At 42.2% G+C, this 125159-nt stretch overlaps 2 protein-coding genes across 4 annotated transcripts; one reads left to right on the top strand and one right to left on the bottom strand.

The window, feature by feature from the left end:
- Positions 1 to 18774: 18774 nt before the first annotated feature.
- fkrp (fukutin related protein) lies at positions 18775 to 36101 on the bottom strand. Of its 3 annotated transcripts, XM_087984031.1 has the most exons (4): positions 36061 to 36101; positions 29546 to 29753; positions 23871 to 24009; positions 18775 to 20962 (listed from the first exon to the last, which is right to left on the bottom strand). In XM_087984031.1, exon 4 carries the CDS (start codon positions 20783 to 20785, stop codon positions 19280 to 19282), a length of 1506 nt encoding a protein of 501 aa, XP_087840157.1. In that variant the 5' UTR covers positions 20786 to 20962; positions 23871 to 24009; positions 29546 to 29753; positions 36061 to 36101; the 3' UTR covers positions 18775 to 19279. The 3 variants fall into 3 exon arrangements, with proteins under 3 accessions (XP_087840157.1, XP_043536806.2, XP_087840156.1); XM_043680871.2 differs by lacking the exon at positions 23871 to 24009; XM_087984030.1 differs by lacking the exons at positions 23871 to 24009; positions 36061 to 36101 and adding an exon at positions 35495 to 35612.
- Positions 35519 to 89255, top strand: LOC122542811 (striatin-3-like). Its single transcript, XM_043680869.2, has 18 exons — positions 35519 to 35878; positions 45020 to 45123; positions 50547 to 50620; positions 56413 to 56494; positions 62175 to 62354; positions 64798 to 64957; positions 65952 to 66093; positions 66874 to 66978; positions 68346 to 68467; positions 72153 to 72328; positions 73997 to 74044; positions 74515 to 74636; positions 75228 to 75395; positions 76203 to 76343; positions 77513 to 77611; positions 79096 to 79182; positions 79862 to 80068; positions 82359 to 89255. Exons 1-17 carry the CDS (start codon positions 35666 to 35668, stop codon positions 80029 to 80031), a joined length of 2193 nt encoding a protein of 730 aa, XP_043536804.1. The 5' UTR covers positions 35519 to 35665; the 3' UTR covers positions 80032 to 80068; positions 82359 to 89255.
- Positions 89256 to 125159: the final 35904 nt, after the last annotated feature.

Genomic DNA, 125159 nt, shown 5'->3' with positions numbered 1-125159 from the left:
TCGGAAGACGAGTGCAGACCAGACTTAAAATGTTAAACTCTGTTTCTCTCTCCACAATTTTTCCAGCAATTTTGTTTTTTATTTCAGATGTCTAGCATTCGCAGACTGTTGTTGGAAAAACCCAAAAAACAAAACAATTGGTGATAGTTTCATATCACCATGACTACAGCTTTCAATTCCAGATTTACTAATGGAATTTTAAATTCCATGGTGAGATTTGAAAACATGTCTCAGAGCATTTGGCCTTCGAGCCCTGTGATATGTCCCCTTCTTCTCCTTCCTCAGCTCCTAACACTTTGTTAGAAACATTCACAATTCTGGAGATGCTCACCAGAATCTGTAGGAAGGAAGCTAAAGTTGACACTTTAGTGATATTCTCACAGAGATGGAGCCTTTCACTGGATTTCAGTCGGTGCAGGGAAAGGGAAGGTGGAGAGTTCAGAGATGTTTGAATGATGAGAAATGGTAGATCAAACTGTAATAAGGATGTGTTATGGACCAGGCCAGACCCCTCAAAATATTTTAAGAAAGTAGCCCGGACTTTAACTTTCCTGTTGTTTTATGCAGGTGTAAAGTGGGTATTTCAGGAGAGAATAAGCTGGTCAAACCACTTAGTTTTAAAGAAAACAATTTATTTACAAGGTTACTGTATGAAACACAAACGTAACCTCTCCAAAAAGCCAACAGAGGTGACCCTTCCTCAGAGTTCCTTCGAAGGGTCACTGGACCTGAAACGTTAACTCTGATTTCTCTTCACAGATGCTGGCAGATCTGCTGAGCTTTTCCAGCAATTTCTGTTTCTGATTTCCAGTATCTGCATTTCTTTCAGTTTTTTATACATTGTTAACTGGGTGTAGGTGAGGGCAGGCCTGTTAATGAAGCCTGGTAGGAACTATGTGGACTTTAAATATTGACAAGGTGGCTTACAAGCTGAAGCATACTTCTGTTTCAAAAATTCTTTCATGGGACTTGGACATTACTGACAAAGGCAACAGTCAATGCCCATCTTTCATTTGCCCTTGACAAGGTGGCAAGTAATCATTGCCATTGGTGTGGTATAGGTTCACGATGCATCTCACCCTTTGATTTTCATTCTCGTCCACTTGTCCCATCTAAATCTTTGGGGAACTTAGGTGTTTTACCCTCACACCCCTCCCAGTATTGTACCACCCCTTCCCCAATCTTTTTGGTGTTGGCATTCATGTGTGAACTCAAGCTACAATGGGAGCTGCAATTCTTATGGTGTCCAAGGCTTGAGAACCTCAGATTATATGGACCAAGGGTTTTGGATTGGGTCTAATACCGACATTCAGCGCGCTTTTGTGTTTTGTGCTTTCTTAAAAGTGTAAATGTATTTCCTTTTCCTTGTACGCCTGTACATTTTAAATTTCCATTCTGTGGTCACAATGCTCCCTCGTGTCAGTGCTACCAAACTTGAGTGACATTTCAGGAGAGCACATTGTGTGTGTGTGTGTGTCTCTCTCTCTCTCTCTTTTGTGATAGATCAGTTCTGTTGTAGTGTGTGTGTGTGTGTGTGTGTATGTATGTGTGTGATTTTTCAATGTTACCAAAATTGTACAAAGTAATGCATAATTAGGGAGCTGTTTCTGACCCCACCTCCTGCCTCTGTTGCACAAATACACACGTGGGGTTGAGGAGTAACTTCAAGTTTGTTTGGGCTATCAGGCCACTTCATTAAAAATAACGTTGACAATAAAATCATCTCCACATGTGAAATTAAATGGAAAAATACTGTCGTTTATTTTCTTTAAAAGATAGGATAGTAGTAGAGATGGAATTAACACTAAAAACTGACCAAACGAGTTAATCCAATTATGATTCAGAATAGAAACTGACTTTTTCAGATGAGCTCTAAATTACAGCAGCTCGTTATACAAGTCATCAGCTGTGCTTTGTTTGACTGGAAGTGCTGATGGTGTAGTGGTAATCTCCCTGAACTAGTACTCCAAAGGCTCAGGCTAAGAATCTGGGGCATTGGTTCAAATTCCACATTAGTCTGACCTTCTGAAACTCAAAAATCACACCACCACATTAGAGTCCAATATTTTTATTTGGAAGCACTAGCTTTCGGAGCACTGCTCCTTCATCAGGTGGTTGTCAAACTTAGTTTTATAATGGAGAGGCTGGGAACAGACCAGACACAAGGTTAGACTTCATGCTGTGATCAACAGAGCGACACGGAGATCTTTCACTGGATGCTTGAAACAGAAACTTCAGCAGGAAGATTGGGAACTGTTGGAATAGCTGCAATACCGAAAGGACGCCTTGTGCTGGATTTGAAAGGTGGGTGCTATTTTGCTCTTCTGGCTGGTTGGATTGTAGCTACATATTGGGGTGAGGGAAGAACATTCAGCCTATTCTTTCCTATTCCTATACCTTCCTGATTCAGCCCGTTCTCCTGTTCCCAACTTTTGGGAAAGTGTAGTGGAGACTCCCTTTCGATTTGGTTAGATTCCCTACCGTACGGAAACAGGCCCTTCGGCCCAACGGGTCTACACCGACCCTCTGAAGAGTAACCCATCCAAACCCTTTCCCCTACCCTATATTTACCCCAGACTAATGCACCTAGCACTATGGGCAGTTTAGCATGGCCAATTCACCTGACCAGCTCATCGTTGGACTGTGGGAGGAAACCGGAGCACCCGGAGGAAACCCATGCAGACACAGGGAGATTGTGCAAACTCCATACAGACAGTTCCCCAAGGGGGGGGATTCCCTTTTCAATCGCCTTTGAATATTTCCCTCATTTTTCATTAGGAGTAGGCATGAGATCCAGGCAGTGGTGACTTTGCTGTATTTACCAGTTGCTAGGCCTAGCCACATTTGTGTTGGGGGAGGGTTTGGTTGAGGAGTTGGGAGGTCATGTTGCAGCTGTACAGGACATTGGTTGGGCCACTTTTGGAATACTGAATGCAACTCTGGTCTCCCAACTGTAGGAAGGATATTGTGAAACTTGGAAGATTTACCAGGATGTTGCCAGGGTTGAAGGGTTTGAGCTACAGGGAGAAGTTGAATAGGCTGGAATTGTTTTCCCTGCAGCTTCGGAGGCTGAGGGGTGACCTTATAGAGGTTTATAAAATCATGAGGAGCGTAGAATAGGGTAAATAGACAAGGTCTTTTCCCTGGGGTGGGAGAGTCCAGAACTAGAGGGCATAGGTTTAGGTTTAGGCATGAGAGGGGAAAGATTTAAAAGAGACCTAATGGGCAACATTTTCATGCAGAGGGTGGTGTGTGTATGGAATGAGCTGCCAGAGGAAGTGGTGGAGGCTGGTATAATTACAACATTTAAAAGGCATCTGTCTGGGTACATGAATAGGAAGGGTTTACTGGAATATGGTCCAAGAGCTGGCAAATGGGACTAGATTAATTTAAGATATCTGGTCGGCATGGATGAGTTGGACCGAAGGGTCTGTTTCCGTGCTGTATATCTCTATGACTACCTCTGCTGCCCTCGTCACCATCTTGGTTCATAATAAAAAGCCAGAGGTTCAAGCGTTATGTCCACCTCAATCTGACTATCTATTAACTGTCTTATTTATTATTGAGGTGGCACAGTGGCTCAGTGGTTAGCACTGCTGCCCCACAGCACCAGGGACCGGGGTTTGATTCCTGCCTCGGGCGACTGTCTGTGTGAAGTTTGCGCATTCTCCCTGTGTCTGCATGGGTTTCTTCCGGGTGCTCTGGTTTCCTCCCACAGTCCAAAGATGTGCAGGTCAGGAGAACTGGCTATGCTAAATTACCCATAGTGTGTTAGGTGCATTAGACAGGGGTAAATATGGGGTAGGGGAATGCGTCTGGGTGCATTACTCTTTGGAGGGTCAGTGTGGACTTGTTGGGCTGAAGGGTCTGTTTTCATACTGTAGTTAATCTAATGGAAAGAGTTGCGGGGCTGTTGCCTGGAGGATTATGTTGTTGAACATCCTACCCTTCAAACCATCTGAGCGCCTTCTCCCTGCCATCCTGGTCTTGGGATGACCTTCCTTTGCCATATTGAATCCTACCAGCACCAGGTTTATGACATCTGGCATAAAATGTGCTGTGGGGCTGCAGGAAGGGTTTGCCAAACACATGTTTCGAATGGCATGTGGAGGGTTGTCTTCTAATTGTCTTATTTCTTGGAACAAGATGGTTACCCGAATTAGCTGTGATTCCTTATAAGAAGTCAGTATAAAATATTTTCCAATGAGTTGCCTGTTGCTGTCTGTTTCATAAGATCATCTAGAAGGACAATGGCAGCAGGTACATGGGAACATGTACCCCCTTGCAAGTTCCCCTCCAAGCCACTCACCATCCTGACTTGGGAATATATCGCTGTTCCTTCATTGTCACTGTGTCAAAATCCTGGAACTCCCTCCCTAGTGGCACTGTCGCTGTCTGCGGACTGCAGCAGTTCAAGTAGCCAGCTTACCACCACCTTATCAAGGCCAACTACTGATCGGCATTAAATTTTCGCCGATGCAGCGATGGCCACATTCCACAAGTGAACAGCGAAGAAAAGTCCTTCACAGACTCTAGACTTTCCCTAGCCCTTTCTGTTTCTCACTTTGTAAATACAAGTTGTTTTCAAGTTAATCCGCTCTGCAAACCCCTTCTACTGGTTGTCAGCTGCAAGTTCAATTTTGATGTTTAATTCACAGAATCATCACATCCCTGCAGTGTGGATACAGGCCCTTCGGCCCAACAAGTCCACACCAACCCTCCGGAGACTGTCTTACCCTGACCCATTCCCCTACCCTATTACTCTACATTTCGCATGACTAATGTACCTAACTTACACATCCCTGAACACTGTTGGAAATTTAGCATGGCCAATTCCCCGAACGTGAACATCTTTGGATTGTGGGAGGAAACCGGAGCACCCGGAAGAAACCCATGCAGACACGGGGAGAATGTGCAAATTCCACACAGACAGTTGCCCGAGGCAGGAATCGAACCTTGGTCACTGGTGCTGTGAGGCAGGAGTGCTAATTACAATTGGAAGCAAAAACTTACATTTATATAGTTCCTTTTCACCTAATCGTATTCCAAAGTGCTTTACATCTAATAAAAAGCTTTTGAAGTGTGGTCATTGTTATAATGTAGGAAACATGGCAACCAATATGTTCTTAGCAAGCTCTTGCAGACAGCAATGTAATAATGACCAGTTTTTTTTTGGTTTGTTGATGGAATGTATCATTTGCCAGGCTGGCATTTCTTGCCCTAATTGCTCAGGGGAAAACTAAGAGTCAATCACATTGCTGTGGGACTGGAATCACATGTAGGCCAGACCGGGTAGCAATATCAGATTTCCTCCCTAAAGGGCATTAGTGAACCAGATGGCTTTTGACAATAATTGACAGTGGTCACTATTAGAGCTCAGACCTTTTGAGTTTATGAGTTGGGGCATCATGTTGAGGTTGTACAGGACATTGGTGAGGCCTCTTCTGGATTACTGTGTCCAGTTTTGGTCTCTCTGTTACAGGAAGGATATTATTAAACTGGAGAGGGCTCAGAAAAGATTTACCAGGGTGTTGCTGAGAATGGAAAGTTTGAGTTCTAAGAAGAGGCTGGGACTTTTTTTCCCTACAGCTTAGGAGGTTGAGGGGTGACTTTATAGAGGTTTATAAAATCATGAGGGGTATGGATAAGGTGAATGGCAGGTGTCTTTTTCTATGGCAGGAGAGTTCACAACTAGGGGGCATATGTTTAAGGAGAGAGGAGACACGAGGGGCAACTTTTTTTACACACAGAGCGGTTTGTGTGTGGAAAGAACTTCCAAAGGAAGTGGTGTGTAAGTACATGAGCAAGAAATGTTTGGAGGGATATGGGCCAAGTGCAGGCAGGTGGAACTAGTTTAGTTCGGGATTATGGTTGGATGGAAGGGTCTGTTTCTGTGCTGTATAACTATGACTCTATGACCATATTCCAACTGAATTCACATTTTCAATCACAGTGGGACATGAACTCGTTGCACAGACCATGAGCCTGGGATCTGGATTACTAGATCGGTGACATTACCACTACACTACCACCTCAATGACATTTAATGATATTTCTCATGGGATAAATAGCGGTTCGGATTCTGGGATAACTCTTCTGAAAGAGTGAGACTGAATCACTTACATTTACCCATGTCACAACATTGGTCTTTTTACAAGGTTACTATGCCCTTAAGTTTTTTTTCCCAGAGATGGGTAGGAGGGTAATTGGCCAGGCTCTAAGTAGGCTGGGTTTGAAAGGTTTATTGGGGCCCTTTTTATTTACCCCTAAGGCTTTCCTGTCTTAAAAAAAACCCCGGTATAATCAAAGGGAAGCGGCCAGCTAGCTGTGTAGCTCGCCTTCCTTTAGATTAGAGTTTTTGATTCAGTTCAGCAGCAGTGTGTGTAAAGAAAGGCTGCTGGGGTAAGTCCAGCCAGGTACTCTCTAACTTAAAGCTTTTGTTTCATTTTTGCTCTTTTTCTAAGGGATGTGATTTTTGGGATTGTTGCAAGTATTTTCGGAACAGCATCATTATGTCGGGATAGTCTGTCAGGATTTTGGACAGGATAAGTTATCCGGTATTCTATTTTCTGTTCTTTGTGTTTCATTCTGTAATTTTGTAAATAAATTCTGTTTGTTTAAAACTTGGCAGTCAGATCAGCTAATATCCACTATGCACTTACCTAAAACAAATAGCAAAGTTACGGTCTGGGCTACCTGCTTAAATATGTTTAGAGGGGTCATGCTTGGTCCATAACACATGAGGGATCATATGGGACCTTGTATCATACTTCATCTGAATGACAGCATTTCTGAGTGTGCAGTATCCCCTCAGTACTGCACTGGGAGTACTGGGCTATACTAGGTGCTCAAGCCTCCTGAGAAGGATATCTGCTCAGTGTGGATGAGGTGGATCAAAGGGTATGCTTCCAACCTGTACAACTCTATGACTCCATCTTGAACTCTCCCAAACCTCTCACTTAGTAAACCAGCACAAAGATAGATTTGCATTTTTATAGCACTTTTCAGAACCTTACAAACCAGTTCACAGCCAATGAAGTGCTTTTTAAACTACATTGTTACTATATAGGAATCTATGAGGAAAAAATTGGTTCCGCCCTATCACCTCCAATGAATTTTCCCCTGAAGAAGACAAAAGCCAAGATGTCAAAATGGCTAATTCAATTTGTATCCTCCTCCAGTGGGAAATCATAGAATCCACACAACGTGGAAGCAGGCCATTTGGCCCATTGAGCCCTCTGATGTGCATCCCCCCAGACCCAGACTCCAACACTATAACTCTGCATTTCTCATGGCTAATCCACTAGTCTGTACACCCCTAGATACTACTGAGCAATTTAACATAGCCAATCCACCTAACATGCACATTTTTTGAACTGTGGGAGGAAAACCATGCAGATACAGGGAGAATATACAAACTCCATACAGTCAGTTGCCCAAGGCTGAAATTGAACCTAGGTCCCTGGCACTGTGAGGCAGGTGCACTAACCACTGAGCCACCATGCTGCCCTTGGAAATGGCTTATCTCAGGAAGGAAATGGGGAGCTGCACCTTCTCCCAAACTCTTTTGGGATTGACAGCTTTGAAAACTTGGTCTTTTTGAGAGAAAATGCATTAGCAGGTGATCATTTCACAAATGATGCAGACAAATCTTCTTTAAAAATGCATGCATTTGTCTGCTCCACAGATCAATGATGCATCTTATACAAAGTATAAGGGGATTGGAACTGAATGCACAGCTCTTTAGCAGAGGTGGCACAGTCACTCACAACACCAGGGTCCTGGGTTCAATTCCACCCTTGGGTGACTGTGCAAACTCCACACAGATATTCTTCCCATATCTGTGTGGGTTTCCTCTGGGTTCTCCAGTTTCCTCCCACAGTCCAAAGATATGGATTGGCTGTGCCATATTGCCCATAGTAAATCCCCTATGGGAAATGCAGGGATGGGGTAAGGGGGCTGAGTGTGGGTGGGATGCTCTCCAAAGAGTTGATGTGGACTTGTTGGGATGAATGGCCTGCCCCAACACTGTAGGGATTTCTATTCTATGAAAAGAGTTAGCACAGGCCAAGGGTAACTGAATGGCTCTTTGCTGTAACCACTGTGTGTTTCTCCCTTTCAATTCACTCTTGGGAGCAACAGCTGATCCTGAAGTAGGCCATGTATGATAACTCCCTTATGAGATGTATTTATAAGTTTACTGCTTATGTGAGTTCAATTTGTTAGCCTTCCAATCATTCCTATTTGTTGAACAGCAGCCAGTTGTTAAGATGGCGATCTGGGTTATAATAAAACATGTTGTCCCTGGCTGAAACAGCAATAGCAAATGTTTTCCTCCAAGAGCCCTCTTCTGGCCAGTCCATGATGAGATTTTCAGAAAATGTTTTGCAATGTGTTTCTTTCAGTCTCTCAAGTGTTCATTCCTATAATGTAATAAGTATGGGTATTTTTAGCTCAAAAATTAATCTTTGTCAATGACCCCAAGTCTGATGCCCTCTCCTAAAGAAACCTGTAGTAGGGGTGTGTGTGCACCATCCTAGTTTGTAGTTCATAGAAAGTAGGCACAGGAATTTTTTTTTTAGATTAGATTCCCTACAGTGTGGAAACAGGCCCTTCAGCCCAACCAGTTCACACCGACCCTCAAAACAGTAACCCACCCAGAACCATTTCACTCTGACTAATGTACCGAACACTATGGGCAATTTAGCATGGCCAATTCACCTGATCTGCACATCTTTGGACAGTACGCCATTCGGCCCATCGAGCCTGCATCACCATTCAATAGGATCATGGCTGATCATGCAATCTCAGTATCACGTTCCATCTTTCTCTCCATATCCCTTGATCCATTTAGCCGCAAGGATCACGTCCAGTTCCCTCTTTAATGTATCTGATGAACTGGCCCCAACAGCTTCCTGTGGGAGAGAAGTCCACAGGTTCACGACTCTCTGAGGGAAGAAATTCTTCCTGATCTCCGTCCTGAATGGCATACTTCTTATTTTTAGACGGTGATCCCTTGTTCTGGACTTCCCCAACATCGGGAGCATTCTTCCCGCATCTAGCATGTCCAGTTCAATCAGGGGTTTATATGTTTCTATGAGATGTCCACTCATTCTTCTAAATTCCAGTGAGTAAAAGCCCAGTAGATCCAGTCTTTCTTCATATGTCAAATTATTGTTCCTGCAAATATTTACTGTTAACAGTCTACAGGCTCTATACGTGTAAGATGCCCCACATTATCTCCCTCAGGTGGCTCTTCTTCAGACAGTGAGCTGTCTATGCTGGGGGAGGGGGCTTCATCACCATGTCCAACTCTGACCCCACCAAGTGCCTGAATATCACGTGCCTTCAGGTTTTGGGTACCCTAATTCCCCTCAATCATTACCAGCCCATTCAAACTGTTGCTCTGGCTAGTCGTTAACTCAGAATAGTTAAAGAGATTGAACCATGGACTGAGCTAGTTTGGCACAGCTCAGCTCTGTACCAGACAGTGTAATTACCAACTGACCCATGAGAGGCACTTGGACATTTAAATGAGTATGAACTCCCTTCACTGATTTCTAATTTGTCTCGAGGTTCCACCTCCCCATCCACTTTCAGATTTTAAAGGCATTACAGGGTATAGGGAGAAATTGGGAATATGGTGTAAGGATCAGATTGAATGGCATATCAAGCAGAATCCCTACATGTGGAAACAGCCCAATCCACCAAATAGCATCTCACTCAGACCCACCTCTCTTCCCTATCCCTGTAACCCTGCATTACCCATGGTCAATCCACCCTAACCTACACATCTTTGGACTCTTGTAGGAAACCCACACAGACAGAGGGAGAATGTGCAAACTCCACACAGTCACCTGAAGGTGGAATTGAACCTGGATCCCTGGCGCCGTGACTCAGCAGTGCTAACCACCGAGCCACCCCGTCAACAGTCTATGCCAGTTCCTAGTTTCTGTGTTTCCTCTTCTGTTTGCTGTTTTCAAGCTTGTCAGGACAGCTGGTTTCATTTGGCCTTCAAACACATAAAGTAGTTGCCAAGATGTGACTAGTGTGGTGTCTTGGGGTTCTGTGGCCTCAGCTATTTATTTTACTGATGTTGATGACAGAGTCAGAAGCTGATCTGGGGGAGGACACAAAAAAACTGCCAATTAATTAAGTGAGTGAAGAATAAAATGGCAGATGGAGTATAGTACGGGGAAGTGTAAAGTTATTCACTTTCATTGTAAAAATGGGAAAGCTGAGCATTTCTGAAAGATGTCTTGAGATCACAATCAGATTGAATGGCAGCGCCATTTTGACTACTCCTATTTCTATTTCTTGTAAATTTAGTAAAGTGTCTCCTTGGCAACTGTGGTTGACAGAGAAATCCACAGATGTTTGTAGATGAAGGAAGGTACATGCTGAAACTGAAATGTTCCAACTTGTAAATCTAATGACATATGACTGACTCCCAGGTGACCCCTTACTCACCAAAAAATGTTTTCACTGTCTAGTGGAACGGAATGTGAGCCAACACTGGAATGGGTGAGGAAAGAAAGTGTGTCTAGCAGCCACAATTGCAAGTACATAAACAGAACACAGAATCCCTACAGTGTGGAAAGAGGCCATTCAGCCAAAGTCTGCATTAACCCTCTGAAGAGCAGCCCCACCCAATTCCCCATACCTTGCATTTACCTTGGCCCTGCACACTATAGGTAATTTAGCATGGCATATCCGCCTAACCTGCACTTTGGACTGTGGAAGGAAACCAGAGCACCCAGTAAAAATCCATACAGACACAGGATTGACGTGCAAATTCCACACAGACTGTCACCCAAGGCTGGAATCAAACTGGGGTCCCTGGTACTGTGAGGTGACATGCTAATCGCTGAGCCACTATGCCACCCACAAGTTAATAAATTTAGGTGCCTTTAACTAAAAAATACTTCCAGGTTTACAGAAGACTGATCTTGTTAGCAATGCTCATGAAGAAAATCAAGTCCAAATGCAGACTTCAGGTGAACTGTAGATTAGATTAGATTAGATTACAACTGTGTTGGGGTCGGGTGTGGGGGGAGGATTGTGAAGGGTAAAGTTGATCCAGGATGCACAGATGTAAATTCAGAGCTTGTTTTAAAGTAATATCTTCTGTCCTTTATCCATAAAATCTTACTCTAAGTTCCAATAAAGTCTACACATTGAATACAAACTGCTTATGGAGCTTTGTTTAACTGTAACTTCAGCTTCCCTTTGGGGTGATGCCTCTATTGGCAGGAGGATGTAATTACAGACAAACACATGGTCAGAATGAAAATTTCCTCAATGCGCATTTGAGGTGGGGTGTTTTAATGGAAGGCAATCAACACAGCAAATACAAGCAAATGTAAGTTTTAACATAGTACAACATTTATATAAAGCTTCTCAATGTGTAGTGTTTCGTCACTACTGGGTTTCTGGATTGTAATCTGAATGTGAAATGTTTTTCTGTTTGGAGTATATTCACTGTGAGTTGAGTAAATTGAATGTTGATCTGTTTGTTTCTTGCTTTGTTTAACTTCTGCCCTGCGACAATGTAATGTTAAACAAATTTTAACTCTGTGAAGTTAAATGCTCATGATGCATTCGTTAAAAAAAATTAATAAAAACTAGAGTTCACAGAATGTAGCTTGTCAAGTATGTGTGCATGTTATTTGTCAAGTAAGTTCCTTTGTCGTGGTTCACTGGCTAGCACTCTTGCCACTGAGTCAGAAGATTTGGGTTCAAGGACCAATCCAGACCATTAAGCACATTATCCACACTGAAACCAGGGGAATCGCTGCACTATCTGAAGACCAGCCTCTTAGAGGAAACTATAAATGTGGGTCCCATCAGGTGGCAAAAGATTCCATGGCACCATTTTCCTTTTTTCTTTCATTCATGGGGTGTGGGTGTTACTGGCTAGACCAGTGATTATTGCTCATCACTAGCTGCCCGTGAGCACTCTCCTTGACCCACTGTTGTCCAGTTGGTTTAGGGACACCCACAGTGCTATTAGGGAGGGAGTTCCAGAATCCTGATCCAGCAACACTAAAGGAACGGCAATATAGTTCCAGGTCAGGAAGGCAAGTCTCTTGGAGGAGAAATTCTGAGTGCTGTTCTTCTTGGTGATGGTCAAAAGGCTGGAAGGCCCTGTCAAAGGAGCTAGGTGAGTTGTCATTACATAGACAGTACGCAGAGGTGCCACTGTGTGTTGGTGGAGTGTGCGAATGTCAAAAAAGAATTTTGAAGAGGACCAGGACATGGATCTTGTTGTCCTGATCAATATTACCCCACCTCCAACAACTTTGATTGATCTCTTAAGAGTCATAGAGATGTACAGCATGGAAACAGACCCTTCAGTTCAACCTGTCCTTTTTCATTTGATGATATTGATAGCTACTGAGGTTTGGTCTTGTAGGTACCTTGACCAAGCAGTGAGTTTATAGATATCACCATGATGTTTCACTAAACCCCTATTCTGTTTGTGGTTTGCTTTACTCCTTCATGTCACCCAGTTGCCCATCCTTAACTCCCTTGAGAAGGTGTGGCCTTCGTGAACTGCTCTGACGTATCTGGTGTAGATACAGCCACAATACAACTGGAAAGGGAGCTCCAGATTATTGCAGCAGCAAACAAATAATGCAGGAAAGATGGTATTTTGCTTCTAAGCAGAATCTGGAGATGATAATGTTCCCATTCTTCAGAGATAGTAAACTATTTGATCCGTGATTAATGTGCAATGCGCTATCTAATCCCTATCATTCACAAGGTTAAACATGACAATGGTTTTACAGGCATTAACCATGGTTAAATTATAGCCTGCCATTCCACAAATTATTTTTTTACACGTATAACATATACTTAAATCAACTTCACCATAATTCCAGTAATGCTGTAGTTCTTAATGATAATGTTGGTGGAAGTTGGTCTATTCAATTTACACATTAACAGAGATGGTGCATTAGCGATTAACTTCTATCCTTGCAGAATCTCTCTGTCAACATTCATATGGGCTCTACAATGCTGTATATCAAATTTTTCCATGACTTCATTGTGGTCTGAGCATGAAGTCTTTTCTGGTTGGATGTTCCATGACTCTCTGAGCACTTGTTGTTCATCTCACTAACACAAGTTCACTTTCCATCACCATTCCTTCCCCATCACATTGAAATCCTCCCCAAAACGAATGTATCTTGTTAGGGTGACATTGTGTCTCAGTGGTTAGCACTGCTGCCTCTTAGAGCAAGGGACCTGGGTTCAATTCCACTCTTGGGTGACTGGCTGTGTGGAGTTTGCACATTCTTCCTGTGTCTGTATAGGTGTGCTCCAATTTCCTGCTGCAGTCCAAAGATGTGCAGATTAGGTGGATTGGCTATGCTAAATTGCCCACAGTGTCCAGAGATTCGTAGGCTAGGTGAATTAACCATGGTAAATACAGAGTAGGAGGGGGATCTGGGTGGGATGATCTTCAGAGGGTTGGTGTGGACCTGATGGGCTGAATGGCCTGCTTCCACACTGTAGGAGTTCTATGAAAGAAAAACCTTTTTAACAAATCCATTTAGAGATACCAACCCCATCCAATATAACTGGCAACAGGATTGGGCTAGTTTCACCCTTTGCCTTCTGTCTATTATAATGCCCATCAGTCCCCCTTTCACCCAATGACTCTCACTCCTGTCTGTGGATCTATCAAAACACATTCCACTCAAAAGTATCGACAACACTGGTGCCTAGAAATATGTGGATTTTCCCCAATGAGACAAATGGTCCTTTTGCAAAGTGCTATTTTGCACAGAATTATGTCAAATTTGCAACACAAAACACATTCCTGTGTGCTTTAACAATGCTGCACACTCTCAGTCCTGTAGTAGTAGCATCAGCTTGGATTACATGTGCAGGCTTCTGGAGATTAATTGGAGCTGATTAGAATTTGCTCTTGCCCTTTTAAAGAGAAAAATGTCACAAATTGGTAAGTCTCCAGTAAATAGTTAAGATTTTTCCTATTCTCAGCATTATCAAATTGGTGGTAAGATTCAACTAAAAATATAAAAATCAACACAGATAAGTGAATAATATAAATAAATTGATTAAAATTAATTCATGATTGCAGGACATGATGTGCTGAGACTCTTGAGTTTAATCTTTGCTCAGCTGATGCGATCATTAGTTAGTCTTAAATCCTTTGTATTTATGAGGCAAAAGTCAATAGAATTTCCACGTCTCCTGAGCATGCTCCTTGTTGGAAAAACTGTGCTTTCCAACGGGTGAGGACACAATGCGGCTAAAGTATCAATGCCCTCCATAGCTTTCCGAACCTGCCTGACCTTCTTAGTTTTTCCAGCAATTTCTGATTTCGCTTCCGATGTTCACTGTCTACAACAGTGACTATATTTTAAAAATACTTTATTAGTTGTAAAGATCATGAAAGGCGCCATTTAAATGCAAAGCCTGGATGAAGTGGTGGTAGACAGCTGGTGCCTATGGGGAGGGTGTGTGTCGTGTGTGTGAGAGAGAGAAGTCAATTATGTAATTGTAATAATGCAAAGCCAATTATGTAATTGTGATAATGCAATGTCATTTTCTCCTCGCAACAGCAAAGTGTTAACATTCACCAATTGATCTTTGAGGGGAAATGGTTGAGATTGTCTTAATTCTTGGACTGAGAGTGTGGGCAATGAGAGACAGCTGACAAACATGAAGGAGTTTGCCAAGAAATTTTGCAGCCTGGATCGGAACAAAAGGGGCAAAATTACTGTGAGGCATTTAGTTGTTTGTAATTTGTTTCGGTCAGAACAGTTCACAATTATATCCATACAATTAGACGTCTAGTATGTACTGCTGTGTCTCGGCAAGAATTTGATTGCAGCTCATGGATTGCCAGAGAAAGCAACTCGTTTGCATGGTGCTGGATGGAAGGGCTGAGCTCTAGTTCCAGTTTCTGTTAACTGATCACAGCCAGGATTTCAACAGAGTGGAGTACTTGAACTCAGTAGCTTGGGAAAGGGAGTTTTGAAAATAAAACTCACCTAGATTTCCCGTTTGTGATCAGGAACTTTGATGTAGAACTCCAGCAAAGAAGAAATTGCACCTGCATAACGCCTTTCACAACCTCAATATGCTTCAGTCTTCACAGCCATTGAAGTATTTGGAAGTGCAGTCACAGTTGTAGTTCAGAAAACACTGCAGCCCCATATGAGCACAGCGTGCTTCCACAAATAAAAATGAGAGACTAACAGATAATCTTCCAAATGTCGGCCAGAACACTTCGAAATTTCCTTCATAGAAACGTAGAAATTAGGAACAAGAATAGGCCATTGGCCCTTTGAGCTGGCTCTGACATTCAATAAAATCGTGGGTTGATCTTCCAATCTCAATACCATTTCCTGCTTTCTCCTCATACCCCTTGATAAATTTAGATCTGAAAATTTTATATCGTCAGTTGACCTAGCCACCATAGCCTTCCAATACAGTGAATTCTGCAGGTTGATCATCCTCTGAGTGAAGAGATATTTCCTCATTTCAGTCCTAAATGGCTAACCCTATATCCTGAGACAGTGACTCCTAGTTCTAGACTCCCCAACAAGGGGACGCATCTTCCCTGCATCTAGTCTGTACAGCCCTGTGAGAATTTTATGTTTCAATTAGATCCTCTCTCATCCATCTCCATGCTAGTGAAGACAGACCTAAGACAGTCCTTCCATCCCCACTACCAGCCTAGTGAACCTTCACTACACTCCCTGTATGGCAAGTATATCCTCTTAGGTAGGGTGTGCAAAAAGGTACACAATAGTCCGGATGTGATCTCACCAAGACCCTGTATAATTATCAGAAGACATTCCTATTTCTAAACTCAAATCCTCTTGCAATGAAGGCCAATATACCATCTGCCTTCCAAATTGCTTGCTGCAATCACCTGTTTACTTTCACTGGCGGTCAAGGACACACAGATTCCTTTGTGTATCCACACTTCCCAACATATCACAATTTAGATATCACCTGGTCTTTCTGTTTTTCACACCAGTGTACAACTTCACTGTTGTGCTGCATATGCCATGCGTGTTTGCCCACACACTGAAATTGTTGAGATCACTCTGAAGCTCTTTGTATCCTCCTCACAATCCTGCCTAGTTTTCCGTCATCAGCAAATTTAGAAATATTGCATTTGGATAATTTACATATAATTTACATATATCTTGAAGAGCAGGGGTCCAAGCACTGACCCCTGCGCTACATCACTAGACACTGCCTGACATTCACAGAAAGACCCATTTATTCCCATTATCAGTTTTCAGTCTATCATCCAATTCTGAATCCATGCCACCATATAACCCCACTGCCATGTGCTTTATAGTTGCTCACTACTCTCTTATGTGAGACCTTATCAAAAGCCTTTTTAAAATTCAAATTAATCACATCCACTGGTTCTCTGCTATCTATTCTACTAGCTGTATCCTCAAGAACTCTCCAGTAGATTAGTTAGGCATGATTTCCCTTCATAAACCCATGCTGATTTTGTCTAATCCCATTAATGCTTTCCAAGTGTTCTGTTACCATGCATTTAAAGCAAACTCTAGTATTTATCTCAAACTCATGTTGGGCTAACTGGTCTATAATTGCTTCTTTCTCTTCCTCCTCATTTTAACAATAGCAGGGTTACATCTACCACACTCCAATTTGTAGGAACTGCTCCAGAGTCTGCAGAAATTTGGAAAATGACAATCAATTCATCCAATATTTCCAGCTCACTTTCTTTATTCTCAGGGATGCAGATTATCAAATTCTGGGAATTTTCTTCAAAAATCTGCTCAAGGGATGTGGGCATCACTGGCTAGTCCAGCATTTAAAGCCCATCTCTAATCACCCTGAAGACTGATACCAATCAATCACATTGCTGTGGGTCTGGAATCACCAGACTGAAAAAGGATGCAGATTTCCATCACTGAAAAACTTTCACGAATTAAATGAGTTCTTATGATAATAGAGTTCAGACTAGTATTTTTATTCCAGATTTGTATTGAATTTAAATTTCACCATTTGCCAGGTTAGATTTGAACATAAGGCCCCAGAACAAGGGTGGCATGGTGGCTCAGTGGTTAGCACTGCTGCCTCACAAGAGCAGGGATCTGGGTTTGATTCCAGCCTTGGGCAACTGTCTGTGTGGAGTTTGCACATTTGGCCCATGTCTGTGTGGGTTTCTACTGGGTGCTCCAGTTTCCTCTCACAGTCCAAAGATGCGCAGTTTAGGTGGATTGGCTATGCTAAATTCCTGACGAAGGGCTAGGGCTTTTGCCCGAAACGTCAATTTTCCTGCTCCTCAGATGCTGCCTGACCTGCTGTGCTTTTCCAGAACCACCCTAATCTAGACTCTGATTTCTAGCGTCTGCAGTCCTCACTTTTGCCATGTTAAATTACCCATAGTGTTCAGGGATGTGTAGGTTAGGTGCATTAGCCATGGGAAATGCAAGGTTACGGGGATGGGTCTGGGCGGGGTGCTTTTTGGAGGATCGGTCTGGACTAATTGGGCTGAATAGCCTGTTTCCACATTGTGTGGATTCTATGGAACATTAGCTTAGGGTTCTGGATTATTAGCTTAGTGACACCACTGTTTCCCCCATTATCAGCCTTTAATCCTATTAATTCCTCAAGCACCATTTTTATTTCACCAATACTGATTTTCTTCAATTCCTCCGTTGGTTTTTGGAAATTTATGTTTTCTTTGGGGAAGACCGAAACAAATCTCAGTGTTCAGTCTCTTCAGCAGTGCTACTGGTTACTTTTACACCTACCCGAGAGAGCAGACCAGACCACACACATCATGTATTCCAAAGTTCAGAGTGCAGCTTGTGACTTCTAACTCACAGACAAAATTGACAATGCTGAGCCATGAAGATTGCAACAGTGGAATATGGTGAGGTCATAGTGGGTGCTGCTAGTTTGGCATTAATACATCAAGGATTGGAGAATGACAATGATAGCACGGATAAGATACCAGCCTTAAACTACTGGATGAGCTAGAATTTGTGTCTGGGATTTTGACCCTGAAAGTACCGAGCTGAGAAAGGCTTGGATTGCTGTATAAACCAAAGGAATAACTGAGGCCAGGATAGGAGGTTTATTAAATTGGCAGTAGTGTAGTTCATTGGAATTTCAAAACATGATTTTTCAGAAAATATATCAATAACTTAAACATGGCATGGATCACGTTTTAGTTCAGGTTCTGAAGGGTCACTGAGCATCTTCTAGTACTCTGCATATTTTTAAAGTTCAAATTTTGCTTGCACATAACTCCAGATAATTTAATTGATCTCATATCAACTGGATTTATAATTCTGTAATTAGGAGTTTGAGCGGTACCTCTCAAAATTTGAGCATTTCTGAGAAAATTTACATCCTGTCGTCTCATATATATTTAAAGCTATTGTATATTAAAAGGAATGATATTCCCACACTAACTTTGCTTGATAGGTTAATGGTAGTTTTCTTTTCCCTAGCATGGGGGATTTCGAGAGTAAGGGGCATATTTTAAAAGGCATTTGGATAAGTAGGTGAACAGGAAAGGTTTGGAGACATATGGGCCAGGAGAAGGCAGGTGGGACTAGTTTAGTATGGGATTATGGTTGGTGTAGAGCTAAAAATGTGTTGCTGGAAAAGCGCAGCAGGTCAGGCAGCATCCAGGGAACAGGAGAATCGACGTTTCGGGCATAAGTCCTTCTTCAGGAAATCTTTCCTGAAGAAGGGCTTATGCCCGAAACGTCGATTCTCTTGTTCCCTGGATGCTGCCTGACCTGCTGCGCTTTTCCAGCAACACATTTTCAGCTCTGATCTCCAGCATCTGCAGACCTCACTTTCTCCCATTATGGTTGGTGTAGACTGGTTCAACCGAAGGATCTGTTTCTGTGTATGACTCTGTGACCACATGGTGCAACACTGGAGCTAGGACAAAAGGTCTCATGTTTAATCTGTCTGTGGTCAGCTCAGGTTGGTTGGGGATAAGATCATCCAGGTTTCCAGATGCTGCAGTGATACAGCACTACCTATTGGAAAGGAAGTGAGTGCGGATATCAAGGAGTAAAAGTCTCCCATCTTCCACTGATTTCCTCACTATCTCTATCTGAATCCCCAGATAATGCCACCATAATTCCTGGAACTATCTCCCAGGAAGATGCAGTGTCTTCAGGAGAGAAAATGGGGAGGAAGAAATAAATGTGGAACAATAATTATCTGTGATATAACATTTCAAAGGATTCTACCAGTCCTTATTGCTAATTAATATCCTCTGCATTTAGTCCTTCCTCTCTAACTTTTTCCTGGCAGGGTTTGGGTACTCAGGATTTTCGATGGCACCCTCTCCAAATTTCAATTCTAGGAAGCGCCTGTGATTGTTGGGTGCAAGAGCAGTTATTCCAGCAAACTGTATGGGGACCAGTGGTTTCAGGAAGTGCTCTGGGAACTCCATGTCCTGTTTGTGGTCCATCCACGTGTTTTTGGTCATGATTCCATCTCTGGCATAGAAAGGCCACAAGTCAACATGCAAGTGGTTGCTTTCGCTGTATTGCACACGGTAGAAGTCACCTTCCACTGCCTTTTCCCACACGTAGCCATTCTCGTCGACAACCGATCCAGAGTCCAGGCTCCTTAGAAATTCGCAATTTTCCACGTCATCCAGATAAATCCCAAGGTCCACGTCATAGTCCCATGGAATGATGTCCTGGTGACGGACTGCTCCCAGAAGAGTTCCGCCCTCCAGCCAGTAGCGGACACCAGAGGACTCCAAGATGTTTATGACATACTTGGTGGTCTCGCGCAAGGCTTTGAGGCAACAAGGTGGAGTCCACCTGTTTTCATATAGGTACTCAGGCGTGTCATCATGCACCGTCCTGAAACAGCGAGGAGTGTCTTTGTTGCAGCCATACCACTGCTCCTTTCCATTGGGCTGCACCACATGCTTCATGCCGAAGTCTTTGAAGAGTTGGGACAGCCTTGCTTTTGTGTTGATGTCTGCCTTCCAACGGTTATGGGCTGACATGAACAAAGAGCGGTGGTACGACGAGAACACCACATTCTCTGCCATCTTCACCTTCCAGCCATGCAGTGAAGACTGGACAAAGAGGGATGTCAAGAGCGGCCTTGTCATGGGCTGAGAGAAGTTGAACAAATCCTCGGTTCGAAGAAGAACCACTGCATCTCCGTCAATGGCATCGCAAACCTGGGCAGGAGAAAGCTGATAGACGGCAGTCCACTCCTTAAGACTAACTCGCAGGTTTTGACAGTGGAATGTTTCCCCATTCTGAATAGGAGCTGCTACCATCTGAACCTTTCCTTTGTTGGCCTCAAACTCCTGAAGAAGATGGTCAAGCTGTTGGGTTGAGTCCAATTGCACCCCGTCAGGCACCAGAAGGGTGTACTCAGTGTTGATGTAGAATTCAGGTCTGGTGACATAGTACGGCTGATCTGGAGATGCCTTCAATAGCACGACCTGTATGTTCTGCTTATTGGGCAGGTCCAGTGGTGGGTATGGTAGTTTGTCAGCCACCACAACAATGGGCTGGTCTGGTCTTTGCTTCAGGAAAGACTGCACCACACCTACTACCCAATTCTCAAAGTCTTCAAACTCTCGTATTAGTACAGTGATCCCAGTGACTCTTGAAACTGCTAGTTTCCTGGAGGCAGCCTTCCCTGGGACTTTGTGTTTCAGCATTTGCTGCTGAGTTCTGGAGACATAGTAGAGAACGACGAGATTAATCATTATTGCCCCAGTCAGTAGCATCTGGCAAAAACTAACCCGCATTGTGCTTTTTAATAATTCAGTAGTGTTGATAATTAATTTGTTCACGTTGCAGCTTTTCTTGAATTATCTCTCATTGTCTTTTAAAATTGCAAAAATGACCAATCACATCAAGATCCTGATTCATGGTCAACTAATAGTTGCAATTAATTCACCAGAAACATACAGTCTTCTTTGGATCTAAAAACAAAAATAGAGACATTATTCTGCGAAGAGATAAAAGTACTCATTAATTGATGACTACGTGCAGAATGGAATCTCCCCAGTTTGGTATTCCTTTAGAGGTCAGTGAATACATTGGACTTGTTGACTATTAACAAAAATTAAGAAATAGGAACTGGAGTAAATCTTCTCAAACCTTCCATCATTCAACAAAGTCATGACTGAATAATAATAGCAAGCATTCATATAAAATGTCCCAAGATATTTCACATGAGCCTCAGAAACAAAGTCTGATACAGAGATATATTAGGAAATATTAGAGCAGGTTATCAAAAGTTTGGTCAAAGAGTTGGTGAAGGAAACATCCTCTAGGAAGAAAGAGGCCAAGTGGCAGATAGATGTCTGGGCTTATGGCCCAGGCAGCTGAATGTATCATCACCAAATGCTTCAAGCCAGATACTTCAAGCCAGAGATGCTCAAGGGGCCAAAATTAGAGAAGCACAGATATCCTATAGGGTTGCAGATTTGAGGAGATTTGAGAGATCCAGAAGAGCAAAACTACGGAGGAAGTTGAAAATAAGAATGATAATTTTAAAATGAAGGTTTTTCTTAACCAGGAGGCAAGGGAGTCACAGGTGATGAGTGAACATGACTCTCTGTGGATTAGGATATTTCACAGGAAATTAAGTAGGGAGGATTTATTAAAACTATATCAGGTATTAGTCAGACTACAATGGAATGCTGAACAGTTTTGGATGCCTTATCTAAGGAAAGATACATTGGCATTGGAGACAGTCCAGGGAAGGTTCACTAGTCTGATACCAGGTATGGAGGGACAGTCTTATGAGGAGAGGTTGATGAGGTTGGGACTGTATTTGTTGAAATATAGAAAAATGAGAGGCCATATAATTGCAACATACAAGATTCTTGGAGATTAGATGGGATTAATCAATAACAGTCAGCATGGTTTTGTTAAGGGGTGGTCACATCTGACCAATTTATAGAGTCATACAGCCCAGAAAGAGACCCTTCAGTCCAATTCATCCATGCCAACCATGTAACCTAAATTGTATTAGTCGCATTTGCCTGCACTTGGCCCACATCCCTCTAAGGAGAAAGTGAGGTCTGCAGATGCTGGAGATCAGAGCTGAAAATGTGTTGCTGGAAAAGCGCAGCAGGTCAGGCAGCATCCAGGGAACAGGAGAATCAAGAAGGGCTTATGCCCGAAACGTCGATTCTCCTGTTCCCTGGATGCTGCCTGACCTGCTGCGCTTTTCCAGCAACACATTTTCACCCCACATCCCTCTAAACCTATTCTATTCATGTACCTGTCCAAATGTCTTTTAAATTTTGTCATTGTACCTGCCTCTACCATTTGCTCTGGAAGCACATTCCATACCAGCACCACTTCAGGTCTCTTTTAAACCTTTCTCCTCTCACCTTAAACCTATGCCCTCTAAAGTCATAGTTAGAGCTATAAAGCACTGAAACAAACCCATCAGTGCAACTCGTCTGCCGCTAATCAGACATCCTAACTTTACTTAGTGACATTTGCCAGCACTTGGCCCATATTCCTTTAAACCCTTCCTATTCATATACCCATCCAGATGCCTTTTAAATGTTGTAATTGTACCAAACTCCACCACTTCCTCTGGCAGCTCATTCCAAACACACACTATCTTCTGCGTGTAAGTTACCCCTCAGGTTCCTTTTAAGTCTTTTCCCTTTCACCTTAAACCTTTGCCCTCTAGTTTTGTACCTCACCTACCCTGGAGAAAAGACCCTATCTGTTTACGCTATCCTTGCCCCTCATGATTTTATAAATCTCTACAAGGTCACCCCTCAGCCTCTGATGCTCCAGAGAAAAAAGCTCAAGCCTATTTTGCCTCTTCTTGTTACTCAAACCTTCCACTCCCAGCAAATCCTTGGAAATATTTTCTGCACTCTCTCAAGATTAACAACGTTCTTCCTATAGAACTGTATGCAGTGTTCTTCTTGAAAGCATTCTATGTTTTGGCTTCAACTGCTTTCTGTGGCAGAAAATTCCACAGGCTCACAACTCTCTGGGTGAAGATCTTTCTCATCTCAGTCCTAAATGATCCAATTCTATATCCTTAGGCTGTGACCCTAGCCCTGGATTCCTCGGTCATCAGGAACATCATTCCCGTGTTTAAGCCAGTCTAAATCTGTTAGAATTTTCTATATTTCTACAAGATTCAACCTCCCTCCCATTCTTCTAAACTCCAGTGAATATGACTGTAACTGATCCACTCTCTCTGCATACATCCGTTCTGCTATCCAAAGACCCAGTTTGACAAACCTACCTTGTACTCCCTGTACAGCAGAACATCCTTCCTCCAATAAGGACACTAATACTGCGTGCAATACACCAGATGTCATCTCACCAAGGCCCTGTACAATTGCAGCATGACAGCCGTGCTCCTGTACTCAAATCCTTCCACTATGAAGAAGGTCATCCAACCGTTTGCCTTCTGCACCTGCATACTTACTTTCAGCAACTGCTGTACAAGGACACCCCGGTCTCGTTGCACCTCCCACTTCACAATCCTTCGCCAATTAGATAATAATCTGCCTTCCTGTTTCTGCTACCAAAGTGGATAACCTCACAATTATCTGTATTGTACTTCATTTGCCATGACTCAACTTGTCAACAGACATGAATTGAATTGAACTGAATTGAGTTTATTGTCATGTGTACCGAGGCACAGTGAAAAGCTTTGTCTTGCAAGCAACACAGGCAAATCACACAGTTAAGTAGCATAGATAAGTAAATAATAGGTAAACAGTGGCAAAAACAAAAACACAGGTACAAGCGAATGTTAAGAGTTTGTGAGTCCATTCAGTATTCTAACAACAATAGGGTAGAAACTGTTTCGAAACTTGTTGTGTGTTCAGGCTTTTGTACCTTCTCCCCAATGGTATAGGTTGTAAAAAAGCATTGCCAGGGCGGGATGGATCTTTGAGAATGCTGGCGGCCTTTCCTTGACAGCGTGCTTAGTAGATGGATTCTATAGATGGGAGGTTGGCCTTTGTGATTGTCTGGGCTGAGTAAAAGAAATGTTTGATTTTCTTTACTTGGAGCTCACAAAAAATCCTGATTAACCATTCTATTTGCCCTGAAAACAGCAACTCTCAAACTACTCATGACTCACTACTTGAGCACCAGTTCTTATATCAACTTACACTCAGAATCCTAATGATCAGTGTTTGACTTTATCAAAGAACATCTCCCCTCTCAGACAGACAGACTGGACAGCCTATGTTCTCTGTGATTACAATTTTCGTCCCCTTATCGAAGGAAAGATATACTGGCATTGGAGACAGTCTGGAGAAGTTCTGCTAAATTGATTCTGGATTTAGAGGGAATTTCTTACAAGAGGAGGTTGAATAGGTTGGGCTTGTACTCATTGGAATGTAGATGATGTAAAGGAAACCTTAGTGAAACATACAATATTCAGAGCGGGCTGGACAGGTAGCTGTGGCTCTAGTTTTGAACTCCCCTACCCTTGGAAAAAAACCTTGACTATTCACCTTATCAATGCCCCTCATGATTTAATGAACCTCTATAAGGTCATTCCTCAGCCTCCAATGCTCCATGGCAAGAAGTCCCAGCCTATCCAGCCTCTCCTTAACTCAAACCCTCCAGTCCCAGCAACATTCTGGTAATCTTTTTCTGTACTCTTTCTAGTTTAACAATATCCTTCCTAGAGCAGGGCGACCAGAATTGTAAGCAGTATTCCAAAAGTGGCCTCACCGATATCTTGTACAGCTGCAACAAATGATGTACTCAATGCTCTGACCAATGAAGGCAAGCATGCCAAATGTCTTCTTCACCACCTTGTTTACCTGCCATGTCACTTTCAAGACACAATGAACCTGCACCTCTAGGTCCCTCTGTTCAACAACATTCCCCATGGCACTACCATTAACTGTGTATGTTCTGTCCTGGTTTGTCTTACCAATATGCAACACCTCATTTATCTAAATAAAACTCCATCTGCCACTTCTCAGCCCATTGTTCCATATTATCGAGATCTTGTTGTATTCTTAGATAACCCTCTTCACAGTCCACTATGCTACCAATTTTGGTGTCATCCGCAAACTTACAAACTAAACCTCCTATATTCTCATCCAAATCGTTGATATAAATAGCAAACAACAGTAGACACAGAACTGATTCTTGTGGCACACTGCTGGTTACAGGCCTCCAGTCCAAATAACAATCATCTACCACCATACTCTGTCTTCTACCATCAAGCCAATTTTGTCTCCAATTGGTTATCGCTTCCTAATTCCCATGTGATCTAACCTTACAAACCAATCTACCTTGCGGGACCTTGTTGAAGGGCTTGCTAAAGTCCATGTAAACGCTTTGCTTTCACCTATCTTCTTGGTAACCTCTTCAAAGTATTCAATCAAATTTGTGAGACACAATTTCCCACACATAAAGCCATGCTGACTTTCCTTAACCCGCCCTTGCCTTTCCAAATGCATACAAATCCTATCTTGCAGAATCACCTCCGACAAATTAACCACCACTGAAATCAGACTCACCAATCTATAGTTCCCTGGCTTTTCCTTAAACAATGGCACAACATTAGCCACCCTCTGGTTTTTTGGCACCTCATGCACAGCTGTCGATGATACAAATATCTCTGCAAGGGATGCAATCTCTTCTCTGGCTTCCCATAATATTTTGGAATACACCTGATTAGGTCCCGGTTATTTATCTACTTTTACATGTTTTAAGAGGTCCAGTACATCCTCTTCTGTGACGTGGAATCTTTTCAAGACATCACTACTTATTTCCCCAATTTGCCTGGCTTCCATGTCATTCTCAACAGCAAATACTGAGGCAAAATATTTGTTTAGTATCTCAATCATCTCCTGTGATTCCACACATAGACAGCCTCATTGACCTTTAACGGGCCCTATTCTCTCCCTAGTTATTATATTACCCTTATTGTACTTGTTGAATCTTTCAGGATTCTCTTTAACTTATTTGCCAAAGCTATCTCATGTCCCCTTGTTGCCCTTTTGATTTCCCTTTTAAGTGTACTCCTACTCCCATATACTCCTCCAGGGATTCACTTGATCCCAACTGTCTATACCTGTCATTGCCTCCTTCTTTTTCTTCACCAGAGCATCAATATCTCTAGTTATCCAGTGTTCCCTACACCTACCAGCCTTGCCCTTCACACTAACAGGAACATTCTGTCACTGTACTCTCATTATCTCATGTCTTTGCCTATGAACAGCCTCCCTCAATCAACCTTTGAAAGTTCTTGTCAAATATGACCAAAATTGGCCTTACTCCAATTTAGAATTTTAACTTTCAGAAAAAGGCCTATTCTTTTCCATAATTATTTTAAAACTAATACAATCATGATCACTGGTCCCAAAGTGCTCCTCCACTAACACCTCAGTAAATTGCCCTGACTTATTTCCCAAAAGAAGGTCGGGATTTGCTCCTTCTCTAGTAGGTACATCCACATATTGAGGAAGAACATTTTCTTAAACATGCTTAACAAATTCCTCCCTATCCAAGCCCTTTACACTACGACAGTCCCAGTTTGTTTGGAAAGTTAAAACCCCCTATCATTACAATCCTATTGTTCTTTCAGATATCTGAGATCTCCCTACATATTTGCTCCTCAATTTCCTGCTGACTATTGGGGACCATGCAGTACAAGCCCATCCAGGTGATTATCCCCTTCCTATTTTTCAGTTCCACCATATAACTTCATTGGATGATCCCTCAGGAATACCCTCTCTAAGTACAGCCGTAATGTAGTTCTTAATGAAGAGCTGACCAGGTGTGTGGATGATGGCAATGCATTTGATATCATCAATTTGGACTTTAGCAAAGCTTTTGATAAGGTCTTGCACGGAAGACCGATAATGAAGGTAAGTCCCGTGGGTCTAAGGAATTTTGATTAAATGCATTCAGAATTGGCCGAGTGGCAGGAAACAGACGATGATGGTTGAGGGGTGTTTTTGTGACTGGAAGCTTATGTGTAGTGGGTTCCACAGAGATCAGTGTTGGGACCTTTGCTGTTTATGGTATACATAAATGATTTAGGCCTGAATGTCAGATGGTTGAACAGTAAGTTTGCAGATGATAAGAAAATTGGTGGGGTGATACATAATAACAGAGAGAGTCTTAGATTATGGGAGGAGATGGACTGTGGCAAATGGAATTTAATCTGAGTAAGTGTAGGGTGATACATTTGGTCAGGACAAACAGCAAGAGAATACAGGATAAACAGTAGGGCCTTGGGAAGCACGGAGGATTAGAGAGATGTGGACATGCATGTCCACCGGTCCCTTAGAGTAGCAGAACAGGTAGATGAATTGGTTATGCAGGCATATGGGATACTTGCCTTTCTTTATTACCTGAGGCATTGAGTTTAAGAGCAGAGAGGTTATGCTGGAATATTTTAAAATGTTGATAAGGCCAAAATTGGAATATTATGTGCAGTCCTGGAATCCACATTATAAGAGGGAGGTGATTGCACTGGAGAGGATGCAGAGGAGTTTCATCAGGAGGTTGCCTGGGCTGGAGGGTTTTCGTTATGAGGAGAAGTTGGATAGACTGGCATTGTTTTCCTTGGAGTGGGGAACACTGAAGGGGTCATGATTGCATTGTATAAAATCGAAGGGCAGAGAAAGGTAGATAGGAAGGAGATTTTCCTTTTGATAGAGAGATCAATGACGGGGGGCAGAGATTTAAAGTAAGGCGCAGGAAATTTAAGAGGGGATGCAAGAAAAATATCTTTTCACCCAAAGGAGGGTGGAATTCTGGAACTCACTGCCTGTAAAGGTGGCGGAGGCAGAAACCCTCATAAAACCACAGAAAGCTGCAACACAAAGGGACTCGGAGCTACCTGGGCATAAAACACAGAAAGCCAGCACACAGGTCCTCAGGTAATCAGGAAGGCTAATGGAACGTTGGCCATTATTTCAAGGAGGTTGGAGCATAAGAGTAGGGAAGTCTCATTGCAACTGTACAAGATGCTTGTGATACCACATCTGGAATACTGTGAGCAATTTTAGTCCCATTACTTAAGGAAAAATATCATAACAGAAAGTTATAACAAGGATGATCCCCAATATGGAGGGATTGTCTTATGAAGGTTGAGCCAGTTGGGATTCTACTCATTGGAATTTTCAAGAATTAGAAGTGATCTCATTGAAACATATAGGATTCTTAAGGGACTTAACAGGATAAATACTGAGAGATGGTTCCCCTTGAGGGAGAGTCAAGGGCCAGAAGGCATAGTCTCAGAGTAAAAGGTGCACCAATAGAAGACTGAGATGAGGAGGAATTTCTTCTCCCAGATGGTTCAGAGTCTTTGGAACTCCTTACCATAGTGAACTTAGGGGGCAGAGTCCTTGTGTACATTTAGGACTGAGATAATTGATAATATGATCAGTAGGGGAATCAAGATTACAGGGAAAGGGCAGGAAACTGGATGTAAGGGATATCAGAATGGCAGAGCAGGCTCTGTGACTCTATAACACCTCTTACATTACATGTCTGTAACAGCAGCAAATTTTCAAACTTCTGCTTATTTTCAAAAATGAGGAACATACACAAACACTTCTATTTTTCAGCAACTGATCTGGGAGAACAGGAGTTCACCTCAACATATTTGGGGAATGGTCAAATCCCATCACTTCCTAGTTCCATGTTGTGCAGCAGCACTTACACTGAAGGTTTCATTGCAAAAATAAAAGACATCCACTTAACTGTGGCTCAGCTTTCAGCATCTTCACTCCTGAGAACCAAAAACAGTACATTTCATACTCTCAGCTGAGTCTGGATTGTCAGCCTTTTTCTCATGACTCCAGGCTCCACAAGGAATCAAGGTCGCAATACAGCAACGCAATCATGACCCCTTCAGTGTTCCCCACGCCAAGGAAAACAATGCCAGTCTATCCAACTTCTCCTCATAACGAAAACCCTCCAGCCCAGGCAACCTCCTGATGAAACTCCTCTGCATCCTCTCCAGTGCAATGTCTCCCTTTGCATGGCATTTAAACAAACTTGAACAGGGCAGCAGTAGGGTCCTTGCCTCAATCGATCAGGGAGAGACCTGAACACAGATTTTTATCGTAAAGGGAATCAAGTGTTATAAGGATAAGGCAGGAAAGTGGAGCTGAGGATTATCAGATCAGCCATGACCTCATTGAATGATGGAGCAGACTTGATTGGCCAAATGGTATGTTTAAGCTCTAGCATCTTATGATCTTACTACTAAGTGACAAGACACTTCAGGTTCAGCTAAGGTACCCTCTTCCCAAAAAAGTGAGAACCGAGACACTATGGGCAACTTACAATCCCTGGAAATTATACTAAATATCATTCCATAATGTTATATCATTGTCTGGACTTGCTCCACTGCAACAGGGTTAATACTACTATATCCGAGGCAAGGAATATGGAGTCATTAAAAAAAAACTACTATATCTACAATTTGAATGTAACTTATACTTTACTTTAACTTGCATTTCAACTTAAATTTGTGGTCAAACGGGTCAGTACAAAAGATAACACATTTGTAACTCAAATAATACCTTGTTTTCAAAGTTGTTGGCTGCTGAAAAATAGATTGAATCCAGGCCAGCATACTCTCTCATACACTTGCTCCTCATTGACAGGAACTGCGCTTGCAGGTGCAAGTTGGTGTGTTCCATTCATGAGCAAGGTTTCCCATTTTTCCGTGATGATCAGGTGTCTCCAGGAATTGCAAATTTATCCTCCAGACACTGTTGCAAATACACACTGGAGAAAAACCATTAGAGTATTTTAAATTTTTCTTTGAATACCCCTGTTTATTGGTTATAAAAGCAATAAAGATGGGAGAAGATCATCTGTCAAGGATAGCATGGATTAGTGGAGCAGGTTGAAGCCTGAGTATTGATGGAAAAGTATGAGATCAGGGGTCATTAATACAACATAGTTACTAACAAATTCAATGGGTAAATGAAGGGAAATTTCTTCACTCAAAGAAAGGTTTTAATGTGGAATGGTTGTGGCAAATAGCTAATATGTTTCCAACATGTAATTAGATGAGTACATGAGAGAAAAGACAGCAGAAAGATATGTTGAAAGGCTGAGATGGGGTAGATGGAATAGAGGGCACTTGCATGGAATATAAGCATCCAATTGGGCCAAATGGCCTGTTTCTGGGTTGTAAATACTCTGTAGTCAGGAATCATCCAGTTAAATAATGCAGGGTCTTTTGGCTTTCCAATTGGCCATCAGAGGACAGGGGGTCATAAGGATGGGCATCCTTTTGTGTTGTATGTTTCTATGACTCTGTCAGTTGACCAATGGCAGGAGCATTGGGGTGTATCAATGGACACATGCTCATTTGAGATCTCCAGGAATACATTCAACTAGAGTTAATAAACGTGTTCAGGAATCACTTCATAATCTTAGATGTACCGTTACTGATCTACGTAACTGATTTTTCTTCACAGTGATTTTCTCATCTTGGCTGTGCTTTTGTGATGGCCAGATACTCCAAAAAAAAACCAACTGGACTTAACCAACTGGGTGGCACAGTGGTTACCACTGCTACCTCACAATGCCAGAGACCCGGGTTTGATTCCAACCTCGGGCGACTGTCTGTGTGGAGTCTGCACATTGCCCCTGTGTCTGCATGGATTTCGTCCGAGTGCTCCGGTTTCCTCCCACAATCCAAAGAGTGCAGGTCAGATGAATTGGCCAAGCTAAATTGCCCATAGTGTTCAAGGATATGTAGGTTAGGTGCATTAGCCAGGGGTAAACATAGAGGAACGGGTCTGGGTGGTTTACTCTTCGGAGGGTTGGTGTGGACTTGTTGGGCCGAAGACCTGTTTCCACACTGTGGGGAATCTAATCTTAACCTACTAATGGCCATATTCATTCTTGATCTAACAAGTAATACAAGAAGGAACTTTTGACATGCCCACGCTGCAATGGCTTGTGGATTGGAACCTCCTTTTTTCGCATCGACCAGTTCTAAAATTGTTCACTTTACTGCTAATTAAAATTCTGGTTCAGCGGGGAGCACTCTTGCTTCTGAGTCAAAATGATTTGAGTTCAAGTCCCACTCCAGAGGCCTCATGCAATTTAGCCTGACACTCCCAATGTACTCCTGAGAGAGGGCTGCAGAGTTGGAGCTTTTGTATGAGATTAAAATTAAGTTTATTGTGTGCAAGAGCTTGGCACTAGTTGACAAAGAGCAAGGGAGTACTCTCTGCTGTCTCAATCAATATTCACAAGGGAACGGTAGCAGAATGGTTATGTTACTTACTGGATTAGTAACTCAGGGGCTTGGACTAATTATTACACTAATGGACTAAGATGGTAACCTTCTTGAAATATATAAATTGATAGGTTGAATACTGGGAGGATATTCCCACATTTAGGAGAAATTAGAAAGAGGTGATGCAGGTTGGAAGTAAGGGAACTCCTCTTTAAGACGGAGATGTGATTTTTTTTTTTGTTTAGAGGGTTATTAGTTTGTGGATTTCTCTGTCCCGGAAAGTAAAAGGCTGCGTCTTTGAATTCATTCAAGGCAGAGTTAGATAAATTTTTGATAGACAAGGCATTACACAAATGTAAGTCAGCTCCTGCTGATTTTGCAAGCGTGTTATTAAATTGTATTCAAGACCTTTTTGAGAGCAATGAGGAAAGGGCAATAAATGCTGGCATGGCTAATGATGCCATCACATGAATAAATTTTAAAAATGTTGGGATGATCCCAAGATTCATGATATTGTAAATATCAATGAAATCAACACTTACCTCTTCTATTTTCTTACATTTTACTGATGGATGAGTTATATTTTGGTTGAACATTTACTGGCAATATTAAGTAAGTATCAATATTATGCATATGGTTGTTGTAATAAAAGGTTACATTAAAAAATCTTGAGGCAAGGGAAAAAGAATGGAGCTAGGTTAGATGGAGAAAAACATTGATCCAATCTTGATTGTGCTGAAATGTTACATTTGTATGGAGAAGACACACTGGCAAAGCAGTTTTGTTAACATCAAAGCAGGGTGGGCTTGCATTATTAAGGTAAGCTTCAGTAAAGTACTATCACAGTGATAAACATAACCTTTGGAACACTAATGGTTGATTGTGGGTCACAGTGTATTACATAAGATTGGCAACTCTTCCGGGATGTATTGCTGGAGATTTGGTCATGTGATATCTGATTGCATAGTGCCTGGTCACAAGACATGTGCTGACAGGTTATAAATGCTACTGTATTTATTTTATAAAGGTCAGGTCTCTTGTAGTCTCTTATTAATGCTGCTGCTGATCCTGAGCTGAGAGCCAGAGGCTTTCCCTATGTGGACAGGAAAGAGTGCAAAGCTCTACCTTTTTCCACAGCAATGTGAAGAAACCAACTCCCAGGTCTCCCAGGCAGTTGGAAAGATCTGGCTCATTTTGGCAGAGATTGAAATAAGTACACGGTGCATAGTGAAGAAAAGATGATGCTACAAAAGAAATTATACAGTGCCTTTCACAATGTCAGCACATCCTGAAACTCTTTACAGCAAACCAGCAAATGCGATAATAACCAGTCAATCTATTTCACCAATGTTGCTGGATGGATAAGTATTGGTTGGGACACCAGAGATTGCTCCCTTGCTTGTTGTCAAAATTGAGGCAGCTTTTCCATCCACCCGATAGGGTAGATGTGACCTCATTTCAAAATCTGTTAATGAGGCATTGCATTAGGAATGGCAGCCTGGACATGTATCAGCTGCGACTCAGTTAGGAACATGCTTGCCTCTGAGCCACAAGACTCCACTCCAGGATTTAAGAATAGAAATCAAGATTGACACTCCAATATAGTAGTGAAAGCTTTCTGTCAGATGTGTCGTATTTCAGATGAGATGTTAAACCAATGCACTGTCTGGCCACGCAGGTGTATGTACAAGATCTCAAGCCATTACTTTAAAGGAGGACAGGGGTGTTTTCCCTGGTGTCCTGGCTAAAATTTATTCATCAATCAACATCACAAAAATATAGAATGTGTGGTTCTTTCTGTACTGTCCAGATTTACCAGATTAAATAATTTCAACGTATTTAAAACAAACAACCAAATATTGCCAAGTCTGCTGTTTCAGCCTTCCACTTCAAACACTAACTCAAAGACCAAGGAAGAACATTAAGACCAGTACTGTGGCTGACCACCATAAAGAGTCAATGCCAAAATACCTTGATATTACTCTTGACTGTACCTTGATTGACTGATAACATCTCCAAAACTCTGGAAAAAATACCCAAAAGAACTGTGGATGCTGGAAATCAGAAACAAAAACAGAAATTGTTGGAAAATCTCAGCAAGTCTGGCAGGATTTGCGGAAAAAAATCAGAGTTAACATTTCAGTCTGACATCCTGAAAAAGGGTCACTGGACCTGAAAGATTAACTGATTTCTGTCCACAGAAGCTGCCAGACCGCTGAGATTTTCCAGCAATTTCGGGTTTTGTTTCCAAAACTCTGGAACCTAGGTCAAGACAAGAGTGAATCTCATAAAGAAACTGGCAGGTACCACCTGGCGTAACAGAACCAACACACTATGCACTGCTTTTCTTGCCCTAATCTATCAAAAGCAGATTCTTGCTGCTCAACAACGACCACACAAACATCTCCAGAAAGACGTGAACATTGGGACCAATATAGTTTAGGGTGACTGAATTCCTGTGCTAACAAATATTGAACCTCCATATAGAATAATCCTCTTTAAAGAACACCATTGACTAAGAGCAGTCAGAATTCCTTTAACACGAGACCTTCGGAAAAAAAAGCCACATTCTTCACTTCATCCCATCTGGTTCACTAATATCCTTCAGGAAGGAAACTGTGATTTTATCTGGCAATGGTCTAGATGTGACTCCAGACCACAGCAAAGTGGTTGACTCTTAACTGCCCCCTGGGCAGTTAGGAATGGGAAATAAATGCTGGCCTAGCCAGCAATGCTTTCATCCCACGAATAAAATAAATTCCCTGATGTTACGACACGGTGGTGAGCCTTTCTGCTAATTAAACCAAACACCCAGAAAAGCTCACCTCACCTCATAGTCTGGTTAAGTATGAGTGACAGAGAGCTCCCCAAATTCCACTATTTAAAGAAAAAATATCAATTTTATTCTTTAACTCTAAATGTGAACATCAAACAACAACTATTTACAACCCTAAGCCTCCTTTCTCTTAAAGGTCGGTTATCTATCTCCAACTCTATAACAATATATTGATCCAATAAAACCCCCTATTAAAATTACAGGTCAACTTAATTTTCAAAACCAGACATGTGGCTGTCATCGTCGGCATCTGTCTTCTTCTGGACGTAGATCTCCCTGGTTGTCTTTGGTCTTTTGCTGCAAAGATGTTTCATATGGAAAAGGTACCTTTGATTGAGGGTGTTTTGAATAGCAGTCTCTTTCTCACTGGCTAACTCTCAAAATGCCAGTTACTTTATACCCTAAACATTGGATTGACTCTTTGGTTTGATGTTGTTAAAACAGTAAAATTCAGATTTTAGTATCCTGGGGCATAATTTAAACTGATTGGTTAAATTAAATGGTGGTCAAAACAACTGAGGTATCTAGTTTATGGTCAAATTTTACGTATTTTCAATTTTCCAGTACACTGTGAGTTTGCTAGTCACATGACAGTTACTTGCAAACTCTCACTGCCAAAACAGCCTTCACTCTCTCTTAAAGGAATAATACACACCTTCAACTTCATAACACCTCGCCTTAAAAAAACTCATCATAATGAAAAAATGGCTTTTTTTCTTAACCCCATTACAATGAAATACACATATATAGAACATCTGTTCAATCTTATCCATACTTTATCCACACCCTACCAATTGACGACAGCCCCACTGTTGACTGCAAACATCACCGAACATGACCTGCTATCTGACCCAAGCAATGAAGTTCAGATTACACCCTTCCACTGAAAATCTGGAGAAGCTTCAACTACTTGAGGACAAGCATGGAAAATGTTGGCCATATGCTCCAAAGGTGCACAAGTTCAAATTGTGGCATGCAAGTTGAACCATCAACTATGTACTGCCGGATAAATTCCTGGAAACATCATAACCATACACACTGCATCAGCCATAGGCATTTGGAATGATATGTTCAACAATGAACTATCAATGCTTCATGAGTTAGCATTATGAATTTTAAAAATCACTCTGATGTTTGCTTTGCTGAGTGAAAATTAGCTACTGCACTTCCTATATTGCAGCAATGACTGCACTCCAAAATGTCCTGCAGTGGTTTGAGATGTCTGGTGGTTGTGAAAAGTGTTATGTAAATGCAAGTCTTTCTTTCTCTCTCTCTACAGACCTCCAACCCACACAACTTGTGAGTCAGAGTGCTACGCACTGAGCCACAGCTGACATTTGCAGTTTTTTTAAAAATAGAAAGTAGTTAATTAACAAGATTATAGCATCATGTGCCACAGATGGTGCCCTGTGCTTCCCTCAGACAGACACACACCGACATCCTTTCTTCTCAATGAATGACTCTTGACTGGAGTGTAGGATGTTGTGATGCACATTATTTGGCAGGAAGTCAGCCCGCGTCCGTGGCTAGGGCGCATGCGCCGCCCGTTCAGGCCGACGGGGACCTCACTATCTGGCAAGGGGACAAGGACGAGGCGGCCAAGAGATGGAAGGGCAGCCAGCCGCTATGGCTTCGGCGCTCGGCGGCGCGGGCTGTCCGAGCCCGGCGACCCCACCAACCCTGGAGAAAATCACCTCAGAAAACTCCCCGGAGCCGGATTCCTACACGGTGCCGGGGATTTTACACTTCATCCAGCACGAATGGACGCGGTTTGAGATGGAAAAGGCGCGATGGGAAGCGGAAAAAGCCGAACTGCAAGTAAGTGAAGCAGCCGGAAAAAAAAAGGGGGCAGACGGTGTCGGAAAAAAAAACGAAATCCCAAATTCCGTTTTCATTGTTCCAGTCGGTTCTTTACGTTGAACGCTATCGATATCTGAGGAAACGCGAGTGCGAAAACGTGCTTCGTGGGAGAAAAAGAGGTTTTTCTCAGAAAAAATTACCTTCTATTGTTGCGGAGGGTCGGTGGTGCGCAGCCATCTTGGATTTAAAGATGGCGGATTGTGGTTATGTCATGAGCTCAAAAAAATCCTACTCTCGAAATTGCAATTATTTATGCTTTTTATAACCCTTTGCAATGTGTGCTATTCATACATTGTACCTGCAACAAGCCTGACATTGTTTTAAACGTTTGATAGGCAAAGATAGTGTATCTGAGGGCTAAGTGGAGTTTCCTCTCCAAATGTCAAAGATTCCTCTTACAAATGCTGTCTCCTAAGAATTTGTCTTTCTTTCGTCCTGTTTATTAGGACGTTCAATAATTGAAGACTTGTTCAGTACAGCACTTGTAACTGTCACACCTCGTAGATGTCTAGTCTGCTTTAGAATCAGCAAAGTGGGTGATTTTGAGTTGTAGTACTGTTATGAGAACTTGATTTTTGCATTGATCTGTATGGATTGGAGACCTGCCAGAATCCCTGAAACTAAATTTCACTGAACTCACTAAATGGGAAAAGTGGATCGAATTCCAATGCTTTCATTGTACAACACAGAGGAAATTGATGTTCTTTTTACAGCTGACTTTGCATTTTGAATTTCTAAATTATTTCAGCTTCAAGCTAATTTAGTTTATTTATTTCTCCAAGGGTAATGCACCTTATAATTTATTGTCACCTGGTTTGAGAACAATAATGTGGTCTTAAACATAGAAATAAATGGTCAGACCAGAATGTAACCAAATAAAAGGTTAGTGTTCATCTGAGTTCAGTTATGACTTCTCTTTATGGATTTCTTTCATGAATCTGACTTTGTATATGTATTTAATGTTTTCCTTTGTCTGTTCCTTGCTGCATTGTAGCTGTTGAAATATGATCTGCAGTCTTTCTTTAATCATTTTCTACTCTCCACTGATAGCTGTTCATATAAACCCAGAGCCATTTCTAAACTAGGACACAGAATCCTAAATTTGGAGCAATGAATCACAAATTTTTTTAATGTTTAGACTTACCTTTGTTATAAATCAAATTCTTACCATTCGCTATAAATATATTTAGACCAGTTCAATTAACAGCTTAAAAAATATTTATGACACTATAGAATGGAAGCTAAAATTGGGATCAATTTGGAAAAATTAGTCCACCTGATGCAACAATACACATATGTGAGTGAATTTCTCTGAAAGGCAAGCATAAAGTAAGGTTTTATTTACTGAATGGCTATAAGTGTTGTCCAACTCATCCATGCCGACCAGATATCCCAACCCAATCTAGTCCCACCTGCCAGCACCCGCCCCATATCCCTCCAAACCCTTCCTATTCATATACCCATCCAAATGCCTCTTAAATGTTGCAATTATACCAGCCTCCACCACATCCTCTGGCAGCTCATTCCATACACGTACTACCCTCTGCGTGAAAATGTTTCCCCTTAGGTCTCTTTTATATCTTTCCCCTCTCACCCTAAAGCTATGTCCTCTAGTTCTGGACTCCTCCACCCCAAGGAAAAGACTTTGTCTATTTATTCTATCCATGCCCCTCATAATTTTGTAAACCTCTATAAGGTCACCCCTCAGGGTCTGTTTCCATGCTGTACATCTCTATGACTCTATAAATAAGAACTGATTAGGTGTTTGGATTATCTGTGCTACTTGATCTGTTTTTCACAAAATATTGAAAGAGGGAGAAGGGAATGATAGAATTGAAAGTGTGACTCTGATCTTTATCCACATTGCAGTGTAGCTATTGAGTTGAAAGTATATGATATTATTGCAGGATAGCTTGACTATGATTCTTTCCCCTGTTTGGTCTCCCCTCATTTATCTCCATATTAAGGTTTCCAATATGCCACATGTGAATACCATTGTATATGGCTGTCCAAACTTTACAATCAGCTTCAAATAAAGATCCAAGTTCTCTTGAAAGAGAATCAATGGAAAAAGATGCCTGTTTTTTAAACCTTCAGGCAAAGGACCAGCATTTCCCTAACGTTTTTTTTTGTTATTGACAGATTGACACGGTGTCAAGACCTGCATTTATTGCCTATCCCTAGTTTCTTTCATAATGATTTTTGAATTGTAGCATTCCTGCAGTAAATATGTTCTTTCAGTACTGTTAGGTAGGGAATTTCTGTATTTTGATCCAGTGATAATGCAGGGTTGATTATTATTGGTGTGTAATTTGGAGGGGAACTTGAACATAATGACATTTCATCTGTCAGCCACCCTTGTCCTTGTGAGTGGGAGTCTCCAGTGGAAGTTTGGGAGTTGCTGCTGGAAAATCTTTGGATAACTGCTGCAATAGATCCTGTAGAAAGTAGACATTGCTTTCTCCCTTTTGGTGTTTTGGGTATTTAAGAGTGATGAGGTGCTGATCAAGTAAGTGCTGAGCCCTCCGGGAAAGAGAATTCTGTAGGATGTAAAATCCTATGAGAGAAAAAAAAACAGTCTCCTCTTCTCTTTCTTAATTGGGAGACCCGTTATTGTTAAAGTGACCCTTTGTTCTAAGCTTTCCGAGAAGGGAAATGTCCTTTCAGCATCCATTCTGTCAAATCCCTCACGATCTTATGCATTTTAATGAGATCTCCTCTCAGTGTTCTGAACTCCAGTGGATACAGGCCTAACCTTTCCTTATAACACCCTGTTCTTGTGAATTAGTTGAATGAACATTTAGTAAACTGCTTCTAATGCTTTCCTTAATTAAGGAGACCAACACTGTACGCAATATTCTGATGTCATCTTACCAATGCCCTGTACAACTGTAGCAAAAGTCCCTCTTTTTTAATCCATTCCCCTTATGATAAACAGCAGCATCTCATTTACCTTTCCAGTCAGCCACTATACTTGCGTGCTGACATTGAGTCATGCACCAGGACACCCAAATCCCTCTGTACCTCTGAGTCCTATAATCTCCCTCAATTTAAATAATTGCATCATGTTTCTTCTTCCTGCCATTTAAATACCTGGCCTCTCTATTGTTGAAATAGCTACATATCTGACGTTGTTCCTGGAATATCAAGGTGGCCCTTGGAATATCAATAATAGAGCAACCTGGTGACAGTAATGCCTTTGATATTTCAGCAATATATTACATCACTTCATTAATGTAAAACAGGTGGAAAAGCCACAAATTTGACTCTAAAGAGAGCTTAACACAGTAGTTTGAGTATCTGACAACTTGGCTTCCAGTTAAGAGCTCAGCAGTTCAGATTCTGGGATTGTGAATGTGCAGTCATGATTTTTTCACATCTTCTCTGTGGTTGTTAATTTGGGCACAAATCGGGGATCTTCTCATTTGTGTTGCTCAGTTAAATTCTACAGCAGTCAACGAAATCATCAACGCAGTTTTGGGTTTATTTTTAAAGAAATGTCAGAGGGGCAGATGAGAGTGGCAAGCTAGCAGTGTCACTTTTATGTTAAAGTCAGTGGTGTCTAACGTGTCACAAACATGATTTGAATCTAGCCACATAATGGTCAATGTGGCTCAATTTTTAAATAGAGTGGAAGTGAGAAAGATAGGTTCAAAATGGTCTGTGCAGGTGCCTAGTCTTTACAAGCTGGTGGATAACTGACTTGGACAGGAGAAAGCTACTGAATGGCAACATCTTCCTTTGTCAAATGTTCCCTCAGTCTCACGTTATTAATTAACTTTAGCTTAGCGGGATCATCTGCTAATTTATTGAGTTAATAAAATAAGTAAGCAAAGATTTCAATTTTAATTAATTATGCCCTTGGTAAAACAAAGAAGTAAACTAAACAGGCTGAAACACAGTCAATGAGGCACAGAAATAGGATTTAAGTAGTGAATTTTCTGCTATGGAGAGGTTTTCATTGACTTATAGAGAATACTTAATTTGTACTTGCTGAAAAAGGATGAGTGAGTTCCCTTTAGTGTTCAGGCAGGCAAATCAGAAAGCTGCCAGGCTGAGGCCACAGCTAATGAAGCTATGATTATATTCAAAACTTTTAGGTCACAGGAGAATGTTGGTGAGATTTCCTATTCCTTATTACTCTCCCATCCCCTCCTAGTATGTGTCTGCGTATGATTAATGAAGCATGTTTTGGCACAAATATAGACCACCCCAACTTTGCATACCATGCCAGCATCCTGTCTAGGCTTGTATATGAAGAATGATAGATGTGTGGCAAGATCTTTAAAAAGGAGAGGAGGATTGGTGGGAAAGACAGAATAGGAAAATAAAATTGATATTGTGCCTGTATCCATATTTGATTATTAATTTTCCCTTTTTCCTTATGGCTTAAATGTGTTAATGAAATGTAATCCCATACACGAGCTCTGTTTTTCTTCTCAAATCTTCCCACTATAATCCTTATCTTTTCACCTAAAGGGTTCCCCAAGAGTCAGTGGATTTAAACGTACTGTTAACTTATAGTGGCTATCCACATTGCCCATAGAAATTTTGGGCCCAGTTGTGTCTGTGCTCAAAATGCACTAGAAAGCAATGGATATGGATTAGCAATGGAATCTCTGGATCACTTCACCTCCCTGATGTTGCTGAAAGTGCAACTTGTTGTAGCATATGCCTGACTGTCTCATCCAGTTCAGATCAGTGTGTTTTGTGCTTAGTGCCATCACTGTATACAGGCACATGGCTTATCCAGTGATTGAACAAAGCCAACCCTGCAATCAAGTAGTCATAGAAAAGCAAAGTACTGCGAATAGTGGAGATCTGTCATAAAAATTGAAAGTTCTGGAGGAGCTCAGTAGGTCTAGTAGCAGCTATGAAGAGAGAAACAAAGTTTTAAAGTTTTGAGTGCAATATGACACTTTCTCGAAACTGACAAATGAGGTGGAAAAGTGGTGGCTTTTCTACTGTGTAGAAAAAGACAAGGAAAGTGCAAGTGAAGAGAAGGGATAGTCACATGAATACTGGAGGGTGGGGGAGTATAGAAGATGACAATGTCATAAAACAAAATGATTGCAGAGAAGCAGCATAGATTGAGGATAGCTGTTAGTTGCAGAATATAGATCAGCTCTGCTGGAAGCAAATACAAAAAGAACCAGACAATTCATGGAGGTCAAAGTTCATGGTCTGACTATGTTCACCTCTGTTCAGTACAATGTGCTGTAAAGTGCCTAAATGAAATATTTCTTCCTTTGTTTGCTTTCTTTATTGCTGAGAAAAATACTTGTGTGTGATGTAAACAACTGATTCGACTATGTGTTCCTCACTTTAGTAAGGAAGTCTCAAAACAATTGTGTGCTGTAGATTGCTGCTTTTCTGTTTAATACAATCTGTGAGCTTAATGGTCAGCAGTATCTGGCGCAAATGCTGAACATTTGTGTACTTCTGATTTAAAAATATAGAGTACTGCTTAGGAAACTAAACTCTTGCAAATGCATAACTGCTTATCATTGACTTTTAAAATTACTTTTTATGCTCAAATTTTATTCAAGTCAGGGGTATTTGTAACAGAGACAAAAACTCTAACGAAACTTCTCAGTAACCCTCTACCTGCTTGTTCAGTTAAATGTTGAAGTTTTGCTAGAAAATAGATCAGTTATACATGCATTTCCAACACAACCACCTTATGTCCTTGTTAATATTGTCGCAAGAGGATATTTTGATTTGTGGACCGATATTCACTAGGATGCTGATTTAAAACTCCTTTTACATTAAACTTAAAATAGCTGCTTCATTCCATCAATCTGCCACAGCATCTAAAGGGGAAAATCCAGCATTGTCGTAATCCTGTCAAGTTCACAATATTTTGTTTTAATTTTTGTATTGAAACTTGCATTTCGTTGCTACAATTGTCAGATTTCTCACCTGAAGCAAAATACCACAGTGATTTACAAAGGAGGCAAGATGAGAAGGAGGAGAGAAATAAAATTAGAGTAGGAATTGGGGGGAATAGAAGGGTGTGTGGATGGTTTTGTGTGCAGCTGAGGAGACAGCTTGGCTAAAGGAGTTGCCTAAAACAGGCTGGAGCATCTTACAGCTGATTCCAGTGGTGGAGTCAAGGCAGTTTGTTTATCCAATCAGCTCCCAGGAACTTAGTTTCTTAAAAAAAGAAGTAATACTTTGTATACTTTCCTCCATCTTCAAAACTACTTGTTCCTTGGCTGGAAGAGCAGCCATGTAACATCATCTGAAGCTTTTGGCACTATTAATCTCTCTGCATATAAAGCTTGAGCCACACCACATAAAATAATATCAATCTGAAATAAACAGCTTTGTTGGTTATTTATACATTTGACTCCCACAGTTTGCTATCATTCTTGTTCAAAGATCTGGATTAGTTTAAGCTAATGGTTTCAGACATTGTGGATTATAGCCAGGTATAATGAGTGCCAGTGGTCAATTTTGCAAATAGGAAGGGCTCTGGCATATGCTAGCATCTTACACGTTTTACATGACAGATGGTTGTTAACAGCATCATTGTATTAGTTAGAATTTGCAGTGATGGTACAATTTTGCGTGTGCTGCTTTTAGGCTAGCAATGTGCCAAGGCAAAAGTAGGTATAAAATATACCTTTTTAGAAGCTTTCCTATTGGCTAAATTGATAAGGACAACATGAAGCTAAGCCAGATAGCTTAGAAAGTTCCAAGTTGGATTCCTGATCTGTGCTGAGGCGCCTGATTTTTAACTCTGGAATGGGTTGTAACAGTTGGCTTTAATATTTGTGAGGAGAAAGTGAGGTCTGCAGATGCTGGAGATCAGAGCTGAAAATGTGTTGCTGGAAAAGCGCAGCAGGTCAGGCAGCATCCAGGGAACGTCGATTTTCCTGTTCCCTTTAATATGTGAGCTCAGAGCAAGTACAAGTCCTGATGTTCTCATTGTCGGGAAGTCTGAGTGTTCAAACATGTTATAAGACTTTAGTCTTGGTGTTGTGGAAAGTCAAATTGCCTGTATCATAAACTATTAAAAGAAGTAAAGAATTTGCATTTAGCTAATGTCCCTTACAGCTTCAGCTTCAGGATGTCTGAAAGCACATCAAACAATGAATTGAAACCAATTTGTACACTGTAAGGTAGAATGGCTGTTTTAGAACTTTGACATAGTTGTAACAGCTGTACCTCTACTCTGATCAGATCCCTACTCTCTCGGTTCTCATTGTGGGATTGCAAGGACTTGAAATGTTGTCAAATAGGGAAAATGTTTGGAAAACATTGCCATAGGATCTTTCATAATGGCCACCTTGAATACTGGCCTAAAATAGATTCTTCCATCTTTAAATTGGGCCTGAAACTTTCATGGGTGAGAGTGCAAGCATTGAAGAAAAGCCTGGTTTTCACATTAAAAAAGAGAACTGTAGTCAAGGTCCTAGAAACCTGCCAGTTTATTAAAACATATTCTTGAAGGAGTTGATAGTTTCAGCCAAGGAGAGAGAAAATTGATGTGGGGAGAAAACATGACTGTAAATAGAACAATACAGGGTGTTTTGCTATAACACGCGCTTTTGTCAATGCAAATTTGCTATAACACGATTGATAAGTTGGGGACACTGTTTCTAAAGTACAAACTTTTAAAACGTGCATTGCCTAAAATGTGATTACATCGCCAACACTTTAAGCACTGTTTCTAAAGTGTGATTTTTCTATATCACAGGGTTGCGCAAGAACACAACCATCATGTTATAGAAGAACTGACTAGTTTGAGTTTATAGGAAAGTAGCTGATATGTATCAAACCAATCGCATCACATCACTTTCACAAATCCTATTGTAATTTAAATATGTGCAAAATATGTTATTTGAGTGTTTTGTTTTTAACTGTTGTCACACCATGTTATCATTGATTTGTTTAACGTGCTGATAATGCATTTTAGGAAGAATTAAGCTTAAGCCAATATACATTAACACTGTCGAAACCTACACTTTGCAATACATTAGCACTTCAGTCTCATTTTGAAACTGAAAATGCCTCTTGTATAGCGGCCACATTTGGGAGGTCAAGATCTTTATAGTTAATTATATTGTCAGTACTTTTCACCCATTCGAGTGGAAATAATTTTACGCATCTGTCATTGGCATTTCACTTAAATTCTAATGACAGCTTTGGAAATTGAACTTTAGCTACTCTGAGAAGCAGTCAGTTACTGACAGGCGGAGCTGCTCAGACTTTTTATCTGAGGGTCTAAATAACAAGAGGCATCCATCAATAGAAATGCCAGCAATTTAAATTACAATAAAATGTAACATCATTGCAGAAAATTCTGACGATGAATGAGGAGGGTAATGCATCTTATTTAAAAACTGCTTTCAAATTGCTGCTGGATTGTTATGTAGCTATAATTTTAAACAGAAAATTCTGTTGATATTTTTTCTAGTTATGTAGTTATTTTGTGTCCCATTTTGTGTCTAGTTGTTGTTGAACCCTTCCATTTATGTCCTTAAGTGTCATCTCTGTAGTAATGAGAGTGTGCTACATGTTTTGATGATTCATTCTTCAAGTAAGCTGTCTGCTTATGTGATCATTCAAATGTAGAAGAACAAGGCATTCTTCTAGTGCCTGTTCAATCGCTTACAGACATACCACCAAAGAGTACATGTTATCTAATTGTTAGTCTTTTTGCTTTTTGTGGTAAGCTATGAATGTAGAGTGGCTGCCATATTTACCACATTGCTACAAAAAATCTTAATCTGAGGCAATTTGGATTGTGAATTGCTCTGTGATGTGTCAAGTTTTTTCTCTGACATAACATTTATCTAAGCATCCTGCAAAAACATAGTCTGCTGGTTGTGAGATTCCTGCTGTTGCATTGCAGGAAACATTTCCTGGCACTACAGCAAGGGCATTATTTCAAGATTGTGATCCTTGATGCCTGAACTTTTCAAGTTGCCAGAAGATCATAGCACCACTGCTTCCTGAATCAGGACATTGGCAAGAACTTCTCTGCTATTTTTCAAAACATTGCAATATGTCTACCTCCACAACAAAAGTCTAATTGCAGCACTATCTCCCACAATTTTACTGATTGAAATCTGCTTTTATATTTTAAAGGCACGTGTAGCCTTTCTACAAGGAGAGAGGAAAGGTCAGGAGAATCTGAAGAAGGATCTGGTTCGGAGAATTAAGATGCTGGAATATGCCTTAAAGCAGGAAAGGTAAGCTTTGTAAACTGAAGTATGGATCATCCATGAATAGGAACTTTCGAACGGCATGAGTAGGCTGTTCAGTCTCTTGAACCTGCTTGGCCATTCTTGTAGCTCAGACTGGTGTGGAGCAGTACTGGGAATAGTGGGGTCTGCACTTTTGGGACGGTCCACACCTGATGATTGCTGGTGCTCATGTTCTTGTGAACTCTAAAACTCCCTCTACTTCGAGTTATAAACAAAGTTGTGGTAGAAAGATGTGGTATATTAAGTAGAAGAGAAAAGTTGAGAGAGGCAGTTAGTAATATACGAATTGAGGATATGAGAATGACAGGAAGGGACAGAGAGAAGAATACCGTAGCAATCAAAACTTGATGTTTCATAGGTGACAAAAAAAGAGCTAACCAAGTGAACAAATTCATAGCACATATTCCAGGAAGTACGTTCCGATAGCAATTAAGGAAACCTGGCTTCAGCATATCCAGAATTGTGCCTGGTGTCTGAGGAGAGTGTGACATTCAAGAAAAATGGAAAACTAGATAAAGGTGGAGATCTTTAGTTCAGGAGATCAGGATGTAGAATCAGTTTGATTTCGGCTGAGGAAAAGTAGAGGAAATAAAGCATGAGTTGGATTGGTCTACAAGCCCCTTAATAGTAACCACGTTGTAGAGCAAAGTATGCAAGAAGAAATATTGGGTGATTGTGATAAAAGGGGTGGCAATAATCGTGGGTGTCTTTAATTTACATATAAACTGGAAAAATCAGAGTTGCAATAGTAGCCTGGATGAGGAATTTGCAGAATGGATCTGAGAGAGTTTCTTTGAGCAGCACATGCGGGAGTGACCAGAGAGCGCAGGTTATGTTTGACTTGATATTGTGTAATGTAACAGGATTAGTTAATGACCTGGAGCAAAGGTACTATGAGGTAGCAGCAACCACAACGTGATAGACCTTTATATTTAGATTGAAAGGGAGGTGATTAGGTCTAAGATTAGCATTTTAAATGTAAGAGCAAATACGTGGACATGAAAGCTGAGCTAGCTGAAGTGAACTAGGCGAAGTGGGTACTGCAGATGCTGGAGATTAGAGTCAAGATTAGAATGGTGCTGGAAAAGCATAGCAGGTCAGGATGTAGAATCCGTTTGATTTCAGGTGAGGAATAGGAGAGGAAATCAGTCATGAGTTGGATTGGTCTACAAGCCCCTTAACAGTAACCACTTGAAGATATGTATACTGCTCTTCTAAAGAAAATAATCTATAGTAGGACATACAGTGTGTAGTTAACTAAAGCATTTGGGAAAGCATCAAACTTAAGATAAATATTTACAACCTGGCCAGATGATTGGTTAGAATATAAAGATCAATTGAGAATGACTAAAAGATTAATCTGGAGGAAGAAATTAGATTATGAGAGGAAGCTAACTGAGTACAGGGGAACCTCGGTTATCCAAATGTGACGGGTGGGCACTATTTCGTTCGGATAATCGATTATCTGGTTAATTGATTTAAATGCCTTTCCTCTGGTGTTCGCAGTTTTTAAAGTCTGCTGCAGCAGCATGCAGCGCGCGAGGCCCTGCTCCCCCCCTGCCCCTGTGCAACCCAACCCCGTGCAACACCCCCACCCCCAACACCGCCCCCGCCCCCATGCAGCACCGCCCCCAACCCCATACACACCCACCCCCCTCTCCAGGACAGCCAGACTGGACACCAACAACAAGACTGTGACTGCTGCAGTTGCCTTTATGGGGTAAGTCTCCAAATAGTGTGCGCGCACACATAGCCTCAGCCACATCCACACACACAACTTTTTGCCAGGTTCCACCTTTCCCCTGGTCAGATTATCTGGGGGTGGGGGTGGGGGGGTTAGGGTACACCCCTCTGCAGAACTCCAGGGAAAGTGTGAGGAGAGCGAGAGGGCGGGCGGTCAGTCATTTGAGGACGGTGCCTGTTTAATCACTGTAAACAAAAGACGCGATCACTGTTGGAAACACATCTTTGATATAATGTTTCTATCGGGACCTCAAGATCTCCTTCGGATAATCCAATTTTCGGATAATTAGTATTTGGATAATCGAGAATCCTCTGTATGTAAAAAAAAAAAATACAGAGAGCAAAGGTTTTTACAGGCATTTAAAAAGGAAAGAGCAAGTAAAGTATATTCTCTAGAGATTGGAAGTAAGGAGTTAATTTATTGAGAAACCTGCAAATGAAATGAAGAAATATTTTCTTTCTGTCTTCATGGTGGAGAATTGAATTCCTCAATAGCTATGTGAATCACAAGGTGGAAGAGAGAGAGAACAACTTAGCAAAATTGGAATTACATGGGAAGTGGTTCAAAGCAAACAGATCAACAAATCATGGGGTCCAAATGGACTTCACTGTAACGTCTAAAGAGGTTGCTCATGAGCCGGTAGGTGGGTTGGTGTTAATTTTCTAGAATTCCATAGATTCAGAAAATGTTATTCAGATTAGAATGTAACAACTAAAACTGTTCTATTCAAGAAAGGATGGAGGCAGGAAGCTAGTAAGCCAGTTAGCTTGATATATGTGGTGGGAAAGATGTTTGAATTAACTATTAAAGAGATTACAGCCAGTCGTGTAGAAAAACTCAAGGAAATCGGGAAGAGTCAGAATGGTTTCATCAAAGGGTAATTTTGTTTTTAACCAATTTATTAGAATTCTTTGAAAGAGTAATATGCATCACAGATTAAATGGAGCATTTAGATATAATGTACTTGGAGTTCCAGAAAGTGTGGAATGAAGTGCTACATCACAGCAGCAGGTTCAATTCCAGCTTGGAGTTTGCATGTTTCTCCCTCTGTCTGTGTGGGTTTCCACTTGGTGCTCTGATTTCCTCCATAGTCCCAAGGTGTGCAGATTAGGTGGATTGGCCATACTAATTTGCCCCACAGTATCCAGGGATGTGCAGGCTAGGTAGACTAGCCATGGTAAATGTGGAGTTAGGGGGATAGGGTGGGACTGTGGGTCTGTGTGGGATGTTCTTTGGAGGGTTGGTGCAGACACAGTGGGCCAAATGGCCCCTCTCTGCACTGTTACAATTCTGTGATCAAAGGAAATTGCTGAAAACAAAAGCTTGTGGTGTAGGGGATAACTTATTAGTATGGGTGGAAGATTGGCTGGCTGGAAGCAATGCATCTTTGCTCAACAGGATCTGTTGAGTAAAGTCCTGCAGTTGTGCTGGAGCTTCAGTTTTGTCAAAATTTACATCAATGGCTTAGATGAGGGAAGCATGGTTCATTTGGGCAGGAAGAACAAAATAAGGTATTACTTAAATGGAAGATAACTGCAGAATTCTGAGGTGCAAAGGGATTCAAATTTTTTTTTTAAGATTAGATTAGATTACTTACAGTGTGGAAACAGGCCCTTCGGCCCAACAAGTCCACACCGAAGTGCAACCCGCCCAGACCCATTCCCCTACATTTACCCCTTCACCTAACATTACGGGCAATTTAGCATGGCCAATTCACCTAACCTGCACATTTTTGGAATGTGGGAGGAAACCGGAGCACCCGGAGGAAACCCATGCAGACAATGGGAGAATGTGCAAACTCCACACAGCCTGAGGCGGGAAATGAACCCGGGTCTCTGGCGTTGTGTGGCAGCAGTGCTAACCACTGTGCCACTGTTCTAATGCATAATTCATAAAAAGTTAGTATCCAGGCACAGCAGGTAATTGAGAAGGTGCATAGGATGCTATCCTGGAACATAAAATGAAGGATTTCATGTTTTAGTAACACAGGGCATTTCTGACAGCACGTCTTCTGTGTTATGTGCAGTTTTGGCTGTCTCATTTAAAGAAGATGTGAATGCATTGCAGGCAGTTCAGAGGAGATTTACTAGGTGGCTGCCTGGAATGAGCAGTTGCCGTAGGAAGGTAGTTTGGACAGGTGGAGCTAGATTATGCTGGCATTTAGAAGAATGAGGGGAGATTGAATTGATAAGATCCTCAATGGTCTTGACAAGGTGGACATGGAAAAGATGTTTCCTCTTGTGGGTCAATCCAGGAATAGGACTAATACTATTTTAAAATTAGGGCTTGGGATTCACCCTTTGTGGACACTGCTGATTTTTCCTAGTTCTTTCCTATGAACTATGAAGCCGCTCATATACATACTTTCAAACTGAAAGCTTGTACTTTCTCAGTCTTTTAGTAATCTGGTTTTTAACCATTCCTGCTCTGGAAGTTACTTAAAATAGCTTTCTACGAAGGTAACTAAGAACAGGAACTCTTCTATACTCCCTTCTGCGAGATAAAGTATATTGTCCTTTGGAACCCCATCAGATCTTCTCCAAACTACTCAAAAATTTCCAATCTCTGGTTTTCCTAAGTCAAAATCAATCTTGATTGTCCTAAACCAGAAACAAGATTATAGCCCTCAATATTAATATTCCCAGTCATAAATAAAGCATAATATTAACAATTTCCATTAACACTGCAAGAGTTCTCTGCTCTCTAACAGTAGATTAGGTCATGGTTCTGGAAAAACTGACTGACCTAATCTATCATAAATGTAAACGACAACCATATGCCACAAGTTTGAAATCCAAACTCTTAAAATGGTGATTATACATATATACCACACCACTTTATCGCCATTTTGTTTTAATTTAAGACCCTACTTTTAGATTGCACTACATCTTTTTCAAGCTTAATGAAACATTCTGCCATATTGTGATTATTATTCCTGAAGATTCTTTTACAACAAGGTTATTAATTACCCCTTAAGCTACCTGAGATGGAAAATCATAGTATTTTGCAATAAAAGCAAAGTTAGGGTAATGTGCATTACAAAATGTAAGCTCTGTTCTGCTCAGTAAGGTTGGATCTTAATATGCCTATGCAAAGTTGAGGGAAGCGGAGAGAAAGGAAACTTGCTTTGACAAACTGTAGGAAAACTTCACACGAATGAGCCACCTGTTAGGGTCTTGACCTTTCAAGCGTGTCTCATAGTGTACTTTTTTAAAATGGGTCAACCAGAGTTCCTGCTTCTGATTAGTTGGACCTCCCTTTACTTTAGGAAAGTATGCAGTGACATTGGCCTCTGCTTTGCTGCTGCCCATTGTAATGAGTTTGCATTTGTGGAAAGAAGGAGAGAGGTACTTAGAGACTGCTGATGCTGGTGAAAGCCTCTCTTGATCCTAATACAGTCAGCTTGCTCAAGATGTGTTAAAAACAACTTACTGAAATATGAAAGGAAGGTTTTATTAAAAATGCCATTTCAAATTTAGCACAGTCTTAATTGTTGGGGAGCATTGGGATTCATAGAAATAAATTCTCAAGTTATGTCCAAATTCATGTCCAAAATTCAATTATCCTTTTTTGCATTTCCTTTTTCCCACGTTAGGTGCTTTGCTCTTATAACTATCATGTCTTAATATTACATTAGAGTGTCTTCATTTCTCTTCTTTTCTAGGACAAAATACCACAAGCTGAAGTATGGAACGGAACCAGTTCAAGGTGACTCAAAGATAGATACAGCAGATTCTGGTACATTTGAGAAATTATACATATTTTTACCTGAAAGTGTTTCATATCTTCAGTTAAAATGACACTTTTGCAGGTGTACAGTGTTGATAGGTTAAGCAGCCTGCAGTTTTGGTCATAGAGCTTTGTCATGTTGGTGTTTCTCTTTAACTCCTGTTACTCTAATTAGGCCAATCTATTCCCACCAGATTTGCCTGCGTAATTTCATCCCAACAATGACCATTTAAACTGCAGACTGCCTGCAGACCCCTTATTGTGGGGTGTTATTGCCACTTTCTCTCTTCTAAGATGTGTGCATCAACTGACTGCTTTAAAATCCACTATGTTCAGTTAGAGTTTAGAATGGGGACCTCTTCACAGAAACAAATAGCTTTTCTCCCTTTAGGATTTTTTTTACAAAATTGGGCTAACTGCAGTAAATGTAGAAATTTGTGGGATTACAAGATGTTGAAATTAAAGATTATTTGGCTCAACTTCATTTCACCTTCCTGAAAAACCCTTTTTATTCTTCATCGGCTGGCCGGCTTTTATTGCCTGTCCCTAGTTGCCTTTGAACTGAGTGGCTTGCTAGGCCAATTCAGAGGGCAATTGAGAGTAAACCATATTGGTGAATTTACTTTAACAATTAATGATAATTTTATGGTCATAACTACTAAGATTAACTTTTTAAATTCCAGATTTGTTGACTGACTTCAATTTCTGTCATTTACCATGGTGTTACTTGAATCTATGTCCCCAACATTAACATGGGCCTCTGGGTTACTAGTTCAGTGACAGTCCCGATTATCTCTTTATTTTAGTATCCGATTGTTTCTTAAATGATCCTACTTCCACCACTTTATCAAAAGCTATTGCATATGTTGATTACTGTGTGCTGTGAATTGTCACCCCATGACAAATTATTGCTCAAATTGTAAACACATTTGTACAGTGCTCTTATTTATGTTGTGCTACTCATAAATTCTAGGAAGGCAATCATACATAAATCAATGTGCTTTGTAATGCTTTAATACTTTACCTCAGGTCGATCCCACGACCACCACCAAAAGACCTGTAACTGATGTTGCTTCATTGTCGTATTATGCAGCTTTAAATGCCCTCTTCAGGCACAGTACAAGTCCAGAATGATTTCTTCTATTCATTGTTTGTAATCATCCAGATCATGCCCTTTTTATGTGCTTGATGTATCAAAATTTCATAAAAAATGCAAACATTCAAGTTTTAGACTTGGGGAAGGAACAGATATAAAATCTGAATTTGTATCGCCAGTATTTAAGTATTACATGTTACTACTTGACTTATACCTATTTGGTTGGCAGGAATTGCAGTGATTGTTCCAACTTGTTGGTATGTCTCCAAATCTGTATGCCCTCTAGCAGTAGCTGTAGACTGTCTTGTAAATTAGTTGTCGAAAAGTGTGGTGCTGGAAAAGCGCAGCAGATCAGGCAGCATCGAGAAGCAGGAGAATTGATGTTTCCGGCATAAGTGCTTCATCAGCAATGGAGGGGGTAGGTGCTGAGAGATAAATAGAGGGGTGGTGGTGGGGCTATAGGGAAGGTAGCACAGAAGGCAAAAGGTAGATGGAGGTGGGGGGGCTGATGGTGATGTCAGAGACGAGGGTGGAACAGATAGGTGGTAAGGAAGATGGACAGGTAGGACAGTTCAAGAAGGCGTTGCTGAGTTGGATCTGGGATGAGGTGGGTGGAGGGGACATGAGGAAACTGGTGAAATTGACATTGATGCCATGTGATTGGAGAGTTCCAAGGTGAAAAGATGAAGCGTTCTTCCTTCAGGCATTGGTGGCTTTGACTTACTGGTGGATAGGGCCAAGAACTTGTAAGTCCTTGGGGGAGTGGAAGGGGGTGTTCAAGTGCCGGCCACAGGGTGGTGAGGTTGTTTGGTGTGTCTCCCAGAGATGTTCCCTGATATGTTGCGTGAATTAGCATCCTGTCTATCCTGTCTCCCTAGTGTAAAGGAAACCACATCGAGAGCATCAGACACAGTGTTTGTGCAGGAAAATCTCTGCCAGATGTAGTAGGATCCTTTGGGGCCTTGGATGGAGGTGAGGGGGAGGTGTGAGCACAGGTTTTACACCTCTTGCAGCAGCAAGGACTGGAGGGTGGGTTGGTGGAGGGGGGGGGGGGGGGGGGGGGGGGGTGTGGAGAACATGAACCTAACAAGGGAGTCGTGGAGGGGATGGTCTCTGGAATGCTGATTGGGGAGGGAAATATATCTTTGGTGGTGGGGTCTGATTGGAGGTGGCGGAAATAGCAGAGAATAATGTGTTGTATCCAGAGATTAGTGGGTTGGGAGGTGAGGATCAGTGGGGTTCTATCCTTGTTGCAGTTGGAGGGGTGGGGTTCAGGAGCGAAGGTGTGGGAAGTGGAGGAGATGCGTTGGAGGGGAAATTGTTGACCACGTAGGAGGGGAAATTGCGGTTCTTGAAATAGGAGCCATCTGGGACGTCCTGGAATGGAATTGCTCTCCTGGGAGTAGATATGGCAGTGGAATTGGTAATAAGGGAGAGTGTTTTTACAGGACTTGGTAGGGGGAGGAGATGTAGTCCAGTATGGCGCTGGAAAAGCACAGCAAGTCAGGCAGCATAAATTACTTGACCATAGGCGGTACAGAACCTGTCTGCAAATCCATCGCTACACATTGTGCACACACATCATTTTGCAGCAGCTCTCATGTAGGTTTTTTAATCCTATCATTCTTAGCCTGGGGCTTGAATGCCAATTGCAGCAACTCCATTTACCTCACTGGATGGAGTTCAGTTAACCCCAATCAGACTGGGAATTGAATGTGAAATCTTCTGCACTCTACAGTAGTGAGAGAATTCTGCTATATTTAAGAAGCAACTGAAGGAATAGTGATAAGTCTGGGCCTGTACATATTAAATTTTCTTGTGAGCACGATTGATATGAAATTCAAACAATTTTGTATGAATAGAGTTAGGTGGAGTAACTACTTAGGTTTTCAGAGCAGAGTGTAAACACATTGGAATTTGAAATTGTTCATTGCACTGTTCCAGGCTTGCCTACTGGTGGAATACTGTTGATTTTCGAAGATACATGTCCAATTGCTCTTTAAACACACTAATAGGATTTACAAGAGTATACTAGAAAATTACAGTTATGTAATTTCCATAACACATATTGAAGATATAGCCTAATAACAGTATTGTCTCCTAATCATTAACAAAATGATTAACGTATTATTAAAATGACAACTACAAGTCGTTGTGCTATAACGCACATTTTGTTAATGAGAATTCACTGATGCAATTAACTAATTGGGGTCACTGTTCCTATAGCGTGAACTTTTAAAATACGGGCTCCATTAGTTTGAGTAGTGCAGCTATGACACGGTTTTCTTATAACATGGGATTACACAAGAATGGAACTACCGTTTTATAGCAGAACTGACTGTACTCACTAATAACATGATCAGTTTGGATTCTACCAGAGCCAATCTGTTCCAGACCTTGATTCAGTCTTGGATGAAAGATTCAAATGCCAGAGCAAATACATGCAACATCAAGGTAGCATTTAAATAAGTGTGGTACATCGGAGCCTGAAGAAGACTGAGCTTATTGGGTGATGGGAACAGTTTTACAGTGACTGCAGTCTTGCTTGGCACAAGATCATGCTTGTGAGCCAACACAGTCCCAAGACATCACTGCAGAGGTTTCTGAGAGAAACATCCTCTGTTATTGACCTTCACGGCACCATATCCCAATGTTGTGTTCATAGTGTTCAGATCCATTCACAGCTGCTCTGAAAGTAAAGCTGCCGATGCTATCCTATGGCATGACCTGCTCTGGTGCCAGAAAATACCTAGTCATCGTTCCTTTAACCTTTAAACAGCAGCTTCACTGAAGAGTGTTCCATTGTCATTATCTTTAGGAGTAGGAGGCTCACCATTGACTAGATTCTCAATTGGAGTTGCTGTTTCACCAATTACTGTTTGTCAGGTACCCATCACTTGATCTCTCGAAGTCTCACCACTATTTAAAAGATGAAATTGATAGAATAGTTGTCACTTACCTGTAGTAGTAACAAAGTTTGAGAAGCATGTTCATCACTGGGAGAGCAGTTCATGTGATTAATGCTTTCTCAACCACTAATGCATCATAGCTGCAGTGCATACAATCTAGGGATATGCAACGGTTACTGACCAAGGATATTTCACCACCTTCTCCTTACTCTTGCCCTTCTCAGTGGTAGATATTATCAGTGTTGTGAGACCACTGTCATCTCTCAAGTCCCCAAACATCATGTCTTGAACCTGAATCAGTTTGCTTTGTATTTGCTATGCCAGTATCCTGAAAGTCCCAACTTTACATGTAGGAGCACCATCAGCATAATTGTTGCAGTGGTTTACAAAGAGGACCCTCCAGTAAGGAAACCAAGAGTTAACAGTAAATAACTAGTTTCAACTACAACTCGGGAACAAAAATACGAAACATTAGCAGCTGTCACAAAATAATTATCACTTAAATCCTTTTGGTAAAGCCTTTAAAATGTATACTGATGCCTTGAAAGAGGAACTTTGGCCAGCAACAATGTGATGCAAGATTTACATCCTAGTACAGTGGAGTAACACAATATATTTATTATTCCCATTGTGTATCATAGGTGTGTGTTGTTACACTAGTTCCTTTGGGGTTTAATATTCTCCCAACACTTGAAACCAGAATTACTGAACAAGCACCTGTAAGTTCCTACTTAGTTGCATCCATTGCCGTTGTCTCCTGCTTTCAGATACTCACATCTTTTATTACTCATAATACCTATTATAGCCTCTTCATGTTACTTTTCTTTCTCCATGCTGAATAAGCAATCTGCAACACCTTCTTGAATATAGAACCTGTTGATGTAGGTTTCTGTTTGTCTCTTTAAATTATTTCATTCTTGTTTTCCTGTAACTTCCTTCCCTGAAGCACTGACTGACTCATGTTGGTCTATAGTTCCATAAATCCATGCTGCTGTCCAGTGCTCTGTTCAAGTCTCCATTCTTAAATTGCTTGGGTGGCTGGTTCACACTGCGTGAACCATCATTAATAAAATTGATATTACCTTCAACCAATGCCCATACCTTATACATAAAGTCATAGTCGTACAGCACGGAAACAGCCCCTTCGGTCCAACCAGTCCACGCTGAACCTAGTCCCACTTATCTTTATCCTGGCCCTTATCCCTCCAAACCTTTCCTAATCATTTACCTATCCGAATTTCTTTTAAACGTTGTAATTATATCCACTTCCCTGATAGAGACATTAGATGGGCAAATATCTCTTGCTTCCTATCGTGCATTGCTGATTGTAGCAGGCCTATAACCACCATGGCTGAGATACAGCCAACTCGTAAACCAAACTATCCTGGATTGCATGCTTCATTCAGCACAGGATAAGACAGTTCTCTGCAATGCCATCTGGGTGGACATTCTTGTACTGAGGTACTCCAGAACCTGAAACTGAAAATATGCAGCTCTTCTCCATTTTATTGTATTCTTTCCCTTGCAAAGCTCCTGTGCATTTACTTAGCTTTATGATAAAAGTTGAATACAACAATAAAATGGATATTTGATTAAAATAGCGCTCTCTCTGTGCTTCCTGTCCCACAACAAAAAAAAATTAGAATAATTAGTTAAGCAACCTAATTTGCTAAGAATGTAATTAACCAATTTAAGCAAGAGTTTAATGTGATATATCTTCTTTGTAATCTAAGATTATTTTAGAATGTACTATAGTTGTACAGCCATATATCAACTCTGTACTTTTATCTTTTCAGTTATAAATAATGGCCCCGATACATCAACTGTGGAACAGAATAGTCCATTATCTTGGAAAGAAGGGCGGCAGCTGCTGAGGCAGTAAGTATACGTCCCTATTACTTGCAGTTCTTGATGTATGGAGAGGCAAAATCCCACGACTGAATATGTAATACTACACAAATGGGTCAATAGTTGCTTGTCAATCTGCCAATCCGGCCTATGAAATCCAGGCAACTCCATTCTCTTAGTTCGTTAGTTTCCAAGAAACTAAGAGTTTGGAATAGGCTACTCTTGGAGATGTTGCCTCAATTATGAATAAACTGGAAGATCAATTTCCAGATCAACTATATATGTGGCTTGCAAGTCTTCATGCTAAAAGACCCAAAGATTTTTTTAAAAATGCTTGCAAGCTACTGGCATTGAATATTTTACTGTAGAGTATCTCTATTGTTACCAACTCTTTTATGATGACTACCTTCCATGTATCTATAACAACCTATTTGCACTGTTGGCTACCAAGCCTTTGATGTTCCTAAAAACGTTTCAACTTCAGGATATGTTTGCTCCACTTATGCAAGTAGATGGAAAACAAGCTTGGTGATGGCCTTTGTGTTGTCTCAGAATGCTTTCAAGTATAGTCCTTTTGTCAAACTCCTTGCCTCTATTTAACTTCTATGATCATGGTGGAAGTCCAGGGTTTTGGTCAGTGGAGCAGTGGTAATTGAAAGCTTGTTAGCCAGTTTTCAGATAATACAGTTGCAAGCAGTAAGATACAGAAACAGACAGTTCCAAAAGAAAAGAATTTATAACTGAGAAATAGAATTTGGGTCACAGATTGAAGTCACTGGTTTTCCTGATTAGAGTGGTGCTGGAAAAGCACAACAGTTCAGGCAGCGTCCGAGGAGCAGGAAAATCGATGTTTCGGGCAAAAGCTCCTGAACTGCTGTGCTTTTCCAGCACCACTAATCTAGAATCTGGTTTCCAGCATCTGCAGCCCTTGTTTTTACATCACTAGTTTTCCTGACAAATCGTAGGGTGAGAGTGAAGGCCAAGGGGGGTGGTGCCAAGGTACAACTGGATGTTATGTGCAAGAATGCAAGTGGAACCTGATATTGAATTGTCAGATGATGTTACAGAAGGATAGCACATGGATAAGAAAGAGGAGGAAGCTAAGGAGAGATCCAATGTGGATTCCATAAGTAATGGTGCAGAAGCAGAAGATGAAATGATTACAGGTTATTCTTTAGCCACAAGTGAACGGATAAGGGTAGGCTCAGACGTGGACAGCCCATCCAACAAGGACAGTACCACCCAAATGGACAATGAAGAGGAGGCTTTGAGGGATGATGGTATGGTCAACCAGGCCATTAAAACGGATTGGAGAAGATCAGGAGGGATAGCTAACCACAGACAAGTGAAATGCCATTTATGACTGAATAGGGCCATTTCAGTGCTGAGTGCTAAGGAAATATTATGAGAGGGTTTCAGATATAAACATCTGGAAACATGGGCACTATTTTCAAAGATAACATGTTCAGTGTGCATGAAGAGGAAACAAAGATGGGTGGTAGTTTACCAGAACAAGGAAGTGAGATACATCACAGGTCATGTTGCAGCTGTACAGGACATTGGTTAGGCCATTTTTGGAATATTGTGTGCAGTGCTGGCCTCCCTCCTATGGAAGGATGTTATGAAACTTGAAAGGGTTCAGAAATGACTTACTAGGATGTTGCCAGGGTTGTAAGATTTGAGCTACAGGGAGAGGCTGAATAGGCTGGAGTTTTCTCTGGAGTGTCGGAGGCTGAGGGGTGACCTTATAGAGGTTTATAAAATCATGAGGGATGTGGATAGTATAAATAGACTAGGTCTTTTCCCCAGGGTAGGGAAGTCCAGAACAAGAGGGCAAAGGTTTAGGGTGAGAGGGGAAAGATTTAAAACGGGCTAAAGGACGACTTTTTCACATAGAGGGTGGTGTTTGTATGGAATGATCTGCCAGAGAAAGTGGTGGAGGCTGGAACAATTACAGCATTTAAAAGGCATCTAGATGGGTATATGAATAGGAAGGGTTTAGAGGGACACGGACCAAGTGTTGGCAAATGGAACTAGATTAATTTAGGATATGGTCGGCATGGACGAGTTGGACCAACTGGTCTGTTTCCATGCTGTACCTCTCTATACTTCTATGACATCAAACCCAGGAGTATCACAGATAATTAACTGGAATTAATGGTAACTACAAAAATGAAATCCTTTAGTAAATGTGCATATTCTGGTCTATAATTTCATTCCCAAGATAAAATTCATTTGAGAATTGAGGTGATTCTCTTAAATTTATGTTGTTCATTGTGTTCTACAGAGTGAAGCTGTTTTAATGACTGTCCATGATGCAAATTCATGGTGTGACTTTTACTCAAATTTCCAAATGTTAACTTTTTATTTAGCTTTGATGTTTTGCTAATGCATTATATTAATGACTTACAACAATCTAACCCGCTCCATTCGGTCTGATTCTGGCCTCTTAAAAATGGTTATAGCGATCCTCCTCTGGAACTTCCTTCTCTAACTGCCTTTTCTGTGGTGCATTCCTTTTGAAATCTCCTAACAAAACTTTCCTAATCTTCCTTTTTTACTGTCAAGTTCAGAACTCTCATAATTTGACAGTTTGCTATTTTAAACTTTGCTGCTCATGAATACTCTGATGCTTGATGGTTTCCATTTCATATGCATGAAACGGCCTTTTAAATTAATGATTCTACTTACAGGAAAGAATTGTATAATTCTAAATAAAAGGTGGATTAAAATATGCAAAGAGGAGAAAGTGAGGTCTGCAGATGCTGGAGATCAAAGTTGAAACTTTATTGCTGGAACAGCACAGCAGGTCAGGCAGCATCCAGGGAACAGGAGATTCGACGTTTCGGGCACAGGCCCTTCTTCAGGAATGAGCAGAGAGTGTTCAGCAGGAGAAGATAAAAGGTAGGGAGGAGGGACTTGGAGGAGGGGCGTTGGAAATGTGATAGGTGGAAAGAGGTCAAGGTGAGGGTGATAGGTCGGAGTAGGATGGAGGCGGAGAGGTCAAGAATACGACTGCAGGTCAGGAAGGCGGTGCCTGGCTGGAGGGATCCGGCTGAGATAAGGTAGGGGGAGGGGGGATGAAGAAACTGGTGAAGTCCAAGTTCATCCCCTGCGGTTGGAGGGTTCCCAGTCGGAAGATAAGACGCTCCTCCTCCGACCGTCGGGTTGTTGTGGTTTGGCGGTGGATGAGTCCAATGACCTGCATATCCTCGGTGGAGTGGGAGGGGGAGTTGAAATGCTGTGCTACAGGTTGGTTGGGTTGGTTCGTCCGGGTGGCCCAGAGGTGCTCTCTGAATCGCTCCGCAAGTAGGCGGCCTGTCTCCCCAATATAGAGGAGGCCACACCGGCTGCAGCGGATGCAGTAGATGATGTGGGTGGAGGTGCAGGTGAATCTGTGGCGGATATGGAAGTTTCCTTTGGGGCCTTGGAGAGAAGTGAGGGGGGAGGTGTGGGCGCAAGTGTTGCACCTCCTGCGGTTGCAAGGGAAGGTGCCGGGAGTGGAGGTTGGGTCGGTGGGAGGTGTGGATCTGACAAGGGAGTCGCGGAGGGAGTGATCTCTACGGAAAGCTGATAGGGGAGGGGAGGGAAATATATCCTTGGTGCTGGGGTCTGTTTGGAGGTGGCGGAAGTGACGGCGGATGATGCGCTGTACATGGAGATTGGTGGGGTGGTAGGTGAGGACCAGTGGGGTTCTGTCCTGGTGGCGGTTGGAGGGGCGGGGCTCAAGGGCGGAGGAGCGGGAAGTGGAGGAGATGCGGTGGAGGGCACCGTCGACCACGTCGGGGGGGAAATTGCGGTCCTTGAAGAAGGAGGCCATCTGTGTTGTACGTATTTTGAACTGGTCCTCCTGGGAGCAGATGCGGCAGAGACGAAGGAAATGGGAGAATGGGACACCACCCACGCCCTCCACCTCCTCCAGGATTTCCGCTTCCCCGGTCCCCAACGCCTCATCTTCACCATGGACATCCAGTCCCTGTACACCTCCATCCCCCATCACGAAGGACTCAAAGCACTCCGCTTCTTCCTTTCCCGCCGTACCACCCAGTACCCTTCCACCGACACCCTCCTTCGACTGACCGAACTGGTCCTCACCCTGAACAACTTCTCTTTCCAATCCTCCCACTTCCTCCAAACGAAAGGAGTAGCCATGGGCACCCGCATGGGCCCCAGCTATGCCTGCCTCTTCGTAGGGTATGTGGAACAATCCATCTTCCGCAACTACACTGGCCCCACCCCCCATCTTTTCCTTCGCTACATTGATGACTGTATCGGCGCTACCTCGTGCTCCCACGAGGAGGTTGAACAGTTCATCCACTACACTAACACCTTCCACCCCAACCTCAAATTCACCTGGACAGTCTCGGACTCCTCCCTCCCCTTCCTAGACCTTTCTGTTTCTATCTCAGGCGACCGAATCAACACGGACATCTACTACAAACCAACCGACTCCCACAGCTACCTGGACTACACCTCCTCCCATCCTGCCCCCTGTAAAAACGCCATCCCATTCTCCCAATTCCTTCGTCTCCGCCGCATCTGCTCCCAGGAGGACCAGTTCAAAATACGTACAACACAGATGGCCTCCTTCTTCAAGGACCACAATTTCCCCCCCCGACGTGGTCGACAGTGCCCTCCACCGCATCTCCTCCACTTCCCGCTCCTCCGCCCTTGAGCCCCGCCCCTCCAACCGCCACCAGGACAGAACCCCACTGGTCCTCACCTACCACCCCACCAATCTCCATGTACAGCGCATCATCTGCCGTCACTTCCGCCACCTCCAAACAGACCCCAGCACCAAGGATATATTTCCCTCCCCTCCCCTATCAGCTTTCCGTAGAGATCACTCCCTCCGCGACTCCCTTGTCAGATCCACACCCCCCACCGACCCAACCTCCACTCCCGGCACCTTCCCTTGCAACCGCAGGAGGTGCAACACTTGCGCCCACACCTCCCCCCTCACTTCTCTCCAAGGCCCCAAAGGAAACTTCCATATCCGCCACAGATTCACCTGCACCTCCACCCACATCATCTACTGCATCCGCTGCAGCCGGTGTGGCCTCCTCTATATTGGGGAGACAGGCCGCCTACTTGCGGAGCGATTCAGAGAGCACCTCTGGGCCACCCAGACGAACCAACCCAACCAACCTGTAGCACAGCATTTCAACTCCCCCTCCCACTCCACCGAGGATATGCAGGTCATTGGACTCATCCACCGCCAAACCACAACAACCCGACGGTCGGAGGAGGAGCGTCTTATCTTCCGACTGGGAACCCTCCAACCGCAGGGGATGAACTTGGACTTCACCAGTTTCTTCATCCCCCCTCCCCCCACCTTGTCTCAGCCGGATCCCTCCAGCCCGGCACCGCCTTCCTGACCTGCAGTCTTCTTCTTGACCTCTCCGCCTCCATCCTACTCCGACCTATCACCCTCACCTTGACCTCTTTCCACCTATCACATTTCCAACGCCCCTCCTCCAAGTCCCTCCTCCCTACCTTTTATCTTCTCCTGCTGAACACTCTCTGCTCATTCCTGAAGAAGGGCCTGTGCCCGAAACGTCGAATCTCCTGTTCCCTGGATGCTGCCTGACCTGCTGTGCTGTTCCAGCAATAAAGTTTCAACTTAAAATATGCAAACCCCTTCATGATGATGTTGTACTGTTGCTTGTAGATTATATGCATCTAATTGAACTGTGTGCTGTGCTTTTAGATATTTGCAAGAAGTGGGTTATACTGACACTATCTTGGATGTGCGGACAAAACGGGTCCGATCCATGTTGGGCCATTCCAGCCCAGAGCACAATGGAGCAGCAGAGTCCAACAGTTTGGGACAGATCCTAAATGGAGGAGATTCACCATTAGTTAAGCAAATAGAAGAACAGATCAAAAGGTGAATGTCTGACTCAGACTTATTTTCTGGTAGTTTCTAGTTACCTGAACTGTGAACATCTATGGGATTCATCTAACACAACCACAAATCTTGGAGGCATGACAAGACAATAGCTTATTAGTGCACTTCTCATTCTTGATCATGATCAATAGTGAAGCTGCTTTGAGCACAAAGTAGTGTTTGGCAATGACCTCTGGTTTCTTTTACACACCTTTTCTGTCTCCTCACAAACTGATGTTGTCAGAAGCTTGAGAGCAAGCTACTTTTGGAATGTGGAAGGAGGACGAGAAGAAGTTGGAAAGAGAGTATTTGATTAAGTATGGGGAAAAAAATCATTTTGTTTTGAATTCATTTGGAGGAACACAGTTAGCTGGGACTTGAACCTTTTTAGATTAGTGGCTCTTCATCTATTAACTTTTGGCACTCCTCTCCTGTTAGTTGACTAGCCCTTTCATTTGAATGTTATATTAATCACTGAGCTCCAACAATCATTTAACAGTCTTTTTTTGGGAAGGTTTAATATAGTATGCATTACCAGAAGTCACATTGGGAGATAGGGAAGGTTTTTTTCTGTGATTCAGCTGGGGGGATAATGCAGCACATAAGGAAGGATTCTTGTGGTTTGAAACAGATGGCTAATATGTCTGCTCTGCAAGGTGGTGGCTATGGTGCCAAAAGCATATTATTACGTTTTTTTAATAGTCCTTGTTATTTTTAACACGACAGTCTGCAAATAAATCAAGGCAATACTGCTTGGTTGTATTGTGGCACAGTGATAGTGTATCTCCCTCTGTACCACGAGCTCTGGATTCAAGACCCACCTGTCCTGGGTTATGTCATAGCATGTCCAAATAGATTGATTAAAAATAACTTAAGAACAAGGTACAAGAGTAAATTGCTTGGCCCTTTAAGAGTGCCTACCATTCAGTAAGATCGTGACTTCTGATTTTAATTCAACACCTGCATTTCCCCCTGACTTTTCACTGCCCCCCTTGGTAATTACTTCTATCAAAAGTATTAATTCTTCCTTTGGCTGAGTTGGCCGAAGTTTACTGCATACATCATTTTGATGTGCTGACAGTCAGGCATGCAAAAAGGAGACAGTGGAAATCATCAGTGTTCTCAGTGCTTAGGGGGCACAAAAACAGCCATGTCTCTTGCCCCTAAGCGTGGTGATACCTGATAAAAGCATGTGCACTGACAGCCAATCAGGTTAAGATCAAACTGCCTGCAAGTACTTGCTGGAAAAGGAGTGGTAATTTAAATTGGATATCTGCAAACATATGGAACTGAAACTTGGAAGCGTTTACAAAAAAAAGCCCCTGGAGCTGCTTGTATTAACTGTGTTTTTCAATTCGGTGGCGATGTGAGCTTCAGAGACTGACACCTAGAGTGATGCCCGACATTAAACTTGCCTTTCAATTCAATTTTGCATTAAGTTTTAATTTAAGCTTGCGGGTATCAGGTACATTTAATTAACTTTTGAAATAATGGAGAGAGAAAGATGTAGCAAAACAACATGGAGAGCTATGAGTTTGCCTCACATCCATCCTACTTCCTATGATACCAGACCACTTCTACAGTTGAAATAAAATATTGATTATACACTGATACCGCTGAGCTGCATTCAGCAGGCCAAGAAATTCCACTTCTACCTGGGCGATTTGCAGAGAGGGATAACAGACCAGAGAGACTTGCGAGTAAAGGCTATTAAACACATCCTTTAGTGTACGTGTTTGTTTTTGATACAGCTGCATTAATGGAACTGTTGTCTAGTCACTAAAACTGTAGTCCACTATATCTGCCAGATTCCTTTCTAAGTCTCAAGTTTATTCCCAGGAGTGCTATATTTGCAATGGAAGCAGTTCAGAGAAGGTGACTTGGCTGATTCCTGGGATGGAAAGGTTGCCTTATAAGGAAAGATTGAGCAGTTTGGGCCTATACTGGAGTTTAGATAAATGAGTGGTGATATAATTGAAGCATAATGTTCTGAAGGAGCTTGACATGTTACATGTTGATTAATGTTTCATCTTGTGAACTTGGGGTAAAGTTTCATAGTAAAGAGGTCTCCTATTTAAGGTTGAGAGGATGAGGAATTTCTCAAAATAATTAATCTTTGGATCCCTCCAATCAATAAAGGATGGGTTATTTGAATATATTAAGGTCTGAATTGGACCAGGTTTTGATCTGCAAAGCAGTCAGGGCTGATGGGGTGGGGGATGGGGGCAGGCAGAAATATGAAGTACAGGCTGACCTCTTTTTGACCATGATCATTTGAATGGTTGAGCAAGCTCAAGAACCATCTACTCTTCCTTGTATTTCTTTGTTTTCGTGTAAGAATTAGCCTCTAATTGGGAATTAGACAATGAAAAATAAGTTGTAATTTGCTCTCTTAATTACTGTTCTTTTGTGTTGACTGTGGTGTGTTCTTTTTCATGTTAAGAAATGCAGGCAGTGAATCTCGAGATAGCCTACGAAAATCAGTACTGGAGAAGATGCCTTTCCTCCAGAATGTGGATGATGATAGTGATGAGGATGATGACGAATTGGACAGTGTTCATTCAGAACTCTCAGTCACACAGAGGCTAAGCAAGAAACAAAGGGTAGTTATTGATGCATTTGGTTTTCTAACTGTTATGATTACCCATCCATAGAAAATTTCCATGCATAGTTTGGTTTTTGAATTGAATTTGTAAGTATGATCCTGAGAGCCACTTCCAGGCAATGAGAAAATGTTCTGGTATTTATTAATGCTGCATAAATCTCAAAAGTTGTATTTTTTAAAGGCTTTTGTATAATTGGCCACATAAAACTAGTGTCATTGCTTGTTGTTTGGGTAAGTGAAGAATATGTAAGCAGAACTGTGTGTAGTGAATTAAAAGTGAGCTGTGTAAAAGCTGTCACCTTGCCATTTGCATTTGCAGACTGCTAAATAATAAATTTGAAGAACTTTTCCCAATGGGCCCAAGTGTTTGGTTACATGCATTCCTTGAAGCAAGAAGCTCGTTTAAAAGTAGTGACACCCTTTTTTTTTAAACAAAAAGGTTACAGGGTTTTATTGAACCTCGTTTTGCTGAGTTCTAGCTTACATAGACTGAGGACTGTTCTTTGGTTTCCAAATGCTGACCATGTATGTTGTAAGTTGAGAACTCACTGGAGCAGAGACTGAGAGTGATCCTCCTCATCTCTGGAAAAGGAAAATTAGAAGCCTAGACGCATTCTTGATGATAAAAGAATGTCACGTCTGATGAGAAAGGTTGAAGAAGAATTGAGAAAATATTAAAATTATGAGCTAAGCTGCAAGGCAAGACCCTGCAAGCAGATGGTAGCAAATAAAGTTAATGGTGACTTAAATGGATAGAGGTGTGAGTGAATGTACATTAACGTTTGAAATGGGTTGAGTGAACTGCACAGTATCTCCTGTGCTCCTACCTGAGTGTCAACATCCCAAGCAACAGTCCATTTGAAAATCCATTTTTTCTGTGAGCTGAGCAAGAAGATCACTTTAGGATTTGGTGGCCCCTCACATCAATGCATTTGCTTGATTTCCAAAAGAATTACAAACTTACCTTATTTGTGATATGTGTACTACTACAGATAGGCACCGAGATAACAGCTGCTGATCCTGCCATGGACTGTGAAACAGTGGATGCTTTGAGTGAATTTCACTTCCTGGAGACTGGAGAGGAAGAGGAAAGGGGTGAAGATTCCAGAAGTTTGAGGGATGACAAAGAGCTAGGTAAAAATAAGACCGAATCTAGAATTTGCCATCTGAGGGAATTGTATATAAAAGTCAAAGTGTGGGGCGCTGGAAAGCACAGCACGTCAGGCATATCCGAGGAGCAGGAGAATCGACGTTTTGGGCATAATCATTCCTGATGAAGGGCTTATGCCTGAAATGTCGATTCTCCTGCTCCTCGGATGCTGCCTGACCTGCTGTGCTTCTCAGCACCAGACTTTTCTACTCTGATAGTCAGCATCTGCAGTCCTCCCTTTCTCCTAGTCACTGTAAAAAAAAAAAAATGCAAAATATTGTGGGTGCTGCAAATTCAGAATAAAAATAGAAAATGCTGGAAATACTTGTGGTCAGACCACTTGTGGAAAGAGATGTAGATTTCAGATCCAGGACCTTTCTTTAGAACTGAAGGAATACAGAAATGTAATGGATTTTAAGCAAGTTTAAAGTATGGGGTGGAAGAATGAAATCAGAGATTTGTGATAGGATGGAGGGGAGGAGAAGTGGAAAGCAATAATGTTTGTCTCAGAATAGTTAAAAGCAAAGGGGTTAAGCCAGTAGCTCAGTCAATAAAGTCACTCAGATGTGGAACTGGACCATGCAAACTAGAATGTCTCCGGTTCAGGCACTGTTTTTGCTACATTAATTGATCTCACCCACCATAACCAGAAGGGCTGGGTTTGTCTTTTTGTAAGCGTTGAGATTGTGCAGCCATCTAAAATAATGCATAAAACCCTTTCTGCTGATTTTTGTATAATGTTTAATCCATGATTGCATTCACAGGAAATCACCGCTCTAAGCTTCAAGATGTGTTGACTAATTTTACAGACATTGACGGCTTGCCTTCTATTCCAGCTGGAATGATCGGTCAACCTAAGGCAAGCGAAGGTAGCAGTATTTCTTTGCAAAAATAATTGAAATACCGAATCCCCAAAAGTAACTGAAGAGCATCAGATGATAGCCCAGCAGTTTATATCTATTAGATAGTTCCTGAGATGACATTCTTATGACGCAGTGCAATGTTCACAGAATCACAAAATGGTTACACCACTGAAGGAGGCCATTCATCGTGTTTGTGTCAGCTTTCTGCAAATGCAATTTGCCTAGTTCTACTCTCTCTACCCCTTCCATATAACCCTGGAAATTTCTTTCATAGGGGAGGGGGTGGGTTCTGGGTGGGATGCTCTTTGGATGGTCACTGTGGACTCGATGGGCTGAAAGGCCTGCTTCCACATTGTAAGGATTCTGTGTTCAGATAATAATGCAATTCCCTTTTGGAATTCATGATTGAATCTGCTTCCAATGGATCCTCAAACAGAGCAATCCAGATCCTAACTATCTGCTACAGAAAAGTGTTTTCCTTCTTGCTGCTATTGCTGCCGTAAGTAGATGCCCTCTGGCCTCTAGCAACACTTTTTCTCCCTGTGTATTTTATCCAGGGTCCTTGTGATTTTGAGCAGTTCTGTCAAAATACCCACCCGACCTTCTGTCAGGACAACAATCTCAGTTTCTGTAATTTATCCATGGGATTAAAGTTCCTCATGCCTGGAACTTTCCTCATGAATCATGCCTGCACAAACAATATTTCTTGTGAAGTATTTTAAAATATTTTACTTTGTGGTTTAAGATTTTTTGGGGATAAAATCTTCATATTTTTCCCAGCATCTGAAGACATAACTGGGATTCCTATGCAGTTGAGAAAGAATTGACATTGTTGCATAATCATTTGGTATGTAAGGAGTGGTAAAGATCTGTACAACCTTTGATTGTGAGCCATCCAAGCAGTAAGCTTCTAATTCAGTATGCATGCTGCACATATTTAGCAGATTTCAACTGGAGTTAATTCTGAAAATGTGATGGCGTACAACTGATTGCTGAGAAAAGAGCGGCCAACACATGACTTTGTTTGTGCATACCCCAGAGCAATCCTAATGCAATCCCAGTGAGGATAGGAGCAACTCAGTTACCCCACTTGTGGAACAGAAGAAGCTGAACTATTACACAGCTGAATTTGCATGTTTGGTAAAATCACCCTTTAGAGGTGGTGGCTGTCTCTAGTAATGCGGCTTCAAACCACTTAATTCAATCAAACTCAGTTACTTGTGCTGTTGGGACCACATAATTTCTCATTAAAAGGAATAATGTGGGATTAATATAGTAGCAGTACGTGCATGTCCTACATATCCTCTCAGTGGAGTACTGATGACAAAACACTTACTAATACTCTGATGCTGCTTGCTTTGTTTCCGATACAGGTGTCCCTCTTGTATTTCCCCCACATGCTAACAAGCCATTTATACTGGGGGCGGATAATGCTGGAGATGGCGATATGAGCCTTGGTGAGCTGGCAGACCTGACTGTCACTAATGACAATGATGTAAGTAGTTTTCAAAAACTGAAGTTCTTAACAAAATTTAGCTTGAAATGTTGCAAGTGAATTTCCAGTTTGTCAGCATGGATACAGACCTTTCAGAAAAGCTAGTCATTGCCAACTATGTTCCCAAACTAAACTAGTCCCATTTGCCTGCACTTGGCCCATATCCCTCCAAAACTTTCCTGTTCTTGAACTTATCCAAATGTCTTTTAAATGTTGTAACTGTACCTGTATCCACCACATTCTCTGGCAGTTCATTCTCCAGATGTACCATTCTGTGTGTAAAAAAAAAAAATTGTCCCCTCATGTCCTTTCTCCTCTCACGTTAAAAATATGCCCGCTAGTTTTGAACTATTCTATCCTAGGGAAAAGACCCTTGCTATTCACCTTATCTATGCCCCTCTTGATTTTATAAACCTCTATGAAGTTACCCCTCAATCTCCTATGTTCCAGTGGAAAACTCTTAGACTAGTTTGTAATTCAAACCCTCCATTCTCGCCAGTATCCCAATAAATCTTTTCTGAACCCTCTCCAATTTAATAATATCCCAGGGCAAGCAGAACTGCATGCAGTACTCCAGACGAGGCCTCACCAATGTCCTGTAAAACCTCAACATGACATCCCAACTCCTCTACTCTAAGATTTGAGCAGTGAAGGCAGGGGGGCTAAATGCCACCGTAACCCACCCTGTCTCCATTTGATGCAAATTTCAGAATTATGAATCTGAACCCTTAAATCTTTCAGCTCTGCCGTTAATTGTAGAAATCCTGCCCTTGGCATTTCATAAAACAAACTGCATCTGCCACTCCTCAGTCCATTGACCTAATTGATCAGGATTTCTTTCTAATCTGAGATAACCTCCTTCACTGTCCACTGTGGTGTCATCTGCAAACTTACTAACTATGCATCCCATATTCTCATCCAACTCTTTATCTAAATGACAAACAAAAGTGGACCCAGTACCAATCACCATGGAACATTGCTGGTCACAGACTTCCAGTCCAAAAAACAGCCCTCCACCACCACCCTCTGTCTGGTACCGTCTGATGAATTTTGTATCTAATTGGCAAGCTAACCCTGAATCGCATGTGATCTAATTTTATTAATCAGTCTACCAATGTGGAACCTTATCAAAGGCTTCACTAAAATCCATGTCAACAATATTTGCTGCTCTGTCCTTATCGATATTACTTCCTCAAAACATTCAATCAAGTTTGTAAAACATTATTTCCTTTGCACAAAACACTGCTGACTATCTCTAATCAGTCCTTGCCTCTCCAATGTATGTAAATCCTATCTTTCAGAATCACCTCCAACAACATATAAACCATTGATGTCAGACTCTCAGGTCTCCAAGTCCCAGGCTTCTCCTGATAGCCTTTTTTTAAATGTATATATTTAATGGAAAAAATATTTTCACTCTTACAAATAAACAGAGTTATAAAAGTACAAAAGTACAGAAAAGTAAAAATAATATTGTACTATTATATTACAGTAACGTTGACAATAAAATGCCTACTATTCTTCAAGATACAGTCATCTCATATTTACTTAAACCAAATTAGCAGAAACCCAAATTAAATAAAATAACATTAAATTACACTACAATCCACTAAATTTAAATTGCACTACATTGTACTATAATACATTATTTCACTCGCCGCACCTCCTCCAAGGCTCCTGTCCATGGGAGCAACGATTATTACACCCATATTTACTGGGCCTTCCACCCTCCCCCATCCCAGTGGAAGACAACAAGCAAAACTATTGTCATTAATGCAAGAACTGTAACAAAACATTACATTGGACAAACAGGCAGAAAACTAGCCACCAGGATACATGAGCATCACCTAGCCACAAAAAGACATGACCCACTCTCACTAGTACCCTTACGTACAGATGAGGAAGGACACCACTTCGACTGGGACAACACATCCATCCTAGGACAAACCAAACAGAAGCACTCACGAGAATTCCTAGAAGCATGGCATTCCAACCTTAATTCTATCAACAAACACATTGATTTGGATCTCATTTACCACCCCCTGAGAAAAAGAACAGGAAATGACATTACCAACTTCAGGAAACTCAAACACATGCATAAATAGAAAGTAGACCATACCACCAGTGCTTCATCCGGAGGCTCACTGATGATGTTACCTAGTATGGGGATGAAATGTCTGAAAACGAACCTTCCAGCTCAGCGAGCAAACCTACATTCAGCTCCTGAAATAGAACAAGCAAATTCCCCATCAGGATATTGGTCCCTTTCCAGTTCAGGTGAGCAGGTCTTTTCCACCCCAGAAGAGATCACAATGATCCAAACATCACAGTATGCATTGCACCATCTCTTCAGCCATTGATTTGCCTTCCCTGTCTTTTTATTCCTACTGTCTTGAGAATGTGACACCAGGAGTAAACCAGAGATTATTACCTTTTGAGGTTCTGCTTTTTAACCTTCTACCTAACCTGTTATATTCACTCTGCAAAGCCTTAACCATTTCCCTAACTCTGTTGTTCCTACCAATGCATGCAACAACATCCAGCTTTTCTCTCTCCCCTTTCACAGTATGCTTAAACCGTTTTGAGATGCCCTTAACTATGATACCAAGAAGGCAACATACTATCCTAGATTCACACTTATGGTTGCAGACTCTCCTCTGCATGTCCCTGACGGGAGAGTGCCCAATAACAATTATTCTTTTCAATCTCGACAAACCCAGCTTAATACAAGATTCAATCTTAGTATCTGACTGCCACTTCTGTTTTCCTCTGAGAAGCTGTCTCCTTTAAACGTACCCAAAATGGAATATCTGAGACAGGAATAGCCACAGGAGATGTATAAACTACCTGCTTACCTTTCCTGACAGTCACCCATCTATCTGACTGATCCAGCTGTGTAACCACCTCTCTTAATCTACTAACTCTTACACTGTGTCTCTTGAATGCCTTCAGTGACATTAAGCCTAAAAAGCTCTTAAAAGCACCTTATATTTTTTTTTTAAATCTGCCCTTCCTTACCCACAGATTAAGATTTTAATCTTAAATTTGCATCATTAGGACTCATGAATTTTGAAGCATTAACTACATTAAACTAGAAGGGAAAGCACTTTTTGTACCATCTTAAAAATTTTTATTCGCTCTCGTTGGCTCTTGCTGGTGTTCAGTTCCTGTCCTCAACCTTGTGGCTATTCTGCATGGATGAGCAAGTCCAGGCACAGACTAAAAGCCATACAGGACATCCCGGCTGAAATATGATCTTATTCCACGTGTTTTAGCTGAGTTGGTGAGCAGTGATTGAAAGTGTGAAGCAGCTTTTTCGTCCACATCCCAAAGCCTAGGGCAACAGGCTCAATTACAACAACCCAAATGCAACTCTAGAATGTGGCTAATATTTTCCAAAACAGTTGAAACTTTAAAAATCTAATGCTGCATTGCAATGGAGGCTAAATGTTACTTGTTTCACAAGGCTCCTCCTAGCCCACTCGAGAGTGCTATCCATCAGTCAGAAATGCTATCAATTCTTTGGAAGAGGGAACTTTGCAAACATAGCCAGGAATGTGTCTTAAATCAAAACAGAAATTGTTGGAATACTCAGCAGTTTGGGCAGCATCTAAAGTGGGAGAGAAAAAAAAGTCAATGTTTCATGTCAATGACCCTTCATCAGACTTTGACTTCCTCTTTGCAGATTTCTGATTGCAAAGATGCCTTCAGGAAAACCTGGAATCCGAAGTATACATTGCGGAGCCATTTTGATGGGATCCGTGCATTGGCGTTTCACCCAGTGGAGCCTGTGCTCATTACTGCTTCTGAGGATCGTACTCTGAAGCTGTGGAACCTGCAGAAAACAGTTCCTGCCAAAAAGTAATTTTTTTCTGCATCGTGAGATCAGTTTGTTTCTGATTAGAACTGAGCAAAGCAGGCTGAAGTTGGTAAATTAACAATTTCTTGATATTACTGAATCCTGTACAGTTCTGTTGGGTTAGTCTTTTCAAAGGACCGAGTATTGTGGTGGGTTAGATCATGAACTTGCAGCTTTAGCCACCCAGAGAGAGCAAAAGTCTTGCTCCCCTTTGAGATGACTGTGGGTCAATAATTGTCCATAATTTATACGAAGCAGGCGAGCTTGTTCAGAGGGGGTACCTGAGGCGTGGAATAGAAAATAATTCATACTACAGAGGAACCTCGATTATCCAAATATCATTTATCTGAATTTCAGATTATCTGAAGGGGACCTCAAGGTCCTGATAGAAACATTACATTAAAGAGCTGTTTCAACCCTGTTCGCATCTTTTGTTTACAGGAACAATGTTTAAAAACTAACTTGGTTCACTGAAATGCTGCCAAGAACAGTCCTGGACAGTCCAGGCACCGTCTCTAAATGACTGACTTTCTGCTCGCTCTCTCTTTCCCCCCCCCCCCCCTCCACACTTTTCCTGGCATTCTACATAGGGGTGAACCCTATACCCCCTTCCCCAGATAACCTCTCGAATATTGCTCTATACAGGGCAGAGGTGAAACCTGTCAAAATGTTGCAGTAAAACCTTGTGCATGCATGTGTGTGTGTGCATGTGCATGCGCGCACGCATGCTATTTGGAGACTTACCCCCACAATGGCAGCAGCAGTCTTACTGTTGGTGTCCAGTCCAGCTTCTCCGGAGAAGTGGGTGGGTGGGAGGAGGTTAGGAGAATCGGGGGAGGCTGATGGTGGGGGTGGGGACGGGTTGGCCAAGGAGCGGGAGTGCAGACAGGGGTCAGAAGGTGGGGGGATGTGGATAGGATTTGTGGAGCGGGTGGGAGTGGCAGGATTGGGGAATGGGCAGGGGCTTGCCCGGGGTGTGTTGCTGCCTAGTCTTCTGAACAGGGAGTTGACTTCACAGAAAACTCCAAGCCCCAGAGGAACTCAGATAATTGATTATTCAGTTAACTGAATGAAATAGTGCCCGCCCACCTTTATCGGATAATCGAGGTTCCTCTGTATTGCAGTTAAGTTTGAAGGTAAGGTTTATTATTGGAACACTGCCTCTGGATCTAATGAGTGCACATCACTGGTGTTAGGTAGACCAGTTAGAAAGCATTCTATTTCCCAACAGTAATGCTTCTCACCATTTGAAATTCTGAAGTTGTTCATGGGGCAGTTAATTACTAGTTGGAAGACGTGTTTCTACAGTGGATGCGTCAAGAGTTACTTCCTTTCCCTGTTCATCTCTTATTCCCTTTTGAAGCTAATGTTATACTATATGTGGCATATACTAATATCACAAGTTACAGATCTAAAGCAACTCCTTGAAACTGTTAAGTGTATCTGTTCAAATTCAAATGGGAAATGACTCTAACTGGCTGCCTGTTTTGTGGAGACCTGTTTTATTTCAATTTTCAGATGGCTGTTGGAGACTGAAAATGGACAAGTTGCATAAAAAGCAGCTAAAAATTTTACATTGGCAATAAAGCTTTAGTTTTTAGAAAATCCTGAAAGGATGTTATTGGAAGAGAAAAACGTCCACTTAGGTGTTTAATTTTATTTTGTTCTAGGAGTACTGCGTTGGATGTGGAACCAATTTATACGTTCAGGGGACACGTGTGAGTATATAATTATCAGTTAGCCCATCAATCTTAGATGATGCAAATAATCTCTTAATTCCAAATTCCCATTTAGATGCTGTTACTTGATTCATTCAAATTGATAATTCAACGTTCTTATTGGAAGTTAACAGCTTTAATTAATCAAACACTGAGTTCATTTGTCCATGGGGTCACTCTATCTGCATACTCTGTTCCAGATTTGATTCAGAGTCGATACTTTGTGGATCTCACCAGGACAACTGAAATGGTGTAAACGCTAGCCACTGTGCTCATAGGTGTTGAAATAGAGTGCCTGACTGGGAGCTAACTTGTAACTGTACTCCAGCTGAGTCATAATCATTAGGACAGTGGGAAATTATTGAACTGCACTACATTGGTATTGCTTTGGGAATTCTGATAACACTTGTCAAGCAATTTTAATTGTACTTGGCTCTTTTTTTTTTAAATCTCTGCCTCTCCTGTTACAGAGATCCAGTGTTATCTTTAGCGGTTAGTTCAAAAGGGGACCAGTGCTTCAGTGGAGGACTTGATGGCACAATTTGCTGCTGGAATATTCCAAGCTTGAACATTGATCCATATGACACTTATGGTATGTGCTAAGTAGTATTTAACAGAGTAGCATGCTGATAGACCTTCAAATGCAAGATGACCAGGACTCATTATGTACAGTAATGAATGATAGATAACAATTGACTTTTAACTGTTCTGGTCATTAACTAGGGTGATGTTCAAACATTTTATGAATATCCAGTTGTGTTTAGGCTTTTATCTATTTTATTTATTTCCTTGCTGACTTTCCCTCTTTACTCTTTTTTTTTTCTCCTGAACATGTTGATGTTTATTCTCCAATCATTTCCCATTCTATGTTTTATCTGAACAACAATATTAGTTGTCATTTTTTTAATGTCAACTAAATCTGCATTGTTGTGCTGACCAAACGAGGTCATGAGGGATCAACCATTTAATGTACACTCCTGCTGATATTTACTTGTAACCTTTTTTTGAAAGTGGTTAAAATGTAGAGAAGCAAAGCCTGGGTATCCCAAAGAAATGAGACACTGGAAGGGTCAGACCTGATAGGTGGTGTAATTATGTTTATGAGCTAATCGTGTTGTTAAGACTCTGTTTTCTCTGTCATGCAATTTATCATTCAGTAATAAGAATATCCTTGTTTTTACAGATGAGAGCATTCTGTCCAGAACACTAAATGGTCACACAGATACGGTTTGGGGACTTGCATTTAATATCCCAAAGAACCGCCTCATTTCTTGTTCAGCAGATGGAACTATTAGGTTGTGGGACGCAACCGCAAATCCAGCATGTGTTAGTACGTACACCAGAGAGAAGGGTGAGTAAAGGCTTGGGAGTCAAACATATGGTGTCTCTGGGATGATTAGGAAAAGGGATACTAGAGTAAGGCTACCTTTCTGAGATGTGTATTAGAAGTAGTGAGTTGCTACCTTCTGGAAGAGAAGATACAGACCAACTAGTGGTACAGAAGAGAGACATAGTTGCTGCCTACCAGACAGGGGTGTATCATCTGCTGCAGGGTTGATAGCCCTGCCCCTCATTAAATTTGGAGCTCTTGTAGCTGAGCCAGAGCAAGATGGAGTGAATTGTCAGATCTAAAGCAATGAAGGAAGAATTAAAATGTTGTAATGTTTAATTATTGTAGTTTCTTCTTAGTCTTTTAGCTTCTTATCCTTGAGATGCCCCACTCTTTGCTAGGATGCTGTTCCTTCATGCGGAACTGGGACTTTGTTTGATGCCCACAGGTGAAAAAGTACCAATGTCAGGCTTTTTTGAAACGAAGAGATGAAACACACACTCAAATACTTTCCAGTTGTTGGATTCAGGAGCAGAAACTCCTATTTTTTCTTGACCCTTGGGCCAGTTGAAATGATAATTGTTTAGATTTGATTTGGTAATTTTAACTGTAATGTGGGCCCTAACTGATTTGTATAGTTCAACTACAGGCTGTATCAGCCATTGAACTACAATTTGGATAATAAATGCTAGCATTTATCAAACGTATGCAATTGATATTGGTCATACAATTATAATGCCCTGAGGGCTGCAAGATAGAAGTACAGTATAGTAACACAGTAACTAACTACTTACATTTTGTGGTCAAAGTTATTTTTCTGTTCTGCAGAAAATGGAATTCCTACCTCTGTTGCCTTTGTGAGTGATCCTGATCATGCTGTAGCTTCCTTCACGAACGGCGATGTGGTCATATATGACCTGCAGGCATTGCAGCCAGTAATGACCCTGGATTCTAAAACATCTGACACTGGTAAGCTGACACATGGGGGCTAGTAAAGAGGGGTTACAACCTGTAAGTGACTCGTGTCTTACTTGTAGAGCTCTACACCTCTAACCTGTTGTTATTTGCTCCTTTCATATGGAGCTATTTTTCCTATGTTTTGCTGGAATGTTTGTGAATCAGGTGTATTCAGATTGTATCAGTTGGGTAATAAGGCTATACGTGGTTTCTGTTGACCTCCGTCTCTGACAAAAGCATGCATAAGATATGTCGATTAACCACCCACTAAGAACTTTCCAGAAATTATATCCTTTTGAGTCATACATAATCCTGTGATTTCATCACAGAAGATGTTAACGATGTTTTGAAGTAATTGGAAGAAGCCAAATTGAGGCTTTGGAGGATGCAAGAACAAGATTTATGAGGACACTAACAGAACTGAGAAGTTATAGCGGTTCAGAAATATTAAAGAGGCTTACTCATCTAGGAAAGAGAAGGCCAAGATGTAATCTGTTGGATCTTAAGGTTATGAGGGGCCTTGCTAAGCTAGGCACAGAGAAGATGTTTGCCATTTGTTGTGAGAACACAAATAAATCAATTCAAGCAAGTTTACTCTGCGAGTACTTATAACGTGGAACTTGCTACCATTGTGTGAGTGAGCTAAATAGAGAAGCATTTAACAGAAAGAAAGCAAACACCTGAGGGAGAAAGAAATAGAAAGATACATTGATGGGGCTAGATAAAAAAAACAGAATGAGGAGCATAATGTCTGGCATAGATCAGTTGGTCTGATTGCCTGTTTGCTTGCTACATACCTAGATTGAAAGAAGTTGGCCATTTCCCAGCCTTGAGGGGAATTGTGGGTGCAGGTAATCACCATACTGTATACAAAGCAAGTTAAAAGTACCCTCTTAACATATGAGATAGATGTATTCTTAGGGCTAAAGGGTCTGGGGAGAAAGCAGGAAGAGGATACTGAGTTGGATGATCAGCCATATTGAATGGCAGAGTGGGCTCACAGGGCAGAATGGCCTACTCTGCTCCTTTTTTCTGTGTTTCTGTAAATTCCAAAATTATATTAGACTTTAAAATTACAAAATATGGTTCCTGATTGTGTAAATCCCGGTTAATTTTGTAAAACAAAATGACCTTGGAAAATCTGGTTGGGTTAAATACATTTTCTTTTTCTCTCTGTTCAGCTGCTAATCAGATTAACCGAGTTGTCAGCCACCCCAAGCTGCCAGTAACTATTACTGCGCATGACGACAGGTGTATTCGGTTCTTTGACAACAAGACAGGTAAAAAACGAAAGTTTATTTGATGGTTTATTCAGAGATTGTACATGTGGCAGTTGAGATCAGAAGTTCACTGAATTGTTCTAAACAGTGAAATTTGTAGTCTGAACAGGTAAAGACCAGAGGCTAGGAACTCTGCAGCAATTAACTCTTTCTGACTCTGCAGAGCCAGTGCACCTTCTACAAGGCACAGGTCAGGAATGTGGTGTGGAATACTGTCGAGAGTGTGGTGTTGGAAAAACACAGCAGGTCGGGCAGCATCCGAGGAGCAGGAGAATCGACGTTTTGGGCACAAGCGATTGTCGTGCTCCTTGACTGCTGCCTGACCTGCTGTGCTTTTCCAGCACCCAACCCTGGACTCTGATCTCCAGCATCTGCAGTCCTCACTTTCTTCCTGTGGTGGAATACTACCACTTTCCTGTATGAGTGCAGCTCTAACAAATGAAACATGACACCCTTATAGAACAAAGCCTGCTTTGCTTGGAATCATGTCAACAAACATCCACTTCCCTCACCACCTTCTCAGTAGCAGCCATGTGCACCAGCTACACGATGCATTGCAGAAATTCACCAAGGCTTTTTAGTCAACACCTTCCAAACCCAAAACCGTTGCCATCTAGAAGGACAAGGGCAGCCGATATATGGGAGAACCATGACCTGTAGGGTCCTCTCCAAGCCAATCACCACCCTGACATATAACTATATCACCATTCTTCACTGTTATTGAGTCAAAATCCTGGAGTTCCCTCCCTACACCAAATGGACAGCATTCAAGAAGACAGCTCACCATCATCATCTTGATAGCATCCAGAGATAGGCAGTAAATGTTAGCTTAGTTAGCGATGCCCGAATCCTGTGAGTGAACAAAAAAAAAGACATTGAGATGGGAAGGCATTCAGAGGAGAATGAGGTAGCAGAATGTGGCAGCTGGAAATGGTATAATGAACAGCGTTTCTTACATACTTGAGGATGAGCTTTAATATTTCTACATAATGTGAATGGCCGAGTAAAGAGCCAAACTCAGCAGGTTAAGCAAAGAGATATCCACCTTTAACGCACAAAGAAAAGCAATCGGGCAGAGCCTTGAGTTTCTTGGATGGTCGAAATCTACAGATCCATTTCCTGCTCAGTATCAAACTTCGAATGGCTTGAGATTTTGAATATCTGAAATGAGAAGTTTGCTTTCCTTGTGGATATTCAACATTCACCCTAATCTGATGTTGGTGGAAATTGTTTTAATTGCATTCTGCCAGGATTGCTTTGCGTTTTAAGAATACCTAGGCCTGACCTTTAAACATTACACAAAAGTATCAGGTGGTACCTCTTAATCAGACGACCATTCCACCCATACGTAACTCTTCAGAGTCGAGGAAGAGAGAGGGAAACAAGAACTGATGAGCCAAATGGATGTGGAGAATAAAGAATATGAAGAATTATCATCTATCTAACTGATATCTTTCTGTGATGTTCTTTAATCCACCTTAAAGGAAAAATGATCCATTCAATGGTTGCCCACTTGGATGCAGTCACCTCTCTTGCTGTTGACCCTAATGGAGTTTTCCTGATGTCAGGGAGTAAGTATCACTGAACTACCTTTGCTTGGCGATTGTTTGTACTGTTGTATTCTGCAGTCTATAAAACACGAGAGGAAAAGCCCTGACTTGAGTATAGTTGGGAAGAAAAAGACACATTTTGGGTAAAGCTTTTTATATTGCACTCTCCAGGACAATTCTGATTGACATAATTATTATTCTCCGTTCATACTGTAGAAATGTTACTTTCCTTTTACGTTGATATTTCTTGTAAATTGTCTTGATGGGTGCAAAGTGAAAAGCTTCAAGAAAACATGTCTCTTTCTTTCAACAAGACTTGAGTTCTGTACTGCCAAACAACTATATGTAATCCTGAGTTTATAAACCATCTTTCACCACATCAGTGTTTTGCAGCCAATGAGTTGCATTTTTTCATTTTTTTTAAAGCTAACACTTCATTCAACAACAACCTTAATGAATTACTATTCTATTTCGTGTATCAACACCTACACCACCAGAAACCAGATTAACCAGGTGTTTACATCATTGCTGTTTGACTCTTGTACTTAACTGTAACAGTAATGATCATATCTCATTGGCTGTAAAGCAATTTGGAATGTTCTAGGGGGAATGATGTGTGCGATAGAAGTATATGCTTTTTTCTTTTGGTTTCTATGCAAATATGTAGTGTTTAAATGCTTGAGTGTGCCCAATTAAACAGGTCATGACTGTTCAATACGGCTCTGGAACCTGGACAACAAGACCTGCGTTCAAGAGATCACAGCGCACCGAAAGAAGTATGATGAGGCAATCCATGATGTCACCTTTCACCCGAGCAAAGCCTACATTGCCAGTGCAGGAGCAGATGCCCTTGCCAAAGTATTCGTATGACGCAATATCACCTCTCCGGTCTCATTCCTGTGAGCAGGTGAGCTTCAGCACTGCAAAGCCTGTGAAACGATTTTTACTCCTCCTTATTCCATCATTGTAAAAAGAATTTTGAGGCAGTGAGCTCACTATGTTGCACACTTGCACATGAGTATAATGGTTGGGGTACCATCCAACAACGGTCAAGGCCACTGCCAAGCTCCCTTTTATGGTACCATACAAAAATGTTAAAAGTACCACAAGTTAAGCTAAACGGTATGTATGCAGCAATGAATTTTGAGTGAGATTATTGGTTGGACCTAGTGACCTGGAGGAATTGTTTAGCACTGTCAAAAGCTTGATCAAACTATATTTGTTGCTAAACAAAAACTGAAAGAACTGTGGATGCTGTAAATCAGAAACAAAAACAGAAATTTCTGGAAAAGCTCAGCAGGTCTGGCAGCATCTGTGGAGAGAAATCAGTCAACATTTTGGGTCAAGCGACCCTTCTGAGGTCATTTGACCTGAAAAGTTAACTCTGATTTCTCTCCACAGAAATTACCAGACCTGCTGAGCTCTTCCAGCAATTTCTGTTTTTGATTAGATTTGGCCCTACATTTATCCCTGACTAATGCACCTAACACTATGGGCAATTTAGCATGGTCAATTCACCTAACTTGCGCATGTTTGGATTATGGGAGGAAACAGGAGCACCCGGAGGAAACCCACGCGGACACTGGGGGAATGTGCAAACTCCGCACAGACAGTTGCCCGAGGCTGGAATTGAACATGGGTACCTGGCGCTGTGAGGCAGCAGTGCTAACCACTGAACCACCATGCTGTGTACGGTTTTTTTGTAGTAGTAGGTGGTGTCTCCATGGTCTATTAAATCATAAAGGCCATAAAGGGCTGGCAGCTTGCTACATGCTAAGAGCCCAGATTTTAATTAATGTTCCCACTCTTCATGATTAATACATATGCCTGATAGGTGAGGGCCAGATTGGAGTTGACTGCAGTGCTGTTCAGTCAAATAGCCGGCCAATCCTGCCTGAACTCACTCATGAGACTAAGTCGTTGGAAGGATGCAAGTGGCCTTAACATCCTTCTATTGACAAGAATCAAGCAAATTGTGGGGAAAGTGTGTAGTTATTTATATATAATAATAATGCAAGCTTTGGTAGTTGGCACACTTCAGTATTCAGCTCCTGTCAGGAATAGGAGTCATGTTTTAATGTTGTCTACTCACACTAGCTCTAGTTATGTGCCTGAGGGCATGGATCTCTACGGTTCCTGATCATCACGAACTCAAAACTCAGGTTTCCTGGCCTTTAGTGCCCTTCTATTTCTTATCCATTAGTTTTCCTTTTTTGGAGTTTATGGCCTTAAGATTTAGGTGATCTGATTTTAGCTCAGTTGCAGGCATAAATTGAAAAAGTAAGAAATCGGAAAGGGGTAAGCCAAAGGATCCTCAAATCCGCACAACCCTTAAGGCTGAGCTTCTACTTCAACTCTAATGTTTCCCTCTATACCATGTTTTACTAGTGGGAAATCCTGTTTCAAACAGGATCTGTTGTTAATGGCAGCTTCAATTATATGGGAATTAATGGATTTAAACTTAAAGTTAATAACTGCAATGATTAAATTTGATAACTGCATTTATTAGTATCAACGCAATAAAATCACGATTGAAAAATAAGGTCATTTCTAATTATGTTAACTCTCCTTTTTCAACATCAGAATATACTTTAACTTCAAATATTCAAGTTAAAGGAATTAACCTTTTTCTCATTTGGGAAGTAGAACAGCAACTTGCATCAAATTATTGAAATGGGGAAATTGGCAAAGTGTGCATATCATATTTAATTAAATGTCTTAATTAGCAGTGCATCGGTAATGTCCCAGAGATGATGCCTGAACTGCATTCAGTCTCAGCTGGTGTCAGAACTGGGCTGGTACACTTGACACAGGAGGAGCTGAGAGAATTAAACTCAAAGTTCCTTCCTCTGATTTCTCTTCACTTGTCTTTTATCTCACAGTGCCCATTTAAAATGACTGGAGGGAGGGAAAATTTAGGATTGGTGATAATCATCATTCTTTTGATAATCCCTCTCCAGATTGATATGTGTAACATGGTCGTTTGGACAAGTTTATGGAGAATTACAACACTGTACAGTCCACATGCATGTGCAAACACTGCTGCAAGAAGTCAGGAATTCTGTTTTTTTAAATTAAATTTTAACAAAAATTTATAAGAATGATTTTGAAAAGCTCACATCTGCCTCCTGGTGGTTGAATGCAAAAGCAACTTTTTTTAATGTTTTATGTTTCATTCTGTGTTCTCTTCCTTTCAGACTGGTATCTGCTCTTCTATAAGGGTTGATCCCACATTTCTCCCGGAACGGTTGCCTTTGAATCAGTGAATGAAGATAACTTCCCTCCAGCCATGAAGTTCAGGATCCTGGGTTTGCAGTGCTGGGTTGTTCCCCCTCCACATATTTCGTAGCAAAGCTCTATTGGGGCCTGTCTTCACTGAACTCTACACAATATGTATATGTTTTAAACTTTAAAAGAAAATTGCTTTGGTAAATTTTGTATAGGTACCCGATCGTGGGCTGTGTGGAACAAGTAAAAGAAGTAGCAGAGTGTAGGTCAAACCATATAAAGGGGCGACAGCAGTTGTTGTGCTGGCATAAGTTATTTTTTAATGTTGGACTACTTTTCTAATGCAGCCTGCCACCGGTGTGATTAAGTTTTCGTTCCCTGGCCAGTTATCCATCTTGTACCAATTAAGCATTGACTTGCTGGAATACAGCAGCAGGCACATGTCACAGAGATACAGGTTCATCACTCTTTGCCCTGTCCCTTCCCCAATAGGGAGTATTATGAGGGGACATACACGCATATGGACCAAGGATCTCCAACTTGGGCTCAAAAGAATATGAATGTAGTAACACACAGTTAGGGGGGGCTTGTAAGTTGCCTCTCATTTCATAATCTGAGGATCACTTAGCCTGACGGTGTTGAATGTACTCTATTAACAAAGGGTAGCTTTTATAAACTAATGCACCTATTTGTCATCCTCTGGGCAATTTAATTTAAAGCAATTTTGAGAGAACCATTTTCCAGGCCCTTCACCAGCTCTAAAAGATCATTTTTTGAGTGCTTCCTTTTGAGAATGGAAAACCCATGCTTTTCCAATGTTTCTTCATTACTTCAACTACTGACAGGAGAGGACAGCTTGATTGCTCCAACTTTACTTTAATCTGACAAGCACTCAACAAAGCAGTTTAACTGTGACTTCTTCCTCTGACTTTTAATCTTTCACACTTTCATTGGCTACTAATTTGCAGTGATTGGACATGTTAATATCAGATAACAGAGCACAGACAGGGAATCAACCCTGGGGCTTTCCTGGCTTGTACGGCCCAGGTGTAATACTTCATGGCATCAGGATAAACATTGTTGTGAACTGGGTAGGGAATGTCACATATCTGCCTTTAGAGAAATTGTGTTGGTACAGTTTGGGAATGCATTTTTTTTTTAAAGTTTAAAAAACATCAAGTCAAATTGATGGTGGGTGATCAGGAGAATCCTGCACAAATTCTACCCCTTTAGTGCTTTTTGTTCTATGAGAAAAGAATCGCTAGAGCTTAAAATAGTTAATGAAAGGAATGGTACTTAGAAATCTGCAATTGCAGATCCTGGTGAACTAATCCTTTGCCACTTCTTCAGAGCTCAGCATATTATACCATTGTTCTCATCCTGTTATTCAGTAGTACATTGAGTGGTGGTTATGAGGGTTGCTGCAATGGCTTTGAGAGTATTAAGACGGAAGTAATGCAAAACTCTGGGCATTCCCCCAAAATGCTGATGCAATGCATTGAGTAATTAACTGTGTCAAAATATATTTGCTTTCTCCTTGGATTTATCAGTTTGCCACTTCTGCTAAATATGATGGTTCAAAACAAAGTATTTCTTATCGTAATAAGGACAAATGCTCTCTTTGCTAAGTTAGTTGGTAAATTTACAGGCGGCACGATGGCACAGTGGTTAGCACTGCTGCCTCACAGCACCAGGGACCCGGGTTTGATTCCAGCCTCGGGCGACTGTCTGTGTGGAGTTTGCACATTCTCCCCGTGTCTGAGTGGGTTTCCTCCCACAGTCCAAAGATGTGCAGGGGAAGGTGAATTGGACTGTTAAATTGCCCATAGTGTTCAGGGATGTATAGGTTAGTGCATGAGTCAGGGGTAAATTAGAGGAATGGGTCTGGGTTGGATTCTTTTCGGAGGGTTGGTATGGACTTGTTGGGCCAAAAGATCTGTTTCCACACAGTAGGGATTCTAATTCAAAATCAATGCATGAAATGGTGCTGAGCCACTCTAAAGAACTTTAAAAGCAAAAGAAAAACAATTGGGCTGTCCAACTTGCTCTATCCAGGGGTTGTACATGGTTCTTTTGTCATGGGATCCATCGGCCAGCAGAGTCACCATTCTCCCAAATCCAGTCCATCAATCGCTCATACCAAGGTGAAGGAGGAAATGAAGTAGCGTGCTAATATTTCTATATTGCTCACCTACCGCTCCCTTCAAACATATCGGTTGACTGCAAATAGACCAGCTTTTGTGGGCGTCTGTAGTTCTTGAGTCCAGACAATCCCAGTGTTGGGCTCTGTTTTGTGCTGAGGTGGTTGCTCTCAGATGAGGCAATACAGTTAGACCCCAATCCCCTCCCCAAACTATGGAAGGGAACGTCAGTGTTGAATGCTGTCCTGATCACTATAACCTGGTCTCGAAGCTGCTTGAGTGACTTCAGGATTGGTATTAATTCTGATGCTGTTCCGTAGTGAAATAACCTATTAACACTCACTATCCAGACTTACCCTTAGGGAAAGTGCTGGTCAGCTGCTAGTGAAACTCATACCTCAACGTGCGAGTATCGCCTTCAGCAGAGGAGGAAAAAGGGATGATAATTTTTTTTCTTTGAACTTCACTAGGTAAACAATGGTAACACCCCATCTTATGAATCTGGTGTCGATTATTTACCAGGACACCCAGGCTACAGTAAACTTTTAATTCTGCAAAGTACTTTCAAATTATGAAATGGTAATCCATTTAATTAGTCAGTACAAAGATGTTTTCTAAATGAAACTATAGCCAATAATGTTTCAAAGTGAATACATCCTGGCATGTAAATACACGGAGGCCAGTAGCACTAAGAGGCATCCTGTTATAGATATTTTAAATGCTGCTTGCTTTCCACAGCATTACTGATATAGTTTTTTTTTGCATTTGTTATCGATTATTACTATTTAAAACAAAATATTTTTGGGGCTCACTCAACATCTCAGTAAGTCACAATACTGTACTGATCAGGCAACTCCTCTATTCAATCCCAGTAAATAGAGAGTTGGGTGGTTCTCATCAGCTAGGCCAGGAATTGATGTGCTGCAGTTGAGCTTTGCAATAGAGACATTAAAAGCCATCAGACAAAATTTCTGCAACTTATTGCTATCTAGTTGAGGAGATTAGGGGTCACTGGAAAGTTATGAGCATTGGATTTATGCAGATCAGATGTGAATGTGATGCTTACCATGGTTAATCAGCTCAGCAGTGCTTACTTCTTCACTTGCTAATTTGATCACTCTTTTCTTGATTAAAATATATTTGCTGCTTCAAGATACTTTCTCTGCTAGATCAGCAATGGCTCCCTCCTGTGGTTTAAGTGGGAAAACGCAGTTGTGTGGTTTGGCAAACCAAACAGATATGAGAGATGGGAAAATTCGTCAGGTTTCCTGTTCAGAAACAGGTCGTGGACAGAACACTTAGTATCGTTAGCTGAAGACCATACATCTGTAATGTGCACCTCTCCCCTTACCTACACATCACAATAAAATGGCCTTTCTGTACTCAGTATCAGAGAAACAGAATGGCTTCCTATAATCACATGACAATATCTTTCAAGAAGAGAATGGAGGATAGTGAGTACTGGTGAGCTGTGAAAGAATTAGACTGGTTTTATTCAATTGCGAACTGAGCATAATATTTAAGTTGTTACATAAATGTGAACAAAATGCCTCCAAGTGATATTGACCTTTGTTTATTTCAGAACTAACATTTTCTTCATGTGGCATTTAACAATATAACCGAGCAAACGTAGCATTCTAGGAAGCAAAAACTTACATAACAAATACAATTCAAACAAAGACTTTGACATTGATTTTATATATAATATATATAATATATATTTTCAGTTCATTTATATTGTAAGTGGTATAATAACTGTTCTATGGCATTCAGAATGACATTCTATTCAGTGGGACTGTCCAACGCTTCTGTGTTCATGAGCTGTACAGGTGCAGCTCTTGGAACCTTAGGACCACTTGAGAAGCTTAAATTCTTTTTCTCACCTTTCTGAAGCTGCTGCAGTTAGCAGCCTGATGTTCTGATTTAGGTTTTGTCCCTCAGTGAAGGAACAGCTCCACGAATGGACCTTTTCCAAATCCTCTGGACTGTCAAAACTATAAATGTGGTAGATGTGAAATATGGGTACAAATAAGGTTGGATTGCCTGGTCTCATGAATCATGCTTTGGACATCCCTGCTGTATAGTATGCACTTCCAGTCAGAGACCTTCTGACTTAAGTCCCTTTGCTCTTCGGAATCTTATACCTGTTGTCAAACTCCTGTCGACAAGCTTCCTGAATGTACGCTCCCTGGCAGTTTTTGCAAATGTTTAATGGCAGGCAACATGCTGACAGGCCAGCTCAGTCTCTGCACTGGGAGCAAAATGCTACTTTGAGCAATCTCAAGAGCAGGGGCTTTATACAAATGTGTATTTGTAATGATCACACTGCAGATGGTTATTTTGAAAGAAAAATCATTTGGAATTTTGACACTATCAATTTGTCTTGCAGCATTTGGTTAGCTTTGTAAGCAGCCAGGATCATTTGACACCAGAATCTTTGATGACAGGAATTTCTTGCTTGCAGGCAGGAAATTCAAGATGGCATTGGGATTTTGTTGAGGGAATGAAACATTGATCATTTAAATCCAGGTTTAAGATTTCAGTTTATAGTTTTAATCCTGATTGTTTAGATTTACTTCTTTGAGATCTTGTCACCAGTTTCCCTCTTGATGTTGTGTTAGATGGACCCCAGTGTGATAATGAAACAGCCAAGTCAAAGAAAACTACAAATAATTATTTGAAGATGGAATTTGATTGGTAACTATCTTGAAGGCATTTTCAGAATTTATTGACCCTTTTTAAAAAATCAGAAATTTTTAGCATTCTTCCAAGATGTACCTGGTAGGAGATGAGTCCTCCAAGTTCAGACTGTTCATTTATTTTCTGTTTTGGGGGAAGGAAAAAGAGACCCTAGAGGCACAGTAGCATTTTTTTTAAACTAAATACCCTAATTCTTCCCTTTGAAAGGTCTTTTTAATCTTATACCAACACCATCAAAAAAAAGTCTGTGCCATTCCCCGAAACCACCTCCTTATTATCTAAAAAAAAATCATATTTCAAAGTCAGTATGAGCTTTGCGTTTGGTTCTTTAGTGTTTTCTTTTGCCAAGCTCCAAGGCAGAAACCTGCAGGATTAGCCTTTCTATTGTCCCCTCTCCAAATTTCTCTTTGTAAAGTATGCAGCCTCTACTAAGCTAAGGAATTGGCCCATTTTTTTCTGGCTCAGTGTCATGTGCTCACTTTACTGTGTTTCTAATGTTCCAATGTACAGTCAACAATGGAACATTTGCCTGCAGTTAACTGTTTAGAGTCATGGACGCTTCCAGCACAGGTAAAGGCCCTTCGTGTCTGTGCTGGTCAAAAACAAACACCTAACTATTCAAACCACATTTACTAGCACTTGGCCCATAGTCTTGTATGCCTTCACATCCCAAGTGCCCACCTCAATGCTGCTTAAATGTTCTGAGAGTTTCTGCCTCTATCACCTTTACAGGCAGTGAGTTCCAGATTTCCACCATCTGCTGAGTGGAAAAAAGATTTCCTCACCACTTTTCTAAACCTCCTGGCTCTTACCTTAAGTCTTTGTCTCCTAGTCATTGATTCCTCCACGTCTATCCTGTCTATGCCCCTAATAGTTGTATGCATCTCAATCATGTCCCCTCTCCACCTCCAGTTTATAGCATAAAGAAACTTTAAAGCTGCCTTTATTGGTAAGAAAGGTTGTGCTGCTGAAAATGAATTAATCCGTATATATTGCTTTTTTTTTAAAGTAAATGGTGGGCAACCTGAATATGGTGGAAAAGATTTTGTCCACAGATTGTTATTGGTTGCTAGCTGTCCAGTGTGCTGCTGTCAAAACCTTGCTGATGCAAATAACTTCTACTTGGAGTCCTTTTTTGTACAGACCCCCACATATTAGACCCAGGTTGAAAATGGCTAGTGGATGATTTGTCAAAGTCTTTACCAGTGTTAAATTGTCAAACATAAAATCTTACAAAGTTACATTTGTTACATTATTTGCCTGTTGGTATTGTTCCACCTATTTTTTTAAGTTGGGAGGTGTCTGGTTCTTAGTTTGACCAAGGTAAGGGTTTTTTTTTTCATTAGTTGGAGCAATTTAAACCCTTCCCCACTCAAACAAAAAGTCTGAAATTTCAACTCCAGCCCCATTGAACTTGGGAAGGAAGTTTACTACTTAAAGCATCCTTTATTGTAATGCTTACAGGCTGGTTGTTCGACACATTGGTTGCAGGAATTGTTGCCTCCTGGGTCTCCATTTGGTAGGCGGCTGGCTTGTTAACAATCTCTCGCCAAATGATTCTGTCCCTTCCCAGTGGTCCCCATAAAACTCAATATTGCTAGAACCCTACGTTACTGCCAACAATAGCAAACTAATTCTAAAACATCCTGGTTTGAAAAAATGCCGTATGCAATTTTTAAAAATGGGAAAAACAAATCAATGCAAGACTTTGGAAAATGAGAGACTGGGGTCTTGTTTGCTGGTGCTGAGTGTGTGACAGGGTTAAACTCTCAAATCTTTTATAAAAAAAAAGTACTTTTTCTTCCTCTACAAATATATTGCAAAGGAACTGTATATTGTGTAAAATTTTAAATATGTGATATTTTGTACATCTCACTATCTCAAATAGTTGTGTATTTATCAAAGACTACTGTAACTCTTTTTTTATGGCACTTGTTTTCCATGTCTATTTATTTTACTTTGTCTTAAATAATCAGTGATGTTCTGTATGTGTAAGGTCTGAAAATAAAGTGTTTGTTTTCTACAGATTCTGTCACAGTAATTCAACTGCACTGTACTTAATCAGAGCCCTCAAAGTAGCCTTGGCATAATCTTCTGTTAATTTTTCCTTTCTAAACATGATCGTTGGATAGGCTCCGCAGTTCTTTATCAATTGGACTCTGCAACTACACAGTTATAAGTAATTGTTTACATACAGGTTTTTCATTCTAAAATTCATTGTCACATGTTACATAAGCAAAACCATAACAGGAAAGCATGTATACACACCTTTTTAATAACATATGGACAAGTCTGTATTTGCAGCAATGAATGATTAGAGGATTGACAGGGTTTCCTGAAGTAGAATACCTTTAACAATGGTTAAACTGAAACACTGCTGTTTGAAATTTTCTGGTCATAGCATCCCCAGCAGACTGCATTTAACTGTCTGAAAATCTTAGGATATTTTGTGTGAGCTGGTGCAAAATGAGAACTTGTACCTTAGTCTGTCATAACACTGGAGTGTATTACTGAGGGATGGCTGCTCTGTTATCCTTCTGGTGAGATGAGAAATAAGCACTTGTGCCTGATCCACTTGTTCTGATGGTTATAAAAGATGCCATGACACTGTTTGCAGAAGAGCAGAAGGCTGTGCTGTCACCCGAGCTGACATTACTCTCTCAGATCACCACTAAACCAAAGAGTGACTGAATCTTCATTCCATTGTTATTTAGAGAACATATCTGTGAACTGCATGAGTGCCATATTTGTCTGCATGCTAACAGTGACTGGACTTCAAAGAAATTCAATGTGTCCAGCTCAGTGCTGTCACTGATCTGTATTGGCCTCTGATCTGGTGATGTCTTAATTTTAAAATTCTCGTCCTTGCTTTCTCAATCATCCATGGCATCACCCTATCTTGCCACCTCCAACTGTAGAATTTTTCTTAACTCTGTGCTTTATCGTTTCTGACGTCTTGTGGTTCCCCGTGTCCATCACTCCATCATTTACAACTGTGATTGGAAGATTTGAGCTACAGGGAGAGGCTGAACAGGCTGGGGCTGTTTTCCCTGGAGCGTCAGAGACTGAGCAGTGACTTTAAAGAGGTTTATAAAATCATGAGTATGGTTACAGTGAATAGACAAGGTCTTTTCCCCAGGGTGGAAGAGTTCAGCACTAGAGGGCACAGGTTTAGGGTGAGAGGGAAAAATTTAAAAGGGACCTAAGGGGCAACATTTTCATACAGAGGGTGGTGCGTGTAGGAATGAGCTGCCAGAGGAAGTGGTGGAGGCTGGTACAATTACAGCATTTAAAGGGCATCTGGATGGGTATATGAATGGGAAGGGCTTAGAGGCAAAAGGGCCAAGTGCTGGCAAATGGGATTAGATTAGGTTAGGATAACTAGTTTGGCATGGATGAGTTGGACCAACGGGTCTGTTTCTGCGCTATACATCTCTATGACTATTTAAGCCATTTCTCAGCCCACTTCCCCAGCAATTTCTTATAATCTTCCTCACTGTCCACAGTACCACCTATTTTAGTGTCATCTGCAAACTTATTAATCATGCCTTATGCATGCTCATTCAAATCATTGGGATAGATAACAAACAGTAATGGCCCAGCACTGAGGCACTCCACTAGTCACAGGACTTAATCTCTGGAAGTTCTCTCTCAATCTTTCTGTCTCTCTTCTTAAGATGGCTCACTGTTCTAGTATGTATTTTATCACCTTTTGTTTGAGAATCCTCCTGCCATGTTCCTTGGGAAATTTTACCACATTAAAGGTGCTACATAAATGCAAGATAATATCGATATATATTTAGATATATACTAATGCAATGCCTTTTAAGATTATTTGAGTTTCTTCTGTGATGACTGTAAGGCAAGCAGCTAGTTAGAAATAGTGAGACAAATTGTCATGTTTCGTTGGCTCCTGATCAAACCTGAGCAACAGAACAAGCTATGCTGCTATAAATGACCTTGATGCTGTTTCCTGTGTGTATGGTTATAGAGACAAGCCAAATAAGACCATAAACGAAATAAGGCGTTTTCTTTTCCCTTTCCTGCCAAATGTTTGCAGTTATAGAGTACTGAGCCAAATAGAGAATTGGAGTCCCCCATCTAATTTCTCAGCTCAAGTGGTTAGCACTGCTGCCCTCACAGCGCCAGGGCCCTAGGTTCAAATCCACACACTGGCAACTGTCTGTGTGGAGTTTGCACATTCTTCCCGTGTCTGCATGGGTTTCCTCTGGGTGATCTGGTTTCCTTCCACCATCCAACGATGTGGAGGTTAGGGTGGATTGGCCATGCTAAATTGTCCAGGGATGTATAAGTTAGGTGTATTAGTCCAGGGCAAATATAGGCTGGGGGATTGGGTCTGGTTGGGTTACTCTTCGTAGGGTCGGTATGGACTTGTCGGGCTAAAGAGCCTGTTTCCACTCTGTAGGGATTCAATGATTCTGCTTTTTGAATCAATTGACCTGGGTCAAGGCAGCATTTGTAAGACATTTTTTTGTTTGACGAGGATGTCCTTCTGATCACAACCTCCAAACCCCTAGTATATAAGATGATGGCAAGGGCAGGCACCAGCATAATGATCTTTCCACATAATTCAATGATATCTGAGCTTGCAAATGAGCAACAAATACCTAAGTGGGAATGACTAGGACTAGGAGGAGGAAAACCTGTCAGTGTCCATGCTCGTGATCAGTGCTGAGTAAATTATGCTGAAATTTGTAAAATGTATTAATATCAGATGAGGGAGGATCAAGGTCGACACGTGTCCTGTATGATTTAATTGCTCAAAGCTGCATTCATAACACTTGTGTTGACACCTCTTGTAGATTTCCATCTGTTTTGGAGTAACGTGCGACTTTGCCTTGAATCTCTTGACAAAATTGGCCCCACTGTTTGCAGCCCATGCTATACATTACCCTAGCCTCTGCATAATTTATTCATTTTCTTAACATCTGCCTTCCAGATCCCCATATCATTTGGGTTGAAGTTAGTATCTGCAATTTGAGATCAACACAGATTGTTGTTTCTGCCCGTTGGAATGGAGGTGAGACTAACAAATGCACATTATTAGTGAGCTGACTGCATGCTGCTACCTTTTTAAAATAAGAACATTAGAAATCTGAGCAGGAGCAGATCATTGAACCTGCTGTACCATTCAGTAAGGTCATGGCTGATCCATCTCAACTTTAATTTCCTTTAACACTCTTGGTAGCTACCAATCTTATTGGTCTCTGTCTTAAATATACTCACTGAGAGTCCACAGTTGTCTGTGTGGCAAATTCTAAACATTTGTAATTTTTAACAGAAATGACTAAATACAAAACACAGTGTACAGTGGAGCCAATTGGGTAGTCTGAAATTGGAGTCAGATGTTATTCAGACCGCAGCTGGGAGTCAGGTTTCTTGCCCTAGAGGACGACAGTAAATCAGTTAGGACTTTCCAATGTGAATTCAATTCTGGTGTCAACCCACAGTTTTATTAAATTTGATCCCGCCACTGGCCACAGTGGGATTTGAGATTGCCAGTGAATAACACAGTCATTGCATTGTTGTGCACTTCCATGTCTGTGCAGCATGAGACTGGGAAGTAATTCTAGGCAATCATGAATACAAAAGAACCTTAAATCACAAAGCTGCTCCTGTGCACTGAAATATACATAACATTTTCATGCTCCACAATATTACAGGTGCAAACCGGTATTTACATTTTGTGGTTATGACTTCATATATAACACATTTTCTGCTTGGTCGCCCATTTGTGAAGCAGTGTGAAAAAAATAGATTTACTTCTGTTTATTACTGTTCGTTTGATTATGTGAAACTAGCTGCTTGGATTGTCCCAGGGTGGGGGACATAGCCTGAAACTTAGAGCCAGGGTCTTTCAAGAGTGAAATTAGACAGCATTTTGTGGTAGAAGTTTGAAATTATCTTCCACAAATAGCAATTGATGTTGAATAAAATGTTCGATTTAAAATCTGAGATTGATTAGATTTTTGTTAACCAAAGGTGTCTAAGGATATGGAGCAAAGGAAGGTATGTGAGGTTAGGTGGAAGATCAGTCATTATCTCATTAAATGGCAAAGTTAGCTTGATCTCTTATTCCTCTGGTCCTAGCATAGGTCTATAACCAAGTATTTTGAACTGAGCTCACAAAATAAATGTGTATGGGTCTCTTCAGGCCGTGAGTGATTTTGTATAGATCCTCTAATGTAGAGTATCTGCCTTTCTCGTCTAACTGGAAGTCTTGTTGGGTAACCTATCTGAGGTTTATTGCATTATTGCAACTATATACAGACCATGTGATCATGGATTCTAGCAATCTCTATAGCACACTTTTCCTAGGGCTGTCTCGTACAAGCTCCTTCTTTGCTCTCCACAGGAGCGATTGAGTACTCAAGGCCTGCACTCTCTAGAGATTAGAAGAATGAGAGGAGATTTAATCGAGCTACATAATAGGCTAAAAGGGACCAACAAAGTAGACACTGAGGATGTTTCCCCTTATGAGACAATCCCGAGGTCAATTTCAGACACGTGGAGGAATTACTTCTCGAAGGGTCATGAATCTATGGAATTCAATGCCCCATAGTATAGCGAATACTGAATTTAAGGTGGAGATGGATGTTTTTAATTAGTAATAGGTTACAGGGTGATGAGGAGCAGGCAGCAAAGTGGAATGGAAGCAGAGTTGAATTTGACTATGATAGTATTTAATTATAGAGTAGGCTCGAGGGGCTGAATGGCCAACTCCTGTTCCTAGTTCATATCACAGGGACTTGGACAGATTATATTACAATGGGTGGTACTTACTGCATGTCATTAAATATGAATTATTTCAGACCCATGTATGACATATGAAATTTAATTGTATGTTTCCATGAAGTTACATATGCTGCAAATGTCACTTAAATTTTGCATCACGTAATTAATAGCACAGAAGGTGAGTATTCAACCCAACCATAATTGTTCGGTGCCAAATTACATATTTGCACTTCTTTCCAGGATTTTTAAAAAATTCCTTGTTAGACTCACTACTAACACTAATATTTATAGCCTTTAATTTTGTACTTGAGATTTGTGGAGAATGAAGTACTCTGCCACAAATCATTCAAATCCAAAGTCCTAATTAAATTCAACCAGGCCAAGTTCAATGAGTAAGACGCAGAAAAGGCAGCAGACATGTGAACAACACCACCAGCTGCAAGTTCCCCTTCAAATGGCACACCATCCTGACTTGGAAATACATGGGCCGTTTCTTTCACTGTCAGTGTTGAAATCTTGATACCCCTTCACAGCAGTCCTATGGCTGGACCTACTCCATGTGAGCTGCAGCAGTTCAAGAATTCAGCTGGCCACCAGCTACTGAAGGGTAATTCAGGATGTGCTGCTACTCTTCCACATTCGGGCCTGGGTGTCCCTGGAGAAGGAGCACGCGGTATCCAACAACACCCTCGAGATTATCAGGGAGAGGTGGGCACCACGGAGTTTTATTTTCCCCTCTGCCTCTAATTTTATTTAATCCCTGCCCTCCCTTTCGCTTATTTTGATCACCCAGCATTGCCCTTGTTGAGAAGGGCACTGGCCACTCAGGTGTTTCCTTTCTTCCTGCTGGTGGAATATAAATAAAGATTTCTGCACTCGTTGTTATTCACTGTGTCCTTAAAAAAAAAATGCTGGCCCTTGCCTTTCAAAACAAAATGCATAAGCATGTCTGGCAACAATTGTATCTTATGATCATTCATGCGTGGTTCCTGTTTTATAAACTTTACTAGAAAAGTCCACATCCTCAGACCAGAAGAGGGTGCTGTTTTCTATTAGGAGAAAGTGAGGACTGCAGATGCTGGAGATCAGAGCTGAAAAATGTGTTGCTGGAAAAATGCAGCAGGTCAGGCAGCAACATAGGAGCAGGAGAATTGACGTTTTGGGTCCTGAAGAAGGGCTTATGCCCGAAATGTCGATTCTCCTGCTCCTTGGATGCTGCCTGACCTGTTGCGCTTTTCCAGCAACACATTTTTCAGCTGTTTTCTATTGTCAGATATAAAAACTCATACTTGACAAACAATCTTTAGTATTCCATTCTGAAAGTAAAGGTTCATTGCTGTGCAGTTTTGTAATACTTCAGCATTATGTTGGAAGCATCTGTGGTGATCAGCTGCATTTGCTTTCCTAGACAGCATTCTCAAATTTGAGTTTCTCCTAAACTTGCACCAAGTTCCATTTACCACTAATGCCTTATGCTTGCTGATCTAAAGTGAATCCTGGTAAAGCAACATCACAATTTGTTTGTTAATACAATGTTCATTTGAGTTCAATCAGAGAACTTTGTTGCCACAGAGGAGATCCTGACTTCAGGCCGCAGTATATCTGCTATAGTTAGGCAGTGATAAGAGTAAAAAGCTTGGTAAAAAAGCTTTTCATCTCAGTCCCTTAATTTTCCTGACTTCTGCAGTTCTGCCGCAGTTGAGGAATTGATGCTTGAGGGCTCAATATAGAGTCATAGAGATGTACAGCATGGAAACAGACCCTTTGGTCCAACCCGTCCATGCCGACCAGATATCCCAACCCAATCTAGTCCCACCTGCCAGCACCTGGCCCATATCCCTCTAAACCTTTCCTATTCATATACTCATCCAAGTGCCTAACTTCGCCCAAGCAGGTTCCTCCAAGATTAGTTGTGAATTTCATTGTTTGTTAATTTTCCCAGACACATTCCGATGTCCAGCAATATATGAATTCAAACAGCAAAGGCAGTAACTATGCAGGTTCTCTCTCTCTCTCTCCTGCACTGTCCTCACCATGTGCTTCCTTTGTCTGTTCTTCTCCCTTTTAAAACTGCTATTGTTTTGACTTTTTTTTCCCCAAAGTTCCAAAACAATACAACAGCATGTAAAACAGTGATTGCTGCTCCTAGAATTCGAGGAAATCACCTCCAGCACCTAAAATACCTCAAAAAAGGAGCAGCTGTTACAGCCAGAAATTTTTCCCGTCCTCCATTTTGGATTACCCGGAATCCTTTGCCTGAATACTCCTCCACATTCCAAAACATCTTCCCTCAATGCTGCCTTTCCACATCTTGTTTCTATTATGTCTGAAGAGTAAATTACTGCAGATGCTGGAATAAAAAACACTGGAGATCACAGCGGGTCAGGCAGCATCCATGGAGAGAGAGCAAGCTGACATTTCGAGTTTAGATGACTATTCATCAGGGCTGAAGTGTGCAGTAATGTCCTCTTGGCTGTCTCCAGATATGTAGTTAAACACGTAGTTTAAGTCCCCACCTGCTGGGTTTTAAGTAAGTTTTGGTAGATATGAGAGGTAGGGATAAGATTCCCCTCCTAGACAGTAGCAATCAGTTATAAATCACAGACCAGGTTATTGTCCAACCGGTTTATTTGGAAGCACTAGCTTTCGGAGTGCTGCTCCTTCATCAGCTGGTTGCTTGTCCTGAAGTCCACCTTGGATGATGGTCACCTGAAGATCCGAGGCCGAATGTCCAGGATCGCTGGGGTGTTCCCCGACAGTCATGCCTGGTGATTGTTGCGAGGTGTCTGTTCATCCGTTGTCGTAGCATCTGATCGGTCTCGCCAATTAAGCAACAACGCAGAGTGGCCAAGCAGAAGCTGATAGCCAAGCTTGGTACCCATGGGAATGGCCTCAACGGGGACCTTGGGTTCATGTCACACTACAGGTGACCCCACTGTAGTATACATTCTATCTCACACACACATACAGACTCTGTGTCATTCACAAGCTCTCTCTCATACTCAACGTATATACATGCCCCACTCTCACCCATGCATACAATCTCTTACAGGCATATATCCCATCACACTCACTCACACACACTTAACCAAGCTTGTGCACACGCATATGCATTCACACCCACACACATGCACACACTCATTCTGTCTCTCCTACATGTGCACATGTATAAGTTTATGGGGTGAATTTGTTTTTGCAGAATTACATTTTATTTTGTTCAAAAACTGCATGAATCCACGTAGGACTCTAAATCCCACTTTAGAAATAGAACCAGTTTAACTCAAGACTGGAACACAGACAGACCTCACACCTTAACGCATTGTCTGAGCTGAGATGGCACCTATTGTTAGAAAATTTTTCAATGTATAATTTCAGTTACATCACACTGTAAATTTTTGCTATAAATTCTGTGTTACGATTGAGCCCTCCACTATCACCTGATGAAGGAGCGTCGCTCCGAAAGCTACTGTGCTTCCAATTAAACCTGTTGGACTATAACCTAGTGTTGTGTGATTTTTAACATTGTTAGAAAAGCTAGAGATATCTTGAAAATGTAATTTAAAAGAAGTTCTGGGATTTACATATCAAAAACAGAAACCAGCACATCCCAATCTAAAAGATGAAAAACTGAATCTAAAATTGTTTAGTGTATCATTACACTTCCATGACACTGTACGCCTGTGTCTATAAATTCTGTGCCTTATGGCCTTATTCTCCACAACCACCTGATGAAGGAGCAGTGCTTCGAAAGCTAGTGCTTCCAAATGAACCTGTTGGACTCTCACCTGGTGTTGTGTGATTTTTAACTTTGTCCCCATCCCAGTCCAACACCAGCACCTCCAAGTCAGTAGTAATCAGGACAGTTTTAAGTGAGCTGTCTATGCACACCTCTTATCATTTCAACTTTCAGCTTTCCAATTGAACTCAGCTTATAAAAATGGATTTGCATTGATGTTTTCATCATGTCTGGAAATGTTAAATATTTCATATTAGTGACCATACTTCAAAAGCAATGTAGGAAATGTACTTGCAAATCTGTGCACAAGCATAACTCCAAATAACTGTTGGTTATGAGTGCTGATTACAAAAATTGGGGTAACTCTCCAACTCTTCCCTGATTTAAAAAAAAATTCCTGACTATCTGAGCTGGAATGCTTTTAACATCTCATCTAAAAGCCATCTCCAAAAGTGCTGCACTCCCTTGGCACCTTACTGAGAGTGTGTTCAGTTCTCTGGGGTGATACTTGAACCCACAACCTTTCAACTCTGAGGTAAGAGTGCTACTCAGTGTGTCGATCTGTAGTCCCTCAGTACCAACTTTGACCTTCTGCGTGAAATAGCTGGGCTCAGTGGTTAGCACTGCTGCCTTACAGTGCCAGAGACTTGAGTTCAATTCCACCATCAGATGACGTGTAGGTTTCTTCCAGCTGCTCTGGTTTCCTCCCACAGTCTAGCGATGTGCAGGTTAGGTAGATCGACCTTACTAAATTGACCATGGTGTTCAGAGATGTGCAGGCTTGGTGGGTGAGCCATGGGAAATGCGAAGTTATGGGAATAGCGTAGGGAGTTGGGTCAGGGTTGGATGCTCTTCAGGGGGTTGGTGTGGACTTGATAAACCGAATGGTCTGCTTCCACATTGTGGAGATTCTATGATTCTAGTGCAATAAAATATGCACTAGAAATACTACAGGATACAGCTCTCTCCACAGATGCTGCCAGACCTGCTGAGTTTCACCAGCATTTTCTGTGTTTGTTGCAGGGTTTAGCTTTAAGCCCTTTGATCATTTGAACCAAAGGAATATTCCATGATGGTTAGTCAGCTGTAATCTAGGTTAAAGTACTGATCAAATTTATTGTTAGTAAGTAAATTTACAAAAGCAAAACAATTCATCATTTTTTAATTTAAAAAGTTAGCATTTAACTCTATGCTTTAAAATTTGACATTGAGCTGCAATATATGAGGGCGGCTGACTCAAGATTTTTGTTGGAGAGTTGGATTTTAAATAATTACGGATGATGTAATATAAGCAGAATAGCAACCCTACAGTTGCAGATAGAAGCCATTCAGCCCATCAAATCAGCACTGACCCTCCAAAAAGCTTCCCATCCTATTCCCATATTTAATCTGGTACAGGGCAATTTAGTCTAGCATATCTTTGGACTGTGGGAGGAAACCGGAGCACACCCACACAGAAGGTCAAAGTTGGTTCTGAGGGACTACAGATCGACACACTGAGTAGCACTCTTACCTCAGAGTTGAAAGGTTGTGGGTTCAAGTACCACCCCAGAGAACTGAACACACTCTCAGTAAGGTGCCAAGGGAGTGCAGCACTTTTGGAGATGGCTTTTAGATGAGATGTTAAAAGCATTCCAGCTCAGACAGTCATCCGAGGCAGCAATCGAACCCACATTCCTGGTGCTGTGAGGCAGCAGTGCTAACCACTGAGCCACCCCTTGATGTTTGTCATTATCACAACATCTTTGTATCAGAGCACGTGATGCCAAACGTGCGTGTGGAAAATCCGCAGTCTTTTAAGGGACAGTGGGGTCTCTCAATTAGATGCCTTGTATTCATCCCTCAGGCTTCAAAAACAATTCTTTTCCGTGGAGAGTTGCAGTTTGATTAAGTATGGCAAACTCAACACATAAAAAGGAGCCAGCTTGGGTCACTTGAGTCTGCTCCAACATTCTAATTCATGGTTCCCTGGGACTACAGGTTGACATGGAAATGTGTTGCTGGAAAAGCGCAGCAGGTCAGGCAGCATCTAGGGAACAGGAGAATCGACGTTTCGGGCATTAGCCCTTCTTCAGGAATGAGGAAAGTTGGTCAAACAGGCAAGATAAAAGATAGGGAGGAGGGACTTGGGGGAGGGGCGTCGGAAATGTGATAGGTGGAAAGAGGTCAAGGTGAGGGTGATAGGTCAGACTGGGGTGGGGGCGGAGAGGTCGGGAAGAAGATTGCAGGTTAGGAAGGCGGTGCTGAATTTGATGGATTTGACTGAGACAGGCTGGGGGGAGGGGACATGAGGAAACTGGTGAAATCCGAGTTCATCCCTTGTGGTTGGAGGGTTCCTAGGCGGAAGATGAGGCGTTCTTCCTCCAACCGTCGTTTCGCTGTGGTCTGACGATGGAGGAGTCCAAAGACCTGCATATCCTTGGTGGAGTGGGAGGGGGAATTGAAATGTTGAGCTACAGGGTGGTTGGGTTGGTTGGTCCGGGTGTCCCAGGGGTGTTCTCTGAAACGCTCCGCAAGTAGCCGGCCTGTCTCCCCAATATAGAGGAGGCCACATCAGGTGCAAAGGATGCAATAGATGATATGTGTGGAGGTACAGGTGAATCTGTGGCGGATATGGAAGTTTCCTTTGGGGCCTTGGAGGGAGGTGAGGGGGGAGGTGTGGGCGCAAGTCTTGCACCTCCTGCGGTTGCAGGGGAAGGTGCCGGGAGTGGAGGTTGGGTTGGTGGGGGGTGTGGATCTGATGAGGGAGTCACGGAGGGAGTGGTCTTTATGGAATGCTGATAGGGGAGGGGGGGGGAATATATCCTTGGTGGTGGGGTCCGTTTGGAGGTGGCGGAAATGACGGCGGATGATGCGCTGTACATGGAGGTTAGTGGGGTGGTAGGTGAGGACCAGTGGGGTTCTGTCCTGGTGGCGGTTGGAGGGGCGGGGTTCAAGGGCGGAGGATCGGGAAGTGGAAGAGATGCGGTGGAGGGCATCGTCGACCACGTCGGGGGGGAAATTGCGGTCCTTGAAGAAGGAGGCCATCTGGGGTGTGCGCATCCCAGATGGCCTCCTTCTTCAAGGACCGCAATTTTCCCCCCTGACGTGGTCGACGATGCCCTCCACCGCATCTCTTCCACTTCCCGATCCTCCGCCCTTGAACCCCGCCCCTCCAACCGCCACCAGGACAGAACCCCACTGGTCCTCACCTACCACCCCACTAACCTCCATGTACAGCGCATCATCCGCCGTCATTTCCGCCACCTCCAAACGGACCCCACCACCAAGGATATATTTCCCTCCCCTCCCCTATCAGCATTCCGAAAAGACCACTCCCTCCGTGACTCCCTCGTCAGATCCACACCCCCCACCAACCTAACCTCCACTCCCGGCACCTTCCCCTGCAACCGCAGGAGGTGCAAGACTTGCGCCCACACCTCCCCCCTCACCTCCCTCCAAGGCCCCAAAGAAAACTTCCATATCCGCCACAGATTCACCTGTACCTCCACACATATCATCTATTGCATCCTCTGCACCCGATGTGGCCTCCTCTATATTGGGGAGACAGGCCGGCTACTTGCGGAGCGTTTCAGAGAACACCCCTGGGACACCCGGACCAACCAACCCAACCACCCTGTAGCTCAACATTTCAATTCCCCCTCCCACTCCACCAAGGATATGCAGGTCTTTGGACTCCTCCATCGTCAGACCACAACAAAACGACGGTTGGAGGAAGAACGCCTCATCTTCCGCCTAGGAACCCTCCAACCACAAGGGATGAACTCGGATTTCACCAGTTTCCTCATGTCCCCTCCCCCCAGCCTGTCTCAGTCAAATCCATCAAATTCAGCACCGCCTTCCTAACCTGCAATCTTCTTCCCGACCTCTCCGCCCCCACCCCAGTCTGACCTATCACCCTCACCTTGACCTCTTTCCACCTATCACATTTCCGACGCCCCTCCCCCAAGTCCCTCCTCCCTATCTTTTATCTTAGCCTGCTGGACCAACTTTCCTCATTCCTGAAGAAGGGCTAATGCCCGAAACGTCGATTCTCCTGTTCCCTAGATGCTGCCTGACCTGCTGCGCTTTTCCAGCAACACATTTCCATCTCTGATCTCCAGCATCTGCAGACCTCACTTTCTCCTACAGGTTGACATACTGAGTTACCTTGGAGTTGAAAATTTGAAAGACAAAATTTCTTATAGTGATAGTACATATGTCCTACAGATCCTCTGGCTTAACCAAGAATGGCAGCAGACAAACCTGCTGTGCATTCTTTGTCATCCTGACGGTGGCTGGTGTTTGTAAGTGACCATACTGGTCTTTCAGGAATAGCTGTTACATCTTTTGAATTTACTCAGCATAGCACTATAGAAAAACTTGCCGATTGATTCAACAACCTAATGTAGGTTATTGTTCTTGGGGGTTTTGATTACAACTGAGTTTGAGCAACTGGGTGGTGTCTCATTATTAGAATGAGAACCAGTCATTCTTGGAAGCTAGTTCTGAATCCTAGCCAGGATGGGATTGAAAGTCATTTTGGCTCCAGTGGAGGAGGAGGTGGCACTTGTACGAGAAAACATTGTCTTAAATCCAACCTTAAAGAGAACATATTCAACATTATTTGTTTTAAAAAAAGAACAATTATTATTCAGTGGAACAATGCATCAGAATTGCATGAATTTTTTCTTCTCTCGAGACTGGATCTATTCCAGTGCTTTCCAGGTCAGCTTGTTACCTCTAAGTATCACTCATTCTGAAATTCTACCACCTGTCCCTTATCCCGGACTATCCTTGTTAACTTAAATTACATTTTGCTTCATCCTCCAGCCCCTTAAATTTTAAATTCTCAGCTTTGTGTTTGAAGTATCAAGTTGGTCATTTAACCCTTGTCCAGCCTGATTTGTCAATCAATTAATGTCACACTACAGGTGACCCCACTACACGATACACTCTCTCTCACACACACACACACACAAGCACACCTACACACAACCTCTTACATACTCACACATTCACACAGACCCTCTCTCATACACATGCAGTAATTCTGGTCTCCTTCTTATCGGAAAGCTGTTGTGAAACTTGAAAGGGTTCAGTAAAGATCTACAAGAATATTGCCAAGGTTGGAGGATTTCAGTTATAGGGAGAGGTTGAATAGGTTAGGGTTATTTTCCTTGGAGTGTTGGAGGCTGAGGGGTGACTCTATGACTCACAGATACACACACACACACACATAACCCTCTCACAGGTTTATACTCCATCACACTCATGCACACACTCTACCAAGCATGGACACATGCAAACACACACTCTCCCACTCAAACACATGCAAACACTCACACTCTCCCTCACATACACGCACACACACATATAAGTCTATGGGGTGAATTTGCATTTGCAGAATTGTACTTCCTATCTTGTTCAAAAAGAACACAACCTGCAGGCAGTCAACACAAGCAGTTAATCCATGTAATATGTTATACATTCCTATTTTGGAAGCAGAACCAGTCTAGCTCAATATTGGGATACAAACAGACTCTAACCTCACACTTCAATTCATTGTATGAGCTGAGATGTCACCTTTCTTTATAAAACCTTAAGTTATCTTGGGAATGTGACTGGAAAGAAGTTTTGGGATTTACGTATTCATGAACTGAAACCTGTAGCCCATTCTAAAAGACGAAAGACAACTGCAATCTAGGTTTGTTCAATATATCGTTTAAGTTGCATGACACTGAGATCTTTTCTGATAAATTCTGTGTCTTATATTCCTATTCCACAGCTACCTGATGAAGGAGCAGCGCTTTGTTCATTCCAAATAAACCTGTTGGACTATAACCTGGTGTTGTGTAATTTTTAACTGAAATCCTTCCATCTGCCTTTGATCTTTGATGTGCTGACCTATTTTATTTCCCATTTCAGGTATTAAAAATTTTAAATTAAAACTCTTTAAAGTGTGTTCCAGTCCAATACCACCTGTACCTGTTTCTTGTAGCTCTCCCAAGCAGCTCAGAATGCTGGGAAAGCAAACTGTTGAAGGTATTGAGCGGACTCACTAGTCATTAGATCATGCTGTGGGTGGCATGATGGCTCAATGGCTAGCACTGCTGCCTCGTTAGTTCAATTCCATCCCCGGGTGACTATCTGTGTGGAGTTTGAACGTTCTCCCCGTGTCTGTATGGGTTTCCTCCGGGTGCTCCGGTTTCCTCTCACAGTCCAAAGATGTGCAGGTTCGGGTGGATTGGCTATGGGAAATTGCCCCATAGTGTGTAGAGATGTACAAGCTAGGTGGATTAGTCATGGAAAATGCAGGGTTACAGGGATAGGGTGGGGGCAGTGGTGGGTGTGGGTGGATTGCTCTTTGGAGGGTCAATGCAAACTCGATGGACAGAATGGCCTGTTTTCTAGGCATTCTATGAAAAGTAGGCGATTTGACCCATGACTCCACTCCACCTTTCAATGAGATTGTGGCTGATCTTAAAATCTTCAACTCCATTTTCCTGCCTTTGCCTCAGAACCTTTTACTTCCAAACATCTGTCTAACTCAGCCTTGAGTATCTTTACTAACACAGCCCCCACACTCTTCTGTGCTGGAGAATTCTGTGCCCCAACCCTCATCAAGCCCCTGAATAATCTTATATTTTTCAATATTGTCACCTCTCGTTGCCGAATGAACATGAGCCCAGCGTCCTCAATTCTCCTCACAAGAAAATCCCTCATTGGCTGGGATCAACCAAGTGAACCTTCCCTGAGTCTAATGCTAGTCTAGTGTTTAAGCCAAGAAAAACTGCAGCACAAAAATACGTTCACAAAACACAAACACAGGCGCCAGCGAGTAATCAGGAAGGCTAATTGATGCCCGAAACGTCAATTTTCCTGCTTCTCGGATGCTGCCTGACCTGCTGTGCTTTTCCAGCACCACACTCTAATCTTGACTCTTATCTCCAACACCTGGAGTACCCACTTTCGCTTAATGGAATATTAGCCCTTATTTCAAGGGGGTGAAGTATCCAGATAGGTAACTCTTACTGCAATTGTACAAGATGCTGGTGAGATCACGTCTGAAGGACTGTGAGCAGTTTTAGTCTCCTTATTTAAGGGAAGGTATTATGTCATTGGCCTTTCAGAGATGATTCACAGTACATCTCGATTATCTGAAGGACACGGGCAGGTTAGTCGAAGTCTGGATAATCAAATGCCACACTGGGACCTTGCAATCTTGCCAGATAATCCGATATTTGGATAATCCAATGCCAGATAATTGAGGTTCCTCTGTATAGAGGGATTATTTTGTGAGCAAACCAAGGGAGGCAAAAATTTGCTAACTAGAGGCCAAACAGTCTAACATCAATTTTTGGAAGATTTGGAAAATCATAACCGAATCCAGCATGTCTTCATGAAAGGAAAACAATGTCGGACTAATATCTTATTAGTCTTAAAGGAAGTTTCAACCAGTGTGGATAGAGAGGAACCAGTCGATGTACTGTATTTGGAGTTCCAGAAGGTGTTCAACAAGGTACCCCACAAAAGGTTAACTCATAAGATAAGAGACCATGGTGTTGGAGGTAGGATATTGGCAAGGATAGAGTATTAGCTCATGGACAGGAAACAGCAACTGGGGATAAACAGTTCTTTTTCAGCTTGGTGACTCTTGACCAGTGAGGTTTCTGGCCAGGGTCTGGGCCCTTGGGACCAGCCATCTCAGCCAAGCTCCCCTGAGCAAAGAGTAGAAGACCTCCTAGGGGTCCCTTGGTTGTAGGGTCCTGATGTACACTTCTCCCCCCCACTTCCTTGTCCTGGGCCCTGTAGCTGGAAGGAGAAATTATTTATTCATTCACGGGATGAGGAAGTCTTGGCTAGGCAGTATTTATTGCCCATCCCTAATTGCACCAGAAGCCAGTTAACAGACAACCACATTGGTGTGGGTCTGGAGTCACATGTCAGCCAGACCAGGCAAGGATGGCAGTTTCCTTCCCTAAAGGGCATTAGCAGGCTTTTCTGACAATGGATTCATGGTCATCATTGGGCTCTTAATATCAGATTTTTTTTAATATTGAATCCAAATTTCACCATTGACCCTGGCAGGATTTGAATCTGGGTCTCCAGAACATTATCTGGGTCTCTGAGTTAACAGTCCAGCGATAATACCACTGGGTCATTGCCTCCCCTTATGACCCTAAGATGCTGGGGAAGATCTCCAGCCACCAGTAACTGTTGAATACCTGACACTAAGAAATGCTGGAAGCATTCGACAGGTCAGCCAGGATCTGCAGAGAGTTCAGCAAAGTTACCACTCCAGGTTTTGATCGGGATAGGGGATGTTTTGGCCCCCACCGAAGTGAAAACATCTCTGCTTTTTGAATCCTCTTGTAGGATCTAACAGGTGACAACTCCCTCAGCTGCTTTCTGTCACTCTTCATCTCTTGCTGTCTTTTTCTATCATTCTCTCTTGCTTCCTCCTCTCTTAATTTTCAGGAAGATAATCGATCAGCTTGCTGGGTAGTTCTTCGTGTGGGAGTTGAAACTGAGTATTCTCAAAATGGCCATGAGCACTGCAAGCTTCCTCATTTCCCCTCCCCCCACACCCCAAATTATCCCAGTCCCAAACCTCCAAGTCGGCACTGCCCTCCGGACCCGTTCATCACTTCCCCCCCCCCCGACCTATCACCCTCTCCCTCACCTTCATCCACCTATCGCTTTCCCAGCTACCTCCCTCCAACCCCACCCCTCTCCCATTTATCTCTCAGCAACCCCCCACTCCGGTCCACAACCCTCATTCCTGATGAAGGACTTTTGCCCGAAATGTCGATTCTCCTGCTCCCTGGATGCTGCCTGACCTGCTGTGCTTTTCCAGCACCACACTCCCGACTCTGATCTCCAGCATCTGCAGTCCTCACTTTCTCCAAGGTATTAACTGGCCAATATTCATTCACACACATGCCTGAAACTTGCTTTCAGCAGGGATGTCTCTCGATGGTTGATGGGTCACAGGGATTGGCTTCAACCTTGGAACATAACAGCTAACTGTTACCTCCAGCTGTGATCAGCTAACTCTGCATGTGTGCTTGGGATCCAGCCTGAAACACGCGCCACCTCATTTCGAATACCTGGGGGAGCACTGTAGTTTAAGTTGCGTTTCCTGCCCAGCCTACAGCTCTCCTCCGCCTCACCAGTTTAAGTGATCTTGCAATTCATCTGTCTCTAATCAAGAGATACCACTGTACTGACAGCACTTTCAGTTGCATAGGAAGACGTGTCCTTTCAGTCTTCAGCGAAATTGTGGGTGTTGAATTATGAAAGAAACGTGTGCAAATTACCCCAGGCTGCAGGTGTGAAACAGCTTGTATCAGCGGGAGGACATTGTAAGAAAGTATAGAGGCTGAAATAGGATGCGACCGTTCAAAACGCCTCAATCATTTCCAGTCCATTTGAATCCCTGTTGGCCCGCCATTATTATGGTTGCAATCTAACCCATGATTGCGCTATGCAAATCAGAGTTCCCATCAAGCCATGAACAAAGACAGAAAGTGCTGGAGAAACCCAGCAGGTCTGCCAGCATCTGTGGAGAGAGAAGGAAAAAAAACCGAGAGCATTTTGAGCCCAATATGACTCTTTTTTTCAGAACTGAAGGGGGTTGGAAAGTTGTTGATTAAAAAGGGGGAGGAGCAGAAAATACAACAGAAAATGAGGGTTCCTAGAGCACAAAGCTTAAGGGAAATTTTTTTATAAGTATTTTTATTGAAAACCTTTTACAAAACATATATATACAAAAAAAGAATACACCATCAAAACAGAAAAAAAAAGGCAGTACAATAAAGCCATAACACAGTACTATGGTTAATGAAAGATTTACTATTCTACCAGAACAAATATCTACTTAATTTAAACTAAACTACAAATGTATTAAATAAATACTAAAGATATTCAAATAACTTAAATTAAATAATATCTCACTACTTTATTCTATCTCACTCATCACACCTCCACTGAGACTCCCATCCCTGGGAGCACCATTTACAGTACCCGTATTCATTTTCCCCCCCAGTGTCCTCCTCCCGGGGCCCCACAGGCACCCATACTGATTCCCACAACTATACCACGGCCCTAATTAATATTGCTGATAAGTCAGCGTCGATATAATTTGAAAAGGGCCGCCACGTCTTGTAAAACTGCTCTGTTTTGTGGTGCACCATATTTGTGAGGTAATCTTGGGGAAGATGCTCCATCACCAACCTACGCCACCCCATAAGACCTGGTGGGTTTTCTGATGTCCAATTCATTAAAATGTTCTTCCTCGCAAAGTGGGTAAGAACGTTACACAATCTCTTCCCGTGTTCCCCCTGAGAGGGCAAATTTGACAACCCCAAAAGAAGAATTACCGGATCCACGTTAATTTCAATCCCCAGGATGTCCTTTAGCTCCCTTACTATAACACTGCAGTATCTCTGGATCTTACAACATGACAAGTAGCAGTGTGTGAGAGTGCCTATATTAATTTTACATTTGCAACACCCTGATGACGCTCCTCTCTTGAACTTAGCTAACCTCTCTGGCGCCATATGAACCCTATATAAGATCTTCAATTGCATGGCCTGCGCTCTGTTCCATACTGAGATTTTCCTTACATTCCCCCAGATGTCTTCCCATACCTCTGATGAAATATCCTCTCCTAACTCTCCACATCCTACGGAGTGCTTAAGGGAATGTTAATGGAAATGAAGGAGGGACAGTGCTAAAAGAGTAGGTGTTAATAGCAGAAAATATTCAGTTCTGCTGAGAGCAAACCTTTGCAAATAGGACAGCCCCCTGATGAAGGAGCAGCGCTCCGAAAGCTATTGCTTACAAATAAACGTGTTGGACTATACCCTGGTGTTGCGTGATTTTTAACTTTGCAAACAAGATGCAGAGGTGGGAGTGAAGGGTTATAATTAAAATGGAGTGCAGAGTTCATGGTCTGAAGTTGTTGAACTCAAGCTTGCTTTGGGTTCTGCTGCAAATCTGTGGCAAGCCTTGGCTCTGAATGGACTGAAACGACAGCGTGGGAGCGTATTGAAGATGGCGTATTGAAAGGGAGAGCTAATGAAAAATTAGGGTCATTCCACTGGACAGAGTTCTCTGGGCATCCACAATTTCTGTGCCACCCACTGGATATAAGTAATCTGTTGGAAGTCGAACTAGGATCCAGAACTGGCAAACCTTTCCACTCACTGGGACTATGCAAAGCAGGATTCAAGCCCACAAGTTGGAGCAAAGGGTCTGTTTCTGTGCTGTATGATGCTATGATTGGGTGAGGAAGCCACTGCTGGATGAAATGTTCACTCTGTTCAATTGTATGTGTGTACCTCCGAGTATTATAATCTAATTGCAAACATCTAACAGCCAATTTGTGAAGGAGGAGACCAGAAGTTAATTTTGACATGCTTTTAGATTTATTCACAAATGACATGTTTCAAGAGTACAGTTCCCAGCTCTACAGTCTTAGGTCAATAGATATCCCTTTATACTCTTTTAAGCTGATTGAACAAATTAACCAATAATCTACTTTTTAAGGACACCATTGCAAAAATAAAATAAAAACAGTAACTTACCAAATTAAAATGTTTATTACATTCATGAATAGCTAACCCAGCAAGCTGTTTGGACATGCCTGTCTGTGGGATATACAGACACACTTGGCCTCACACCAGCACATTCCACATTACTGATTAGTACGATAGGCAGACTGTCTTCTGGTCTTGACAGCAGCATCCTGTTAGTGGCAAGCACCAGTCATGTTGCTACTGCACAGTAGCATCCTGAAACAGCCAGTTTCACTCATTGCTCAAACGTTTGAGATACCTTACTCTTTCAGTGTGCAATGCCACAATGCAAATGTCTGTAGCTTCCTTCAGTGGCTAGGAGCATCAAAATAAACGCACGGACACTGCATTGCTATTGACATGCAAGTCCTGTGTGGTCTTCAAAGCACTGTGTATGCGGAAAACAGACTGTAGCAATTATTTGGCAGTTCAAGTTATGCAGAACTTATTGTAGACCAGTTAAATAGGATGAAAGCTGTTTTGAGCAAGTTTTGCACAATACTTGCTCTATAAACTTGAATGTTCAAAGAATTAAAATTACTCCCAGTGATTTTCCACAATCAGCCCTCTATTTCGTAAGGTATAGAGCACTGAAACTTGGTGTTCCTGGTTACAAACATCTTATTTTTAAGAGTAAGAAGGCAGAGGTTCAATCCCACACCATTCGCTGCTCTCCGTCACCTCTGAGCTCACTCAACAACACTATCCCTTTGTATCTCCTACTGGTTTGGTCTGTCCCATTTCTGTTTTACAGACAGCCCTTCGCAGGACAGCAAATGCCAAGTCAAGATAGGAACAGGAGCGATAAAACTATCTAGTAGAAAATAGGGGTTTCTGAGAAGAGGTTTAAAAGATCGCAGGCAAATGGGAAGGTGAAGGGGCTTGAGAAGAGAATTGAAGAGTGGCTGATACCTCAGTTGCTCATAAATGGTAAAGGGACAGGCTGCACAAACTACTAGGAATTGGGGACTGGATGGTAGGTCTGAGAATGTGGGGTCATGAGTCTGGAAGAGGTTGCAAGTATAGCGTGAGAAAGTCTGAAGGATTACAGTCTTAAGACTCTCCCATCCCTGGAAGTTTGGACTCTTTTTCTGGAAATAGCAACATTGGACACAGTCAGCTTCTGACTTCTTACCCAACACTGGGTGACACCTCAGTTAGTCAAGACTGTGTGCTAATGATGAAGTTAAAAATCACGCATCACCAGTTTATAATCCACACATTATCAGGTAGCTGATGAAGGATCAGCGCTCCAAACGCTAGTGCTTCCAACTAAACCTGTTGGACTATAACCTGATGTTGTGTGATTTTTAACTTTGTCCACCCCAGTCCAACACCGGCTCCTCCTCATCAGTGCGAACAATGGCATTCTCCTGAAAGTGGCTGGTTCATTCTTCACATGTAAGGTCCACTGAATTAATGTTGGCCTGCACCAGCCTTGGAAGGGCATCCTTGAGCTCATTCAATATCATTGCATTCCTTTTCTAGTATGGGTGAATGGGTATGATCTGGGCATGATTCCCCCTGCCTTCCTTACTCCCCTCCACCCACTGTATTTTTGCTGCAAGTATAACCCTGCTATTATTGATTCAAAGAGTAGAGTGCAGAGATGGCGTTTTCTGTGGGCTGGATTGTTTGCCGTGAATCCTATTGTAAAATATGCCTCATATCCAAATCGAAAATGGAGTCAGCTTTTTGGGTATTGGAGTAAAAGAGCAGCAGCCCCACAGTGTTATACACCACACTCTCAACAGCATGTTCCCCTCTCTACATTTGGGACTGGTCAAAGTCTTACAGTACAATAATGCCCCCCTCCAATCCGCTGCTGCCATATTCCATCTCCTTCCCAGTAGCTGGTTTCACTAACGTAGCTGCTGCTGAGCTTTTAACAATCAGAGTGCTCTTTCATCTGTCCAAAATCACCTTCTTGGTGCATGGAGCTGCACTATTTCTCCTATTATGTTGGTTTTGTCAACTGTAGCACTGTAACACAGAGCACTTGTCTCTAGGTTTAAAGATTCTATCTTTTGGGGTGGCACAGTGGCTCAGTGGTTAGCACTGCTGCCTCACAGCGCCAGGGACCTGGGTTCAATTCCTGCCTCGGGTGACTGTCTGTGTGGAGTTTGCACGTTCTCCCCACGTCTGCGTGGGTTTCCTCCGGGTGCTCCGGTTTCCTCCCACAATCCAAAGATGTGTGGATCAGATGAATTGGCCATGCTAAATTGTCCGTGCATTAGTCAGGGGTAAATATAGGGTAGGGGAATGGGTCTGGGTGGATTACTCTTCAGAGGGTCAGTGTGGGCCAAAGGGCCTGTTTCCGCACTGTCGGTAATCTAATTTAATCATGTACGAATCTCACTCCAGGATGTGGATACATAAAACAAGGCTGATGCTCCATTGGGTGCGGTAGTGAGGGAATGCTGTACTGTTGGTGGTCCCAGCTTTTAGAGCAAACGTTAAATTGAGGCCTTGGTCTGCCCTCTCAGGTTGTTGTAAAAGATCCCAATGTTCTATATGAAAGAATGTAGACAGGGTGGTTAAAAAGGCACTTAGCTCACTTGCCTTCATTCCTCAGTCCTTTGAGTATAGGAGTTGGGATGTCATGTTAAGGTTGTACAGAATGTTGGTGAGGCTTCTTCTGGAATACTGTGTCCAGTTCTGGTCGCCCTGATGTAGGAAGGATATCATTAAGCTAAAGAGGGTTCAGGTGAGATTTACCAGGAGGTTGCCGTGTATGGAAGGTTTGAGTTATATAAAAAAAACTGGGTAGGCTGGGGCTTTTTTTGCTGGAGGGTAGTAGACTGATAGGTGACCTGATAGAGGCCGATAAAATCATGAGGGGTATAAACAGGGTTAACGTCTTTTCCCCTAGGATGGGGGATTTCAAGACTAGGGGCCACATTTTTAAGGTGAGAGGAGAGAGAGTTTAAAAAGACATGAGGGACAACTTTTTTACACAGAAGGTGGTTCGTGTGTGGAATGAACTTCCAGAGGAAGTGTTGGATGCGGGTACAGTTACAACATTTAAAAGACACTTAGATAAGGCCATGAATAGGAAAGGTTTGGAGGGATATGGTGTCACCAGGTGGGACTAATTTAGATTGGGATTATGTCTAGCACACACTGGTCGGTCTGTTTTCATGTTGTAAGCCCTATAACTCCATAAGAACTGGGAGCTTTCTCCAGCGTGCGGTCAATATTTATTCTTCGATTAACATTGCAGAAAAATATTTATCTGTTCATTATCGCATTACTGTTTGTGAGAGCTTGCTGTGAAAAAGCTGGCTGATCTACTCCTTACAATGACTGCACTTCAAGAAATTACCTTAATTGTCTGTAAAACACTGAAGTGTCTGGTAGTTGTGAAATGTGCTCCATAAACACACACCTTTTTATTTAGTATTGCCCTTGCTGTTTTTGGGAGCTTGCTGCCTACAAATGAGGCACTGTGTTTCCAACATTACAATGTGCATTTTGTTCCGAAAAGTACGTAATTGACTATCAGGCACTTGGAGACATCTGGTGATCTCTGGGTTCTTTACAAAACGCATGGCTCTGTAAAGCATCTTGAAGTACCTGAAGGATTCTATATAAATGCAGACCTTTCTTGTTGCAACTGTCAGAAAATATTCTCGCATGAGTTTCCAAGAAGGCAGTTCCAGCTGCCTGCAGATCATCTCTGGTTGACATTTACCTGGAATGTAACTTAACCAGTTCGTAAGGGTGAGAAACAGGAACTAGTTTGAGATAGGAAAGAATTGAGGACGTAATTGCGCCCAGAAATTCTGGTTTCTTGTGATGTTTTGCATCGAGAGACATCGTTATTGCGTGTTCCTGAAGTGCTAGGAAATGCTTGTGAAAATCAAAAATTGTTACTCCCTTTTTTATTGCACTTCAAAGTAAATTTTCACCTCAACCATCCCTCTGGTTTATCCTCCTTACTGAATATTGTACCTCAAATGGCTATCTCACCACCTCCGCCACAGGGTAATTAGGGAAAGGCAATGAAAGCTGGCCAATAGCCAAAGATGTCCACATCTGAACTATTAAAGAATTAAAAACAAAATACAAAAGGGACACATTCTGTATATGAGCTGACATGTTGAGTATTAGCAGGGAATTCATGATTGTTTCACATCATGCTTGACACTGTCCACATTCTGCATATATCTACCCACACTTTTGATAAGTGTTATCAGTCAATACAGACGATGGGGAATTCAATGTTGAAGTTCTCTTGCCAAAGCCACAGGGACTAAATGGTGTTCCGATGCTCCATCTCGCCTGTTGGGTTAAGATAGCTTTCTCTCGGATGGGTGATGTAAGCCAGTGACTTCCTGTTCTACATGATAGCTGGGGCTATTTTTCCTGGAGCGTCCAGAGAGTGAGGTGTGACCCTATGGAGCTTTCTAAAATCATCAGGGACATGGATAGGGTGAATAGTCAAGGTCATTTCCCCAGGGTAGGGGAGTCCAAAACTAAAGGATGTAGGTTTAAGGTGAGGGGAAAGATTTAAAAGGAGCAACTGTTTCACACAGAGGGTGGTGTGTGTATGAAATAAGCTGCCAGAGGAAGTGGTGGAGGCTGGTACAATTACAGCATTTAAAAGGGATCTGGATGGGTATATGAATAGGAAGGGTTTGGAGGGATATGGGCCAAGTGCTGGCAAATTGGACCAGATTAATTCAGGATATCTGGTCGGCATGGATGAGTTGGACTGAGGTGTTTCCTTGCTGTACATCTCTATGAGGACCTAATGGTATTATTGCTGGACTATTAATTCAGAGACCCAGTTAATGTCCTGGGGACCTTGGTTCAAATCGTGCCACGGTAGATGGTTTGGCTTGATTTATTAATGTCACATGTATAGTGAAAAGTGTTGTCTTACGTGCTGTGGGATTGTGTTCAAGTAACGACCGAAATTTGTGAGTGGCGAAAATACCCTCTTTATCCAACAATCACAGCGCAAGGTCGAGACAGCAACAGAATCCTGAAATACAGTTCTTCGAAGAGCCCCTATATACAGAGCCTTTACATGTTCCATTACAATGGTGTATCTATAGTGCAGAAAGGTTTGAAGGGCTTCTGTCCTGGGGGACATGAGATGGGTTAAAACGTGCTAAATGATGGCTACCACCTACTGTGGGATTAAGATGTCTGTCCGGTCTGCTTGCATGATGAGGAGGTGTTAGGCCTTATGTATTTTAGATTGGTAAATGTTAGTAAAAATACTTGGCCTATATGCTCTAAAGAAGTGAGAATTTGTACCTGTACTTAATAAAAGAATAAAGGATGTTAAACTGATTACTGCAGCTGGGTTGGGAGATTTATTTACTACTTGGCAGAAGATGAGGCATTCTTCCTCCAGGCGTCAGGTAGTTAGGGTTTAGCGATGGAGGAGGCACAGGACATGCATGTCTTTGGTGGTGTGGGAGGGGGAGTTAGAGTGTTCGGCCACGGGGCGGTGGGGTTGTTTCATGCATGTGTTCCGGAGATTGATCACTCTCTCAGCTATCTTTTCTCCCAGCCCCACCCCTCTACGATACAAAGTGCAAATTGGTAGATTTTGAATTTAATAAAAATCTGGAATAAAGAATCTAACAATGATTGTCAATTGTTGGGAAAAAGCCATCTGATTCACTCAAGTCCTTTAGGGAAGGAAACGGTCATCCTTACCCGGTCTGGCCTACACGTGACTCCAGACCCACAGCGATGGGGTTGACCCTTAAACTGCCACCTGGACAATTCAGGATGGCCCAGCCAGAAATGCTCTGATCCCATGAACAAATAAGAAAATCAGTATGTGTCCAAGGCAACTATATACGATATTTTACATGGGGACTATACAGCAAGGCATGTTGGGAACCTTGACCAATAAGACCACCCAACCCCCATCAGCTCCCCAATCCAGGGACGAAAGTGAATAGTTTCGAAGATGCTTCATCGCAGTGTTGAGAGAGTGCTGCTTTGCCAGAAGTGTCACCTTTTGGATGTGTTTTGGACTATAATTCAAATTATCTTGTTGAGGCAAATGGTGAAGGTTTTACAGTACTATTCAATGAATGGTGTGCGTGGGAAATCATGTCTCATGAACTTGATTGAGTTTTTTTGAAGAAGTAACAAAGAGGATTGATAAGGGCAGAATGGTAGTTGTGATCTATATGGACTTCATTAAGACATTCGACAAGGTTCCCCATGGGAGACTGGTTAGCAAGGTTAAATCTCCTGGAATACAGGGAGAACTAGCCATCTAGATACAGAACTGGCTCAAAGGTAGAAGACAGAGGGTGGTGGAGGAGGGTTGTTTTTCAGACTGGACGCCTATGACCAGTGGAGTGCCACAAGGATCAGTGCTGGGTCCACTACTTTTCATCATTTATATAAATAATTTGGATGCGAGCATAAGAGGTACAGTTAGTAAGTTTGCAGGTGACACCAAAATTGGAGGTGTAGTGGACAGCGAAGAAGGTTACCTCAGAATACAACGGGATCTTGATCATATGGGCCAATGGGCTGAGAAGTGGCAGATGGAGTTTAATTTAGATAAATGTGAGGTGCTGCATTTTGGGAAAGCAAATCTTAGCAGGACTTATACACTTAATAGTAAGGTCCTAGGGAGTGTGGTTGAACAAAGAGACCTTGGATTGCAGGTTCATAGCTCCTTGAAAGTGGAGTCGCAGGTAGATAGGATAGTGAAGAAGGCATTTGATATGCTTTCCTTTATTGGTCAGAGTATTGAGTACAGGAGTTGGGAGGTCATGTTGCGGCTATACAGGACATTGGTTAGACCACTGTTGGAATATTGCGTGCAATTCTGGTCTCCTACCTATCGGAAGGAGGTTGTGAAACTTGAAAATGTTCAGAAAAGATTTACAAGGATGTTGCCATTGTTGGAGGATTTGAGCTATAGAGAGAGGCTGAACAGGCTGGGGCTGTTTTCCCTGGAGTGTCGGAGGCTGAGGGGTGACCTTATAGAGGTTTATAAAATCATGAGGGGCATGGATAGGATAAATAAACAAAGTCTTTTCCCTTGGGTGGGGGAGTCCAGAATTAGAGGGCATAGGTTTAGGGTGAGAGGGGAAAGATATAAAAGAGACCTAAGGGGCAACTTTTTCACGCAGAGGGTAGTGCGTGTATGGAATGAGCTGCCAGAGGAAGTGGTGGAGGTTGGTACAATTGCAACATTTAAGAGGCATTTGGATGGGTATATGAATAGGAAGGGTTTGGAGGGATATGGGCCGGGTGCTGGCAGGTGGAACTAGATTGGTTGGGATATCTGGTTGGCATGGACGGGTTGGACCAGAGGGTCTGTTTCTGTGTTGTACATCTCTATGACTCTTCCTCTATGAGTCTTCCTCAAATATGTTTGTTTTTGGAAACACAGCCTTCAAACAAAAGTGTTATTCTGACCTATTAATTTTCAGCGTGTGGATGCCCAATGTAACATAATGTAAATCTGGTAATCATTCTTTCAGTCAGCTTGTGAGGCAGAGAGGAAATAGCAGTGATGCATTGCCCACACAGTCTCATATCTGACCACTGTCAAGCAAGCCCAAAACCTCAAGAGAAAGTTCCATTTTCCTACCAAATTGTCTGCTCAATCATTCTTTGTTAAATGTCACTGCCTTTGTTAAAGAAAGACGTTGCATTTACACAGCATCCTATTAGCTTGCAGCCAATAGAGTTGACCTCATCTTTGATGAGTCAGCTACAGTTTGGTTGGTTTAGTGTGTTCGCCTCTGAGTCAGATGTTCTGGGTTTTCAGTGTCACTACATAAGCTTACAGTGGAGAGACTGACACACCCAGTATTATTCAGGGAGAGCCACACTCTCAGACCTGCTGCCTCTTTGGACGAGAAATTAGAAAGAGACTTCATTCACTGTCCCAGGTGGATGTAGAAGATTCCTTGGCAATTGGAGTCACACAGCCACGGAAACAGACCCTTCGGAACATGCCAGCCAGGTTTCCCAAACTAAGCTAGTTCCCCTTACCTGCATTTGGCCTTTCCTATCCATGTACCTGTCCAAATATTTTTTAAATGTTGCATCTGTCCTTGTAACTACCCCTTCCTCTGGCAGCTCATTCCATACACACGCCACCCTCTGCGTGAAAATGTTGCCCCTTAGGTCCCTTTTATATCTTTCCCCTCTCACTCTAAACCTATGCCCTCTAGTTCTGGACTACCCCATCCCAGGGAAAAGAGATTTGATATTTACCTTACATATGCCCCTCATGATTTTATAAACCTCGATAAGGTCACCTCTCAACCTCCAATGCTCGAGGGAGAAAGGTCCCAACTTATCCGGCCTCTCCTTATAACTCAAACCCTCTGGTCTTACCAGCTGTAAGCAGATGTCTAGCACCTTATGTCAGCACTGACTTTTCAAAAGAGGCCCTCACATCCTGGCTTTCCTCTCATAAACTGGCATATAGTTACTTTCAGGTAAATAACAACTTGCCTTTTTGAAAGCTTGTACAGAATTGAATTCCATTCACGCGGTGTGTTCTAACTTCAAACAACCATTTGTATGAAACAGATCCTCCTCAATTCCCTCTCACCTTTTCTTTATAAAGAGGTGGTCTGGTTAGCTTGGATGGCTGATTTACAAAGCAGAGTGATGCCAACAGCGTGGGTTCAAATCCCACATCAGCTGAGGTCACCGTGAAGGACTTTCCTTCTTCAACGTTGCCTGAGGCACGGTGACCCTCAGGGGAAACCACTATGAGTCTTTTTTTTTCTCTTTCTCCCCCTCCCCCAATGAGAGGGCAGTCCTATGGCCCACTTGGTCTCTGGTGACTTTACTTCACAAACAGAGTTGCCAACTTTGACTAAATGGAGGAGTGTGGTCACACAACCTGCTACAAGAGCATGTGGCATTAACACAGTATTTAACAATCAATAATGAGATCGGAGTCATGATTTGGAGATGTCGGTGTTGGACTGGGGTGGACAAAGTTAAACATCACACAACACCAGGTTATAGTCCAACAGGTTTAATTGGAAGCACTAGCTTTCGGAGCGACACTCCTTCATCAGGTGGTTGTGCCACCTGATGAAGGAGCAGCGCTCCAAAAGCTAGTGCTTCCAATTAAACCTGTTGGACTATAACCTGGTGTCGTGTGGTGTTTAATAATAAGATCAGTTGACATCTTGCCACACTCGCTTGATGAAAAATGGATTGAGGCAATCTCAACATTGATTTGGGCCTTCTGTTTATTCATTCATGGGATGAGGGCATCGCTAGTCAGGCCAGCATTTTTTGCCCATCCCTAATTGCCCACGGGGCAGTTAAGAGACAACCCCATTGCTGTGGGTCTGGAGTCACATGTAGGCAGACCAGGTAAGGATGGCAGTTTCCTTCCTTATAATCCCCACAGTGTGGAAGCAAGCCGTTTGGCCCATCAAGTCCACACTGACCTTCTGAAGAGCATCTCTCCCAAACCCACCCCATTCCTGTAACCCTGCATTTCTCTTGGTTAAACCACCCTAACCTGCACATCTTTGGACGATTAATGGAAACCCACGCAGAGAATGTGCAAACTCCACACAGTTGCCTGAGGTTCGAATTGAATCTGGGTCTCTGTTGCTGTGAGACAGCAGTGCTAACCACTGAGCCATCCTAAAGGGCATTAGTGAACCAACTAGGTTTTTCTGACTATCAATGCATAGTCATCATCAGACTCTTATCTTTCAGATTTTTATTGAATTCACATTCGTCTATATGCCATGGCAGGATTTGAACTCAGGAACCCAACATTACCTGGGTCTCTGGTTTAACAGTCCAGCAATAATACCACTAGACCATCGCTTCTCTGACTGAAGTGAGGTTTTCAAACTGGGTTAAAATGATCCTCAACGCTCAGCTGACAAAGTGCAAAGGCTACAAAGCAACTTTACAGCGGGTTTGGAAGTCACTTGGTTTGTTCCAGTAAACAATATCAGAAAGGTATCGCCGAAGCAACATCCCGCGGGGTTATTGGTGCTTAGCAACAACTTTGATCCTGAAGGTTGGTCCTGGACAGACAGTCAGCGCTAATGTTACTTCTATAACTGAAAACAATGCATTTCATCAAGGCAAGGTATCCTTGGCTGCTGAGCTGATATTTATAGAGTCATGGAGTCATAGAGCTGTACAGGACGGAAACAGACCCTTCGATCCACTTGTCCGTGCCGACCAAATATCCCAACCCAACCTAGTCCCACCTGCCAGCACCCTTCAAACCCTTCCTACTCATATACCCACCCAGATGCCTTTTAATGTTGTAATTGTACCCATCAACTTCCAGCCTCCACCACTTCCTCTGGCAGCTCATTCCAAACACGCACCACCCTGTGCAGGAAAAAGTTTCCCCTTAGGTCTCTTTTATATCTTTCCCCTCTCACCCTCAACCTATGCCCTCTACTTCTGGACTCCCCCACCCCAAGAAAAGACCTTGTTTATTTACCCTATCGGTGTCTCTCATGATTTTATAAACCTCTATATAGTCACCCCTCAGCCTCCGATGCTCCAGGGAAAACAGCCCTAGTCTATTCAACCTCTCCCTAAACCTCAAATCATCCAACCCTGGCAACATCCTTACAAATCTTTTCTGGACCCTTTCAAGTTTTAGAACATCCTTCTGATAGGAAGGAGACCAGAAGAATTCTCTCCTCCTGTGACAGGAATGAATGGAGGCCAGTTTGGTTGGGAAAATGGCCTCTTCCATTTCTTAAGCAAGATGGTAATCATGTGCTGTTGTTGCGATTCCCAAAATTCCAGTCCTTTTTAATAGTATCAGTCCTGTTGTAAGCAATGCTGTGATGGGTTTGCAAAGAGAATGGAATATAAACTGCTTGAACGATTTTTGAAAAGATTTGTAGCACAGACTGAGGTTCTGGATGTAGGTTTGCTCGCTGAGCTGGAAGGTTCGTTTTCAGACATTTCATCACCATACGAGGTAACATCTTCAGTGAGCCTCCGGACGAAGCATTGCTGATGCTTCCTGCTTTCTATTTATATGTTTGGGTTTCTTTGGGTTGGTGATGTCATTTAAAAAAAATACCATGCAAGAACTGTAACAAACACTATATTGGACAAACAGGCAGAAAACTAGCCACCAGGATACATGAACATCACCTAGCCACAAAACAGCATGACCCTCCCTCACTAATATCCTTACATACAGATGAGGAAGGACACCACTTCGACTGGGACAACACATCCATCCTAGGACAAGCCAAATAGAGACACGTATGAGAATTCCTAGAAGCATTCCAACCGGAACTCTATCAACAAACACATTGACTTGGACCCAATATACCACCCCCTGAGAAAAAGAACAGGAAATGACATCACCATAGGAAATAATATCACCACAGGAAATAACATCACCAACCCAAAGAAACCCAAAAGTATAAATAGAAAGCAGGAATCATTAGCAATGCTTCGTCCAGAGGCTCACTGAAGATGTTATCAAGTATATTCGTGAATCATCTGAAAATGAACCTTCCAGCTCAGTGAGCAAACCTACATCCAGAACTGTTTGAACCTCAGCATTGCTGAAGGAATCTCCTGCTTTCCCAGTCAAGATGGCCTTCCCACTGGTGTAATGTAAAAGTTATTTGTTGCTTGAGTGAAAGACGTTGGTCTTGATTGGTTCAAAGTAGTTAAGAAGGTATTTAGCACGCTTGCCTTCATTGCTTATATTATTGAGTATGGGAGTTGGGACATCAGGTTGCGTTTGTACAGGATGTTGGTGAGACCACTTTGGGAGTACTGTGGATATTACTAAATTGGAGAGGGTTCAGAAAAGGTTTACCCAGGATTGCCAGGACTGGAGGTTCGGAGATTAGGACCCAGGCAGATAAAGGTATGTCCACCAATGATGGAGCAATTAAAACTGGGGATAGAAGAGGCCAAAATTTGATTAGTGTCAAAAGTTTGGAAGGTTCTGGGAAAAGGGTACAGTGAGAGGCAAGGCCATTAAAGGATTTGAAACAAGGTTAAGAAGTTTAAAATTGAGACACTGTTTAACCGGGAGACAATGTCTTATTATTACCAGACCTTGCCCATTGCAACACATTCCAGTTGATCTACTTCATTTCCCAGAACTAGATCCAGCACTGCCTTTCTGCTTTTTGGAGTCTATATTAGGCTAAACAAAATCTCCTCCAGTTACTGCTGTGTTATTTTAACATTCCTCTGAAATTTTCAGATAGATTTGCTCTTTCATGTCTTTTTCATTACATGGTCCAACCCGTCCAAGCTGAACATAATCCCAAACTAAACTAGTCCCACCTGCCTGCTCTTGGCCCACATCCCTCCAAATCTTTCAAATTCATGTACCTATCCAAATATTAGATTAGATTAGATTAGATTAGATTACTTACAGTGTGGAAACAGGCCCTTCGGCCCAACAAGTCCACACCGACCCGCCGAAGCGCACCCATCCAGACCCATTCCCCTACATTTACCCCTGCACCTAACACTACAGGCAATTTAGCGTGGCCAATTCACCTGACCTGCACATTTTTGGACTGTGGGAGGAAACCGGAGCACCCGGAGGAAACCACGCAGACACAGGGAGAATGTGCAAACTCCACACAGTCAGTCGCCTGAAGGCGGGAATTGAACCCGGGTCTCTGGCGCTGTGAGGCAGCAGTGCTAACCACTGTGCCACCGTGCCGCCCACCACCATGTTAAATATCCTTTAAACATTGTAACTGTACTCACATCCACCACTTCCTCTGGAAGTTCATTCCACACACAAACCACTCTCTGTGTAAAAAGGTTGATCCTTAAGTCCTTTGTAAATCTTTCTCCTCTGACCTTAAAAATATGCCCCCTAGTCTTGAAAAATCCCCCACCCTATGGCAAAGACACCCACCATTCACCCTATCCATGCACCTCATGATTTTATAAATTTCTACAAGTTCACCCTTCAGCTTCCTATTCACCAGTGAAAAAAAAGGTCCTGGTCTCTCCAGCCTATCCCTACCCTATCCTATAACTCCCATCTCCCATTCCTAGCAACATCCTGGTAAATTGTTTCTGAACCCTCTCCAGCCTAATAATATCCTTTCTAAAACTTGGCGACCTTCTCGATATTTTTAAGGGACCTATTTAGATGTGGTTGGACCATGTAGGACTTGAACCCAGATCTGTCTAGGCTCAGAGGAAGGGGCACTACAACTGTGTCACAAGAACTCTTGATTTTGTTCTGGTCAACCTTATTCCTCAATCAACGTTCCTGAAAAAAACCCACCAGATTGTCAGGCCAGGATGACTTGCTGTTCACAGACTGGTCGCCCTGTTTTCTGTGCTGCAACAGTGAGTGCCCTCCTGGAGAATTTAGAATCATAGAATCCTTACAGTATTGAAAGAGGCAACTTGGCCCATCAGGTGACCTTCTGGAGGGTATCCTACCCAGCTCCACACCCTATCCCCATACTCCCAAGGCCAATCCGCCCCCTGGACACTTCAGACAACTTAACATGGCCAATCCACCCTAACCTGCACATCCCTGGGCACTATGGGGCAATTTAGCATGGTCAGTCCACCCTAACCTGCACATCCCTGAACACTATGGGGCAATTTAGCACGGCCAATCCACCCTAACTGCACACCCCTGAACACTATGGGCAATTTAGTATGGCCAATCCATCCTAACCTGCACATCCCTAGACACTATGGGGCATTTTAGCATGGCCAATTCACCCTAACTTGCACATCCCTCAGAGTGTTCCAATATATTTTACAGTCAATTAAATTATGACCAGCACGGTGGCTCAGTGGTTAGCACTGCTGCCTCACAGCACCAGGGAACCTGGTTGAATTTCTCTCCTCAGCTGACTGTCCATGTAGAGTTTGCACGTTCTCCCCGTGTCTGCGTAGGTTTCCTCTGGGTGTTCCAGTATCCTCCCACAATCCAAAGATGTGCAGGTTAGGGTGGATTGGCCATGCTAAATTGCCCCATAGTGTCTAGCGTTGTGCAGCTTAGGGTGGATTGCCTGTGCTAAATTATCCCATAATGTCCAGGGATGTGCAGATTAGGGTGGATTGGTCATGCTAAATTGCCCCTTAGTGTCTAGGGATGTGCAGATTTAGGGTGGATTGGCCATGCTAAATTGCCCCTTAGTGTCTAGGGATGTGCAGGTTTAGGGTGGATTGGCCATGCTAAATTGCCCCTTAGTGTCTAGGGATGTGCAGGTTTAGGGTGGATTGGCCATGCTAAATTACCCCTTAGTGTCTAGGGATGTGCAGGTTTAGGGTGGATTGGCCATGCTAAATTGCCCCTTAGTGTCTAGGGATGTGCAGGTTTAGGGTGGATTGGCCATGCTAAATTGCCCCTTAGTGTCTAGGGATGTGCAGATTTAGGGTGGATTGGCCATGCTAAATTGCCCCTTAGTGTCTAGGGATGTGCAGGTTTAGGGTGGATTGGCCATGCTAAATTGCCCCTTAGTGTCTAGGGATGTGCAGGTTTAGGGTGGATTGGCCATGCTAAATTACCCCTTAGTGTCTAGGGATGTGCAGGTTTAGGGTGGATTGGCCGTGCTAAATTGCCCCTTAGTGTCTAGGGATGTGCAGGTTTAGGGTGGATTGGCCGTGCTAAATTGCCCATAGTGTCCAGGGATGTGTGGGTTAGGTGCATTAGTCAGGGGTAAATGTAGAGTCGTCGGAGAATGGGTCTGGATAGGTTATTCTTTAGAGGATCAGTGTGGACTTATTGGGCCGAAGGGCCTGTTTCCACACTGTAGGGATTCCATCACTCTATTCCATTCTCTACTTTATGGAATTGCGGGGGGGTTAGCTCTGGTTTCCTGGCCAATACGTGAAAATCAACATCAGAATAACACAATATCCAGCCATTACCACTTTGCCGGTTCTGGGAGCTTGCTGTGTACAAATTAGCTGCCACATCTCCTGCATTTCTTACAGTGACACATTTCAAAAGTCCTGACATTGGCTGTGAGGCACTTTGGAGCGAGCTGTGATCGTAAAAGATGCAACCTATAACGTTTAAATTTAGAGACAAACCCTCAGCCAGCGCTAATACGTATCGACCGTTCAGGAAGCAGGCGGGAAAATGAGCAGTTGTTGATCCTGCTTGTGACCAGCCTTATCAAGAGCAATTTGCACAAAAGGTCTTAATGCTTGAGGATGTTAGGCTTTGCTGTCAATATCCGTAATGTAAGCTCAGCCAGTCAACCCTTTGTTTTACACCATTCAGTTTAAAATAAATTATTCGACTGAGCAGTATCACTGAAGTGTGTTCTCTCAGCACCCACCCGAAAAGGAAGTTGTACAATTTCATTTTTAACTTTAATGCATCTCTGTTCTTGTGTCTGTGCAAGTGTCATTGCGAGATTGTTGCAGTACACGCCACTGGGACCCCACCAACCCTTGACCTTGCCTTTCACAGCTCAAGAAGTCACCGCATTCTTTTGGGACTGTCTTGTTGTGAAAGCAACTTTCAGTCTGTTTGGCTGGCCCAGAAAAAGATTCACCTTTCTCAGACGGGAAAATCACGTCATTCCTTTTAAATATAAAACCTAGTTGCCACGGATCCTGGTCAACCCTCACTTTATTTGTGGTTGCTGATGGTGTCAGTTAGCTTGGGTGACTGGGTGGCTGGTTTGTAATTTAAAGTGATGCTGACATTGTGAGTTCAATTTTGCAAAGAACCTTCCTTCCTGAGCTTAGCCCTTGCCTGAGGGTGTGGTAACCTTCAGGTTAAACCCCACCAGCTGACTCTTGTCTAATGGAGTAGAGAGCAAGCTAATGTTTTGAGTCTCGATGACTCTTCATCCGAGCTCCGATGAAGTCTGTTGTTTATTCATTACAAAAGGAACATTGCAGGTTGGATGGCATGGTGGTTCAGTGGTTAGCACT

This window comes from Chiloscyllium plagiosum, unplaced genomic scaffold (genome assembly GCF_037043375.1).
Source record: "Chiloscyllium plagiosum isolate Xiang-an unplaced genomic scaffold, Cpla_swu_hap1 HiC_scaffold_47, whole genome shotgun sequence".
NCBI classification, from domain to species: Eukaryota; Metazoa; Chordata; class Chondrichthyes; order Orectolobiformes; family Hemiscylliidae; genus Chiloscyllium; species Chiloscyllium plagiosum.
This window is presented reverse-complemented; position numbering and strand designations above follow the sequence as displayed.

What these genes read in the sequence shown, in the direction of transcription:
- fkrp (XM_087984031.1), bottom strand. Translation starts at nt 20,785, where the DNA reads ATGCGGGTTAGTTTTTGCCAGATGCTACTGACTGGGGCAATAATGATT.
- LOC122542811 (XM_043680869.2), top strand. Translation starts at nt 35,666, where the DNA reads ATGGAAGGGCAGCCAGCCGCTATGGCTTCGGCGCTCGGCGGCGCGGGC. An exon ending in TCAACCTAAGGCAAGCGAAG is followed by an intron (nt 66,979 to 68,345) that starts GTAGCAGTATTT and finishes TTTCCGATACAG; the next exon opens with GTGTCCCTCTTGTATTTCCC. An exon ending in CTGTCACTAATGACAATGAT is followed by an intron (nt 68,468 to 72,152) that starts GTAAGTAGTTTT and finishes TCCTCTTTGCAG; the next exon opens with ATTTCTGATTGCAAAGATGC.